The following is a 144,179-nucleotide window of genomic DNA, read 5'->3' on the forward strand; positions in this document are numbered from 1 at the left end:
TCTTAATTTGCATCTCTCTAATAGCTAGTGAAGCTGAACATTTTTTCATGTGTTTCTTGGCCATTTGTATTTCCTCTTCAGAGAACTGTCTTTTCATATCTTTTGCCCATTTTATAATTGGCCTGTCTGTACTGTCATTGAGTTGTAGGATTTCTTTATATATGCAAGATATCAGTCTTTTGTCAGATACATGGTTTCCAAAAATTTTTTCCCATTGAGTTGGCTGCCTCTTTACCTTTTTGAGAAATTCCTTTGAGGTGCAGAAACTTCTAAGCTTGAGGAGTTCCCATTTATCTATTTTTTCTTTTGTTGCTTGTGCTTTGGGTGTAAAGTCTAGGAAGTGTCCGCCTAATACAAGGTCTTGAAGATGTTTTCCTACATTATCTTCTGGGAGTTTTATGGTACTTTCTTTTATATTGAGATCCTTGGTCCATTTTGAGTTAATTTTTGTGTAGGGTGTGAGGTAGGGGTCCTCTTTCATTCTTTTGGATATGGATATCCAACTCTCCCAGCCCCATTTGTTGAAAAGACCATTATGACCCAGTTCCGTGACTTTGGGGACCTTATCAAAGATCAGTCAGCCATAGATCTGGGGGTCTATCTCCGAATTCTCAATTCGATTCCATTGATCTATATGTCTATCTTTGTGCCAGTACCATGCTGTTTTGACAACTGTGGCTTTATAATAAGCTTCAAAGTCAGGGAGAGTAAGTCCTCCCACTTCGTTTTTCTTTTTTAGAGTGTCTTCAGCAATTCGAGGCATCTTCCCTTTCCAAATAAATTTGATAACTAGCTTTTCCAAGTCTGCAAAGTAGGTTGTTGGAATTTTGATTAGGATGGCATTGAATCTGTAGATGAGTTTGGGTAGAATTGACATCTTAATGACATTTAGCCTTCCTATCCATGAACATCGAATGTTTTCCCATCTTTTAAGGTCCCCTTCTATTTCTTTTAGTAGAGTTATGTAGTTTTCTTTGTATAGGTCTTTTACATCTTTGGTTAATTTTATTCCTAGGTACTTGATTTTTTTAGTTGCTATTGAAAATGGTATCTTTTTCTTGAGTGTCTCTTCAGTTTGTTCATTTCTAGCATATAGAAACATTACTGACTTATGTGCATTAATCTTGTATCCCGCTACTTTGCTAAATTTGTTTATTAGCTCTAGTAGCTGTATCGTCGATTTCTCAGGGTTATCCAGATATAAGATCATATCATCTGCAAACAATGACAGTTTTACTTCTTCTTTTCCAATTTGGATGCCTTTTATTTCTTTGTCTTGCTGGATTGCCCTGGCTAGCACTTCCAGCACAATGTTGAATAACAGTGGTGATAGCGGGCATCCTTGTCTTGTTCCTGATCTTAGAGGGAAGGCTTTCAGTCTCTCACCATTGAGTACTATGCTGGCTGTGGGTTTTTCATATATGCTCTTTATCATATTGAGGAAGTTTCCTTCAATTCCTACCTTTTGAAGTGTTTTTTATCAAAAACGGATGTTGGATTTTGTCAAATGCTTTTTCAGCATCTATTGAGATGATCGTTTGATTTTTCCCTTTCGAATTGTTAATGTGTTGTAATACATTGATTGATTTTCTTATGTTGAACCACCCTTGCATGCCTGGAATGAACCCCACTTGGTCATGGTGTATGATTTTTTTTAATGTGTCTTTGGATTCGATTTGCAAGTATTTTGTTGAGGATTTTTGCATCTATATTCATTAGGGAGATTGGCTGGTAGTTTTCCTTTTTTGTAGCATCTTTGCCTGGTTTTGGTATTAGATTGATGTTAGCTTCATAAAATGAGTTAGGTAGTGTTCCATTTTCTTCAATGTTTTGAAAGAGTTTAAGTAAGATTGGTGTCAGTTCTTTCTGGAAAGTTTGGTAGAATTCCCCTGTGAAGTCATCTGGCCCTGGGCATTTATTTGTGGGAAGATTTTTGATGACTGATTGGATCTCTTTGCTTGTGATGGGTTGGTTGAGGTCTTCTATTTCTTCTCTGGTCAGTCTAGGTTGTTCATATGTTTCCAGGAAATTGTCCATTTCCTCTACATTATCCAGTTTGTTGGCATACAGTTGTTCATAGTATCCTCTTATAATTTTTTTTTAATTTCTTTGGGATCCACAGTAATGTCACCTTTCTCATTCATTATTTTGTTTATATGGGTCTTCTCTCTTTTTGATTTTGTCAGTCTACCTAGGGGCTTGTCAATTTTGTTGATCTTCTCAAAGAGCCAACTTTTGGTGTTATTTATCCTCTCTATTGTTTTTTTGTTCTCTCTGTCATTTATTTCTGCTTTAATCCTTGTTATTTCTTTTCTTCTACTTGGTTTAAAATTGGTTTGCTGTTCATTTTCTAGCTTCTTCAGTTTCTCCATTAGTTCTTTGATTTTGGCTCTTTCTTCCTTTTTAATGTATCCATTCAGTGCTATAAATATCCCCCTCAGTACTGCTTTTGCTGTATCCCATAGGTTTTGGTATGTTGTGTTCTCATTTTCAGTCATCTCTATATATTTAGCAATTTCTCTTGCTATTTCTTCTTCAACCCACTGATTGTTTAGAAGCGTGTTGTTTAACCTCCAGGTATTTGTGACTTTTCTATGTCTCTGATGGTTATTGACTTCTAATTGTATTCCATTGTGGTCAGAGAATGTGCTTTGAATAATTTTAATCTTTTTAAATTTATTGAGGCTTGTTTTATGTCCCAGCATATGATCTATTCTGGAGAAAGTTCCATGAGCACTAGAGAAGAATGTGTATCCTGGTGATTTGGGATGTAATGTTCTATATATGTCTGTTAAATCCAATTCATTTATCAGATTGTTCAGGATCTCAATTTCCTTATTGGTCTTCTGTCTGGTTGATCTGTCTATAGGAGAGAGTGATGTGTTGAAGTCTCCCACAATTATTCTGGAAAGATCAATTTGCTTCCTTTAGTTTTGCCAGTGTTTGTCTCATGTATTTTGTGGCACCTTGATTGGGTGCATAAACATGTATGATTGTTATTTCTTCTTGTTGAATTGCCCCTTTTATTAGTATGTAGTGGCCTTCTTTGTCTCTCATAACATCCTTGCATTTAAAGCCTATTTTATCTGAGATTAATATTGCTACTCCTGCTTTCTTTTGGCTGTAGCTTGCATGAAATAATTTTTTCCATCCTTTCACTTTCAATTTCTTTGTGTCCCTGTGTCTAAGATGAGTCTCTTGTATGCAACATATTGATGGTTCATTTTTTTGATCCATTCTGCGAATCTATATCTTTTAATTGGGGAGTTTAATCCATTTACATTCAACATTATGACTGTGAAGGCATTTTTTGAATCAGCAATCTTATCCTTTGGTTTATGCTTGCCATACATATTTTTTCCCTCTCTCTATTAATATCCTTTAATGTACCCATACTGAATGTCTTTAGTACTGGACCTTTCTCTATATCTTTCTCTCCTTTCTTTGTTTCTCTGTCTGTAGGTCTCCCTTTATTATCTCAAGTAGGGCAGGTCTCTTGTTAGCAAATTCTCTCAGCATTTGTTTGTCTGTGAAAAATTTAAGCTCTCCCTCAAATTTGAAGGAGAGCTTTGCTGGATAAAGTATTCTTGGTTGGAAATTTTTCTCTCTCAGAATTTTAAATATGTCATGCCACTGCCTTTTTGCCTCCATGGTGGCTGCTGAGTAGTCACTACTTAGTCTTATGCTCTTGCCTTTGTATGTGGTGAATTGCTTTTCTCTTGCTGTTTTCAGGACTTGCTCCTTATCTTCCACATTTGACAGTGTGATCAGAATATGTTTCGGAGTGGGTTTATTTGGATTTATTCTATTTGGAGTTCGCTGGGCATTTATGATTTGTGTATTTATGGTGTTTAGAAGTTTTGGGAATTTTTCCCTGACAATTTCTTTGAATACTCTTCCTAGACCTTTACCCTTCTCTTCCCCTTCTGGAGCACCAATGAGTCTTATATTTGGACATTTTATATTATCTATCATATTCCTGAGGTCTATTTTGATTTATTTGATTTTTTCCCCATTCCTTCTTTTGTTCTTTCATTTTCCATTCTGTCATCTTCCAGGTCACTGATTCATTGTTCAGCTTCCTCTAGTGTTGTACTATGAGTACCCAGAATCTTTTTAATTTGGTCAACAGTTTCTTTAATTTCCATAAGATCATCTATTTTTTATTTACTCTTGCAATGTCTTCTTTATGCTCTTCTAGGGTCTTCCTGATGTCCTTTATATCCTGTGCCATGCTCTTCTTCATGTCCTTTATATCCTGTGCCATGGTCTTGTTGCTCATCTTTAGTTCTTTGATTTATTGCTCCAGGTACTGTGTCTCCTCTGATCTTTTGATGTGGGTGCTTGGGCTTGTGTTATCCATATCATCTGGTTTTTTCATGAGCTTTAAAATTTTCAGTTGTTTTTGGCCTCTTGGCATTTGCTTAACTTGATAGGGTTCTTTTAGGATTTGTAGACCAATTGAAATCTTTATCTCTAATTTGTCAGATATACAGCTTCGTGGCGTACACTTTAACTAACCAGCAGGTGGCATCTATGAGCCACCTATTCCCCTCAGGCCAGTTCTCCCCTGCTTTGTCTTTGTGGTGAGTGGGGGAGTGAGTCTTGTGGGGTCCAATTAGTGTACCAAGCTTGCGTGTGTAGTTGGTGTTGCCCGCCCTGTATATGGGGTGTGTGTCTGGGCAGTCAGGGAGGGAGGGCGGCTCTAACAATCAAATCTCCCTGGTGTTCCTGGAGATTTAAAGCTGCTGCAATAGTCTAATCCTTCAGTTCAGTCCTGCCACGGTTTGTCTCTGCCGCTGACCTACAAGTCCTTGGTATTGGCATATGGCCTCTGAGAGTTGCGAGTGGGTCCCTCTTCCAGGCTATGCACCCCCAGGTCCTCTGTTGAGGGATGACTGTGCTATGTCACAGGTGAGTGCCATCCCCCCAGGGTGGTCCTTGGCTGCAGGGCTGTGTAGGGAGGCTCCCAGTCTGCTGAAAGGATGGCTGAATGGGGTGTGTTAATTCACACTGCTCCACCTTCCCAACTCTGTGACAACCAGCTGAGGGTGCAGGGAAGGCTAATGTCCATGCCCGATTTTGTGGTGTGTGCATGTGTTATTGGAAGCACTTCCATTACACTGGGTTGTCCTGGGCAGCTCTGGGCTATGGGGCCGGTGACGGGCAGGAGTGTTCCCTGTCCACCAGGATGATGACTGTGAGAGGACACCCCCCTTTTCTTGGGAAGTTATGGTGTTTAGTGAATTTTCTCAGCCCCTGGACTTATTGCCTTTTGTGTCAGAGCTCTCTTAGTTCTGCTCTTGTCTTGACATGCCCAAGCTGCAAGTCTTTGAGGCTTTCTGTATTGGGCTTCTTAGAGTAATTGTTTTAGAGAAAGAGAAAAAGATTTGAAAAAAAAGGCCATCCTCACAGATCTAATGGGTTATTGAAATGCTAAGAGACAAAGCAATTAGGGCCATTAAGGAAAGGTCCAGGGGGCAGAGAAACTGGTTTTTCTTCTGGATTTGCAAAGGAGCCTGATTCTGCTTTAGCTCTGCCCTTCCCCTTTCTATGTTCACCAGAACTCCAAAAAGTCTCTGTTTTTAGTTTTGGGGTTTTTTCTTGCTGTTTTTGCTATGCCTATCTCCTCTCTGCTGGGCTGGCTGCTCTCAGATTCTCTGGTGTCTGGTCTCAGTCTATCTGTGATTGGAGTTTGGATCAGTAGAATGAGTTTCTGATAAGAGCCACCACTGCAGTTTTCCCTCCTCATTCCCAGTGCTGATGGCCCTTCCTCCCATGGTACTGAGCCTGGTAGGGAGGGGCATGGGTCCCCTGGCCACAAAAACTTACAGATTTTGCTGATCTCAGCAGTTCCACGTGTTCATGAGTGTTGTATGAAGTATGCCCAAAGTCAGATTGCTCTGCGGTGTCCGGTCCATGCAGTTCCTGGCTTTCTACCTACTTCCCTGGAGGAGTAACTAAAACCTACACCTCACCACTCCACCATCTTGCCCCCTCAGCATCCTTTTTTGATAAAAACATTCAAAAGGTAGGAATTGAAGGAAACTTCCTCAATATGATAAAAGGCATATATGAAAAACCCACAGCCACCATAGTACTCAATGGTGAGAGACTGAAAGCCTTCCCTCTAAGATCAGGAAAAAGACAAGGATGCCCTCTGTCACCACTATTAGTCAACATTGTGCTAGATGATCTAGCTAGAGCAATCTGGCAAGACAAAGAAATAAAAGGCATCCAAATTGGAAAGGAAGATGTAAAACTGTAATTATTTGCAGATGATATGATCTTATATTTGGAAAACCCTGAGAAATTGATGACACACCTACTTGAGCTAATAAACAAATTCAGCAAAGTAGAGGGATACAAGATTAATGCACATAAGTCAGTAATGTTCGTATACACTAGAAATGACCTAACTGAAGAGACACTCAAGAAAAAGATTCAATTCTCAGTAGCAACTAAAAACTTAACCAAGGATGTAAAAAGCCTCTACACAGAAAATTTCATAACTTTACAAAAGAAAATGAAAGGGGGTCTAAAGAGATGGAAAGATATTCGGTGTTTATGTATAAGAAGGCTAAACATCATTAAGATGTCAATTCTACCCAGACTGATCTACAGATTCATGCAATTCCAATCAAAATTCCAACAACCTACTTTGCAGACTTGGAAAAGCTAGTTATCAAATTTATTTGGAAGGGAAAATGCCTCGAATTGCTAAAAACATTCTAAAACAGAAAATGAAGTGGAGGACTTACACTTCCTGACTTTGTCACTTAATATGAAGCCACAGTAGTCAAAACAGCATGGCTTTAGCACAAGGATAGACATACTGATCAATGGAATTAAATTAAGAATTCAGAAATATACCCCCAGATCTATGGTTGACTGATTTTTGATAAGGCCCCCAAATGCACTGAACTGGGACACAACAGTCTCTTCAACAAATGGGGCTGGGAGAACTAGATAAGCAAATCCAAAACAATGAAAGAGGACCATACCTCATACCCTATACAAAAATTAACTCAAAGTGGATCAAAGACCTCAATATAAGAGACAGTACCATAAAACTCCTAGAAGAAAATGTAGGGAAACATCTGCAAGACCTAATATTAGGAGGTTGCTTCTTAGACCTTACACCCAAAGCAAAGCAGTGAAAGAAAAAAATAGATAAATGGGAACTCCTCAAAATCAAAACCTTCTGTACCTCAAAGGAATTTGTCAAACAGGTAAAAGAACAGTCAACTCAATGGGAGAAAATATTTGGTAACCATGTATCTGATAAGAGACTGATATCTTGCACACATAAAGTTAAGTCCTACAACTCAACGACAATAGTACAGACAGCCCAATTATAAAATGGGCTAAAGATATGAAAAAAAAACATTTCTCTGAAGAGGAAATACAAATGGCTAAAAAACACATGAAAAAATGTTCATCTTCACTAGCTATTAGGGAGATGCAAAGCAAGACCACAATGAGATATCATCTCACACCGACAAGAATGGCTGCCATTAAACAAACAGGAAACTACAAATGCTGGAGAGGATGTGGAGAAATTGGAACTCTTATTCATTTTTGGTGGGATTGTATAATGGTTCAGCCACTCTGGAAAACAGTCTGGCGGTTCCTTTGGAAACTAGATACAGAGTTACCCTTCGATCCAGCAATTGCAGTTCTCGGTATATAGCTGGAAGATCTGAAAGCAGTGACACGAACAGATATCTGCATGCCAATGTTCATAGCAGCATTATTCACAATTGCCAAGAAATGGAAACAATCCAAGTGTCCTTCAACAGATGAATGGATAAAAAATGTGGTATATACACATGATGGAATACTACACAGCAGTTAGAAGGAACGAGGTCGTGAAACATATGACAACATGAATGAACCTTGAAGACATAATGCTGAGTGAAATAAGCCAGGCACAAAAGGAGAGATATCATATGTTACTAGTAATGTGAACTCTGTGAAAAATAAGTGTCTTATAATGTAGAATATAGGGGACCTAGCAATAGTCAGAAGCTAGTGAAGGGGGAATGATAATCTAATAAGTACAGATAAGATAATGAGAGTGATCTTAATGGTATGGAAATGGTCAGGTGTGACTATAGTTCGTTAATGGGTTTGTAAGTATCAGTGATGCATTGAAGGTGAACATGTTTGTAAATGGTTGTTTAAAATCATGTAACCCACAGAGTAGCACCACAGACCTAAATAAGTGTTAGCATGATAAGGTATGACACTGGTGCAGAGGGTTAACAATAGAGTGGTATGGAAAACCACTCATTATGTATTAAAGGCTATATTCAATAGGAATATCTTACCAAGTCTACACTAATAATAGGGATGAATAATTAGCAGCTGATAAGATCTCTGGGATCTATTATGTTATCATAATTGTTTAAAGTTGAGAGTGATGATGCTTGTACAACTAAGTGAAGATAATGTCAGAAATTGAGCATTTATCTTGGGATAGAATATATATTAAGTGAAGTTAGGAACCCACTACTTAATAAATCAAGCCCTCAACTTGAGGCTTGCTCTTGTCAAATTTAGGGTTGTAAATAGGAGGCTGAGCTCTCCTATAATTCTGCTTATGAGGCACCTCCAGGGAACCTCTTTTGCTGCTCAGATGTGGCCTTTCTCTAAGCCCAACTTGGCAAATAAATCCATTAACACCCCCCCCCCCCAATGAGGGATATGATTCCCAGGAATGAGCCTGACCCTGGCATTGAGGATTGAAAATGCCTACTTGACCAAAAGGGGAAAAAAGAAAGGCAACAAGCTGAGGTCACAGTGGCTGAGAGATCCCAAATTGAGTCGAGAGGTTATCCTGGAGGTTTCTTTTATGCAAGCTCCTGCTAGACATCCCAAATGACCACAGTATGCGATGCTTTTACCAAAAGTAGTTCCCAAATACCTAGGTCCCTACTTGAGATTTTATAAAAGATTCACTCATTAAGTTTTACCTTTCAGAAACTTAAATCCACCAGAGTGTTCCTATACCAGGCAAGTCCTAAAACCCAGAGACAACAGCCTCTTTAAGATCAACAATCAAATGCAGCCCCTTCCCCGTACTGTTGACACCCCCTTTCAACATGAACAAGTTAGGGTGCTCACTGCCTAGACACTCCTGAAGATGGAGAAAGAGATTAAGTGAGAGGGAGGGGTAGCAACAAACAAGATAAGATTTAACAAAGGTCTATGAATACTGAAACTTTATTATGTATGTGTGTATATATATATATATATATATATATATGATGCTAGGGTGCTGGAACGGCTGGAAGGAGGTAAAGGACATGGTGGAACTGTCGCCTATAGCATCCTTTGGGATTTGCTCTATAGCTGCTCATTGAATTGTGCCTTGAATGTCTTCACCTTTCTGTATATACCTTGTATTGCATAACAGGGAAGACCTGAGACTGTGGAACTGTAATCCATAACAATTTTTGAAACTACCTATATAACTGCTTGTTGAGCTGTATATCGAGAGTTGACACCTTTCTGTATGTATGTTATATTTTACAATAATGGAAATGGCTGAAGTTGTGGAGCTGTGACCCATGACATTCTTTGAAATTTGCTCTGTAACTACTTGTGAAATTGTACTTTGAAAGTTATCACTGTCATGTATATTTGTAAAGTTCACAATAAAAAAGAGACAATAAAATTAAATGCAATATATTATCCTGGAAGGGATCTAACAAGAAAGAAGAAATGGCTCCAAAGGATATTATTGGGACATATGAAAAAATTGGAAAATAGCCTGTGTGCTTTATATCAATGTTAATTACTTTAACTTGATAAGTGCACTTAAATTGGTTACGTAAGTGAATATCCTTGTTCTTAGGAAATATACATGGCAGTACTAAGTGCTCAAAGAGCGCAATGTATACCACCTACACTCAAGTATTCAGAACATAGGTTGATAAATAGACAAACAGACATTTGGATGGGTGAATAGACAGTTGGACAGATAGAATGATATGCAAATGTGGCAAAATGGGTATCTGGGGAATAGGGGTATGTCGGAGTTCTCTTTATGGGGTTTTTATTATTTTTTATTATTTTTTCCAAGTTTCCTTTAATTTTGAAAGTATTTCAAAATAATTTTTTTTAAATGTAGACTCTTTCTATCACCCCAGAAAATTACCTTGTGCCCATTCCCCATAGGAAATAACCATTCCAATTTTTTATCACAATAAATAAGTTTTGCTTGAGTATCATATGAATGGAATCATACATTATATACTCATTTGTGTCTGGTTTCTTTCATTCAACAGAATGATTTTGTGATTCATACATATTGGTACATGTGTAAGTAGATTCTTTTTAATTGTTTAGTATTCCATTGTATAAATATGCCACAGTTTGTTTATCCATTCCTCTGTTGATGGGCATTTTGCTTTTTTCTAGTTTTTCACTATTGTGAATAAAATTTCTATGAACATTTGTATATAAAAAATGAAACAGTTTTGTATACACTTAACATGTACTGGATCACTATGTTGAAAATTACAAAATGCTGCTAAAATAAATCAAAGAAGACCTAAACAAATGGAGAGTCATACCATATACATGGGCTGGAAGATTCAAAATAGTAAAACTGTCAATTTTCCCCAAATTCGTCAATAGGTTTAATGCAATTCCTATTAAATCCCCAGAAAGGTTCTTGTCAACAAACTTTTTCTAAAATGTACATGAGAAGGCATAGGCCCTAGAATGCCTAAAATCTTGACAAAAAATAAAATAGGAGGAATCACTCTACCAGAGAGTAAGGCTTATTTTATAGCTAATTTTATAGCTACAGTAGTCAGGACAATGTAGAATTGGCAGAGGGACTAACATAAAGAGCAATGGAACAGAATAGAGAATCCAGAAACAAACCCACAAAAATATGCCCAACTTATTTTTTTACAAAGGGGCAAAAGTAATTGAATGGAGAAAGGAGACTCTTTTCAACAAATGTTGCTGGAAAAATTAGACACCCATTAACATAAAAATGAATCTAAAGCTAAACTTTACAGCTTTTACAAAAATTAACTCAATATTGATCATGGACTTAAACATAAAACTTAAAACTATAAACTTTTAGAAAAAAATATAGGAGAAAATCTTCAGGATCTAGAGATAGGCAAAGAGTTTTTAGATTTGGCATCAAAAGCACAATCCATAAAGGAAAAATTGATAAATTGGATCACATCAAAATTAAAAATGTTTGCTCTATGAAAGCTCATGCAAGAGTATGAACAAACCAAGCTACAGACTTGGAGGAAATTTTGTAAACCACATATCTGGCAAAGGACTAGTATAAAAGAACAATCAATTTAGAAAATTGGAAAAAGACATGAACAGACATTTCACTGAAGAGGGTATATATACAGCTGGCAAATAAACACATGAAAATACATCACAATTCACCACTAGGGAAATGCAAATTAAAACCAACCACAATGAGATACCACACACACTTATTAGAAGGGCTAAAGAGAAAAAAATAGTGACACCAAATGCTGCTGAAAATGCAGAGAAACCAGATCATTCTCATACATTGCTCGTGGGGATGTTAAATGTTACAGCCACTCTGGAAACAAATCTGGCAGTTTCTTATAAAACTAAACATGCAATTACCATATGACTCAGAAATTTATCCCAGATATATTAAAGCTTATTTTCACACAAAAACCTGTGCATGGTGCATGAATGTTTGTAGAAGGTTTATTTATAACAGTAAAAATATCAAATCCGCCCAGATGTCCTTCAACAGCTTATTGTTTAAACAAATGTGGTACATCCATACCATGGAATACCACTCAGTAATAAAAAGGAATGGACTATTAATACATGCAGCAACTTAGATGAATTTCCAGAGAATTATGCCAGGTGGAGAAAATAAAGCCAATCCCTAAAGTTTACACACTTACGTGATTCCATGTATACAATATTTTTGAAATGACATTATTTTAGACATGGAGAACATAGTGGTAGTTTCCAGGGGGTAGGGATGAGGGATAAAGCCAAAATAGAGAGGGAGGTGTGATTATAAAATGGCAATCTTAGGGATCCTTGTGGTGATGGAACTTCTCTGTTTCTTGACTATGATATGGATACATGAACCTAAAAACTGTTTTGGAGAATATTATCATTGGGGGAAACCAGTCAAAGTGTACAAGGGATTTCTCGGCATTATTTCCTACAATTGCATGTGAATCTCAAATTACTTCAAAAATTACATTGTAAAAAAGCTACAGTAATTAAGTCAGTGTGGTATGAGTACAAAGATAGACAAAACAGACCAAGGGAACAGAAAAGAGATTCCAAAAACAGACCCACACATACGGATACTTATCACTTAGCTGTGTGACTTTGGACACATTACTTAATTTCTCTATGCCTCTGGTTCTTGTTAAATGAGAATAATAATAGTACCTACCCCATAAGAATTGTGGAAAGGATGAAATGACCATACCATAATTAACATGGTCTGATATACTGTAACAGCTTTATACGTGAGGCATATAGTAAACCACTGATTATCATGTAAGCCCTTGTGTGAGTCAACAGACACAGGAGGAAGGTATGAATTGCTGAAGAGGAGGCGCTAACTCTTCTGCATCACATACAGCCTAGGAAATATAACACAACCCACACAGTCTTTAACCACATGCAGACCCCATGCTGCAACAACAGTTAGGAAGTTTAGTAGTGTTCTCCCACATTGATTTGGAGCTAAGCCACACAATTCATGAAGAAAGCATTTAGTCTATACCACAATGTATGGTAAAGTGATATGAGAGCAGATTGCTGTCAGCTCTTGGGCCCTACTCCTGAAAGACAACCAGAGGAAGGCACTGCTGATGTATAAAGATATACCAGTGGGCCCACTAGAAAGCTGACCAGTTGGAAAGCCCCTCATGGACTCCTTAGAGCCACTCAAACGAAAATTCCCAGAAGCTTACTCGAGGACTATGCCCAGGGAAGCACCTTTAGGAACAAAGATCCACTAAGTATGGAACTGCCATATGATCTGGCAATCCCATTACTAGGTATATACTCAGAAGAACTGAAAGCAGGGGTATGAATACACATTTGCACACTGATGTTTACAGCAGCACTATTCATGATTGCCAATAGATGGAAACAGCCCAAGTGTCCATCAACTGATGAGTGGATAAACAAACTGTGGTTTGTGCATACGATGGAATATTATGCAGTTGTAAGAAGGAATGAAGTCCTTATGCATGCAACAATGTGGATGAACCTTCAGGACATTATGTTGAATGAAATAAGCCAGATGTAAAAGTACAAATATTGTATGGTATCATTAATATTAACTAATTATGATTGACAAATTCAGAGTTAGAATCTAGAGTAGGAGACAGAAACAGAGTAGAGAATGGCCAGATGATGCTTCAGTGTACAGAATGCTTAATAAAGTTGATAGGAAATGTTCAGAAATGGGTAGCACAATACTGTAAATGTAATTAACAATGCTGAGTATGATTATCACTGAACAGGAAAGTCTAGGGTCACGTATGTCACTAGAAGGAAAGCTAGAGAATAAAACATGGAATTATATAACATAGAAAAACCTACTGTGGACGATGACTGTGGTTAATCTACAAATATAAGAAAGTTCTTACATGAACTAGACAAATGTACATCACTATAAGATCTAATTAATGCAACTAAGACAATGGTTAAAAGTAACATTGTAATGTTCTTTCATTAATTGAACAAAGGTATTATACCAAAGCTAAGTGTCCATAATAGGGGGGTATTAGGGGTATGGCATATTTTTTTGGAGCAATGAGAATGTTCTCAATTGATTGTGGTGGTGAATGCATAACTATGTGCTTATACCAAGAGCCAACGATTGTACACTTTGGATGGATTGTATGTTGTGTGAATAAAACTGTTAAAAAAAGAACAAATCTCCATGAAATCACTATTTTTAAAAAATATTTTTCCATTGTACTTCTTTATAAACACACAATGGGAGGTATAGCTTATTATCCATATTTAAACCCCCAACATAGAGCTTAATTCTTTCACTCAACAAATATTTATTGAGGGGCTACTGTGTGCCAGGTAGTATTCTAGGCACTGTGGTTACAGTAGGGAAACAGACAGATGAAAAATAAGCTCACTTTCTGAACTATAAAAACTGAGTAAAATACAGAATATATTAGAAGGTGACATGACTCTGTGAGAAAAAAAATCAAGGAAAGGGAATCAGAAGCATTGGTGGAAGGCTTTCAACTTTAATTAGAATTGTCAGGGAATGTCTCAGTGAGGAGATGACCTTTGATTAAAGTCAAGAAGGAATTGAGAGAACCAGCTCTTCCGTTATTGGGGGGAAGAGGATTCTAGACAGAGGAAACAACCAGTGCAAAGGTCCTGGGGGAGCATATACCTGGTATGTGTCAGAGATGGAGCCAGTGAGGCTGGAACAGAGTAAGTAATCGGGAGAGAAGTAGGATATCAGGTCAGAGAGGTAATGGGTATGCAGATCATATAAGGGCTTTATGAGACTTTACAATTACCCGGGTTTTACTTAAGGTGATATGGGGAGCATGGGAGGGAGGGTTTTGAAGGGAAGAATGACATGATCTGATTTATGAATTAAAAGGATCACTCTGACATCTGAATTGTGAATGTATGGAAAGATAGCAATGGTGGAAAAAGGGAGACCAGTTATGAGACTATTACAAGAATCAATGTAAGTGATATTCAATGTGTGAACTAGGGAGATAGCTATAGACTTGGAGAGAAGATTAGGCTTTCTTCTCCTTGTCACCACCAAATTTTGTATCATTTCTGAAAGGCCCTGCTGAAGAAACAATGTAAACAGTTTTACAATAACCTTTACCTTCCAATACAAAAAGTTGTATCACCTCTTAAATGCTTGATCTCTTTATTCTCCATATTACAAAATTTATTAATCCTCCCTCAGATATCAGTTTCCTAATTGAAAAATGCATCAATGGCCCACTTTCTAAACATTAATAGCAATTTTTTTAGCCAAAAGTAATTCAGGAAAGCCAAAAATTCAAAATATTTTGTGAAACTGCTATAGATAATGATGCATATTGTCAGCTCTCCTAGGGCTGTCTTTGAGTTAAGGTAAGGCTAAATGAAAGGAAGAGTAATTACTTTGCTGGCTTCCATTGAAATCCAGCACACTTGGATCTCTGTTATCTCATAAGTCAATTATGGGCGTTTGATTTTCATCACTCCAGGAACCTAAATGTAGGGCAATTTGCCAAATATTAGTTGTTCCGGTTTGCCAATGCTGCCAGAATGCAAAACACCAGAAATGGGTTGGCTTTTATAAAGGGGGGTTATTTGGTTACAAACTTACAGTCTTAAGGCCATAAAGTGTCCAAGGTTACTATGCCAGTTTGAATATATTGTGTACCCCAAACGCCATTATCTTTGATGTAATCTTGTGTGGGCAGATGTTATCAGTGTTGATTAGATTGTAATTTTTTTAGTGTTTCTTTGGAATGCACCCCACCCAGCTGTGGGTGATGACTCTGATTGGATAATTTCCATGGAGGTGTTGCTCTGCCCATTCGGGGTGGGTCTAAGTTGAGTCACTGGAGCCATATAAATGAGCTGATGGACAGAGGGAACTCAGTGCAGCTGTGAGTGATGTTTTGAAGAGGAGCTACAGCCAAGAGGGACACTTTGAAGAAAGCACAGGAGCTGCAGATGAGAGACAGTTTGAAGATGGCTGTTGAAAGCAGACTCTTGCTCCGGAGAAGCTACGAGAGGACAAATACCCCAAGTGCAACTAAGAGTGACATTTTTGAGGAACTGCAGCCTAGAGAGGAATGTCCTGGGAGAAAGCCATTTTGAAACCAGAACTTTGGAGCAGATGCCAGCCATGTGCCTTCCTAGCTAACAGAGGTTTTCTGGACACCATTGGCCATTCTCCAGTGAAGGTACCCGAATGCTGATGTGTTACCTTGGACACTTCATGGCCTTAAGACTAACTGTGTAACCAAATAAACCCCCTTTATAAAAGCCAATCCATTTCTGGTGTTTTGCATTCTGGCAGCATTAGAAAACTAGAACAGTTACCTTCACTGAAAGATGGCCATTGGCATCCGGAAACCCTCTGTTAGCTCAGAAGGCACATGGCTGGTGTCTGGTTGCTTCCAGGTTGTGTTTCAAAATGGAATTCTCAAAAATGTTGCTCTTGGGGTGCTTTGTCCTCCCTTAGTTGCAGCTCCTCTTCAAAATGTCACTCTCAGTTGCTCTCCAAAATGTTGCTCACAGCTGCTCTGTGTCTGGGTCTGTGTGGCTCTTTTTAAAGTACTCCAGTGATCCAATAAAGATCCACCCTGAATGGGTGGGGTAACACCTCCATGGAAAGTATCCAATCAAAGGTCTCGTGCACAGGTGATTGAGTCACATCTCCATGGAAACACTCAATCAAAAGGTTCCAGCCTAATCAACACTAATACATCTCCCCCACAAGATTGCATTAAAGAATATGGCTTTTTCTGGGGGACATAATATATACAAACAGGTACATTCCACCCCCTGGACCCCAGAAAAACATGTTCTTTACATATACAAAATACAAACATCCCATTACAATATCACAGAAACTTAAATCTTTTCAGTAACAATAAGAAAGTACAAGATCCCATCAAAATCAGTTACAGGCATGGTCTGTCCTAAGGCATAATTCCTCTTCTAGCTGCGGACCTGTGAAACTTAGAACAAGTTATCTGCTTCCAATATACAAAGGAGGGACAGCCGTAGGACAGACATTCCATTGCCATAGGGAGAAACTGGAAGGAAATTTATTAATCCTCCCTTAGATATCAGTTTCCTAATTGAAAAATGTATCAATGGTCCACTTTCTAAACATTAATAGCACTCCTGAAGATGATTGGGTAACAATGTAGCTTATAAGGGGTGACAGTGTGATTGTGAAAACCTTGTGGATCACACTCCCTTTATTCAGTGTATGGATGGATAAGAAGAAAAATGGGGACAAAAACTAAATGAAAACTAGAGTGGGATGGGGGGGATGATGTGGATGTGGTGTTCTTTTTTACTTTTATTTTTTATTCTTATTCTGATTTTTTCTGATGTAAGGAAAATATTCAGAAATAGATTGGGGTGATGAATGCATGACTATATGATGGTACTGTGAACAGTTGATTGTACACTATGGATAATTGTATGGTATGTGAATATATCTCAATAAAATTGAATTTAATTCAGAAAATAAGCATTAGAAATAAAAAATAAAAATAAAAATAAATGGATAGAGACAAGTAATGGGTGCTTCAATTAAGCAGGGCACATTCTTTCTGGTTAGTTGGTCTCCATCATTGAGGCTAGACAGACAAAAAAGCACTCCTGTCTCAACTTCAGATTAGAGGCCAGTAGATCTTTGTGATTTTCCTGGCTTCTCTATTAAATATCATGACTTTGGGGAAGCCAGGTAACTGCTCTGAACTTCAGTTTCCCTGCTGAAAAAGAAGGAGCGTGGACTCAAATCTCTCTCCTACCATTCTACCTTCCCAGAAAGTGCTGAAGAGTGCACTTCAATGGAGGAAAAGGATTACTCAACGAATGGTGACAGAGGACGGCTGTTTAGAAAACAAAAAGCCAACAAAGATCCACACTTCATAACATATGCCAATATAACTGTACATGGATAAGTGGGTAAAATGTAAAAAGTCACAACTAAAAACCAGAAGAGAATATATACTTAAATGGTCTTATCTCCAAATAATAAAGAATTTTGCAGATTTAAAGATAATGGAAGAAATTACAAAGGAAAACATCGGTAAACTTTCTACACAAAAAAGAAAAACCACTGCACTTAGAAATATTAACAAACTTAAAAAGCAATCACAAACGGAGAAAAACACAACAAAAAGAACAAATGGTTTATGTCCTACCCCCAACTTCATCGCAGCTCCCTCTCACAGACATTGATAAAAGGGAAGGCAGGCTGTAAACTCTAAACTGCTCCACAACCAAATTGCAGGGTTCTTCCTGAAAGTCTGAGAGATTACCAAATAACAGCCACCCTACCCTGTAAATTAAACAACTAGGAGGGCTAGGGAATGCAAGAGTCATTACCGTAATTTTGAAGATGAGAAAACTGAGTTGCAGAGAAACTGATTTTGCAAAGCCATAACAGGTGGTAAGTGCTAAAACCAATCCTAGAACCCAACTGTGGCTCTGCCTTCATTTTATTCACCTGTGAAATGAGAACATCAGATTAGATTCCTGGTTCCAAAGAGCTCAAACCAGCAGCACCAGCATCCCAGGAGAAGTTGTTGGAAATGCAAATTCTCAGACCCCACCCCAGAACCATGGAATCCTGACCTCTGGGGGTGGCGCCCAGGAATCTGTGTTCTAAGAAGCCCTCCATGCACTCTCATGTTTGGAGAACTGCTGGATTCCATGATTTCTAAGGTCCCTCCCAGACCTAAAGCAACATCATTAATATGGGACCATTAATCCCCAGGGCTGTTGGCACAAAACCGTGATATATTCTTGACCCAGGACCAATGTCTGAAAAAAATGGTATGAGCTTAGGTTAGTGGGAAGAAATGCCCCCCTTCCTCTCAATGGACTTTATACCTATTGTGTTTGCAAAAGCTACCTGTCTTAAGTCTATTCATGAAGTATACTGGTCACCAAAACCTAGGCTTTCTTCCTGGGGTCTGCACGGAGAGAGAGGATTGAAGCTCCCTCTCCCAAAGGCAAACTGGAGGCAGGTGGGAGGAAGGAGGGGCGATGCAGCAAGGACTTCTCAGTCACTTCTAAGCAAAGAGCTTACAACTTGAGGCTGCCTGGTCCAGCTGGAGAAATTTGTTGGAGGTCATGACAGGGGCACTTGTTGACATTTCCAGCACCCAGATTTAAATGCAGGCTCAAGGCTGACGTGGACGTACCTGGTCCAGTGTTGTGCCCTGTGGTGGATGCAGCTGCTGGGACTTTCAGTCACAGAGAAGGTCTGAACTTCAGACACCATCACCTAACCCAGGTCACCAGGCAGTAGCTGCCCTCACCTCAGACGTTATCCATCGCCCTCAGCCCAGCAGCAGCTGTTCCTGCCACCTTTGTTTTTTGCTCTCACCTGTGCTGCCACTTCCCAGCCATAACTACTGAGGAGGTATTGGGGTTCTTCCAACCTGTCTGATGAAAGCTACCTAAAACCTGCTGCACTTGACCAACAAGCCCAACAAGAAGCAGTCAGTGTGAAGGATGGAGGGGCAGGAGGGGAAACTGGCTATGTGGAGGGGTGTGTTGAAGGGGGTGACTCTGTTGGAGGCATTAACATGATGCTAAGGAGACAGGGGATGCACACCAAGAGCATGGAGCTGGTGGGGAGGTGGCAGGAGATGGTGGCAGCAAGACAGACCACGGTGCTGAGAGACTGAACATCATCTTTCATGATTGGCACCCATGCTCTGCCCAGCTTCCTGTCTTAATTGTGGGGTCAAAGACACTTGAGCAACTTGTCCTCACATATAAAGGCATAGATGCTGGGAAAGCACAAAAACTTCCAGCCAGAACCCAGGAGGCTGAGGTTCAGGCAGCAGAAGCTGCAACAGAGGACACAGAGGAAGAAGCAACTATTAAGGGGAGGCATATTCCTTAAGCTGCTGGAGATTCCCCAGAAAGACGTGGTGATTCTGTTGGAGCATCTGCTGACTTCTTTCAGAACTTGCCTAATGCTGTTAAGCAGTGACTTAATGCCCTCAGGAAACTTCAGGTTGCATTGGCAAAAATAGAATCAGAATACCGTAAGGAATTCATGATACTGAAAGGAAATATGCTTATCTATCAACCTCTGTTTGGTAAGCGATGCAAAATCATCAATGCAATTCGTGAGCCCGCAGAAGATAAAAATAAATGCTACCCCAGTACTGAGGTGACAGTTGCTGAAGAAGTGAAAGAGAAGACAAAGCTTGAGGAGAAAAGTATAAAGTAAAGACTACCCTAAAGGAATCCCTCAATTTTTGGGTGAAAGTTTTTAAAAAATGCAGAGTTGCTCAGAAATGTGGTTCAGAAGCATGATGAACCAATTTTAGAGCAACTGAAAGATATCTGACTCAAGTTCTCAGATGCTGGTGAGCCTGAGTTTCACAGTAGAATTTTTATTTGAACCCAATGAATACTTCTCAAATGAGATATTGACTAAAACACACGTGATGACATCTGATCCAGATGACTCTGATCCCTTCTTCTTTCACAGGCCACAGGTGATAGGCTGTATTGGGTGCCAAATTAGGAAGAATGGCACTTGGAAATGCATTAAGCAACAGGAGAGAAAAAAATGAAAGTTCTGGAACAGTGTACAGAACAACTTCCAATGAGTTATTCTTCAATTGCTTTAGTACTCCTGAAATGCCCAAGTTTGGAATGTTAAGTAGGGATGTTAAAGCAAAAGTTCTTGAAGATCTTTGATTAGGGTTCTTCTTCTGTGAGCATTTAGTCCCAAGATCAGTATTATACTTGGCAGGACAAGGCAAATGGGAGGAAGATGACTTTGACAAAGGGAAGAACCAGGTGAGAAGAAGAGGAAGAAATATAATATTGAGCAAAATTGCTTTGCAGAGTGCCAACTGCTGTGAGCTGGGATATATGTATCATTGATTAATAGCATAAACAACGGAGTTGCTTAAAGCCTCATGGTTTTGGATTTTCTTGTTATCTAAATAAGAAACTTTTTAAGGTTTTAGAACCATTGCTTTTTTACTAGACTTTTAATGATCACTAGTTTTGTGCTAGACATAGAATTCATTGCATCCTATGCACTTCTGAATTCATTGCATCCTATGCACTTCTGTACTTTGGCTCATAGTACTTTTGCCATAGCTGTAAGACTACAATTGTACAATATCAGAATACTTAACAGAGACTAAGAGTTGTTTAGAACAGCTTCCTGAGAGACCAAACTGAAGTGGTCTTCAGGCCAGCTTGCATGACCTATGCCTTCTTCATTGTGTAGTAGAAATATAGTCTTATCCTAACTAGTAAATGATGTACTTCTAACAGCATGCATGCTAGTAAAGGGTTGAGGATTTCCAGTAGGAGCATATTTAGTAACTACTGGCTTGTTTGCGATTTTTGTATTGACTGTTTAAATTAAAAGAAGAGTCACAGTAAGGTGGTTAATCACTTGGATATTAAAGTTTTGTATTCATCTTAGACTCTTGTTATGAGGTACATTTAAACTGTTAAGCTGGATTTTATACAACACTATCTTCTAGGAATGGTATCTTTTTCACCTTTTGGTAAGCCTGTATCAAACTCCTTGAAGCCTAAAGTATCATTGGGAGGGAAAAGGCACTGTAGAGGAGTGATTCCTAAAGTGTACTCCCCAAAGTGATGATCTAGGCCTACCTGGAAGCCACATGGTACAACTGAGCCCAGGCCTAGATTTTGGCTTAAAACAACAGTGTAAGAAGCTTAGTTACACTTACGGTAGGACTAGCCGTACTTAATTTGCTGGCTTGGAAGTTTTGCAGGTAAACTGAGCAGGGCAACAATAACTGTACTGGGGAGGAGACTAAAACCCAAAGGAATCTGAGATACATTCTTCTCTGAGGGGAAAGACTGGGTGATGGTGGTGGAGAAAGGTGTAAAGCACAAATCTAGTTGCAAAAGAATACAGACATGATGCCATTTATACAAAGTTTCAAAACATGTAGACCAATACTATGTACTTTGGGATATAAATATATTTAACAACACATGTGGCATTCCCACTAACTAGGCAAAGTAAAGATGTACATGGGAAAGAAACACCAAATTCCTGATACTGGTACTACTTAAGGGAAGGGTGCACAAAGCTGCAAATCCATTTCTAATGCTTTATTTCTTAATCTTTGGTGTGGTTACATAGGTGCTACAGAGGTTAGTGTTGGTGTTCATATAAGTACTGCTATAGACTTATTTGTGACTTAAGTTGTAAATGGGTCTAATCTCTAAAATTTGGATGAAGAAGTGGTGAAAGAGTAGTTGAACAGAGAAAGGGAAAGGGGCCCACCGATTTTGGGGAAAGGCCTTGTTTCTACATATAGTTAAGATTATTTAGATACTGTCTGTTCCTAATATCTTCCTCTCCCAAATGGTATAGCATGCCCCACAATATATCTTTTTTTTTTTATTAAATTCAGTTTTATTGAAATACATTCACACACCATACAATCATCCATGATATACAATCCACTGTCCACAGTATGATAACATAGTTATGCGTTCATCACCACAATCTATCTCTGAACATTTTCCTTACATCAGAAAGAACCAGAACAAGAATAAAAAATAAAAGTGAAAAAAGAACACCCAAATCATCCCCCCATCCCACCCCATTCGTCCTTTAGTTTTTATCCCCATTCCTCCACTCATCCATACACTAGATAAACGGGGTGTGATCCACAAGGTCTTCACAATCACACTGTCACCCCTTGTAATCTACATTATTATATAATTGTCTTCAGGAGTCCAGACTGCTGGGTTGGAGTTTGGTAGTTTCAGGTATTTACTTCTAGCTATTCCAATACATTAAAGCCTAAGAGGTGTTATCTATATAGTGCATAAAAATGTCCACCAGAGTGACCTCTCGACTCTATTTGGAATCTCTCAGCCATTGAAACTATTTCGTCTCATTTTGCATCCCCCTTTTGGTCAAGAAGATACTCTCAGTCCCACGATGCCGGGTCCACATTCATCCCCAGGAGTCATACTCTGCGTTGCCAGGGAGATTTACACCCCTGGGAGTCGGGTCCCACGTAGGGGGGAGGGCAGCGAGTTCACCTGTCGAGATGGCTCAGTTAGAGAGAGAGAGGGCCACATCTGAGCAACAAAGAGGTACTCAGGGGGAGACTCTTAGGCACCATTACATACAACTTTAGACTCTCCTTTGGCCCCACAATATATCTTACATTAGCCTCCCTATATCATGAAGTTCTCACTGGTTGGAACCTCAAGGGGCCTTGGTCCTCTTTTTCTCTTTAAGTAACAACTACCCCCTGAGACAAGTTGGCCTGAAGCAAAGCTGTGAAAAATGGGATAACTCTTGCATCCCCAGCTCTTTTGTCACTTTTTCCAATACCTCCTTTTCATTCTCAGGCAGTGACTCTATCTCCCTCCAACCCAGCCATCATCTCCAGATAGCTAATAATCAGGTTGTCATATAGACCTGCCTTCCCTGGGAGCACCCCTTGCACCAGAATTTTTCTTCCTTACTCTACCCCTTGCCTCCTTTCAAATTTTCCGTTACTCTTCCTCGAGCCCCTGCCTTGAAGTGATGCCTAGTTAATGGTACAAACTTTCAGGTAGTTTTTGACACAACACTCTTATAATACACTTTCCTCTGAGAGGGCCTATAAATGACACTAAGATGAGAAATCGCGAACCCTGTGTCAAGATAGGGGAAGAAAATTTTGGAGGACTTTAACTCATGCCATGTAATGAAACAGCAAGTTGGTTTATACATGAACTATCTGGCCTCCCAAAATTTCACAATTTAGTGTGAGGTAACCACAAAGCAAACAATCTCTAACACTGGCTGTAATCCCCTGCAATCTTATATACATGGCCCCATTTTAATTGTCAAATTTAAGACATTTTTTGTATGAAGTTGCCCCCTCCACCTAAAGACAGTTATACCCTCTGCCAACCTGAGATGTATTGGTGTCTAAGGAAATGATCAACATTTTACAGAAATTCAATACTCAACTTCAATCTTACTAACCCATTAGGGGCTCACCCAATTCATAAATGCGATCCTACAACCTAAAGGCATTTGGTTTTGTTCTTTGTACAATTAACCAATGTAGAGGAATCAAGCTGCTTTCAGTGATTCAACAGTGTTTATTTGCTATGTTCCAAGTACTGTTCTAGGTGCTTGAGAACATAGTGAAGAAAACAGACAATGATCTCTGCCCTCGTGACATTTACGGGTGGTGTGGGGATAATAAAAACAGACAAAATTAAGGGGAGAAGTTCCAAGTTCTGTGAAGGAAATAAAATGGGGTGGTGATATGGTAGAGAGTGATTAGGGTGGGAGGAGAGGGACAACTTTAGCTAGGGCAGTCAGGAATGATCCCCTGTGAGTACTGATTGACTGAAACCTGAATGCCAAGAAGGAGGCAGCCATGGGGCAATCTGGGAGGAAGATTCCCATGAAAATGACCAAGAACATAAAAGTGGGGTGATGAAGGGGGAACATGCAGGCACGTATTTCTCATAATTTCTTCTATGCAGAGGACAGACATTTTCTGATTGAATACGGACAAAAGGACAGAATTAGAAATCTGCTTCCTGTGAGAGAGGAAGAGACCCTGACATACCTCACCAAGACCCTTAATTCTGACAATGCTCTATGTTTATTATTATGTTTAAAATTCAAAAAAGTCCAAGGGATAGTAACTATTATTAACCTTAATTAGCAGATGAAACTGAGAAACAGAAAGGCAACTTACCCTAAGTCACACAGCTATTAAATAACAGAACAGGGAACTTTCTTAATGTGATAAAGAATATCTACTTGCAATCAAGAGCCAACTTCCTACTTAAGAGTTCAACACAAGATTAGTATATGACAGTATAAGTAAAATCTAACTTTATGCTCCCAGGGTTGGAACTAGAAACAAGTTTATTTTCTTCTAATCAAGCCTGTCTTTACACATAGACACAGACACGGTATGGGCCAAACAAGAGCAAGGTTAAGATCTCGACCCACCTTCCTGCAACTAAGGGGGGAGGAAAGAAGATTTCTAGTCATAGAGGGGAGTTAAGGATTTTATTTTCCTACCAACCTGGAAAAATGAAACGACTATATGCCCAAATGGAAGAGTGATTTTCTCTTGGTAGTGAGATTAAGGGTGATGTTTATTTTCTTATTCAGGCTCTAAATGATTTACTGGCTGTGTAACTTTGTTACTAAAGTTACTGAAGTAACTGTGTAACCAAGTTACTAAATGCTATGTGTTGGTTTGCTCATTTGTAAAAGAGAGATAATCATAGTAGAGTTCACTCTAGATTCCCTGCTCTCAGAAAGTGGGGGCAATTCTATGATTTTACCTATAGGGAGGTGAGACTAGAATGAGGATAAAGCTGCAAAGTGTAAAGAGGTAGCAGACACTCATTTTAGCCAAGAGTGAAGGATTTTTGGTATTTTGTGACCTCATTTTTGTCTCTGCTTAGAGGAAATCATAACATGGCCTTGTTCTGTCTCCTTTTTTCATGGTCTCAGAGTGACTTTGTTTGATATAGGTGTTCTGTAAGATTGTTTGTGTCCAATAGGAGAATAAGATGGCCTATCTGTGAGTGCCAGGGTAGCTTCTAAAAGTCAAGGGCTGTTCTTTTTTTCTATCTCATTGTGCAGTCCTTTCTCCCAATTAGACTGCAAGATTCTTGTTGCCAGGAATGGTTGCACCTGCTTGCCTGTCCCTGGCTGGGTCTTGCACAATGCTTTGAACATAGGTATTTCATGAATAGTTGTTGTTTTATTGGTGGTCGGGAGGGAAGGCTTGTCTGGAACTTTCAGAGACCCTCAACCCATGGCTATTTACTTTTGTGCCTGGCTAATTTTCTTTCTGCTGTCAAGTTGCTCCTGAAGCTGGATGCAGAAGAAACAGTTCTATATCAACTTCAGATTAAAAGTCAGAAGATATTGGTTCTAGCCCTGGCTCCTCCATTAAGTAGCATGACCTTGGGAAAGTCACATAGCTGCTTTGGGCCTCAGTTTCCCCATTTGAAAAAAAGGCTCGGACTCAATCTCTAAAGGCCCTTCCATCTGTGAAACTCTGGGAGAATAGGAATTTTCTCTTCCATCTCTTCTGCCTTTACAGAAATGCTAAAGAATACATGGTCAGACATCAGTGTAGAGGAGATGAATTACTCAACAAATGGTGCTATGATTAGCTGTTCAAAATAAAAAATCAGCTGAGATTTTAATCTCATACTACACATCAATATCAATTGTAGATGGATGAAGGAGTTCAACGTAAATATGCAAAAGACATCCAAAAATAAAAGATAAAATAATTATCACTGGATGAGAAAAGATTTACAAGTTTACAATGAAGTTAAAACCATGAAAAAGAAAATATTGTTAGATTTTGTGACATAAAAATGAAAACCATGTACTTGGAAACAGTAACGGACTTAGAAGACAAAACTAGGCAAAATATTTGTGACACATGATTAATATCAAATATAATCCCATCACATTCCATCTACCTATTTCAAATCTTGACTGATGGAAGGTTATGTACTTAGCCAGGGAGGAAGTATATAACTCCACGAACCTGGAAACAACTGATTCCTCCAAAACCAAAACCAAATTAGAAGGCTCTCTGTAGGCCTGAGAGACTACTCAATGGGTTCTCTCCAATAATTCAAGAACAGGGAGAAACTATTATTGATGTAATAATACCTTATACACACACAGCATTTCACAGGACGAAAAGTGCTTTCATGCCCATTATCTTACTTGATTCTCATAACAACCTTAAGAAGTAGCTAAGTAATCATTACCCTAACTTTACAGTGGATAAAACTAAGGTCTAGAAATGATAAGTAACTTACAAGCTCACATCAGAGGGCAAATATTAAAACCAACTCTAGACCTCAGATTGGAGTTCTGCTTCAGTTTTACTGTCCTTATAGTGAGAATTTTGCATTAGAGATTTTCTATGTTCCTTTCCAGATTTAAACCAATGATCTATGACAACACCGTGCTCCCTTCTTGAGGTGGGGCCAGAGCGGGGAAGACACTGAAATTTGGTTGGGTTGAGGGAAGGAAAAAAAAAAAGAACACTCCTTACCTTGACAGGATTTATCAGTGTTATTTTTTCTAAATGCAATATAAGGAATATAAGCCATTTGCTACGTTTTATTCCAAAAAATATTTTCAATGTTACAAAACATTTTTTGCAGAATAAGTATAAAACAGCAATTGATTTCTCCATAATTTTCAGAAATATTTACACTTCAGGTCATGACTAAGTGGATCCTGAAATCAACAAAAAATCTTGGACAGTTGCCACAGAAACATTCTAGGAAGCCTGCCCTTTTCATGTCTGTTGTGCTTAGCTCTTACTAGCTGACTTGGTCCTTTAAAAGGAATCCTTTTATCCGTTGTTTGGAGGCCGAAGTGAAGTTGGTCGGGTTCATTAAATACCTTCCAGCTCCTGTCATGTACCACTTCTTCAATACTCGATTCTGACTGCATCTACTTCAAGTTTGTGCATTCTACGCTAAGTAGCCTTCACGTTAAATCTCCCAAATTCTCTCTGTTCTGGAAGGCTTTCCACTACTGCCGAGGTCTGAGCTATACAGGTGGAAATCAGGGAACTCATTACACTTCCTGTATCCCAGGGTGCTGCCATATTGGGCCACTATAGTTTTGCTGACAATCATAAAACTAAAAGACTGAACCTGAATGGGCCTAAAGGTAGCCAGGCCCAAACCTAAGGCCTCCGGGGAAAAGGAGGCAAGACCCAAATTCTAGAAGCTGAGGGCGTCCATCATTTGTTGGGCGCGGGGCATGTCAATCCTCGCTTCTCAACAAATGAACTGAGAGCTCGCTTCGTTGGCCCTACCTGGCCCCACCCCCCCGTCACTCGGCCAGTGGAATCTTTCCCGCCTTGTTCACTGAGGGCTCAAGCGCAGCCTCGGTGGGTGGCTCCTGGGGTCGGCCCCCTGTACCTCCCATCGCGGGGCCTCCTCAGGCATCGTCGCTGACTGTTGTCTCCTCAGCGGCTGCCTCTCGGCCGCCCCTCCGCCTCAAGACAGCCAGCACTACCCAGTGCCTCTGTGACCGCCATCTTTGCTGTCGTCGCCACAGCCCGTTCCCCTCCCGGGTTGAGGTACTGATTGGCGATGTCTGCCGCGGAGGAGAGAGACCCGGCCCCAGGCGGCCAGGACGACCCCGTGGGTGCGGCAGGAGCCAGGGCTGTGTTGGCTGGCGCTGGTGGCGGGGTGGACCACGACCCTGGGCCCGGCGGGGGCCCGGTGGCCGGGCCGGCGGGGGTCGCAGAGGCCGGAGTCCTTGGGACTCTGCAGGCCACCGCGAGGGCCCTTCAGGAGGAGGAGGGTGAGCAGGAGGCAGCCCCGGCCAGGGCCCAGGAGAGCGGGAGTGCCGAGGAGGACTCGGACATCGGGCCGGCCGAGGAGGAAGACGAGGACCTCGAGGGGAGCATGGACGTCGTCGTGGATGCCCGTCACTTCCCCATGGCGGGCTTTCGGTTCATGTTCCTGGATCTGGTCCACTCCCTCCTCCACCGGATCTATTATAACCACCACATCCTGATCCGACCCCTCGGAGGCCGCGTGATAGTGAGGCAGTGCCCCCGGACCCCCGAGGACCTGGGAGAGCCGCCCACGCTCCACGTGCCCAAGTTCCACGCGGAGCCACCTGCGCTCTGGGCACCCTTGGACCGAGAAGAACCAGCCGCTCTCTGGCAGCGTGAGGACCCGGGAGAAGGCCCAGCATCCTGGGAGGCCGAGGGCCGGGCAGGGGAAAACGCATGTGCTTGCGAGCCCAAGGAGCTGACAGAGGAGACGGTGGGTCCTGAGGGTGAGGAACGGGCAGAGGGGTCCACAGTCCCGGAGGCCCAGGGTGGGGGGCAGTGGCCCAGAAGGCGGGGGCCTGGGTGCCCCGGGGCCGACGCCAGGACCCGGGCCGGCGCATACAGGCCGGGCCTCGGGTACCTGTGGCCTCTCAGCAGAGGTGTGATGTTGGCGCAGTTGACTCCCTTGCTGGCCTTTGCTCTGCGCTTACGTCAGGTGGAGAAGCGGCGGGTCGGGGCCCTCAAAAAACTTCAGGCCCAATGTGCCCAAGTAGAAGCCCAATCCTATAATGACCCTGAGAGTCTTGAGAAAAAAATATGCTGTCCTCCACCAACAAGCATCTAGTAAGAGATCTGAGATGTCAGTGCAATTATGAACCCACAGATGGATGTCAGTGGCAGGCAGGTGTTCAGAAGGGAGTTTGGGAGGAAATGGAAGGGAAGCCTGAAGGAAAAGAGCAAACAAATTTTGTTTTGCTGACTTTGGGTGGAGGACTTTTAAAAATGTAATTTTCTCGGAAAGTTGATCCCCAAAAATGATGAATTGATAAGGGGGCACTTGGTAAAATTAAATATTCAGGGGGTTGAGGAATCAATGAACTTCACCACAAAGTTCATCTTTGAGGCAAATGAGTATTTTCCCAACAAAGTTCTGCCCAAAACACACAGAATGCAGTCAGACCCGGATGAGTCTGATCCCTTCTTCTCCAAAGGGCCAGAAATAATCAGCAGCATAGGGTGCGAGATTTACTGGAAAGAAGGAAATAATATCACTGTGAAAATTATCAAGCAGCAAAATTATGAGGGCTATTGAAGTGTTGTATCAACCAATCGGAAGGTGCCCAGCTATTCTTTTTGTTAGTTACTTTTATCCCTCCTGATTCTCTTGCAAGAGGAATACTGAATATCCCTACTGATTATGAATTGGAATATTTTTTCTGTGAATGTCTGGTCCCAAAGCCTGTACTATTTTTTACTAAAGAAGCGAATAAATATCAGTATGAAAACTCTGATCAAGAGGCCCAAAAAGCTGGTGGTGAGGAAGAGAAAGAAGCAGAGGAGGAAAAAGAGAAGAAAAATGAAGTACAAGAAGGACCTGAGACAGATCTGAACCTAGCTGAAGGCAGCCCCAGAAAATCCAGGTATCTATGTGTAGCCTTGAATATCACCCAATCATTCCTGGCATTTACCTGTAACTGATAGCTTTATGTTTGTTTGTTTTAATTCTCTCAGTAAATTGATTACAAAAAGGTTTGTTTAAAATTAGTTTTAAAATTCGGTTTAGCCTTCTTGTATACATTACTTGTATACCTAATAATATAAAATTCTGCATGTTCTGAAATATACTGCACAGCTACTCATTTGTTCTGTGAGGTCCTTTGTCCTCTACCTGTAAGACTACTAACAGGGGTAAATGTGTCAGACCTAGTAAACGAGACCAGTATAGTTTGGAAAACGGTTACCATAAGAAGCAGCTAAAGTGGCTGGGCCATGCACAAGTTGGGCCTTCTTCACTTGGCCACTGAAATGCAGTCTCTTGTACTAACCAGGAGACAATGCCTTTTAGACTGTGACTTCTTACAAATAGTAAAAAGCTTAACATTTCAAGTAGGACCACATTTAATGATTAATACCTAAATATTCATTCAGCTGCAGAGTTTTGTATTTTATGTGATAGTCAAAAGGAAAGAAACTTAATCATGCGATCATTTATTACAGAATTGGTAATTAAGTCTTAAGGTATATCTTTCTTTTGAATATATTTAAATGATTGACTCATTTTTTTCTTTTTCTTTTTTTCATTTTCACAGCTGTGTATTTCATAATAAAAGCCTCTTTCCCATATGAACAGATATGCAAACCAAAGTTCTGGGAGGGTATGGGATATAATTTGTGGAACTAACTACAGACTTTTAAGGTGAAGAGATTTACTTAAATCCCAGAATGGCCTCTCAAGAAAAAACAATCAAGTATTTATGGTGTTGAGCAAGAGGGAGACAAGGTTGGTGCAGTCTCATGATTGAAGCCCTTGGAGCATGAGCACCTTGATATCCAAGGGTTCAAGTTTCAAGAGGAAAAGGTGGGGTTCTTCTCTCCTTGTTGAGATATAGACACACAAATGCAGCAGACATACATAGGGCTGACTACTTTCTTAGATTTAAAAAGCCACTGGTGCAGGTTAATGTGTAATTGTTAATTTTATCTCATTTCATCCTGTAGTTGGGAGGAATAGAAAGAAAAGGATGGAGAAAGAAGAAAGAATCTGTTCTTCACTGTTTTTAGGTTTTTCGGTTTTTAGAAGCCCAAGGGAATTTTATCAACACTGATTTCATTCCACAGTTCATCACCCAAAAAATGATATCCACTGACATCTGACTTTTCTCTTACCTCTTACAGATATATTTGACAGCATGTGTTCAAGTTAAAAATAAAAGTTGTTTTAAATGACTAAGCTGAAATATGTGCAGATTTTTTTAGATAAATAATCCTGACTCAAATCTCTTTTACCTCTGTTTGTTTGGGCCCACTTTATCTTCATTGAAAGGGATCACTTTCTACCATTTGGTAAGCCTATTTTCAATTATTTTATCAAAGCCTGAAATATCTTAAAACATCAGGTAGAGAGGGATGAAAGTCAAGCCATTAGAGGTGTGTTGTCCCCTACCTTAGTCTCTAGCCATAGGTGGCTACTGAGCACTTGAAATGTGGCTAGTCCACTTTGAGATGTGATACAATTATAGAAAATAATGTAAAATAACTCATTAATAACTTTTGTACTGATTATATGTTGAAATGAAAATATATTGGGTTAAACCAAATTAGTCTTAAAATTAATTTCACCAGTTTGTTTCTACCTTTTTTCTTTTCTATTTTTTTAAATTTTTAATTGTGGCAACTTATATATAATATAAAATTTTACATTTTAATCATTTCTAAGTGTACAATTCACTGACATTAATTGCATTTACTATATGGGGCTATCATTACCACCATCCACTACCAAAACTTTTTCTTCACCCCACACAGAAACTCTGTACCCATTGAGCAATAACTCCCCATCTCTCCCCCACTCCCCAGCCCCTGGTAACCTCTTATCTACTTGCTGTCTCTATGAATTTGCTTATCCTAGATATTTAATAAAAGTGGACTCATACAATATTTGTCCTTTTGTGTCTGGCTTATTTCATTTAGCATAATGTTTTCAAGGTTCATATTATAACATGTATCAGAACTTCATTCCTTTATAGAGCTGAAAAACATTTCCACTGTATGAATATATCACATTTTGTTTATCCATTTATCTGTTGATGGACACGTAGGTTGTTTCTACCTTTTGACTACTGTGAATAATGCTATTATCAACATTGGTGTTCTATGTCACTTTTAATGTGACTACTAGAATATTTAAAATTACACATGTGGCTGTGTATATGTGTATGAGACAGGACCGCTTTAAAGCATGTCTTTGAAAGAACCCTTATAGATAATCCAGCTTTCCTGGAGGCCAAATGGTGCTGCTGGGTCTGGGTCCAGACTTTGATTTGGAGCAGTGGTTCTTAAAGTGGACCAGCAGAATCAACATCACCTGGGAACTTGTTAGAAATGCAAATTCCCACCCAAGACCTACTGAATCAGAAACTCTGAGAGTGGGGCCCAGCAATCTGTTTTGACAAGTCTTCCAGGGAATTCTGATGCACGCTGAGTTTGAGAACCACTGGTTTAGAGCAACAGGGGAAGAAGCTGTGCTTCACGTATAGCAGGACCAGCTAATTCATTGGCTTGCGACTTTTGCAGGTAAACTGAACAAAAAGGCAAGGGCTGGGCTTGGGAGGAGACTAGAACTCAAAGTGGGCTTTGACACAGAGGACAAAGATTGGGTGATGACAGCAGAAAAAATGCATAAGGGAAAAAGCTGGTTCCAGAAGGATACAAACTTTATGATACTATATATATGAAATCTAAAACACATGCAAAATGATCAGCACATACTGATTGTGGATACTAATATATGGCATGAAAAGCATGCATATGAGTGGTGCATACAAATGTAGCATGTATAAGTGCATGCATGGGAAAGATAAACACCTCATTTAGGATAGTGATTACCTCCTGGGGAAGGAGAGGGGAATTCTATTGTGAAGGGGTGCACAGTGGGTTTCAACTGTATTTGTAATATTATATTTCATAAGCTGGATGGTGGGCACATGAATGTCTATAGCAGTATTCTCTATAACTTTGTGTAGGTCTGAAATTTCCTAATAAAAATTAGAAATATAAAAAGAGGGAAGGGAGAGAGTGGGCTTAATCTCTGGAATCCGCTGAAGGGGAAAAAAAGGTGAATGTTAGGTCGGAGTCATTCAGGAATCCACATAACGCAGCGAGTCATGGTTTAAGTAGAGAGTTTAAGGTTTATTAGAGGAAGAAAGCAGGTGGGAGCCAGCGAAAAGAAAGAAAGAAAATGACTCCAGCTCTCTATCTGAGAGCAGCATTTTTTAGAGGAAAAACCCACGTTGGGATGGGAGGGTGTTGGGGGGGGGAGGGTGCCTGCTGAGTGTGTCCTATGCCTTGATTGGGTGAGTGCCTATCAATTTCTGGGCCGATTGGTTGCTAGGGTTCTGAGCATTATTCTTCTTTGAAATGTAGCTGTGTTATCTATCTAGGGAGAGCAGGCCTTTCTGGTTGTTCATCTTATGGGCATATCTGATCTTGCCTTATCCATCCCCTGGGGGTCGAGGCACCACCATGGCTGGAACAGCCTTGAACAGCCTTCATTCTTTAGATTATGGTGCACCTGGTTTCTACGAGATAAGCTGCAGGGCCCCTGGATTAGACATTCCTTTTATATGTTAGACTTTTTTTCCTGGGATCTGACAGTGAAGTCATAGTTGATGAGATTAGAGGATCAGAGAAGGGGAAGAGCCTAGAGATTTGAGGCTAGATAACCTTGTTTTCACATTTAGTTACGGATTCTTAAGGTGATGTCTCAGTAGCATTGATACCTTCTCTCATATTTTGTGGTAGCACATTTCATATTCTAACTTAGTATTATTTTTAAAAATTGAGGTGAAATTTGTATAACTCAGAATTAACCATTTTAAAGTGAACAATTCAGTGGTATTTAATACATTCACAGTATGGTGCAACCACCAACTCTAGTTCTAAAACATTTTCGTCATCCCAAAATAAAACCCTGTACCCATTAAGTAATTGCTCCCCATTCCCTCCTCCCCCATCTCTGGCAACAGCCAATCTGCTTTCTGTCTATGGATTTACACATTCTGGATATTTCATATAAATGGAAGCATATAATACATTATCTTTTGTGTCTGGCTTCTTTCACTTAACATTTTCAAGGTTCATCCACATTGTAGCATGTATCAGTACTTCATTCTTTTTTGTGGCTGAATAATATTCCATCATTTGTATATATCATGATTTGTTGATCCATTCATCCGTTGATGGACATCTGGGTTGTTTTCATCTTTTGGTTGTCACAAACAGTGCTGCCCTGAACATTCATGTACAAGTATTTGTGCTTTATTTATATACGTGTATCTACACTCCCTACTGTCCACCACCTGAATTGAGAACTTCTGAATGGTTGGGACCTTTAAGCATTTTATCTTTCTTTCCCAAAGCCCTAGGCATTGAGTTTTCCACTTAGTGGATGTTCAAGTAATATCTGTTAAAGTGAAGTAACATTTCAGCAACCCTGTTTTGTCACCAGTGTTGATGTTTTAAAAGGCATTATCATATAGCATTCCTTATGGCTAGAACCACACGGTGAGAAATAAGGCACAGGGCTTCTTGTCACCATTACTGAAACTGAAAGGGTGGCCCAAGTAGACAGTTATCTGTATAATGTGATTTGAGGGGCTTGAAATTGGTTCTGATTTGTTCGTGTGTATGCTGTACTAGTTGTTAATATAGTATTGCTCTTAGACCCAGGAAAGAGGAGCGTCTGTCCTGAGCTCCAAATTTTAGAGTCCCCACTTTGGCCCTCTACCATCCACGCCCCTCCCCAAAGGGCCATGAGCCCAGACCTCGGGACCAAGGTGCACTCCAGGTATCTGGGACCTCTGAACAGTCTCATATCTGCTTCCAGGGCGTGCCTCTACCTGGATCTGTCTTTTTGAGAGATAACTACACAGGCCTAAAGGCTGGTTGTATACAGGGAGCAAGAGATGGGGCCAGGTCTAGGAGCCAGGTCAGGGGCAGGATGGGGAGGCAGGGGTTAGGGAGGAGGAAGGGGATGCTCTTCCCACACCATTAGAGCAGGCTTAGAAGAGTCCAAGAATTCTAAATCCCAACCTGGCCTTTCAGGTCATTATGAAGCAACGTTTATCATAGGAGGTGATATAACATTTTATTTAATGGTTTATTAGTTGATTTAAACATTTCAGCTATTTAGATATAGGATACAGGGGACCACTGCTGAACTCTTGCCCTGACCCTGCAAATGTTACAAATGTTACAGGTGGGCCAGATTAAATATCTGGTGTATGAGGCCTTCCCTGTCTTCACTCCATGTCACACTTTGTTACCTGAGCATAGTGGGGCCCCGTGCTTCCAAAAATGGCTTATCTCAGTAGCCCATACTGCTTTAGGGCTTCCCAAGTGCCTGGGCCAGACCAACCATCCTGCCCCCTCTACTCAACCCCAATGGCATACCCCCTCCCACTGGTCTCTTTCTTTCCTCTCCAGGTGTTTACATACACAAAATCTCCTCCTCAATACCACTTCCCCACCTCCATAAAATACCCACCTGGGGCCTTTAGTATGCTCAGGCACTCCTATGTGAAAACCCTTTAGGCTCAGCATAAGCCCTCTGAGGAAAATTCCCCTTCTCTGACAACGCTAAAGTCTGAGTTGTCAATAGCCTATTTATTTTCCTTTGCATGCCACAGACACACTGAGATGGACCACAGAAAAAGCTTTATTGTATTTATTTACTTTGCATTTAGCAACAATCAAGAAACCTACAGAAAAGTTGAAAATTTATCAGAACGTGCCCCTAAGCATCCAAAACACTTAATCTTTTCATTTAAAAACAAAGTTTTGTTGTTAACATTGGAAAAGAATTGACTAATGAAGAGTTTTCAGAGTGAGAATAATGTAATAGTGACCTACCCTGGAGAAAGGGGTTGAAGGATGTGTAACAGCTAATCTACCAGGATTACCTGGGTAAAGGGCATCTACCTAAATGAACTGTTCACTATGGGAATACAAAGGAAGTCAAATCAAATAAATCAAACACCTAGCATTATCAAAAATTATCAAAAAGACACAGTATCAGGAAAAATAGATGTTTTATAGAGAAAATGCAAAATCCAGCATATGCTTGTACAGTGTCATATTATACCATTATCAGCAAATCCAAGTAACAGGGTTTAAATTAGCTCTGTCCTCTAAATGCCTCTGGATTTTTTACATGGGGCCGCTTCCCCAGTCAGAATTTATAAGGCACAGTTAGATGTCCAAGCCTGCATTTCTGTTTAAACTAAGTGGCTCTGAGGTGACAGAGGCAGATACAGCAATAGCCATATCAAGAAGCCACTTCTGGGTCCCCTAAGAAAATTACTTATGTTTACTGTCCAGGCTCTGGGAGCTCTCCCTTAGTATTTGATAGGTTTGGGGGTTGGAATAAAGGGGAAGGACATGGAGAGGAAGATTTAACTAATGTTCAGTGAACCAGGGTTGTTTGCTCCATGGAGATCCAGCCAAGTAACAAACAGACCCTTGTGGTAAAGATGCTTACACCTTCACTACTCTGCCTATCAGCTCTTAATAGAGGTGACGCTACCAAAGTAAGGCACTACGTGGCAGGATGAGAAAGGAAGAGTCAAAAATTACTGGACTACATGCTTCCTCTCCTCACAGCTGACCATCTCTCTCAACCTGACTCTTCCTCTCCCACTCTCCTTTTTTTGACCTTCCCTCTTCCTTATGGCAGGGAGAGGTATGAGTGGTTGGATGAGGAGATAGGTACTGTCCATCCTAGTAACTTTTGAGATGTGTGCCTCTAGAAATGAGGGCAGGGAGAGGCTGATTTAATCACTCAAGTTAGCAGAAAGTCAATTGTTCTATGGCTTTGGGATTGTGAAGCAGATTCTGTCAAGGGAAGGGTCTAGAAGCCAGGGTACAGGGAAGTGTTCTCCACCTTAAAGCTGGAGCCAGAGGGAAAGAGGGCTTTCTAGTGTTTCCAGACTTACTTCATGGTAATGAGTCTGCCATCTGCCTGAGATTGAAAGTGCAGCTTTTGGCATCTGTAGAAGGTTGAATTTCAACAGGGACTTGAGTGCTTAAACAACAAAATATGTATGATGTAGTAAATTTCTGGGTAATTGAAGAGGGTCTCAATGGCATTGGGGCAACAGGTCAAACACTGATGGACTAAACATCCTGAGGAGAAGGATAATCCCCAAGAAATGTTCTGCCTCATAGGAAGAGGCTGCTGTCTGACTAGAGGCATTTTGGCATGGGGCATGTGCAAAGTGAGGTCTCTGCCTAGTGTTGTGTGTGTCACTGCCACCCAAGTTGCAGGCCCTGGGAACCCAGGGATACAGGGAAGGTGTTGGTAGTGGACCGATTTGGGGGGAGAGGGTACTTGCTTTGCAAAATTTTTCTTGGAGACCCAGAATTTTTACTTCCATCACCTCTTCTAGGAGCCTATTACTGCTTTTGCAAAGCTTGGAACAGTAATCAAAGAAGTGAAACATTTAACTAAGCTCATAAAGCCTAAAAGTCAATCCTTTGGCCAAATCACCTGGACTTTTCCATTAGAAGTACTTTATTTGGTAAAAGAAAATGACAACCTCTCTGTTGCTCTGGCAAAATGTTTTTGCTTTCTCCCTTCTAAAGCACATTGTCCAGAGTTAAATATTTCATAATTCTACAGCAGTGAAAACATTTTTCCATATTTTTATAGAGGAAATTCTGGGTTCCCTGATGCTGGCAGTCACTGTACTGAAGATTAGGTATTCCTGGAATTTATTTCATTCAAATAATATAAGCTTTAATTCCCATTTCTAAGGCTCTTTTGATTAATTAAAAAATGGTCACAGCCACACTCCACTTTGTCTAGTTTATGGATGGATGAGTAGAAAAATAGGGGAAGGAAACAAACAAACAAACAGACAAAGGTACCCAGTGTTCTTTTTTACTTCAATTGCTCTTTTTCACTTTAATTATTATTCTTGTTATTTTTGTGTGTGTGCTAATGAAGGTGTCAGGGATTGATTTAGGTGATGAATGTACAACTATGTAATGGTACTGTGAACAATCGAATGTATGATTTGTTTTGTATGACTGCATGGTATGTGAATATATCTCAATAAAATGAAGATTAAAAAAATGGTCACAGTTAAGAAACCACTACACAGATTAATACAGCTATTGGCAATTATGATTGAAAAAGCTGATGCTCCTACCATGAACTATTTATTGCATAATCTCTGCTATTTGGCTCCATGCTTTGGCTTTCTTCTTGGCCAGGGAGATCCAGACTGGTTCAATCGGTTCAATCGGTTCAGTCGGCTCAACCAGCTCATGGAGCCCAGCTGGGAGAGATGAAGATTGGTTCCTCCTTCCATGGTAGGCACTTGAAATATCTTCTCATCATCAAATCCAACTGGAACCACAGCAAATAACACACAAGCAGTAAGACACCCCAGAGATACTGGGGTATGTTGTTTATGGAATGCAATTAAATTTTTCCTCCTTTCAAGTTTCCTTTGATCCCCCTGCTCCTAATGTTTTCTAATTCCTGCTCCTTCATTGCCAAGCTTCTAAAAGTCAGTGCATGAGCAACGCCATGGGAGGTATGTCAAAGGGAAGAAATCAACATGGGTATAGTCAGAGGGGCCTGGACTTGGGAAGGCCTGAGGGATAATACCTACAGCTGTAACTGCCCTTCTTTGGGAGGTTAATTTTGGACTGCCACATCTTACACCTTTGAACTGACACCATAGGGGGAATATATTGTATGGTATCAATTCAGTTTTTAAAATTCAAGTAAGATAACATTATTTTTGTTTTGCCAATCCATGATGTGCTGTGAAATGACTGATGGTGTGACAGATCCACACAATAACAAATTATGCTAAATGACATCATACCAAACTACCCTGACCAAACAGACTATCTCCCCACCCTCAATTCCACTCCCTCCCCAACCTGCTTTATAGCCAATTGTCTCATTGGTTTAGACTCAACCAGTGGTTCTCAATCCTGGCTATATATTAGAATCACCTATGGCTCTTTTAAAACTACCATTGCCAGGGCCCTTTCCTGAACTATTTAAATTAGAATCTCCAGAGATGGAGCCAAGGACATGGGTAATTTTTAAAAAGCTCACAGGTGATTCTAATGCACAGTGAGGGTTGAGAACCACTTGACGAGTATAGTTGCCCATATAGGCAAATATAGGCAAATAATAAGGTTAGCTGCTGCTGTTTCATGTCCAGACAATGGATTTGTAAGTTCCTAGCCTAATTTCTTCATGAGGAGGACTAAGGGAAAGAGACAAAATGGTTCAATATAAATCCATCCTCTTCTCCCCCAGCTACTGCTGAAAAGAAAAAACACTCTGGCAAACACACCCTACTACTGAGACCACATTCTGTTATATCCCAGCACAATGGTTTTTCAGCTGTCAACATTTCCCTACCTCTCACACCCCTGCTCCAAATATACAGGGGCTGAAACAAGCCTCTCGAATAGTTAAAATCATTTGAATTTTGTCAAAAATTGACTCAATTCAATACCATTGGGCCTTTATAGTGGATTATTTTTAACAGATTCATTGGGAATGTACACAGTGAGAAAATGTTGCTTTGCTATGAGTTGGAAAGTAGCTTGGTATTTTCCTCTTACATACCCAGCCATAGGAATATTTTAGTGAGTGATCACAGTTTTGTGCCTATACAGCTTCCTCAGTGGAGTAAAAAACTGGAGGATCCTCTGAGAGTTACACAGTGGATTTATGTTAGTCATAATTATTGAAATTGTCCTATAACAGGTTAATATCTGTATTTAATTGAAGACCCTGAGAGAATCATGAAGTTGATTTTGAGGGCAACAGACGTGGATTGCCTGAGCTTGAAGTTCCAAGAGCTTTACAACATTCAGCTAGGGTTATTTTTCGGTGTGTGTGCCTCTGTGTGTGTGTATTTACCTGCTTTGGTAGACTTAGGTAGCTTCATTTTTGCCATCTTCTCCTGTCTATAGATACTGGAAATTAAACTCATTCTTGGTTGGTATTGATTTACAAGGTCAGCTCCCTTGAATACAAAAACGAAAACAGAAAGCTTGTAAGTCCTGACATGACAACAGCAAGTTATTTATTCAGAAGACCATAGGGTGCAAGCCCTGTCCTGGTTACTATGATTTCAACAGTGGTCAAAAGGAAAAAGATAGACATAGATGATAGATAGATAGATAGATAGATAGATAGATAGATAGATGATAGACAGATGAGAGAGAGAGAGAGAGAGAGAGAGAGAGAAATGGCAGTGAGAGACCCTTGGTTTCGAGTTTAGGTTCACAAAACCTAAGCTGGCTCACGTTTACCACCTTTCAGACCTGGAAGAAAAGGTTATACAAAGTGTAAACACTGTAATATGAGAATTATTTAACATGAGAACAACCTTTTCCCTAGCACTTTACCAGCATTTAACAGCAAACTAATAGAATGTTGAGGTTACAAATCCTATTAATTCATTGAATTGCGTTCCATAGGATTTCTACTTAAAACTTGCTGACATCTGACTTGAAGCACTCCTTGTATTAGAAATCAATATAACTGTAGGTCTTTTCAAAATAATACAGTTTAGCCTTTGCAAATTAATCTTTTCCATAACTGGTTTAAATAATGAGTTTATATACCCTAAGGCATCTCTCTCTAGCAAAAGCCTCATCCAGAGCCTTCCTCAAATCCTCCAACCAGAACCCTAAAAGAGGCAGATTTTGCCTCTTTTTGTTCCCATATGAATGGTAATGATAAAAAAGAAAACAACTTTAAAACAAAGAGTTTTAAACAGATCCTCACATGGTCTCCCAACAAATCAAGTAAGCATTTAAAAGTACAGAAATTTAAACATATCTCTTGATATGTAAATTTCATATATTTTCTTGAGTATGTATTTCTTTGCAGTTTTGACAACAGGAGTTCTCATTCCAACACCTCCAAAGACATTGCAAATGGGACATTGGAAACAAGGCATCATCCCTATCCTTATGTGGTACCATTAACCTAGTTTACCATGTAACATTTTTTCACCTACAAGTACATGTCCTACTAAACCAAATCAACATGTAGAAATTCAAATATCAAACAAAGGTAAATCATTATATCCTGATATGGAAGGGGACCAGAAATGAAATATTAAATGAAAAAAGTAGTATATATAGTTTGATACCATTTATATTTTTAAAATATGTGTACTTTTTATAGGCATGAAATATCTGCAAGGAATAGTCACTAAACTCTTAGTCCAGTGTTTACCTTTGGAGATTTTTATGACTTACCCCTTATTTCTTAACCAATCTCATGGAACCCTGCTCTAGAGTATTTAGGATAAGTTTCGGCTTACAAAATCTCCCCATATTTACTACTTTTTGCAAACCCTTTAAGAGCATAAAGCAGGGCATGTTTGTGAAAGTACAAATCAAGTCTTTTTCCTCCTCCAAGTTTCCTCCCTCCTTGATGAATGCACTCAAAGAGATGGGGAGCTGAATACCTGGTTAAGTTCCTAGTGGAAGCTTAATCAGGCACTCTAGCAACCTTTGGGAGTGTTTTCTGGGCTACCCCATGTCCTACCCCATATTGATGCTCCTTAGCCTCAGATTTGGCTCCTGCTGTCTTCTTGGTAATAGGCTCTTTCACAGGAACCTGGGCCTGGAAACTCCTCTGCCTCTCCTTTCCCATGGTTATCAATCCTGGCTGTTGATCAGGAGCCTTTTCTGAGAAAGGAATGAAAAAGAATTAGAACTGGAACAAGACAAGCAGGGTCTTAAGTCTGGCTGGGGCCTACCCTCAATAATGTCCCAAATGGGATACTTGTTAATTGCCAAATGAAAATCAACAGATATCAAGTGGAAAAGGGCCTCTTTCTTTTCTCCCTCCCCCAAACCTGGCAAGGCAGGAGTTCCTTAGGTATTTAAGAAGCTTATACTTCAAAGTGGGCATGCTGCCCCCTTACTGGTCCCTTTCTATCTCTTATACCTTCCTGTATCTAAATCAGGGTAGTATAAAGGTTGCCAGGTGGGCTGGGAAAATTCCTAGGGGGCCAGAGGCTCAGGCCACTGATGTCATTCCTCTAGCTCCAAGAGAAAAATTAAGAAGTATTTGTTGCTTCATAGTTCCTCATGCAAGTCTGTGAATGGGTATGTATCCATGAGTGTGATTAATGCATATACAAGATTATGTGATGGTGGGTGTGAAGGTACATGGGTTTTGGGAGAGATTGGTGCCTAAAAGGCCACCTAGCTCTAGATTCTTAGACATTTCAGGTGAGTAAAGAGACTGTGGAAATAAAAACATTCACATTAACTTAAGATTTCAGGCTGAAAGTCTGAACATAGTGCTCTATTAATGAGTTGGCTTAAAAAATTCACTTGGTGTTGGAGAGGCATACTACATGTAAAAGTATTTTGAGAAAAGCATGAAGTTCTATCCAAATGTAATGTGTACAGAGGGTCTGGCAAGAAGGAATGGGGAGATATGTTATCATATGTCCATTACAGAATGTGGATGGATGTCCAGAGGAAGACTCCCTGAGAAAGAGAAGAGTCAAAACTAACCACCTCCAAATCCATTAATCTGGAATGGGGCACTATCCTGCCCTCAGATTCACAAGCCAGCCCTAAAGCAACATCTCAGTAGGCAAGACTAGAACAAACTTCCTCCCATTCAAGACTGATTTCCAGTTCTTCCCTCCACCTGGTACCTACTTGCCATCTGGGAAGATAGTCTCACCTGGGATGTTGTAAGCAGGTTGCTTCTTGGCCATGTCTTCAGATTTAGGCCTGACCTGTTGCTTCTCTGCCCTGTAAAGGGCATCTGGGAATACCATGGTGATGTTCTCTGAAGTGCCCGAGCGCCTCTGGAAAGTGCTTCTTCTGACTCGCTGTTCTTTACCAATGGATGATGAAATTGGGCTCAAGTGGGATGAAGGAAGTTCAGTAAAGCTATCTTGTTTCTCATCCTTGTACCTCTGTGAGAAAGGAATTCTCTTCAGTCGGACTCCAAAAAGGCTTTCAACCTCACTCCCATTGTTGGGTGAGCTTGAATGGCTGTTATTATTTTGATTACCACTCTCAAGAACTTCCTCCTTACAGTAAGGGCCCCCAGAAGGGGATGTTTGACAGGCTGGAGTGATGGTGAACTTCACAAATTTGGTAGCAAGGGTTGAGTCGCTGTTAATGAGAGCTCCATCTTCGGAGTCTTGGCTTGCTTTCCTGGTTTTGTTTGAAGAAGCTGGGCCTCTTGGTAGGGGCCAGCTGCCAGAATTATTCTCAGAAGTGATTCCCTCAGCAATAGCACTCATGGAACTTGAATAAACTTGTTGCTGATTTTCAGGGTTTCCAAAAGCCTGGAAAGGGTGCCTGGGAGGCAGTTGCTCCTCAGGACAGCGCTTTTCTGCAGGTACACTCACTGAGCCCATTGGAAAAATCTGTGGCTGGAATTCAGACCCATCCAAGGCTTGGGAAGGGGGTCTGGATGGCTGCTGCTCTTCAGAACTCTACCATTCTTCGGGAAAGCTCTCAGAAACTGAGATTTCTTGCTGGTGCTCAGGCTTTTCCAAAGCCTGGATAAGGTATCTGGGTGGCAGCTGCTCTTTAGAACTGCTCCACTTATCAGGAGCACTCTCTGAACCTGAGAAAACTTGTTGCTCAACTCTAGGCCTCAACAAAGATTTGGAAGGATGATTTTGAGGAAGCGGATCCATATAAATGCCCCCTTCAATAGCAGGGCTCTCTGAACATGAAAAGATTTGCTGTGCCATAAACTTCACAGATGACTGGGAAGGACGCCTGGGAAGCAGTGATTTCTTAGAAATGTCTTCAACAACAGGGTTCTCTAGATGTGAGGACATTTCCCAGACTTTAGACCTACTTATGAACTGGGCAGAATATCTGGGAGGCAGTGACCTCCCAGATATGCCCCCATCAACAGTGGCACCCTCAAAATTTGAGGAAATTTGCTGGATTTTATGTCTTACGAGGGACTGGGAAGGATGTTTGGGAGGCAGTAGCTCCATAGATATGCCTTCCTCAGCCACAGCACTCTCTAAACTTGCAGAGTCTTGCTGCTGGACTTCAGGGTTCACCCTTGACTGGAAAGTGGGTCTGGGAGGCAGCGTCTCCACAGGACCAATCAATTCTGCAGCAGAACTCACTGAACCTGAGGAGACTTCTTGCTCAACTACTGGTCTTATCAGGGACTGAGGATGATGTCTGGGAGGCAGCAGCTCCATATAATTGCTCCTCTCAGCAGCAATGCCCTCTGGGCCTGCAGAGACTTGTTGGAGTTGAGGCCTCACCCAGGGCTGTAAAGGGCATCTGGGAAGTGGCAGCTGCATAGAACTCCATTTCGCAGAAGCACTCACTGAACCTGAGGAGTCTTGTGGCTCAACTTTTGGTATCATTAGGGGCTGAGAAGGGATTCTGGGAGGGATCAGTTCCACAGAAATGCCTGAATTAATAGCAGCACTCTCTGGACCTGCAGAGACTTGTTGCTCGAATTTAGGGTTCATCCATGCCTGGAAAGGGCACCTGGGAGGCAGTAGCTCCATAGAACTGCTCCCCTCTGCAGAAGCATTCAATGAACCTGAGCAGACTTCTTTGTCAGCTATTGGTTTCATCAAGGGCTCAGAATAATGTCTGGGAGACAGCGGCTCCATAGAAATGCTCTCCTCAGTCGCAGTGCTCTCTTGACCTGTGGAGACTTGTTGCTCGACTTTAGGGCTCACCAGTGGCTGGAAAGTGTGACTGGAAGGCAGAAGCTCCACAGAACTGCTCCCTTCTGCAGAAGCACTCACTGACTCTAGGGTAATGTTCTGTGACTGGAATTTAGGCCTCACTGAGGGCTGGGAAGGGCTGGGAGGCAGCAGCTCCATTAAAATGCCCTCCTCAACACCAGCACTCATGGAGATTTTCTGGACTTCAGAATTTGTCAAGGACTGGGAAGAATATTCAGGGAGCAGTGGCTCCACAGAAATGACCCTCTGAGAGTCAATGTCCTCTGAACCTGAGAATGCTTTTTGCTCAACTTTAGGGTTCATCAAGGGCTGAGAAGGAAGTTCAGGAGGCAGTGGCTCCATAGGAATGGCTCCCTCAATAGCAGTACTCTCTGGACCTGCAGAGATTTCTTGTTCAACTACTGGTCTCGTTAGGGGCTGAGAAGGAAGTTCAGGAGGCAGCAGCTCCATAGAAATGCTCTCCTCAACAGCAGCTCTCTCTGGACCTGTAGAGACCTGTCGCTCAACTTTAGGACTCACCTGTGGGGGGAAAGGACATTTGGGAGGCAATGGCTCCATAGAAATGCTCCCCTGAACAGTAGGGATTTCTGGACCTGTGGAGACTTGTTCCTCGACTGTTGGTCTTGTTAGGGGCTGAGAATGATGTCTGGGAGACAGCAGATCCATAGAAATAATCCCCTCCACAGTAGCAATTTCTGGACTTAAGGAGATTTGTTGCTCACTTTTAGACCTCATCAGGCACTTAGAAGGGATTCTAGGAGGCAGTGGCTCCATAGAAATACCCCACTCAACAGCAGCACTCTCTGGACCTGCAGAGTCTTGTTCAAATTCAGGGTTTACCCATGACTGGAAAATGCAGCTGGGAGACACTGGTTCCAAAGAACAGTTCCATTTTGCAGAAGCACTAGCTGAACTTGAGGAAACTTGTTGCTGAACAACAGGACTGGTGAAGGGCTGAGAAGGGCATCTGGGAGGCAGTTGCTCCATAGAGACACTCAAATTCTCAGGAGTGTTCTCTGAAACTGAGGAGACTTCTTGTTGGTCTTCAGGCTTCCCCAAGGCCTGGGAAGGGGGTCTGGGAGGCAGGGCTTCCTCAGCATTGCTCTGCATCTCAGCATTATTGGACTTTTCAATGCAGCTATTTGATTCTGTGGAGACTTCTTTATCTGAAGGCTCCCCCAGAGCTTGGGAAGGGCAACCAGGAGCCAGCTGCTCCTCAGAATCACTCAATTCCACAACAAAACCTTTTGATTCTGAGAAGACTTCTTGTTCATCTTCAGGCTTCTCCAAGGACTGAAAAGAGTTTGTAGGAGTCAGCTGCTCCTCAGAACCCTTCATCTCCTCTAAAGCACTCTCTGAATCTGAGGAGACTTTTTGGCAGTCTTCAGGCCTCCCCAAGGACTGGGAAGAGGGTCCAGGAGTCACTTGCTGCTCAGAACTGCTCAATTCCACTACTAAACTTTGTGATTCTGGAAAGACTTCTTGCTCATCTTCAGGCTTCTCCAAAGACTGGGAAGAGTGTCCAAGAGTCAGGTGCTCCTCAAAACCACTTCCCTCCTCTGAGGTACTCTCTGAATCTGAGGAGACTTGTTGACCATCTTCAGGCCTCTGCAAAGCCAGAGAAATGCTTCTGGGAGGCAGTCTTTCTTCAGAAATGTCTCCCTCTGCCATAGCACTTGCTGTGCCTGAAACACTTGTGGTAAAGGCCGGGAGAACATTTCCAGGAGGCTTTTCTTTACAGATAGTTAGGATATCCTGAGATGACTCTATTTTAAATTGGGCATTTGTTGAATCAAGGCCGGAATCATCTTCCTCTTCTGACTGGTTATGAAAAGCATCCATAAACACCTGAGCCTCCAATGACACTGAGTGAATATCTTCTTGGGTTGTAGAAGGGCTTTCCACCACTGGTGAAAGAGGAGCTCTGGCTTCTGTCTTCTTGACTCCAGAAGCCCCATCTTCATGGTATGGTGGTAGACCACTAACCATGGACTCTTTCATGTCTCCAGGTATGGGTTGTGGTGCTGATGCTTCTTTGGCTTCAAAATCTACGCCAGGATTTCTCCTTCCCACATCATCTTTATCTGAAAGCACCTCCTGAGGGGAGGCTTTTTCTGCTGGTGGAGTTGTGGGCTGCTCCATAAATTGTTTCTCGAAAGGCAGGTGCCTGAGGGGGCAATCCCTGACAGTCTTCTTGGTAGGTGGGGACCCAGCTCCATCTCCTGGGTCATGCCCTTGGCTGGATTGTTTAAGGCTTCTTCCTCTGGTTCCACCCTCACTCATTCCTAAAGCACTTGATCCTTTTCTTCCACGTTGTCTTCCATATGCTTCTGACATTGGGTAGCCCTGACTCGCAGCAGAGTCATCATTCAGAGCCTCATCTGTTGTTTTCTTACCACAAATCTTGGCTTTGTTGCTTTGTTCTTGGCCTGAGGGAATTGTACCAAATAGAAATAAAGAAAGGAGAAACATGTGTGTGTTTGACTTCCTAAAATAAGAATACTCTGCCCTAGCTCAATGGGTACCTATTTGCTGTTTAATTCCCTAGTATGAAGAAGCAGCTATTCAGAAGACAGAGAGCAACGTGGTCACTAACTAGTAGCCTTCTGCAGCTGGAAAATTTTAAACCAAATACTCCAGTCTTCCATTAGGTGCAGGACACATCAAAAGGAAATTTTTGAACTTGCAACAATGATTACCTTTAAAGAAAATGACTGGGGCAACAGAAAGGGAAATTTTTACTTTTTAATTAACATTATGTTTTCTGCTTAATATTTATCTGAACTGCTTGAATTTTTATATTGTACATGTATTTCTTTACTTTTTTAGAAAGGTGCCAACAAGAGTTAACTGGGAGGTAGATTCATAGTCCCCTTTTCTTCTGTTTTCTACTCTTTTGTATTAAAATAATCCTATGTAATATTACACATACAAAGCAATTCTTGGAATGCCTAAACAATTGCATCAGTCCACAGCACAAGCACAAGAACAAGGCAGCAGTTATACAGATTGCTTCTGTCTAGCCCTTTTACTAAGGAACTCCACTTGATCCCTAGGTGGGAGGGTGCCTCGCTGCCCTTCCTCCCTTACCATCTACTGCATCTTCAACTCCATCTTGTGGTTTCACATCCAACATACAGTGCTGAGCACTGCTGTTTGTGCTCCAAACCACTCCCCGTTATATGGAAAACCAAAGTATCTAACCCTATGGACACTTACTCAGGTCTATCCTCTCTTTGTAGAGCAGACAACTATTGAAATAAATATGAAAAAAGATTTTAAAAAGCAAAAGAACTTATTTAATTTATTTATATGGGGGGGTTACTTAGTTTTCATGGGAAAATATGTTTAGGGATAGCCTTTGAGCCCATATGTGAAATTCTTTGTGGCAAAAACAAACTGTTCAACTCAGTTTGTGGAATTGGAACTTTGTGGCTTTTTTTTTAGAGAAGGTGTAGGTTTTCAGAAAAATCATGCATAAAATAGAGTTTCCATATACCACCGTATTATTAACACTCTGTATTAGTGTGGTACATTCGTTGCAATTCATAAAAGAACATTTTTATGCTTGTACTATTCACTATAGTCCATCGTTTACAATAGGGTTCACTGTCTGTGATGGTAGCACAACATTGTGGACCTAATTAACAGCACTGAATTATGTGTGTGGATGTGGTTAAAAGGGGGAAATTTGAGGTTGTATATATGTTCCTAGAAAAAAAAGTTTTAAAACACAGGACTGGAATTTTGTTTTATTAAGTGTTATTCGAAGTGAGCTTGATATCAGCTGGAGCCAATATCTGCATATGCACACATACAAACACACACACAGATTTTTGACCCTGGTGGTATTTATTATTTAGGGATTTGATGGGTGTTGGCTGCCAAGGATAACTGTCTGCAGCTGCACAAGCCCTCTTTGCTTGTGGATGTGGCAGCTGGTCTTACTTAGTTAACACAAGATCTTTTCTCTCTAATGGAAGAAAAAGCCAACTTTGAAAAATGAGTTTTGGCCAGTTCTGTTATTCTTGTCTGCTTCTGTTGCTGAGGGAAACTGCTGAAGGGGAAATCACTGGCTGCCCTCAATATCTGTGCTCAGCAAGGAACTCAGCAGGAGCATCACATTCTGAAGATTAAAAAAACTTACAAATAAACAAAAACATCCCTCTGGATCTGGTTTGTTTATACAGGTTAGTGTGAAGCCCCAATACATCCCAGAGTAATATGGACAGAAGATAAAGAAGTATGTAAAAAGACCCCTTGAGGAACTGGGGGAAAATGTGGAAATATTAAATTTGCCCACCTGGGGAATTCCATCGGGGACTACCAATTTAGTAGGCCAAGTGGGGCTTGCCCTTACGAAGCTTGTTACTGCAAAGGAAAGGCTAAGCCTACTTGTAATTGTGCCTAAGAGTCACCCCCAAAGAACCTCTTTGTTGCTCAGATGTGGCCCCTCTCTCTCTAAGCCAACTCTGCAGGTAAACTCACTGCCCTCCCCTCCTACGTGGGACATGACTCCTAGAGGTGTAAACCTCCCTGGCAATATGGGACATGACTCCCAGGGATGAGCCAGGTCCTGGCATTGTGGGATTGAGAAAGCCTTCTTGACCAAAAGGGAGAAGAGAATTGAAACAATATAAAGTTTCAGTGGCTGATAGATTTCAAATGGAGTTAAGAGGTCATTCTGGAGGTTATTCTTATGCATTATATAGATAACCCTTCTTAGTTTTTAGTGTATTAGAATAGCTAAAAGGTAATACCTGAAACTGTTGAACTGCAACCCAGTAGCCTTGTTTCTTGAAGACAAGTGTATAAGTATATAGCTTATACAGTGTGACCATGTGATTGTAGAAAACCTTGTAGCTCACACTCCCTTTATCCAGTGTATGGACAGATGAGTAGAAAAATGGGTACACAAAAGTAAATGAATAATAGGGAGGATAGGAGATATGGGTTGTTTGGGGTGTTTTTTATTACTTTTGTTTTTATTCTAATTTTTCTTTTGCTTTTTATTATTTTTTGGAGTATTAAAATGTTCAAAAATTGAATGTGGTGATGAATGCACAACTATATGATGATACTGTGAACAACTGATTGTATACTTCGGATGATTGTATGGTATGTGACTATATCTCAATAAAATTTCAAGAAAATAAAACATCTCAATGGTTGGAAATTCATTTAGATAAAGTAGGGATCCTGGTATTACCCTTTACCTAAATCCAACACAGGTGGCAGTTTAGATGGAGAAACTTGGACCACATTACTATGCATCTTAAGTAGAAAGTTCTCTGAGGACCAAGGACAAGAAGCCTGGGTAATTCTCTTCTTATAGCTCCTGTCACATAGCACTGTGCAATTAATTCATAATACTTGTTTCTGGATGAGGGTGAAAATGTGCAAACCTGCACTATCTTTTTTCAGCTTCTTTTGCTCACCTTCTTTTGGTTGGTTGTACTCTTCTCTTCAGAAGCCATTGGAGGGCTTGGCTCCTCCTGCTTTGCTTTCACCTAAAATGGGAAAGAAATAGTGAATCAGACTCCGATTCACTGCTCACCACCCACCCCTGGATGGTTGCCAAAGAAAAAAAGTAAGGAAAAAAGTCCTTGATACACAAATGACTTTGCTAGGAGTATAACAATAACATTAAAGATGGAAGTTATTTCCAATGGCATCCATCTAGAGCTTTCAGTTGACCATTTTACCAGTTGGAAGTGGCTCGTTCAGATTTGGAGTTTCTGATTGATGAGTGACATGCTGCAGGGCTCTCTCTAAAACACCCCAGAAACCACCAAACTGCACTGGATGATCATAAATCTGAAAGTGGGGTTGCTGGGTCTAAAAAGAGTCATGCCTCTGGCAACATTGAAATTCTGAAATTGGGTTTGTCAGAATTGTGAGCCAACTTCAAATCCTGTTTGGCTTCTTTTCAGGGAATTTAGTGGAAGCGTGAATTCTGTATTTCTAGGTCAAGAGAAGGAAAAGGATTGGGATTTTATTGGGAGAGAAGAGAGAAAAAGATGAAGGTTTCAGCCCTTGCACTGAATGGGTTGAAATTGGTTTAGTATGAACAAGGTTTGTAGATAATTACACTGCAGTTCTGGAAATGTCAGAGTAGCACAGCATTGAATAATGTCTGGAATTTGCTTAGTCTAATCCTTTATGGTATGCATCTAAAGACAAATGTACAACACTTTATGCTCCCATTTGAAGTGCCTGCTCAAACAGAAGCAGCTTAATATAATTGATTTTTGAGTGAATGAGGTCAGATAGACTGTTCTAGTTTGCTAATGCTGCCGGAATGCAAAACACCAGAGACGGATTGCCTTTTATAAAAGGGGGTTTATTTGGTTACACAGTTACAGTCCTAAGGCCATAAAGTGTCCAAGGTAAGTCAACAACAATAGGGTACCTTCACTGGAGGATGACCAATGGTGTCCGGAAGACCTCTGTTAGCTGGGAAGCCACGTGGCTGGTGTCTGCTCCAAAGTTCTGGGTTCAAAATGGCTTTCCCCCAGGACATTCCTCTCTAGGCTGCAGTTCCTCAAAAATGTCACTCTTAGTTGCACTTGGGGTATTTGTCCCCTCTCAGCCTCTCCAGAGCAAGGGTCTGCTTTCAGCAGCTGTCTTCAAATTGTCTCTCATCTGCAGCTCCTGTGCTTTCTTCAAAGAGTTCCTCTTGGCTGTAGCTCTTCTTCAGAATGTCACTCTCAGCTGCACTGAGTTCCTTCTGTTTGTCAGCTCATTTATATGGCTCTGGTGATTTAATTTAGACCCAGCCTGAATGGGTGGGGTAACACCTCCATGGAAATTATCCAATCAGAGTCATCACCCACAGTTGGGTGGGGCACATCTCCATGGAAACACTCAAAGAATTATAATCTAATTAACACTGATAGGTCTGCCCACACAAGATTACATCAAAGATAATGGCATTTTGGGGGACATAACATTCAAACCGGCATATAGACCTAGTTTCAAATCTCTGCTCCATCACTTAACTATGTGGCCTTGGTCAAGTTATTCTCTGAATCTTGGTACCCACATATATATATTAGGGATAAGGGTAAACCTCTAGTGGACTTTCAGATCTGAGAAATTCCAGAGCAGGGAAAACTGGTAACAGCTTCTATATCATAAATGATCCTAAACCCTTTTCTACTCATCCATGTGCTAGAAAGAGTGTCAAAACATAGAAGTAAATGTTCAGGCCTTCTCAGGGGGTTCTGCCAAGGCCTAACCATTAGGTTATGCAGAAGGAAGAACAACAGAAGGATCACGACTAAGTTTCCCTCCTCCAACATTCCCTGACTCCCAGGTTTGTGGTGAGGTGTCCAGGCGATAATGCATGTATAGGGCTTGGCACATAGTAATTGTTCAACCCCTGCTTTACACCAAACCAAGAAGATCCTCTCAGGAACCCCCTTCCTTGCCAACTGTTCTTTTCAACTCATATTTTGTCCAGGTTTAAAGCTAAATTAAGATGTCCAGGCTAGAGGCAACAAGACGGGATGAAGAGATTGGCTGGAAGTCAAAAGAATGGGTTCTGGTCCTAGTTCTGTCACTACCTGGGTGTCTGATTTGGGTAAGTACCTGAACTACTTGTGCTTTAAAGTCCTTCCCTGTAAAATTCTTTCACTATGCAATCTTTTAGTCTCTTCCAGTTCTGATTTACAGCCCAGAATCACTGGGGAATTGTGTGTTCTACTAAAATGAGTTTTCCAGAATCTTTTGATTCTTAAGTAAGTATATAGTGGAAATCTTTTTCAAATGCACTACTTCCTACCTTCTTAAACAGAGATTGGGGAACATAATTCAACTTTTCTTGATGACTATGGCAAATAATGAACATGATCTATTGTACTGGACTATGATATACTGTGGCCCCAAGGGAACTATTGAGATGGGCAAAGTCCTTGGCCCCTTGGCCCCTATACTAAATTACCACATACTCTTTCTGTCATTTCTCTCTGCTGTCAGCTGTCATTTCTCTTTGATGTCAGGTCTCTGAGTCTGATCTGTGGCCATGTTTCTAACATAATTGGTTGGTCTAAGTATAGCTCTGCTTCTTAAAAAGTCATGTGACAGAGATGGAAGAAGATGGCGGCATAGAGAGGAGTGGAAGCTAGTTAGTCCCCCTGGAACAACTAACAAACAACCAGGAACAACTAGTAAATAATCTGGAATAACTGCAGGGGGACAAACGTGACTGTCCACTCATCATACACCAACCTGAATTGGGAGGAATGTGTGAGATCGCAGCATAAAATCTGTAAGTAAAAACTGTGGACCTGCGCCAAGAGCCAAGAGCCCCTCCTTCATGGAAGCCTCACGGTGCTAGAGAGCAGCACTCTTTGAGCAAGTGAATATAGCTCAGCTAAGCTCCAACTGGGGTTTTAATTAACAAATGTGGACTGCTCAATACAAGATACAAATTCCCAACAAGCAGAGGCTTTTGGTGATGACTGACCTTGGAGAGCCAGAGGGTGGCCGTGGACTGGCCCTGAAGGGGGCTTTCTGTCCCTTTTTTGGCTCAGTGGAGAAAGCCACAGCCATTTTCAGTTCCCAGCACTCTGACCAGACAAGGGTGGAGATACACAGGCAGAGAGTCTATTCAAATGTAAATGACCTCACCCTAGGGGGTGTATTTTCCCTAAGAGGAAGAAGGTGGTGCCAAGCTCTACTACCTACCTTCCATTCAGAACCAGACCCCAGAGCCTGGGGGAAAACAGCCACAGGCCACACCTCCTTACACCAGTCTGCAGTTATAGGCTGACAGGCACCACCTGCTGGGCAGAAAAGCACAGCCTCACAGGGTACATCAATATTCTAAGACAAACCCTCAGGGAGACGTGATACTATTGCCTCCTGCTGAGACCTGAGCCCATTCTGGTCTGGGAAAACCTGATTGGGGTAACCAAGGAAATCAGATGCCTACACAACAGAAAACTACAACCTACACTAAGAAAAATGAAGTTATAGCCCAGTCAAAGGAATAAACTTACACTTCAACTGTGATACAGGAATTGAAACAACTAATAATAAGTCAATTCAAAAAGTTTAGGGAAGATATGGCAAAAGAGCTGAACCATATAATGAAAACACAGGACGTACATAAGGTAGAAATTGATAGCTCGAAAAAACAACTGGCAGAATCTATGGAAATGAAAGGCACAACACAAGAGATGAAACACACAATGGAAACATACAACAGCAGATCTCAAGAGGCAGAAGAAAACACTCAGGAACTGGAGAACAAGGCACCTGAAAGCCTACACACAAAAGAACAGATAGAGAAAAGAATGGAAAAATACAAGCAATGTCTCTGGAAACTTAAAGATAAAAAGAAAAGCAAGAATTTACATGTCATTGGTGTCCCAGAAAGAGAAGAGAAGGGAAAAGGGGCAGAAGCAATAATAGAGGAAATAATCAATGAAAATTTCCCATCTCTTATGAAAGACATAAAATTATGGATCCAAGAAGCACAGCATACCCCAAACAGAATAGATCTGAATAAGCCTATGCCAAGACACTTAATAATCAGATTATCAAACATCAAAGATGAAGAGAGAATCCTGAAAGCAGCAAGAGAAAAGTGATCTATCACATACAAAGGAAGCTTGATAAGACTATGTGTGGATTTCTCAATAGAAACCATGGAGGCAAGAAGGAAGTGGGGTGATATATTTAAGGTACTGAAAGAGAAAAACCACCAACCAAGAATCCTATATCCGGCAAAACTATCCTTCAGATATGAGGGAAAGCTTAAAATATTCTCTGACAATGACCGAGTTTGTGAACAAGAAACCTGCTCTACAGGAAACATTAAAGGAAGCACTGCAGACAGAAAAGACAGGAGTGAGAGGTTTGGAAAACAATTTTGGGAGAGAGTAGCATAGCAATGTAAGTACACTGAACAAAGATGACTGTGAATACAGTTGAAAGAGGAAGGCTGGGCCCATGTGGGACACCAGAATAAAAGACGAAGGATAAAGACTGGTACTGTGTACCTCAGGGAAACCTAGGGTGCTCAACGATTGTAATAAAAGGAACAAATATGTTTTTACATGAGGTAGAACAAATGAATGTCAACATTGCAAGGTGTTAAAAATAGGGTGGGATTGGGGGAAAATACAATCAACGCAAACTAGAGACTATAATTAACAGAAACATTGTATTATGCTTCCTTTAATATAAGAAAGGCAATATACCAAAGCTAAATGCCTATGGGGGGGGCATAGGGGAAGGGTATAGGACTCCTGGCATTGGTGATGTTGTCTGACTCTTTAGTCTACTTTGGTTTAATGCTATCTTTCCTTTTGTTGCTTTCTAGCTGTCATGTTTCTCTCTCTCTCACTCTCTCTCTCTCTCTCTTTCTTTTTTCTTTTTCTTTTGTCTCTCTGCCTTCTTTGACTCTTCCTCCTTCTTTGTGGAAGAAATAGAGATGTCCTTATATAGATAGTGGTGATGGTGCTGAATACATAAATACGTGACTATACAGGGAACCATTGATTGTTTACTTAGGACGGAATGTATGGTGTGTTAACAAAACCATCTTAAAATAAATGGGTTGATGAGGAAACCTTGAGGGCATTATATTGAGTGAAATAAAACAGATACAGAAGGACAAATATTGCATGGTCTCACTGATATGAACTAATTATAATATGTAAAGTCATACACATGAAATATAAGTTACCAGGATATAGAAATGAGGCTAAAGAATGGGGAGCGGTTGCTTATTATGAGCAGAATGTTCAACTAGGTTGAACTTAAATGTTTGGAAATGGACACGGGTGATGGTAGCACGTTGTGAGAATAACTAACAGTGCTGAATGGTGCATGACGCTGGTGGAAAGGGTGAACTCAGAGTCATGTATGTCACCAGAAGGAAAGTTGGAGGTTAAAAGATAGGACTGTATAAAACAGTGACTCTTGTGGTGGACAATGTCCATGATTAACTGTACAAATATTAGAAATCCCTCTCATGAACTAGAATAAATGTATGACACTATAACTAGAAGTTAATAATAGATGGGGTATATAGGGAAAAAATGCCTATTGCAAGCTATATACTACAGTTAGTAGTATTTTAACATTTTTTCATCAACAGTAACAAATGTACTATATCAAATTTATGAATCACTAATGAAGGCGGGGTGGTTAGGGGTATGGGAGGATTTGAGTTTCCCTTTTTTGTCTTTATTTCTTTTCTGGAGTAATGAAAATGTTCTAAAAATTGAAAAAAAAATTAATTGTGATGGATGCACAGTTGTGTGATGGTACCATGGGCAATTGATTGTACACTTTGGACCCTTGAATAGTTGTATGGGATGTGAACAATCTCAATAAAAACTAAAAAAAATTTTTTAAAAGTCATGTGACAGGATTTTGTGACATATATTTGTCAGTGAGAGATCTTTTGAAGGATTAATAGCTGAGTTCTAATTGTTTGGAGTTGCTAAAGGCCTTATCTCCAAATGAGATCTGATCACTAAAATAGTCCTATCTGGGTAAGGGTTGAATATCCTCTACGAAGAGGGCTGAGTGAATCCCCAAATGCTAAGCTAATAAGCAGTTTCTGGGGGGTTAGGTCACCACTGCTGCTTTCTTCATTCCATTTCATACAAGTTCCGAGTGGATAGGACACCCCATCTATTAGATGCAAGGTTTCTCACCCTTCTGGTGGTGTCAAGCCCAGGACTCTGTCTTCAACTTTGTCATCCCTTTCTTAGGGTGTGAGTCCCCTAAACCATACTATTTCCCTAGAAGCAGTTTGCAAAGGTTGGAACTCAGGCCTCTGGAAGGACTTACAATTGTTTGAAAGTTCCTTTTGCTCTTTTGCTTCTGGGGGTTTAAAGCCATCTTGTGTTGAGCAGCTGAAGTATCCAAACAGCCCTGGTTGTTGGCTGGGATGCTGAAACCAATGGACAGTTGGGTGCTGCTGGGTGAGGGAAGTGTGGCAAATGTGGTCAAGGATGGTGAGTGAAAGAGTTCAGATGATACCTCAGAGGCACTCTGGAGAGAATGGGAGGAAAGACATGAGTCAAACTTGTATGCTGTCACTGGTCTCAAAAGTTGGAAATTCCTCCGGCAGAGGAATTCCTAAAGAATAAATCCTTCACGAGCTACTGTCCCCTTTCCCTACAGTTCTACTGACACTTTCAGCCAGCAGGCACATTAGAGGCAGTGTGCACTTTCTACTGGTTCCCTTGCAAGTGAAAACAAGAAACAGAAAGAAGTTTGGGATGCTCCCTTGCTTAGAAAGCATTCAGGGGCTACCCATTGCCCTCTGGATGGAAACCCAACCACTTAATAGAGTTTTCAAGGTCAGAGGGTTTGCATTTTCTCCTGTCCTATGTCCCCTGCTTATTGACAGAAAGGCCCCTGGTTGGAGTGAGAGGCACAATCTGTAAAACACAGCAGAGCTCTGGGATTTCTACAAAGGAGGACTTGGTAGAGGGAAGAAAATCAGGTTGGAAGAGGATTTGTCTTCAAGCTGTTCATGGTGCAAGGCTGATGGCAGGACACTGAAGAACTAAGTGCTTCTACCCCCAATGGGGTGGGGATGGAGCCTGTTACCTTGTCTTCCTTGTGGCTGGTCTCCACCTTTCCAAACTATCTGGTTCTGGGGCACCTAGCTGTGTTCCTCTGTAGGAGCTTCAAAATAGTATCCCCTGGGCTTGTTGACATAGCATTTACCTCAAAGAAACACCCTACAGCTTCTCCCATTTCTAAGAATCACCAGATATCTGTGTTAGCAGAAGCCCTTTTGAGGGCCAAGTGATGAGGCATCGCTCTCCTGGACACCAGTGGGAAATGATGTAATTTAGCAGTTGGACAGAACATCCATTTGTGTTTACCCACTAGTTCTTTCCAAACTAACTTTACACAGTACCAGGGACCCCTTTGGTATTTGCAGCTTTCACATCCCTTTGTATTTCCCCATCAGCATTGTATGTTGATCCAGTGATAACTTTAGCCACTATCTTGGTTGCAAATATGGTTTTTTTATGGTCCACGATTCCAATTCCTGGAGACTTAGCACAGTGCTGATGGGTCAAGCTGATGATACATCTAGCTCACCATTCTGTTTTTTTATTCTGATAAAAGGGGAAGGAATGCTACTGTTGGCTTTTATGGGATCAGTCGCACAAAATTAGGAGTGGTCCTAAGCCTTCCTTAATTTCTCTATGCAACTGTCATCCATGAAATTATATAACACCTCTTTCTGGTATTGTATATTTGGCTTGTGTTCTCTCTTGTAATTATGAATTTTATACTCAATATACATAGTAATGTCTCTTGTTTTATTGTTCTGAACTTCTTTCATGCTTTAGGGTGGCCTTACACTTCTGGTCTTTTAGAACTGGATAACAAAGTATGTGCTCCCACTAACCTCGCATGATCTGTCTGCCCGTTGCCTCTCTACATCTCCTACCACTTTCTGCTACAGCCACAGTGTCATTGGTTTGCTGTTCCTCCAACACTCCAGGCATGCTCTCCCCTTAGGGCCTTTGCACTTATTTCCTCTGCCTGGCTTGCTCTTTCCCCATGTCTGTGTGGATAGCTCCCTCAATTCCTTCAGGTCTTGATTCAAAAGCCATCTTCTCAGTGAGGCCTTCCATGACCACCCTATTTAAAATTTTGGTCCCCACCCTGACATTTCATAATCCCTTTCCCTGCATTACTTTTTCTCCTTGATACTTTCATCACTGTCTAGCACAATGCATATTTTGCTTATTTATCTAGATTATTGTCCACATCCCCCAATAGAATATAAACTCCAGGAAGGGAGGTCTTCATAGTAAGTTTCTCTGTTTCCTTTATCATTTTAGTTATTCTTCCTGAAGTATGCACAAGCTCCAACCAAAGGTAAATGGAGAAAGACAAGGAGGTCTGTGGATCTGGGAAAATCTAAAAGGCCACCATCACCAAGCAACCTAGCTTGTATGAAAACTAACTTACAATGTCTAGTCAGCAAGTACATACATATTTAATAAAGAAATATCTTCAATTCAGTTGGCTTCCCAAACCTTGTGGTGTAAACACTACAGACAGAAGCATTGTTTACCCTAGTAAAACTCACTCTATAGCATTACAGAGAAATCAGGCTCAGCAAAAACGTGGCAATTTCTAGATTGGGTGTGTGCAGGAGAGAGTTTATCTGTTCCCAATCACTGCCTAAGCCAAGAGACCATCAAACTTAATAAGTCACTAGTCTCCTAATCTCCCTGTGCTTGCTTGGCTCTAATTAAGGTATCTCTGGTCATTATATCTAAAAATAACCCCATGGCAATCCTTAAACCTGTGCTAAAAATTAGAGAGCAAAGCCATCAAGTATTATCCCCATGTCCTCCAGCTCAGGCATGTGATTCAAAATAGCCCCCAAAAGATCTGTGTCTTTGGATTTAGAATATGTGTGTCCTAGTTTGCTAATGCTGCAGAATGCAAAACACCAGAGATGGATTGGCTTTTATAAAACGGGGATTTATTTTGCTACACAGTTACAGTCTTAAGGCCACAAAGCGTCCAAGGCAACACATCAGCAATCGGGTACCCTCACCGGAGGATGGCCAATGGCCTCTGGAAAACCTCTGTTAGCTAGGAAGGCAGCTGGCATCTGCTCCAAAGCTCCATCTCCGGGGTACCCTCACCGGAGGATGGCCAATGGCCTCCGGAAAACCTCTGTTAGCTAGGAAGGCAGCTGGCATCTGCTCCAAAGCTCCGGCCTCAAAACGGCTTTCTCCCAGGACGTTCCTCTCTAGCAAGCTTGCTCCTCTTCAAAACATCACTCCCAGCTGCACTCTCTTTTCTCTCTTTGAGTCAGCTCATTTATATAGCTCCACCGATCAAGGCCCACCCCGAATGGGTGGGGCCAAGCCTCCATGAGAACATCTCATCAAAATTATCACCGACAGCTGGGTGGGGCACACTCCAAGCAAATCCAACCAGCACCAAAACTTCTGCCCCACACAAGACTACAAAGATAATGGCATTTGGGGGACACAATACACTCAAACCGGCACATTCCACCCCCTGGAACCCAAAATGGCATTATCTTTCCAAATACAAAATACATTCATTTATCACAAAAACTTAAATCATTTCAGTAACAAAAGTTAAGTACAAAATCCCATCAAAATAAGTTTAGGCTTGGTCAGTTCTAAGGCATAATTCCCCTCTAGCTGTGGATCTGTGAACCTAGAACAAGTTATGTGCTTCCAATATACAAAGGAGAGACATTCATAGGATAAACATTTCCATTGCCATAAGGAGAAACAGTAAGGAAAACAGGGTTAACAGGAGCAAAACAGTTCCTAAAACCTGCAGGACAAACTCCATTAGATTTCAAAGTCTGAGAGTCATTTACAGAACGACGTTGCATCCTTGGGGCTTGAGAGAGCGGGAGCCTAACCCTTCCTAAGGGCCTTTTCGGCAGCCCTTTCCTCTCCAAACACTTAGGTGAGTGCTCCAATATATCCACACACTGGGGAGACCACCTTCTCGGCCCCACCCTCCTCAAACATCGGGGCAGCTCCCGGATTCCCTTCCATCTCCGGGGCACACGCTCAACCCCTTCAGAACAGCGTGGTGGCAGCCAGGCTCTCCCCAATTCCCTGGGAATGTGCTCCACCCTCTTTGGGGCTTGGGGTGGCAGGACATTTCCTGAGCAACGAGGTGGAAGGCCCGCCCTCGACCTCCAGGGCAAACTCACCCTTTCCCTGCGTGTGGGCTGCTCCGCTCTCTCAGCCCTAGACCTCCTGACTCCAGACCTCAACCTCCACGGCTCTGTCTTTGAAGAAATTTTTCCTTTAATTTTTTCCTTGTCTGTCTCCTCCAGTCCAGACCGGCAATGGCTCTGTCCATAAAGATCTCGCAAAAATTCTGTTGGCTTTGCATGAAGCACACAGGGGTCAAAGCCATCAGACAATAGGACTTTCCACAAATCCTTTCTGGATAATTCCATCTCCAATCTTGGCTTGTACTGAAATGGCGGCTGGGTTTTGTGTTTGGTTACATCCTCACGTTGGGCTGTAGCCTCTGGGATTCCACCCCCTGGAAGCTCGTAATTTTCTAAGCCATCAGCTTCTGGTTTCTTTGAACCCAAGAGTTCAGTTCTAAGTTTATCTCTCTCCACTCGCATTTTACTATAAGCTGCAAGGAGAAGCCAGGGTATATCCTCCACAGATAGTCTGGAGATCTCCTCAGCTAAGTATTCCAGGTTGTCACTTTTAAATTCTTCCTTCCATCTGACACCAGGACTCACTTTTGCCAAATTTTGTGCCACTTTAAAACAAGGATCACCTTTCTTCCAGTTTGCAACAACACATTCATCATTTCTGCTCAAGTCCTCATCAGAAGTATCTTTAGAGTCCATATTTCCACAAACAGTCTCTTTAAAGCAGTTTTGGCCTTTTCTATCACGCTCCTCACAATTCTTCCAGAATCTTCCCCTTATCCACTTAAAAAGCCGTTCCAACATGTTTGGTATTTGCAGACTCAGCAGCAAAAGCACCCCACTCCTGGTACCAAAATCTGTCCTAGTTTGCTAATGCTGCAGAATGCAAAACACCAGAGATGGATTGGCTTTTATAAAACGGGGATTTATTTTGCTACACAGTTACAGTCTTAAGGCCACAAAGCGTCCAAGGCAACACATCAGCAATCGGGTACCCTCACCGGAGGATGGCCAATGGCCTCTGGAAAACCTCTGTTAGCTAGGAAGGCAGCTGGCATCTGCTCCAAAGCTCCATCTCCGGGGTACCCTCACCGGAGGATGGCCAATGGCCTCCGGAAAACCTCTGTTAGCTAGGAAGGCAGCTGGCATCTGCTCCAAAGCTCCGGCCTCAAAACGGCTTTCTCCCAGGACGTTCCTCTCTAGCAAGCTTGCTCCTCTTCAAAACATCACTCCCAGCTGCACTCTCTTTTCTCTCTTTGAGTCAGCTCATTTATATAGCTCCACCGATCAAGGCCCACCCCGAATGGGTGGGGCCAAGCCTCCATGAGAACATCTCATCAAAATTATCACCGACAGCTGGGTGGGGCACACTCCAAGCAAATCCAACCAGCACCAAAACTTCTGCCCCACACAAGACTACAAAGATAATGGCATTTGGGGGACACAATACACTCAAACCGGCACAATGTGTATTATTTTACAACTTCCCTTAAATTCACTAGTGAATTAAATAAACTGTACACACACTCTCTAGAACTCTGGGCAGTGTTTCTCAAAGTATGGTCTGGGAGTCTCCCAGCATAGAATTACCTGGAATGAGTTTTGAAAAGGCACATTTCAGGGACACACCAAGATGTAATGAGTAAGAATATCAGGGGTGGGACCTTGGAAAAGGCTTAACAGGCTCTCCAAGCAAGTCTTCTGGGGGGCAGGGTTGGTAACCACTCCTAGTCCTCTGGCATGAAAAAAAGGATCCCATTTTCAAACAGAAGCTCAGCAAGTTCCTAAATAACACAATCAGTTGCCTCAGAACTGGAGTCAGCAACATGTGGATTCCCTCTGAGAAGGGGCACTTCTTCCTAGGCCCCACTTTCCATCACCCATATTGGTTAGGAGCAAACTAGGGAAGTTACCACAGAAGCCACCCACAGGATTTTATGAGCTACCCCCAGGAAAAGCAAACTTAGTCCCCTCCTGGCAGGTTTCTGAAAGAAAAGGGAATGAAGGAAATGGGACTCCTTTATCTACTTCCCCTACCTCACCCCACCCTACGACTCCCCCTGCACACACCCTCTCCATACCCAATGTGCATATTATTAAGGAAGGCTAAGACTTTTTTATGCCTTCTCCTGTGTTTTAGAGAGAGGTTAGCTCTGACAGCTTCTGTTTAATAGCTAGAATTAATGGGCTAAGTTCACCTGAACATCTGGGAGACATACCAGGCCTGGCATGTACTAACCAAGAATCTTCCTGGAGAAGAAACTTGGGTCAGGCCTTGGGCTAAGGGAAAGGATATTTCAGCACTGGTTATTAGCGGGCTAGCACTCCTTTGATGTTATCTGGAGTATGGACTGCTCTTTTGAATATTAATACATATTTTGCTCATTTTCCTCTTTTGTCAAGTTTCCAGAGCCAGTGCAAAATTGTTCACTCAATAATGCATGCTTAGAAGGCGGGGCACGATGGCAGGCTGGTGAGCTGTAAGTTTTAGTTACTCCTCCAGGAAAGTAGGTAAAAAGCCAGGAACTGCGTGGACTGGACACCACAGAGCAATCTGTCTTTGGGCATACTTCATACAACACTCATGAAAATGTCGAACTGCTGAGATCAGCGAAATCTGTAAGTTTTTGCGGCCAGGGGACCCGCGCCCCTCCCTGCCAGGCTCAGTCCCGTGGGAGGAGGGGCTACCAGCTCTGGGAAGGAGAAGGGAGAACTGCAGTGGTAGCCCTTCTCGGAAACTCATTCTACTGATCCAGACTCCAACCATAGATAGACTGAGACCAGACACCAGAGAATCTGAGAGCTGCCAGCCCAGCAGAGAGGAGACAGGCATAGAAAAAAAAAAAATAACACGAAAAACTCCAAAATAAAAGCAGAGGATTTTTGGAGTTCTGGTGAACACAGAAAGGGGAAGGGCGGAGCTCAGCCCTTGAGGCGCATATGCAAATCCCAAAGAAAAGCTGATCTCTCTGCCCTGTGGACCTTTCCTTAATGGCCCTGGTTGCTTTGTCTATTAGCATTTCAATAACCCATTAGATCTCTGAGGAGGGCCCCCTTTTTTTTTTTTTTAATCCTTTTTTCCTTTTCTAAAACAATTACTCTAACAAGCCCAATACAGAAAGCTTCAAAGAATTGCAATTTGGGCACGTCAAGTCAAGAGCAGAACTAAGAGAGCTCTGAGACAAAAGGCAATAATCCAGTGGCTGAGAAAATTCACTAAACACCACAACTTCCCAAGAAAAGGGGGGTGTCCGCTCACAGCCACGATCCTGGTGGACAGGAAACACTCCTGCCCATCGCCAGCCCCATAGCCCAGAGCTGCCCCAGACAACCCAGTGTGACGGAAGTGCTTCAAATAACAGGCACACACCACAAAACTGGGCGTGGACATTAGCCTTCCCTGCAACCTCAGCTGATTGTCCCAGAGCTGGGAAGGTGGAGCAGTGTGAATTAACAAAGCCCCATTCAGCCATCATTTGAGCAGACTGGGAGCCTCCCTACACAGCCCAGCAGCCCAGAACTTCCCTGGGGGGACGGCACTCACCTGTGACATAGCACAGTCATCCCTCAACAGAGGACCCGGGGTGCACAGCCTGGAAGAGGGGCCCACTTGCAAGTCTCAGGAGCCATACGCAAATACCAAAGACTTGTGGGTCAGTGGCAGAGACAAACTGTGGCAGGACTGAACTGAAGGATTAGACTATTGCAGCAGCTTTAAAACTCTAGGATCATCAGGGAGATTTGATTGTTAGGGCCACCCCCCCTCCCCGACTGCCCAGAAACACGCCCCACATACAGGGCAGGCAACACCAACTGCACACGCAAGCTTGGGACACCAATTGGGCCCCACAAGACTCACTCCCCCACTCACCAAAAAGGCTAAGCAGGGGAGAACTGGCTTGTGGAGAACAGGTGGCTCGTGGACGCCACCTGCTGGTTAGTTAGAGAAAGTGTACTCCACGAAGCTGTAGATCTGATAAATTAGAGATAAGGACTTCAATAGGTCTACAAACCCTAAAAGAACCCTATCAAGTTCAGCAAATGCCACGAGGCCAAAAACAACAGAAAATTATAAAGCATATGAAAAAACCAGACGATATGGATAACCCAAGCCCAAGCACCCAAATCAAAAGACCAGAAGAGACACAGCACCTAGAGCAGCTACTCAAAGAACTAAAGATGAACAATGAGACCATAGTACGGGATATGAAGGAAATCAAGAAGACTCTAGAAGAGCATAAAGAAGACATTGCAAGACTAAATAAAAAAAATGGATGATCTTATGGAAATTAAAGAAACTGTTGACCAAATTAAAAAGATTCTGGACACTCATAGTACAAGACTAGAGGAAGTTGAACAATGAATCAGTGACCTGGAAGATGACAGAATGGAAAATGAAAGCATAAAAGAAAGAATGGGGAAAAAAATTGAAAAAATCGAAATGGACCTCAGGGATATGATAGATAATATGAAACGTCCAAATATAAGACTCATTGGTGTCCCAGAAGGGGAAGAAAAGGGTAAAGGTCTAGGAAGAGTATTCAAAGAAATTGTTGGGGAAAACTTCCCAAATCTTCAAAACAACATAAATACACAAATCATAAACGCTCAGCGAACTCCAAATAGAATAAATCCAAATAAACCCACTCCGAGACATATACTGATCACACTGTCAAACACAGAAGAGAAGGAGCAAGTTCTGAAAGCAGCAAGAGAAAAGCAATTCACCACATACAAAGGAAACAGCATAAGACTAAGTAGTGACTACTCAGCAGCCACCATGGAGGCAAGAAGGCAGTGGCACGATATATTTAAAATTCTGAGTGAGAAAAATTTCCAGCCAAGAATACTTTATCCAGCAAAGCTCTCCTTCAAATTTAAGGGGGAGCTTAAATTTTTCACAGACAAACAAATGCTGAGAGAATTTGCTAACAAGAGACCTGCCCTACTGGAGATACTAAAGGGAGCCCTACAGACAGAGAAACAAAGACAGGACAGAGAGACTTGGAGAAAGGTTCAGTACTAAAGAGATTCGGTATGGGTACAATAAAGGATATTAATAGAGAGAGGGAAAAATATGGCAAACATAAACCAAAGGATAAGATGGCCGATTCAAGAAATGCCTTCACGGTTTTAACGTTGAATGTAAATGGATTAAACTCCCCAATTAAAAGATATAGATTCGCAGAATGGATCAAAAAAAATGAACCATCAATATGTTGCATACAAGAGACTCATCTTAGACAAAGGGACACAAAGAAACTGAAAGTGAAAGGATGGAAAAAAATATTTCATGCAAGCTACAGCCAAAAGAAAGCAGGTGTAGCAATATTAATCTCAGATAAAATAGACTTCAAATGCAGGGATGTTTTGAGAGACAAAGAAGGCCACTACGTACTAATAAAAGGGGCAATTCAGCAAGAAGAAATAACAATCGTAAATGTCTATGCACCCAACCAAGGTGCCACAAAATACATGAGAGAAACACTGGCAAAACTAAAGGAAGCAATTGATGTTTCCACAATAATTGTGGGAGACTTCAACACATCACTCTCTCCTATAGATAGATCAACCAGACAGAAGACCAATAAGGAAATTGAAAACCTAAACAATCTGATAAATGAATTAGATTTAATAGACACATACAGGACATTACATCCCAAATCACCAGGATACACATACTTTTCTAGTGCTCACGGAACTTTCTCCAGAATAGATCATATGCTGGGACATAAAACAAGCCTCAATAAATTTAAAAAGATTGAAATTATTCAAAGCACATTCTCTGACCACAATGGAATACAATTAGAAGTCACTAACCATCAGAGACTTAGAAAATTCACAAATACCTGGAGGTTAAACAACACACTCCTAAACAATCAGTGGGTTGAAGAAGAAATAGCAAGAGAAATTGCTAAATATATAGAGACGAATGAAAATGAGAACACAACATACCAAAACCTATGGGATGCAGCAAAAGCAGTGCTAAGGGGGAAATTTATAGCACTAAACGCATATATTAAAAAGGAAGAAAGAGCCAAAATCAAAGAACTAATGGATCAACTGAAGAAGCTAGAAAATGAACAGCAAACCAATCCTAAACCAAGTAGAAGAAAAGAAATAACAAGGATTAAAGCAGAAATAAATGACATAGAGAACAAAAAAACAATAGAGAGGATAAATATCACCAAAAGTTGGTTCTTTGAGAAGATCAACAAGATTGACAAGCCCCTAGCTAGACTGACAAAATCAGAAAGAGAGAAGACCCATATAAACAAAATAATGAATGAAAAAGGTGACATAACTGCAGATCCTGAAGAAATTAAAAAAATTATAAGAGGATATTATGAACAACTGTATGGCAACAAACTGGACAATGTAGAAGAAATGGACAATTTCCTGGAAACATATGAACAACCTAGACTGACCAGAGAAGAAATAGAAGACCTCAACCAACCCATCACAAGCAAAGAGATCCAATCAGTCATCAAAAATCTTCCCACAAATAAATGCCCAGGGCCAGATGGCTTCACAGGGGAATTCTACCAAACTTTCCAGAAAGAACTGACACCAATCTTACTCAAACTCTTTCAAAACATTGAAGAAAAGGGAACACTACCTAACTCATTTTATGAAGCTAACATCAATCTAATACCAAAACCAGGCAAAGATGCTACAAAAAAGGAAAATTACTGGCCAATCTCCCTAATGAATATAGATGCAAAAATCCTCAACAAAATACTTGCAAATCGAATCCAAAGACACATTAAAAAAATCATACACCATGACCAAGTGGGGTTCATTCCAGGCATGCAAGGATGGTTCAACATAAGAAAAACAATCAATGTATTACAACACATTAACAAGTCAAAAGGGAAAAATCAATTGATCATCTCAATAGATGCTGAAAAAGCATTTGACAAAATCCAACATCCCTTTTTGATAAAAACACTTCAAAAGGTAGGAATTGAAGGAAACTTCCTCAACATGATAAAGAGCATATATGAAAAACCCACAGCCAGCATAGTACTCAATGGTGAGAGACTGAAAGCCTTCCCTCTAAGATCAGGAACAAGACAAGGATGCCCGCTGTCACCACTGTTATTCAACATTGTGCTGGAAGTGCTAGCCAGGGCAATCCGGCAAGACAAAGAAATAAAAGGCATCCAAATTGGAAAAGAAGAAGTAAAACTGTCATTGTTTGCAGATGATATGATCTTATATCTAGAAAACCCTGAGAAATCAACGATACACCTACTAGAGCTAATAAACAAATTTAGCAAAGTAGCGGGATACAAGATTAATGCACATAAGTCAGTAATGTTTCTATATGCTAGAAATGAACAAACTGAAGAGACACTCAAGAAAAAGATACCATTTTCAATAGCAACTAAAAAAATCAAGTACCTAGGAATAAACTTAACCAAAGATGTAAAAGACCTATACAAAGAAAACTACATAACTCTACTAAAAGAAATAGAAGGGGACCTTAAAAGATGGAAAAATATTCCATGTTCATGGATAGGAAGGCTAAATGTCATTAAGATGTCAATTCTACCCAAACTCATCTACAGATTCAATGCAATCCCAATCAAAATTCCAACAACCTACTTTGCAGACTTGGAAAAGCTAGTTATCAAATTTATTTGGAAAGGGAAGATGCCTCGAATTGCTAAAGACACTCTAAAAAAGAAAAACGAAGTGGGAGGACTTACACTCCCTGACTTTGAAGCTTATTATAAAGCCACAGTTGCCAAAACAGCATGGTACTGGCACAAAGATAGACATATAGATCAATGGAATCGAATTGAGAATTCAGAGATAGACCCTCAGATCTATGGCCGACTGATCTTTGATAAGGCCCCCAAAGTCACTGAACTGAGCCATAATGGTCTTTTCAACAAATGGGGCTGGGAGAGTTGGATATCCATATCCAAAAGAATGAAAGAGGACCCCTACCTCACCCCCTACACAAAAATTAACTCAAAATGGACCAAAGATCTCAATATAAAAGAAAGTACCATAAAACTCCTAGAAGATAATGTAGGAAAACATCTTCAAGACCTTGTATTAGGCGGCCACTTCCTAGACTTTACACCCAAAGCACAAGCAACAAAAGAGAAAATAGATAAATGGGAACTCCTCAAGCTTAGAAGTTTCTGCACCTCAAAGGAATTTCTCAAAAAGGTAAAAAGGCAGCCAACTCAATGGGAAACAATTTTTGGAAACCATGTATCTGACAAAAGACTGATATATTGCATATACAAAGAAATCCTACAACTCAATGACAATAGTACAGACAGCCCAATTATAAAATGGGCAAAAGATATGAAAAGACAGTTCTCTGAAGAGCAAATACAAATGGCCAAGAAACACATGAAAAAATGTTCAGCTTCACTAGCTATTAGAGAGATGCAAATTAAGACCACAATGAGATAACATCTAACACCGGTTAGAATGGCTGCCATTAAACAAACAGGAAACTACAAATGCTGGAGGGGATGTGGAGAAATTGGAACTCTTATTCATTGTTGGTGGGACTGTATAATGGTTCAGCCACTCTGGAAGTCAGTCTGGCAGTTCCTTAGAAAACTAGATATAGAGCTACCATTCGACCCAGCGATTGCACTTCTCGGTATATACCCGGAAGATCGGAAAGCAGTGACACGAACAGATATCTGCACGCCAATGTTCATAGCAGCATTATTCACAATTGCCAAGAGATGGAAACAACCCAAATGTCCTTCAACAGATGAGTGGATAAATAAAATGTGGTATATACACACGATGGAATACTACGCGGCAGTAAGAAGGAACGATCTCGTGAAACATATGACAACATGGATGAACCTTGAAGACATAATGCTGAGCGAAATAAGCCAGGCACAAAAAGAGAAATATTATATGCTACCACTAATGTGAACTTTGAAAAATGTAAAACAAATGGTTTATAATGTAGAATGTCGGGGAACTAGCAGTAGAGAGCAATTAAGGAAGGGGGAACAATAATCCAAGAAGAACAGATAAGCTATTTAACGTTCTGGGGATGCCCAGAAATGACTATGGTCTGTTAATTTCTGATGGATATAGTAGGAACAAGTTCACAGAAATGTTGCTATATTAGGTAACTTTCTTGGGGTAAAGTAGGAACATGTTGGAAGTTAAGCAGTTATCTTAGGTTAGTTGTCTTTTTCTTACCCCCTTGATATGGTCTCTTTGAAATGTTCTTTTATTGTATGTTTGTTTTCTTTTTAACTTTTTTCTTTTCGTACAGTTGATTTAAAAAAGAAGGGAAAGTTAAAAAAAAAAAAAAAAAAGAAAAACAAGGAAAAAAAAAAAGATGTAGTGCCCCCTTGAGGAGCCTGTGGAGAATGCAGGGGTATTCGCCTACCCCACCTCCATGGTTGCTAACATGACCACAGACATAGGGGACTGGTGGTTTGATGGGTTGAGCCCTCTACCATAAGTTTTACCCTTGGGAAGACGGTTGCTGCAAAGGAGAGGCTAGGCCTCCCTATATTTGTGCCTAAGAGTCTCCTCCTGAATGCCTCTTTGTTGCTCAGATGTGGCCCTCTCTCTCTGGCTAAGCCAACTTGAAAGGTGAAATCACTGCCCTCCCCCCTACGTGGGATCAGACACCCAGGGGAGTGAATCTCCCTGGCAACGTGGAATAGGACTCCTGGGGAGGAATGTAGACCCGGCATCGTGGGATGGAGAACATCTTCTTGACCAAAAGGGGGATGTGAAAGGAGATGAAATAAGCTTCAGTGGCAGAGAGATTCCAAAACGAGCCGAGAGATCACTCTGGTGGGCACTCTTACGCACACTTTAGACAACCCTTTTTAGGTTCTAAAGAATTGGGGTAGCTGGTGGTGGATACCTGAAACTATCAAACTACAACCCAGAACCCATGAATCTCGAAGACAGTTGTATAAAAATGTAGCTTATGAGGAGTGACAATGGGATTGGGAAAGCCATAAGGACCAAACTCCACTTTGTCTAGTTTATGGATGGATGTGTAGAAAAGTAGGGGAAGGAAACAAACAGACAAAGGTACCCAGTGTTCTTTTTTACTTCAATTGCTCTTTTTTCACTCTAATTATTATTCTTGTTATTTTTGTGTGTGTGCTAATGAAGGTGTCAGGGATTGATTTAGGTGATGAATGTACAACTATGTAATGGTACTGTAAACAATCGAAAGTACAATTTGTTTTGTATGACTGCATGGTATGTGAATATATCTCAATAAAATGATGATTAAAAAAAAATTAATGCATGCTTTTGGTCATCCTTTGATAGTTTCTTTGTTGTATAAGGCTAGGGTTTTCCTCTTTTCTTTCAGCTATTGATAACAAACACTTGATTAGAGATAGAGAGCAGTTTGGTTGTCTTCCTGGAACAAAGGAAAGCCCTGATTGCTATGTCTAAAATAAAGCCATTACCTGGTGAATATCTGTGCCTGGATTTCGTCAAGCATTTGTGGTAGATATTGGTGCCCAGATTTCATGAAGCATTTGACCAGAAAAGATGTCACCCTGGGGGAAATTTCACTCTGAAACTGTCTGGGAAGGTTGGCTCTAGGATGCTGGGGAGCTGAGGTTCTGTCTGAGCTATTCAGCCAAAGGCTGGAAAGGAAAGTAGTCTTTGAAACATCTTCAAAAGAAGTGGATGCTCTTGGTGGGAAAAGTGGTTCTTGGTGGGAGGCTTCTGTACCAAGAGGTATTGGCACAGGGTGTGAGAACAGATATTGGCTGTCAGGGTTACAATTCTCTGAGTATGTCAAAATGGTTTATATGTCCATTCATGGGAGTTCCTGCACAGCTGCTGCCTTACTCAGAATCCTTGTTATATAAAAGCTGTTAGCTGTTGTGGTCAACATTTTGTCAACTTGAAAATTCTAGGGGGGTATAATTTCAGATATTACCTGTAACCTGTGCCCTACCCCCCATCACAATCTCTTCAATTTTTTAGCTAGTAAAGAGAAAAAGAACATGCACTTATTGAACAGGCCTGAATTTGAAGCCATAGTCCTGCCATTTATTGGTTGTTTGACCTTGGACAAGTTATCTGAAAATTACTCGTTACTCTCAAAGGAGCTTCAGTTTCTATGTTTGTAAAATCAGGATGATAATAATACATGCCTCAGTGTGCTGTTGTAAAAAATATATGAAATAATGCATGGGAAATGGTTAGCACAATGACTTTCATGTAACAAGGTCTCAATAAATAATTAGCAGCTGTTGAGATTGCTGGACACTGGATGCCTAAATTTAGAGAGCTACTAGAAGCCACTTTGTTTAGTGAGAAGTGCCATAGCCTTGGGCAGGAGTCCTGGGTTTGAGTCCCATCTCTATCAATGATTGGCTCTGTGGTCTTTGCTAAATCATTTCACCTCTCTTATCCTCAGCTTTTTAAAAATCTAAAATGGGAATAACAGTACCTTCCTTATCTACCTTACAGAATTATTGAGAGAATCAAATGCATTTGTAAGTGCAAAATTACTTTGTAAGCTGCAACTTTCTATACAATAATGGGGAGGTGGCATTATGCTCTCCTTTTGATGAATCAGAGGATTAAAAAAAGATTGATCTAGGCTTTGGACACTTATTGTAGATAATAATGGTGACTTATGGGGTAGGTTTTCAGGGATAAATTAAGAGACGTGATGAGAAAGAGGCAACCTTGCAAAAATTTAAATTAACTCTTCATTAACCAACACAGTGGGATAACTGACACCTATTTATTTCCAACAGGCTAAATAGGAGCTTTTATCCTGCAAAGAGACTATAAAGCCAGGGCCTTTAATAAGCTCAAACTTTAAGCACCTAAAAAGCTGAGATACCTCTTTCTCAGGAGGGAAAACTGATTTTGTTCTGTGTGAATGACTTCTTTTCCACACAATTATTTTTCCTCAGGAAAGACAATATTGAAGAAAAATATTCTACAGACTACTTATTATGGAATAAACATGAAGATGATCCAACTGGAGGAAGTGGTGAGGGTCAGAGAAGTGCTAAGCAGGAGGATCCTCTGGTCCAAGAGTGGGCTGGAAATAACCAATGAAGTGGATTAGTCAAGTCCTGTTAGGACAGACTGCCTGCTGGGGAGCTTTGAGCTTGTCTCCCTAGGTGGCAAAAGCTGAGGCCAAGCAGAGAGCCATCATGGCTTATTGCGTCACATATGCTATGCAGAAATAACTGTTCATCTTCACTGCCTGCTTCACTTACACTCAAAGAACTAAAGCCACTCAACCTGGTCAGAGGGCTGTGAGACCCAAAGGAGATCATTCAGGGAAGAAACAGCATGCTTTTCTAACTAGAACAAAAAGGACAAAGCACCCAACTCTTCATCCAAGGAAATGTGGAAGGAATAGGCTGAGACAACAAGGGCTTAAGGGAGTCCTTTCTATTTTGCCCCTTACTTTTGAGGAAAAAGTAAGCCTACAGTTAGGTCTTTTGCATTCCTAGGGTTTGCAGGGTGTGTTTGCTCCCGCCACCAGCAGGAGGCAGCAGCTCAGAAAAGGGAAAAAAAACCCAGCAAACTTGGTGAGACTCCTCTGAGAGTGTAAAGATCAAGTTACCTTTTAGTCTGACTTCTCTATTTGGATGCTTTGGTTCTCTACTTAGCCACCTAGTTCCTGTTCAGAGAGAAGGCAGTAGGAGCTGGGTTGTGTGGGGGAGGCCATTGGGGATATAAGAATTGCAGGTTATAATCTATGAGCAGCACAGAGAAGCATCCAGGCCATCACATCTACTTGGGATAGTGATTACAGTTGCTTCTTGGGTTGCTGCTGCTGCTGCTATTGCTACTGTTACCACCATCTGCCTTCCTTATGTTTTCCAGAGTAAACCAAGAAACCAGGAAACATGGGAGAAATAGTTAAGAAACCCTCATGCCTGGGGGTGGTAAGGGTTTGACTGTGGCACCAGAGACTAGACTTTCTGCTTGTCAGCCCAAAATTTAACTATAAGAATATGACTCAATTGTTGAGTCTACATTTTATTAGTTACAGAGTAATTAATTCTTGAAAACAGAGTTTATTAAGTCAAACAGGACAAATGTTTAGACTAGGATGCTGGTTTGAATCTATCATGTACCCCATAAAAGACTACATTCTTTTAATCCAATCTTGTGGGGGCAGACCTATTGTGGGTAGGACCTTTTGATTAGATTAGATTGTTTCCATGAAGATGTGACCCCGCCCATTCAAGGTGGGTCTTAATCCTTTACTGGAGTCCTTTAAGAGAGACAGAAATGCCCCAGGAGAAGCAAGCAAGGATCCACAGGAGCTGAGACAGAGCCCAGAGACATTTTAGAGAAAGCCACTGAAACCAGAAGCTAAATCCGGGAGAGAAGGCTCAGTAGAGTCAGCCATGTGCCTTCCCATGTGACAGAGGAACCTCGGATACCATCAGCCTTTCCTCAGAGAAGGAATCTACATTTTGATGCCTTAATTTGGACATTGTCATGGCCTTAGAACTGTAAATTTGCAACCAGATAAATCCCCCATTGAAAAAGCCAATCCATTTCTGGTATATTGCATTTCAACAGCTTTAGAAAACCAAAACAACTAGTGCTTTTAAATGTTGACTATAATTTAACTCTATTAATTAACCTTGAAATACATTGTTAGCCTATTCAAATTAATAGAAAGAAAATTATATATCTTAAAATGTTATCTAATTTTCTTAATTGTAATCCCCAAGATGACCATTAAGAAAATAAAGAAAATAATTTAAAATATACTGCAAAGGAAACAAGAAGGGAATCAAAGTGGAACATTACAAAAAAATCAATTCAACACAAAATAAGTCAGTAATAGAGGAAATGAAGAACAAAAAAAGATATAAAGTATTTAGAAAACAAGTAGCAAAATGGCAGAAGTATGTACTTCCTTATCAGCAATCACCATAAATATGTGTATTAAACAATTAGAAGACAGTGATAGGCAGAATGGATAAAAAATAATGATCCATCATTATGCTGTCTAAACAGACTCACTTTAGATCCAAGATACAAATAGGTTACAAGTGAAAGGATGGAAAAGATATTCTAAGCAAATCATAACAAAAGAGAGCTGGAGTGACAATACTAATGTCAAATAGACTTTGTAACAATTACTAGAGACAAAACAGGACATTATATATTGATAAAAGTGTCAATCCATCAAGAAGACATAACAATTATAAACATATGGGCAACTTACAACAGAGCCCCGAAATATATTAAACCAAAACTGAAAGAATTGAAGGGGAAAATAGATGGTTCTACAATAATAGTTGGAGACTTCAATAAACTACTTTGAATAATGGGTAGAATAATTAAACACAAGATCACAAGGAAATAGAGGACATGACCAACCCTATAAAGCAACTAGACCTAGCCAACATGCACAGATCAATCCACCCCCCAATAACAGAATACATATGCTTCTCAGATGCATATGGAACAGTTATCCAGGATAGACTATATGTCAGACCATAAAACTAGTCTCAATGCATTTTAAAAGATTGAAATTTTAGAAAATATCTTCCCTGACCACAATGGAATGAAACTAGAAATCAATAACAGAAGGAAAACTGGAAATTAAACAATATACTCTTTAACAACCAATGAATCAAAGAAGAAATCACAAAAAAAAACTATAAAATACTGTGAGATGGAGAAAAATGAAAACTCAACATAATAAAATTTATGGGATATATCAAAAGCAGTGTTCAGAGGGCAATTTACAGTTTTAAATCCCCATATTAAAAAGAAAGAAATATCTCAAATCAATAACCCAACTTTACACCTTAAAGAACTAGAAAAAAAGAGCAAACTAAACCCAAAACTATCAGAAGGAAGGAAATAATGAAGATTACAGCAGAGATAAATGAAATAGAGAATACAGAAACAATTAATAGAGAAAATCAACGAAACCAAAAGTTGATACTTTAGAAAGATTAGCAAAATTGACAAACCTTTAAGTAGCCTAAGAAAGAAGAGAGAAGACTCAAATTACTAAATTCAGAAATGAAAGTGGGGACACTATTACCAACCTTACAGTAATAAGAAGGATTATAAAAGAGTACTGTGAACAATTGCATGCCAACAAATAGATAACTAGATGAAATAGACAAATTCTTAGAAACACACACACTACCAAAGGTGACTCAAGAAGAAATACACAGTCTGATAGTCCTATAATAAGTGGAGAGATGGAATAAATAATCAAAAACATCTGAACAAAGAAAATCCCAGAACCAGATGGCTTCACTGGTATATTCTATTAAGTATTTAAAGAAGAATCAATGCCACTTCTTTTCAAACTCTTTCAGAAAAATAGAAGAGGAGGGAACCCTTCCCAACTCATTCTATGAGGCCAACAGTATTCTGATATGAAACCCAGACAAATCAAAAGAAAAGAAAACTACAGAACAATATCCCTCATGAACATAGATGCTAAAATCTTCAACAAAATATTAGCAAACTGAATCCAGCAAAATAGTAAATGGATTATATGTTATGACCAAGTGGGATTTATCCAGAAATACATATGGTATAACATATGAAAACCAATCAGTGCAATACAACACATTAATAGAATGAAGGAAAAAACCCACATGATCATCTCAATTGATGCAGAAGAAACTATTTGAAAAAAAAAAAAATCCAACACTCTTTGATGATAAAACACTCAACAAACTAGGAATAGAAGGGAACTTCCTCAACATGATAAAGGGCATTTATGGAAAAAACAACAACAGAGCTAACATCATACTTAATGGTGAAGGACTGAACCCTTCTCCTCTAAGATCAGAAACAAGTCAAGGATGCCTGCTTTCACTACTTCTATGACATTGTACTGGAAGTTCTAGCCAGAGAAATCAGGCAAGGGAAAAAAAGGCATCCAAATTGGAAAGGAAGAAGTAAAACTATTTCTATTCACAAATGAAATGATCTTATATAGAGAAAATCCTAAAGAAGCCACACAAAAAAACCCCATTAGAACTAATAAATGAGTCCAGTAAAGTGCAGATACAAGATCAACATGTAAAAATCATTTTTATTTCCATACGTAGCAATGAACAGTCCTAAAAGGAAATTAAGAAAACAATTCCATTGATAATACCATCACAAAGAATAAAATACTTAAGAATAATTTTAACCAAGAATGTATAAGACTTGTACACTGAAAATCACAAAATATTGATGAAAGAAATTAAAGGAGGCCTACATAAATGGAATAAATCAGAAGACAATATTATTAATGTGATAATACTCTCTGAAGCAATCTACATATTCAATGCAGTCTCCACCAAAATCCCAATGACTTTTTCTTTTTTTACAGAAACTGACAAGCTGATCTTAGAACTCATATGGAAACTCAAGGTACCAGAAATAGCCAAAACAATCTTCAAAAAGAAGAACAAAGTTGGAGGATTCACATTTCCTGATTTCAAAACTGACTCTAAAGCTAATAGCTATCATGACAGTGTGGTACTGGCATAAGGATACCCACCTAGATCAATGGAATAGAATTGAGACTCCAGAAGTAAATTCATACATCTATGGCCAATTGATTTTTTATAAGAGTGCTAAGACTATTCAATGGGGGAAAGAATTGTCTCTTCAACAAGTATTGCTGGGGTAATTGGATATCCACTTGCAAAAGAATGAATTTGGACTCTTCCCTCACACCATATACAAAGATGAGCTCAATATGGATCAAAGACCTAAATGTAGGAAATAAAACTATAAAACTCTTAGAAGGAAACATAAGGGGATATCTTCTTTACTTTGGATTGGGCAATAATTTTTTAGTATGACACCAAAAACATAAACAACAAAAGAAAAAATAAGTCAGACTTTATCAAAATTAAAAATTTTTGTGTATAAAAGGATACTCTCAAGAGACTGAAAAGACAATCCACTGAATGGGAGAAAATACTTGCAAATCATATATCTGATAAGGTACTTGTGTACAGAATATATAAACAACTCTTACAATGCAACAGCGAAATGACAACACAATTTAAAAATTGAAAACACATTTCTCCAAGGAAGATATACAAATGGCCAAAAAGCACATGAAAAGATGCTCAACATTATTAGTCATTAGGGAAATGCAAATCAAAAGAACTATGAGATACTACTTCACACTCACTAGGATGGCCATAATAAAAAAATAAAAAGGAATATAACAAGTGTTGGAGGGGATGTGGAGAAACTGGAACCCTCACACATTGCTGGTGGTAATGCAAGAGAGTGCAAACACTGTGGAAAAGAGTTTGGCAGTTTCTCAAAAAGTTAAACATAGAATTACCATATAACCCCCAAAATTCCACTTTTATGTATATACCCGAAAAATTGAAAACAGGAATTCAAACAAAAACTTGTACATAAATGTTCATAGCAGCATTATTCACAATAGCCAAAAGGTGGAAACAACTCAAATATCCATCAACAGATGAAGTATTAACCAATTATGGCATAACTATGCAATGGAATATAATTCAGCCACAAAAAGGAATGAAGTTCCTTGAACCTTGAAAACATTATCATAAGTGAAAAAAGCCAGACACAGAAAGATAAATACTGTATGATTCCATTTTTATGAAATATCAAGAATAGACAAATACATGGAGACAGAGAGGAGACTGGTGGTTGCCAGGGGTAGGGGGACAGGAGATGGGGAGTGATTGTTTAACAGCATTTCCACTTGGGGAGACGAAAAAGTTCTGGAACTAGATAGTGGTTATGGTTGCATAACATTGTGAATGGGCTTAATGCCACTGAATTGTTTCTTGGTTAAATGTGGTTAAACATTGTAAATTGTGTGTTATGTGTATTTTACTACAATAAAAAATGTTATCTAATTCAATCCGTCTACTAATTTGTCTGATTTAGTGGCATTCTATAGAAGATATTTATGGTCATATCTCACATCTATAAATGGGTAATTTTCCATTCACCTAACACTAGCCTGTGCTTTAACTTTGGTTATAAACTAATTGTTTCATTACTGACATATCCAACTAAAGGCCACTCCCTCCATCAGCTCTGTTAACATCAAAACAGAGTTTTGCTCTGCCTGGCCAATTATCTTCATTATAAATTATCTTTCTGTTTCCTTTTTAGTTTCCAAGCTTAATTGTTCTAAATTCTATTGTACTCTAAAAGCCCTTATCAACAATAACCAGTTAAATTGGCCACATTTAGTTTGAGAATGGAAGTGTTAATAAAGGCACAATCTAAAAATTTGTGGATTGTTAATGGATATTGTTTGGTTGACAAACCTAGATATATGAAATATACATGCATGCCTTCTCATGTATCAACTGATATTTCATATGTATATGTCTATCAAACATTACAACATGCCCTAACCTTTGAGATTTGGGAAATTGAAACTATAGAGGATTCATTTACATAATAGTCTCTATATTTTGTTTCCTGAAATAACTGAAAACTATTATATTTTTCTGAAAGACTGCCTTCTATTTGTTTATAAATTAAAATGCTAATTATTTGGTTTGTAGAATTGTATAGAAAATGTAAACTGCTATACAAATCAAAAGCCAAGAATGGCTATTCTTTTCCCCAAATACCCCCTTAATATTGAGCTAGAACAGGAGAAAAGAGAGTGCAAGGAAAAATTATGCCTCTGACCCATGCTCCCCAATATACAACTTAGGATAGGGTTAACACTCACCTTCTTCACTGTCAAGATCATGTGGAATGAAGCCTTCTTTTGTGAGCTTTTAGGTGACATGTCATCAATAGGGATTTCTTCAAAGTCCTCAGAGATTGTATCAGGTCGGATAAGAGGTGGGCTGATGCTGGGTTGGTGTGGGTGCAGTGGTGGGATCTGTCAAGGAGGAGAAGAGAAGGAAAAAGTTAAAACCTGCATACTTTCCCCAAGTCACTGGTGTTCTGTTGCTCAATGGCTGAAGGACCCAAAGAGGAAAAGAAAAACAAGCCCAGGAAAGAATTTCCTATCTCCCTGTCTTCACTTCTAGGGGCTACTCAGAATAGCCTTGGTTTATTCTTGGTTTATTATCTGGATATTCTAATAATAATAACTGCAATAACAACTACTAACTTTTATTGAGGATTTACTATATGTGTCAGGCAGGGACTCCTTTCCATAGCTGTATCTCATTTAAACCTCATAACAATTCTTTAAGGCATTTGCTATTATGGTCCCCATTTTAGAAATGGGAAAAACATGGTCTGAGAGATGACCTGACTGGCCCCAGTTTTCACAGTGGCAGAGCAAGTATTTGAAAGGTGTGCCTGGCTTCATAACCCATGCTGTTAACCACTGTGCACTCCTGCCTCATAACTATAAGAGCTGGAAGAGAGAGGTCCTATACTCAGGAACAAGTTCACAAGGTTTAAAGGCAACAACCAGAAGAGATGTTGTGCCTGCTTCCTTAAGAAGGGCCACAGGATAATCAATCATGTAAGCAGTAAGAAAGACCACTTTGCAGTCTCTGTTTCTTAAATTACTGGATTCAGTTTGATTGAACAACAGGAAGATGCCAATAATCTGCTGTTGCAGCTCCTTATCCAGCAACTCTATTTGTCCTGAAATAAAGGTAACATGATAATGTCTTGGAGAGTAATCTAGGCAAGCACATTCCTAACACTATAGATGGGACACTGGGTGAAAATTTGGCAGAGGATAAAATTGGCTCAGTCTCAATATTTCTAACAGAGCTGTATTCCTGGATTTCCTCTTCCACAATCTCCCAGTTGCTCTGAATGTCATTTAGTCAGTTAAGAATCCTGCCCTTTAAAGGAACCCAGCCACTGGCCAAGTGCTATCAACTACCCTGTCATTTGGGGTTGTTACCTTGTCACTTATGGGACATTTCCCATGCAAAGACTAATCTGTTTGATGATGTCTCAAGTCCTGTTAACACCCTGTGCTATCTTCAGCCCTACTTCCTAGGGAAAGAGGGTCTAAGGAACAGGCCAAGGGGGTGAGGTGTGGGCCCAAGCCAAACATTTCAGCACACTTGCCTTTGGGCTGTCGTGGCTTTCCCCACCTCCTTCATTGTGAGAGAAAATGCCTTCTAAATCTACTGCTTTCATTTTCACAAAAACATTAATCTTTTTTTAAAGGAATATCTCTGTCACTGGGACTAAGAGAGGAGGGAGACAGGGAGGAATCCAGGAAACAGGTTTTCTCTTTCTGAATGCGAGAAATAACTCTGTGGTACTTGGTCATGGGTTGGCTGGGAGTATAGCTGTGGAGGCAGGAGAAAGCTAGTGTTGTTAATTAAATTGAAGACTGAAAATTTCACAAGAGTGACTTTTCCTGTTTTAGTCCAAGGGCCTCTAGAAAGGCAATGTCTACTGACCTAAGGGCTACTTTACAACTAAAGGATCAGAGCCATTAGTGACAATCTCAGTGTTTTCTTCTCCATCCTCATGGTAAATGGACCCAGCAGAACTTTCACATAAAGTATGGAAACCAGAGTGAGAGGTGTGGGCTCTCAAGCAGATACGTCAGAAGTAAGCTCCACTTATCTTTTACTTTTTTTTTAAATCACATTTTTAAATTGTAGAATATAACATATATACAAAGAAGTGATAACTTTCAAAGTGCAATTTAACAAGGAGTTAGGCAGCAAATTTCAAAGCATGTTATGGGTTATAGTTCCACAGTTTCAGTTATTTCCTTATTATGCAATACAAGGTATATACAGAAAGGTGATATCTTTCAAAGTATGATTTAACAAGTAGCTATATAGGAAATTTCTAAAAATTTTATGAGTTATAGCACCATAGTTTTATTTATTTCCTTATTGTGAAATATAACACATATACAAAAAGGTAATAACTTTCAAATTACAATTTAACAAGTAGCTATAGAAAAAATTTCAAAGGATGCTACGGGTTACAGTTCTACCATTTCAATTCTTTCCTTCTAGCTATTCTAACACCCCAGCAACTAAGAAAATGAAAATTATATGGAGATTCAGTATTCATAATCCTTTGTTAAATTCCTTCTTGTCTGTTGCTACCCCTTCCTCTAGTTTGATCACTTTCCCGATCTTCAGGGATGTCTAGGCAGTGACCACCCTAACCTGTTCATGTTGAAAAGGGGTGTTGATATTATGGGGAAGGGGGACACATCTGGTTAATGTTCTTGAAGAGGCTATTGCCTCTGGGTTTTGGGACTTAGTTGGCATAGGAGTTCTCTGAAGGATTTAAGTTTCTGAAGAATAAACTTAGTGAGTGAAATTTTTATGGAGTCTCAGATAGGGATCTGAGTATTCTTTAGGGTTTTTGGACAGATGCAAAATAATCAACTTTCTAGTGGAGAAGGGTCTCCTTATGTGAACTTCCTAGTTACACAGGGATCTTTGGGTATAATCCCACCCAGAGACTGAGAGAAGGAGAAAGGCAGTTTGCTAAGTTTTCTCTACCTGACAATGTCTCCAGCTCCTCCTCTGTTAATTGCATTTCTGAATCAGAGCTCCAGAAGAATATGACTGAGCATAAACTATTACAAGTTTATTATTAGGTAAAGTTAAGAGACTGTCCTATGTACATGCTATATTTTATAGGGTCTAAGAGTGTACTCTTCTCCCTATTGTGACAGGTACAAAGAAGTTGAGAAAATTAGAGACTAGGGTAATGGAAAGACGATGGGGTTTGAGGTCAACACACCTGTATCATATTTCTAGCTCTACTCCTTACTACCTGAGTGAGTTTCAGCAACTTCTTTACTCTCTCTGAGTCTGTTTTATTATCTGTAAAATGGGGACAATTATACCTATTTCTGGGGGTTATCAGGGTCCAGTGAGAGGATATGTAAAATGCCTAGCATAGTACCAAATATATGGTAGGTAGAAACCCCACAGATATGAATTCTTTTCCTTCTCATCCCCACAGTTGAGGACTCACAGAGCACTCCACCTCCCAGTTTTCTCCTCTGTCATCTCTCATGGATATTAATAATAGTGCTTTACATACCCAATTTCATTCAATCCAATTTATCCTTTGGGATATATATTAATGGTTTTTTACCCATTGTAGATGAGGAAAGGAAGGCTCAGAGAGGTTAAGGAAACAGCCAAGTGTCACATAGCCAGTAAGTAGCAGAGTGAGAATTCAAGCACAGATCTTTCTGACTCAACTGTCTATTCTCTGAACAATTCCACTCTATTACCTCAGGGATCATGGAGCCTGCAACCCAGATTCCACTTCTGGGCACATATCGGGGCACACCTCCAAAGACAGCATCAGAAACAGCTCCAGGCACATCACTAAGTCCAATTCTAGGCAGAGTTCTAGAAACTTGAGTTCTCTGTGGAAGACAGAGAAAAACTTGGAAGTTGAGCTGCCTGCACATTAACAGTGGAATGTAACTGCCAAAATAGTTAAGTGTTCCTGGGATGTGTTAAGAGAAGTGAATAACGGTAATACTGGCCAATACTTATTGAGCATTTACTGAGTGCCATACACCAGGTATGCTGGTTTGGAGCTATTATGTACCCCCAGAAAAGGCCATGTTCTTTTAATTCATTCCTGTAGGTACAGACCTATTGTGGGTGGGACCTTTTGATTAGGTTATTTCAATTGAGATGTGACCCACCCAATTCAAGGTGGGTCTCAATCCCCTTAATGGAGTCCTTTATAAGAGGATAAAACACATACAGAAGCTAAGAGATGAAATTAAGAGAAGCTCACAGAAAAAGCCCAGAGAGCTCAGATAAAAGCCCCAGAGAAGCTAAGAAACGATTCACAGAAGCTCAGAGAGGAAGCCACCGAAGCCAGAGGCTGAAAGCAATGAAACCCGGGAACAGACAACCAGCACACGCTGGCCATGTGCCTTCCTATGTGACAGAGGTGTCCCAGATGCTGGCAGCCTGTCTTCAGAGTCCTGGCTATCGTTCTGTTAATGCCTTGAGTGGACATTTTCATGGCCTAAGAACTATAAATTGTAAGTTAATAAATCCCCATTGTTAAAAGCCAAACCATTTCTGGTATACTGCATTTCAGCAGCTTTACCAAACTGAAACACCAGGTAAGCTCATTATGTACTTATACATTCTCTCATTCAATGCTTACAACAGACCCATAGGAGCTAGAATCAGCTGAAAAGCAAGGCCAAGTTCCTCTCTCCTTTTTCTGGGGGAGGTGGAATACGGAATGAAAAAGGCACTGATGCTCAAGTCCATTATTACCTGCAGCATTCTGCCCCTGTGGGGCTTCAGAAGGGGGCACAATTTACTTGCTGATCTTTCAGGTTCAGGCTCCAACATGAAGATACTGTCGTGGGATAGAGCTTTGTTCCCCATGCTGCTCTTTGCCCTGCACAGGAAGGAAAATTCTTGTAAAAGCAGCCCAAGGGTCAGAGGAATGAAAGACACATGCATATCCATATTGTAGCCTACCATAGGTACTTCAGAAGAAGGGCAAGTATACACAGGTGCTGGCACAGAAAGCTCTCCATAAGATATTAAGTGAAAAAAAAATAATAGTATGGTCACATTTAGTATATATACATATATGACATACATATGTAGTTTGTGTTCATAGAAAAAAGTCTGTAAGGATAGGCCCCCAATTTTTAGTGATGGTTACCTCTGAGGAGTAACCATCATTAAATAGGGACATGAGGATATTTCATTTTTACTTTATGTACCTCTGTATAATTTTGATTTTTAAATGATGAGCACATATCTTTTTTATATATGACAGCTTTCTTGATATATAATTCACATACCATGCAATTCATCTATTGAAAGTGTAAAATTCAATGGTGACAACTATGGGAAATGGAAGGGAAGGCACTGACTCTTTACATCATTGTGGTGAGAGTTCCAAAACATATTTTACACCCTTATTCTCTCTAGGGATTCTGCTTTGATTTGTTTTAAAATATCAAATATGTGCCAAGATTCTGGAGTTTCATCCACCAGGTCTTTTCCTCTTTTACACAAGGGGTCTGCAATAGATCCAATCTCTTTTCAAATTCATCTTACAACTTCAAGTTTGTTAAAGCTAGATGGAAATACCTTCTAATTGAGAATGCAGCCAGTTTGATGACAATTATGTGTTAAGACAAGTAAGGGGGAAGTTAGAAATAAATGAAAGACTAAAGATACAAAAGACTTCTTTGGGGATGTAGAAAAATATTTTATCTTTTAAAAATTTCAACCAGACAAAGACATCACAAGAAAAGAAAACTATGAACTATAGACCAATGTCTCTTATGATTATATACACAAAATTCTGAACAAAATACTAGTAAACTTAATTTGGTAACATATAAAAAGAGTTATACAACATGGCCAACTAGGATTTACCTCAGGAATGCAAGGTTGATTTAATACTTGAAAATCAACTGGTACAATACATCTTGTCAACAGAATAAAAAACAAACATGTCATGATCATCTCATAGATGAAGAAAAAGCATTTGACAACATCTAACACCCTTTCATTATAAATACACTCAGCAAACTAGGAATAGAGGGGAATTCCTTGACATGAGGAGGCATTTATGAAAAACCCATAGCTAACATCATATTTAATGGTGAAAGACTGGATGCCTCCACCTAAGATCAAGAATAAGACAAGACTGTCCACTCTCACCACTTCTATTTAACATTATACTGGAGGTTCCAGCCAGGGCAATTAGACAAGAAAATGAAATAAAAGGCATTCAGATGGAAAGAAAGTAGTAAAACTATTCACAGATGGCATGATCATGTATATAGGAAATCCTAAGGAATCCATTATAAACCTATTCTAGCTAAACCTATTCAGCAAAGTTGCAGGATATAAGATCAATATACAAAAATCAATTGTATTTCTCTACAATTGCAATGAACAATCTGAAAATGAAATTAAACAAATAATTCCATTTATAATGGCATCAAAAAGAATAAAATACCTAGGAATAAATTTAACAAAAGAAATGTAAAACTTATACTCTGAAACTAAAATCATTGTTGAAAGAAATTAAAGAAGATCTAAATAATTTTTTAAAATTCTATGTTCATGGACTAGAAGACACAATATCTTAAGATGGCTCTACTCTCCAAATTGATCTACAGATTCAATGCAATCCCTTATCAGTACACCAGCTGGCTTCTCCGTAGAAATTGAGAAGCAGAACCTAAAATACATATGGAAACTCAAGGCAAAACAATCATGAAGAAGAAGAAGAAAACTGGAGGACTCACACCTCCCGATTTCAAAACTTTCTACAAAGCAACAATAACAAAGAGAGTGTGGTATATGAATAAGGATAGATACCTAGATCAGTGGAATAGAATTGAGAATCCAGAAACAAACCCATACATCTATGGCCAACTGATTTTTGATAAGGGTGCCAAGACCATTCAAAGGGGGAGAGAATAGTCTTTAACAAAGGGTCCAAGGACAACTCAGTACCCACATACAAATGAATGAATTTATACCCTTACCTCACACCATATACAAAGATATAGATCAAAGAAATGGGTCAGGGACCTAAATGTAAGAGCCAAAACTACAAAACTCTTAGAAGAAAACATAAGGGTAAATCTTTGAGATCTTGGATTTGGCAATGGATTTTTAGATAGGCCACTAACAGCAACAAAATAGAAAATAGATAAATTGAACTTTCTCAAAATAAAAACTTTTTGCTTCAAAGGACACTACTAAGAAAGTGAAAAGACGATCCACATAATGGGAAAAAATATTTGCAAACCATATATCTGATAAGGGTCTTGTATCTAGAATATATAAAGAACTCTTATGACTCAATAATAAAATGTCAAATAACCCAACTAAAAATGGTCAAAGGATCTGAATAAACATTTCTTCAAAGAAGATATACAAATGGCTAATAAGCACATGAAAAGATATTTAAGATCATTAGTCACTAGAGAAATGCAAATCAAAACTATACTGAGATACTACTTCACATTCAGTATAATAAAAAACTCAGATAATATCAAGTGTTGGTGAGGATGTGGAGAAACTGGAATCCTCATACACTGCTGGTGAGAATGTAAAATGGTGTAGCCACTTTGAAAAACAGTTTGGCAGTTCCTCAAAAAGTTAAACATAGAGTTGCATTTGACCCAGTAATTCTGCTCCTGGGTATGTACCCCAGAGAAATGAAGACATATGTCTACACAAAAACTTATACACGAATGTTTATAGCAGCATTATTTATAATAGCCAAAAGGTGAAAACAACCCCAATAGATGAATGGCTAAACAAAATGTGGTAAATACATACAATGGAATACCCTCCAGCTATAAAAAGGAATGCTCTTTTGATTTATGCTACAACACAGATTAATCTCAAAAACATCACGCTAAGTGAAAGATGCCAGTCACAAAATACCTCATATCATATAATTCCATTTATGTGAAATATCCTCAAAAGACAGAGTAGACAGAAAGTATATCAGTGGCTGCCTACAGCTGGATGGGGAGGGAAGAGGGGTGATTCCTACTGGGCACAGGGTTTCCTTTTGAGGTGATAAAAATGTTCTAAAATTCATTGTGGTGATGGTTGCACAACTTTGTGAATATACCAAAAATCACTGAATTGTATAATTTAAGTAGCTAAATTGTATGGTATGTGAATTATATCTCAATAAAGCTGTTTAAAATAAATGTTTAAACTTTCAGAGTTTTGGTGTGTTTTTTTTTTTTTGCATTTGTAACAAAAAAAAAAAAAAAAACAGTACATGCAGGTTGACCTTTAAGGAAAAATCTTCAAATGGTGACTAGAGTAGCAGCTCTGTCACTGGAGAGCGAGCTAGCTCGTGGGGTCATTTTGAGCCTGTCTGGCTGCGGGGCATGTATGTGCATATGGCTATATTTCATGATGACACACACCAAGGACAATCTCATGTTATGGGGATTAAAATTGTACCCACTCTAAGGTGGCTTGTGGGCCAGCAAGAAAGGAGAAAGGGCAAATGTCTGCCACTTTTTACTGAACTCCTCCTTGCCTTTTTCTTATAAAACTCTGCTATCCAGGCAGCCTCAGTGTTGGACTAAAGCAACAGTCCAGAAGAAAATTAGCATGACTCTACATACATTTTCTGGACATGTATGAATGGCACAGCCTTGAGAGAACAAAGTTTCTAGACATTTCTATATACACACATATGCTCATCATGCACACATACACTTTCATTCACTTTTTCTCTATGACTTGCTGGGTCAATTCAGGTTCGGAACCAGTGTAGCATTCGTGACTACCTTGCCTCCCTTGCTTTGTGAAAAAAAACTAAGAGGAAATATTGGGCCATAAATGGACTTAGAAATCTCTCTCACTTCCATGGTTATGCATCAACTGGTTATGCGTCAGCTGCTGAATTGAAACTATAGTTCCAATTCCTCCCTGATCAAAGGATTACATTAGCATCATCTATGGCTAGGTTTGACAGAATCCAAACCTATTGTCCATGAACATGCTTATTGATCTTCTCCCTGGAGGCAAAAAGAAAAAAAAAAATCCCAAACCCCAAACCAAACCTTAGCCTTAAAGGGCAAAAAAGCACATTACAACTGTACCCATTAAGAAATCAAATGAAGGAATGTGATTTACCCAGTCCATCAGATACAGCTTAATACAGTCTTGGAAATCAATACTGGTCATATTGTACAGGCCAGGGGAGGGCTGACTATGAGTTTTGTTATGATCAATTGCTTTGATAGATTAAAACAGCTGATCTCCCTTCCTAACTCCTGAGTGACATTCTCCAGTTTTCCTCCTCTAGCCCATTAAGCAAGAGACTGGGGTCAGGGGTGATCTTCAGGCCCCCTAAGTTATACCATTTTAATTAATTTATGCTCCTTGCCAAAAAAAAACCTCACCTTCTCAGGTCCTTAGAAAACCACCCTTTCCATATATGAATTAGTTCATGCACTTGCGCACACTATCTTTCCCTTAGACAGTTTGTGCACACATGCTCTTTAATGTGGAGGATGCATTAGAGTAAATAGATTATTTTGGAGGTGGAGGAAAAAGTAACAAGAGGAAATGTAGAACTTTAGTAGAGACAGCCTTGTCAATTTGTAGAGACAACTCAGAGTAAACCTGAACACCTCTTTCCTACGCCACCTTCTGGTTTTTACAAGGGTTAGTGTAGTTTTACCTAGAGCTTTAAGGCAATGGTCTATAATGGTATGATTTGAAGGGTATGGAACAAGCCCCTCTGTCCAAAACCAACTCCCCCACTGATGAGATTCCTCGCAATCAATGCACTCATTAAGGTCTTTCTTAAGGAGACAGAAATTTTAACTGTATCTTTATGTTACAGGAAGTATTGCGGGGGGTGGGGTGAAGTCAGTGTAACGTATTAGCTAACTGTCCCATTACCACCAAGCAAACTCTTGGGAGAATGGATAGCAGCACAGGTGAGCTCTGTGGGATTTCCAAATAAGTCTGGAGTTTAAGACAAGGAGAACAGGCCCAAATAGAAGTCCATACGGGGGATTTGATTGGTCCAGGGACAACTGGGGGTACTGGGTGTCTAGATGAAAGGGCACAATAAGAAGATTTGGACATTGGTTCATCACAGATGAAAATTAAAATAGGAGACGGTATTGGTGATTGAGGGACAGTCTTCCCTGTACCTTCTGTGACCAGTTACATTTCTCCCAGTCTTGTGGGGTGAAGGGAGAAAAGGGGTTGAGTTGTTTGCTTATTTGTTTATTATTTCCAGCAACACAGTGATTTCATGCTCATGTCCCAACCCAGCTAGAAATCTTCACAATCTGGAACTTGAATCACATGTTAAGAGATCTGGCTCATAATCTGCCCATTAATGACAGCTCTGCAGTCTGGGAACCGGGCAAACCAACCAGACCAAGCCTCCTGAATGATGGAGTCCATGCTTAGTCTATGGACCTGAGTCTTCCTACACTAGTGGTAGGCCCCACATCTCAAGTTATTTTAACTATGACATAGACGGGTTTCACTTATCTGTGCCCTCTCACCCAGTGCTCCTGGGGTATCCATTTGCTATGTTCCAACCTACTGAGCTGTGAACTGTGCAACCCAGACAATGAGCACAGAGAAAAGGTCCCCACTGGCAAGGAGGTCAAAGACTCTGTGACCACAGGCCCATAGGTGATTTAGTTGCCAAAAGGAGACTCATTGCCTTGTCCCCATCACCTCCACCCAAGCTTACCTAGTCTCAGTTTGCTGAAGTCCCAGAACTGGCTTCAGAGAAGAGATGTGAATATTGCCAATGGACAGGCTTGGTTTTAGCATCCTCCCTCCTGGGGCATCTTCACATTCTTTTTTCTTCTTCTTGCCAAAAAAGTTCCTGAAGGCTTTAAATTTGGATTTCTTCTTTCCTGGAAGTTAGAAATGGAAGTGAAGTGTAGTGTGATGATGGAAGGAGGGAAGACAGGAGAGGAGGCAGGGCCTTCGTGACAGCAATGAAGACTGTGATCGCAGGTGCCCTGCAGATCTTGCTCCCTCCCCACCCCAATGCTACAGTACCATTCATTTGGTTTATTTTCCTCTTAATAATTCAGTAACCAAGTGTTTTAGTTGCTGGTGAAAGCAGAAGCCTGGGGACACTGCTTGAGGGATTTGAGAAGCCTCTGTTCAGACCCAACACACCAGCATTCACTCGCCTCTTGACTTCAATTATTAACACACAGCTCTTTTCTGGTCCTAAGAAGTTCATTCTTGTGCAGCAATTATTGAGTCAATGCAAGCACTTTCTACCCCACTGGCCCCAGCTGGGGTCATCACAATTCAGTAGGGGAGCTAAACTTCCACATGTGAATAACACTTCAGAACCAAGGGCTGGGAATCCAAGTGGGAGTTGATACTAACCAGTCTGCATGCTAAAATGGTTGGTCGGTGCAATCAGGGAAGGCTTCCTTGAGAAAGGAATTTATGAGCCAAGGAGAGAGTCAAGAATTGTCAAGAAGAAAGGGCTGTCTAGACAAAGAAGCTATATGTGCAAAAGGCATGGCAAGGCATACCAAAGGATTTTAAAAGGTTGTGTGTTTGTGCATTGTGTGTATTTTTCAATTACTGCCAGTTGGCTTAGATTATCCATAGCTGCCCTCTGCACCTACAGATAATTGAGAATTTGCTCTATCTATAGTAACTACTAGGGCAGAAGTGAGATATGTGAGTTTTAAATGCTCCTAAGGCTTTGTCTGTTTGGGATTTCTTTAGTTTCGTAATGAGTATATACCTCTTTATCAGGGCTCAGCAGAAGAGTGGAAGGGAGAGGAGTTTGTGCTACATTCTTCTGAGGGAAGGAATTAGCCCTTATTGCTTTCACATGAAACAATTTACCAACTTGTGTGTCTCATTCCAATCTCCAGTGGTCTGTTCTTCAGAAATTTTCTTGTCAGCACAGCATACTGAGCTGGCAGCGAAGGGCCCAGCCAAGGGGTTGCCAATGGGGCTGCTCTTAGGAAAGGCTTAATGCTTTAATAGAAAGTACCGCCTGAGAGTCAAGAAACTCTGGAATCCTGGGCCTGAATCTGCCATCAATTAACTCTGTGACCTTGAGTAAGACACTTAACCTCTGGGACTCAGCAGGAAAATGAAGAGATTGCACCTGATCAGCATCTCCCGAAGTGTGTTCAGAGGGATGCTCATAAAATTAGCTGCATAGAAAAAGGATCTGTATTCCAGTCCATCTGGGAAATGCTGGTGTAGACAAAGTTTGACATTCTTCTTTCCAACAGAGATTTTTCTGAAACTTGAAAATACTCATATACAGTAAAGCTCCAAGAAACTATATTGTCTCCCAAATGCATGTATGCAGAAAATCTGGCATAACAAACTTTGGAAGATGCTGAACTTAGAGTTTCTTTTAGTTCTGAAATGCTATGGCCTATTCATGTACTGATTACTCCTGGGCTTGCCTATTAGAATGTTTCCTAAATTTCAAGGCCCAGCCTGAGTCCAGCCTCCCACCTTGCACCACAATTCATGCTTTTCTCTTTTCTCCAGCTGCCTGAAACTTGGCTGTTGGCACCACAAGTTTTGCATCTGAACACCCTGTAGTCTGCTCATCCATTCAATAAATATTGAGATCAAACACTATGTTCTAGGTGTCATGGAGAAATGAATAAGATGTCCTTATATCTTGGCTACTGCTCCCATCAAGTCTGTAGGCAAACCCTCTTTAATATTCTTCTTAGCAACTAACACAATGGAAAGCATGCACTAAGTAAACCTTGAGGGGAAACTGAGTCCAGAATACCAACATAACTTATCACTTCCCTTGAATTTAGAACTCTGCTGGAGTCACCCCTAAGCATCCTATAATTTAAACGCAGGCCGTTATAGGGGTTAATGTGAGTTGTAAAAAACATAGGTAACGAGTTTAGCATAGGATCTGGCATGTAGTAAGTGCTCAATAAATATGAGCCATTATTAGGAAATCAATAATCACTTGTTTATTAGGACTAGATTCAATTCCATCTATGTTCATTAGAAGTAGCCCCACATCTGTAAGTCAGTAGTGAACTCTAAAATATACATGATTAGAAACAGAAGCCAGCCTGGGGTGGGGGCAATGAAAAGAAGACTGAAGGACTGTTTGGTTGATAATCACTGCTTAATTATCAGTTAATTTCAGTTTTGGATGACTTGGGGAATTTCTTATCTGTTAGGATGTGCCTATATAGGATCATAGTCATGACAGATTTGGAAATTCTACCTAGAATAAAAAGCAAAAATAAAACAGGAATCATATTTTCCTCAAGTTTTCTTCTTTCACTTTTGTCAGAAAAAAAATATAAACTAATTTTTTTAGGACAATAAAACATTTGAGATGATGTTTGACTTCACATAATTACTGTGAGGATTCAATGTGAAAATGCTGGAATATACAGCACATAATAGGTTGGCTCTAAAATAATCTATACCTCGCTCTCTGGCCTCTCTTAACCTCCCTCCTCCCCCAAAATTATTTCCAAAACCTATGAAATAATAAGTTTTTATGTAGAATTCAGATTATTATAATCAGTTTTGTGCTGGAAAAAAAATTTAACACTTGCTCTCTGGGAAAAATGTTCTAATTTGGAGTATTTGCCTACTTTTATGGTATAAATATGCCCGCCATGGTCAACTTAAAGCTATCAACATGATGTTTGGGAAGAGATGTGCACAAGTCAGTGTGATCCGGCTTTGCACGCCACCAGAAAGTTCCTGCCCAGTGAGCAGTATCCTCTCACAATCAGGAAGGAGCATGCTATATTTTAGCCTTGTAAGGCATTGCCATTTTGCAAACAAGGAACAAGATTTATTGATTCTTGACAAGTGGATCTCTTTCTGGCCTTCTGAAAGGGGAATATCAGTGCTATCTTTTTATGCTCAGAGTGTTTAGAAACAGTGATTGGTACCCCTCTTGTGTCAAAATCCCAGAATGGAAGGGAGGACGGCAAAGCTAGAGGACAGATGAGAGTGGACAGCTGTCTAAACTTCTCCTATAACAAACCTGCTTTGCATAAACTAGCAAAGTCAAAGAGAGAAGAGAGTGAGCAGCTGTTATCTCCATTTGTGACACAATCTATAAACACTTAATAACTTAATAAAAACACTTGTAAAAAAACACTTCTAATAAACTCTTCAGGCTTTAAAACTGAATTTATCAAACACAATCATTGTATGAACAAACAAAATTATGCATTAACATTTTTATGTTCCTAAATTAACAAAATGGCTAGTGACGTTAGAACTGTAACAGGCACTAAAAATTAAATATGCATATATTCCAATTAACCCCCAGTTTTCCATTCTTTGCTGAGTAGAAACAACAACTTATTTTCCAACAAGGATCCAAGATAATTAAGCATCTTTTTCTGCTGTGGGCACTAGAAGGAAAGAATGTTTCCATTCTGCCCGGTGGAGTAGCTTTGTTGGTGGGGAGTTGGTGGGGAGGGGCATTAAGAGATGGTAACCCTCAAACACGGTACTTTTCCTGTTCATTGATCTAAGGCAGTTACTTGAAAGCTGGACACAGCTTTGCTGAGAAAACCACTGCCAGACTTACAATGTCAACTGCAAAAGTCTTCAGCCTGATTTAGCTTAAGAGACCCTTCTATCCCCAACTGCATCAGACCAGGTGAGTGAGGAAGCCTGGTCTCAGCCCTGGGAGTGAGATACATAGCTGTATTGGTTGCACAAAGATAACAACATGCACTATCCACATGCTATGTTACTCTGGAGACCACCTAAGGAAATCCGAGATGGCTGTGATATTTAATTGTATAAATTGGCTTTTCAAGCTTTTTTTTTTAAAGGAGTGACCTTAAATTGCCAGCAGGTGAACCCCACATGGTCTGGTCTTCAAAAGCTACTAAAAGCACAAAGGATAGATAGACCTAGACAGCAGGTACAGGTCAAAACCCACATTTGCATCCAGCAGTGTTTATATAGGCTACCTATACACTAGGTAACTTATGCTCCCACAATGTTCAGCAGCTGTGGTCAGTGAGCTGACAGATGAGAGCAGACAGCTGTCTAAACTTCTCCTGTAACAAAGCCATTGATTTCCCTGTCCAAGCCCAAGGAATAGGCCTTCTTAAATAAGTAGCTTTCAATATCCTCATCCAGTAATGGCCTGCAGTGTCACATGCCAGAAAGCCCATTGAAAGCAGCTTTTCCCCCAGAGAAGAAAATAATGCTAAATTCAATAAAGAAATCATTGCTTCTGGATTGTGTTTTTTTAATCAACCATGCATGTAGGCAGCCCATCTTGACTGAACTTAATGAGCTTTAAAAATGCATTGCATAAAGATGACCTTGTTCTCCTGCATTGCTGCTTAGAAAGTAGACATTTCTAATTAGGCTTTTTTCCCCTTCAACCTCTCAACAGCAACCTTATTCTCTGGCTAGCACTGACTAGTTCTAAAAAATGTACTCAAATGTTTGGTCTTTTAAAAAATACCTTTGAAAACAGAAAAAAAGCATTTCCTTACTTCTACTCTTCATCAAGATGTTCCACATTGCCACTTTATTTTTAAGGTAAATGTCTAGCTCATATCTAGAAAGATAGATCAGTGGGTTTGGTAGTTGGGTCTGCATTGGTGAGGAGGCCTTTCATTAATTTATTCATTCATTCATTTATTAAATATTTTAAACTATTTTTATTAGAGAAGTTGTAGGTTTACAGAAATATCACACATAAAATACAGAGTTCCCATATACCACCTGTGCTGGTTTGGATGTATTATGTCCCCCGAAACACCATTATCTTCGATGCAGTCTTGTGTGGGCAGGAAACATTGATTGGGTTGGAGACTTTTGATTGAAGTTTCCGTGGAGATGTGATCATTCAACTGTGTGGGCAAGATCTTTCATTGGATAATTTCCATGGAGATGTGGCCCTGCCCATTCAGCATGGGTGTTGATTAGTTTACTGGAGCACTATATAGGCTCAGACAGAAGGAGTGAGCTTCCTACAGCCAAGAGGGACACTTTGAAGAACGCACATGAGCTGAGAGAGGAGCTACAGATGAGATGGTTGAAGACGGCCGTTGAAAGCAGACTCTTGCAACTTAGGGTGACATTTTGAAGAGGAGCTGTGGCCTAGAGAGGAACGTCCTGGGAGAAAGCCATTTTGAAACCAGAACTTGGAGCAGACACCAGCCATGTGCCGTCCCAGCTAACAGAGGTTTTCCACAAGCCATTGGCAATCCTTCAGTGAAGGTATTCTATTGATGCATTACCTTGGACACTTTATGGCCTTAAGATTGAAACTGTGTAACCAAATAAACCCCCTTTATAAAAGCCAGTCCATTTCTGGTGTTTTGCATTCCGGCAGCATTAGCAAACTAGAACACCACCCAATTATTAACACCATGCATTAGTGTGGTACATTTGTTACAATTGATGAAAGAACATTTTTATAATTGAACTATTAAGGATAGTCCATGGTTCCATTAGGTTTCACTGTGTTGTACAGTCCTATGGTGTTTTTTACGTTTTTATTTTAGTACCATATATACAACCTTGTATTTCCCCTTTTAAGCACATTCAAATATATAATTCAGTGCTGTTAATTATGTTCACAATGTTGTGTTACATCCCCATCATCCATTACCAAAACTCTTCCATCAACCCAAGTAGAAACTCTGTACAATGTAAGTATTAGCTATTTTTGAGTGCCTACTCACTCTCTCTGAGAGCTAATACTAAACAATGGTGATAAAGAGATAAAGAACATCCAAGTCCTACCCTCAAGGATCCATGCACTGGAATCACCATCCCTTACCCAAACTCATCAGTGAAATCAGGCCTCCAGGAAGCCACAAGAAGGTTCCCTTTTCTCTGTCTTTCCAAACCAAGTCTTCTGTACCGTATACAACTAAAGGAAACTTGGCACAAAATTGAAGAACAATCCAATGAACTGTTAAATTCAGTTCTGTCTTTAAACACAATATCTAGTTTTATGTCTTACAGTTCCATTTTTGGTGAGGTCAATAAAGCCTATCATTGTTTAGTGACTTGCTTTCCTTTCTATTATTCCAGTCATAGTCACCTATGGGACCACAATTTAGGCACTGAATAATTAACTGAGTAAGTTTTGCAAAAAAGAGAGCTTTTGCAAATTGAATCCTATTTAACAGAAGCCTGTGGTGAAGTCTTTTGTTTCTATTCTCCCCTTTCCTTTTCAAATTACAAATTTATCTGTTGGTAAATCTGGATTTCTAAGAAAGGATTATGGGAAGATGGCAGTTTAGGAAGTCCAGGAATCAATCCCTCCATCAAAACAACTATTGAACCAAAAGGAATTGTCTGAATCAAATATTTTGAGATTCCAGCATCTAGTGGAACACTGTACAGCATCCAGAGAGGAGCAGGAGGAAGAGGCTGGTAAATTGTGGTAAATACCTGAGAGTTTCACCCTCCTTGCCACAGCTACCATCCCCAAACTCCCAGCCTTGTGGTGGACAGCAGAGGGGACTGAAGCTTGGGCTCCTGGCACAGTTGCTGGTACCAGCTTGCTGGTGCCAGGGTGGGACATAAAGACATAGTCCTCCAAGCTCCGAGGTGGTATGGTCTGTTAGCTGATCACTGCTTTTGATCAGCTACTTCAGATATCTGGGGACTGGCTCTGAAGGCAGCCATTGTTCCAACCTGCCTCAGGCAAAGGCAGCAGAGGAATCTTAAACATAATAACCTTCCTAAAAATTATGGAAAACAGTTAAAGGTCTGTATTAACTGGAGAAATGCTGAATCAACAAAATGCAGCCTCAAAAGCCACAGAAGAAAGACCTGGCACCCTTGCTTGCCCCTTTCCAACCCCTCCACAACACAGGGTAGAGCCAGCTTGTGCTCCCATTGTGAGTCTTTAGCCTTGTTAAAGAAGAAGCAAAGTGGCTCCTGTGTACATACTGGGGTGCATGTATGTCCATGCCAATACACTGGGTGGAAGCTGCGGGACTGAACCAGGGAACTTGTCTCCAGCTAGCCCTCCCAGAGTTTGTCCTGAGGACAGAGTAGCAGTTTGTTGAAGCTGCCTGGGGCAAAGGACTACCTGCATTAAGTCACAGGAGAGAGTACCCAGGAGGGGGTGAAAGTCTATTTCACAGGGAGTGGAGGGCATACACTCCAACTCCTGTAAACTATAAATGGGGAAATTCCTAAGGCCACTAGCAAGCACAAGCCCAGGAAAACAAGCAGGCTCCATGGCTCCAAACAGGTTCAGAAAATACGGAGAATACCAGGCACTTCCCATTTGCCTCAGGATGATCTTCTTGAGGAGGGCTAAGCTCTGAAGGAGACCACTAGTCAAAGCACAGCCGATTTGCAGACAGTGAAAGGTGCTTTCTGCCTTGGTTTGTTTGTTTTGATTAACTCCTGCCATTCAAGAAAATCTCTGACATATCACTAGCTGGATACACACCAAGGAATAGGCAGTTTAGGTACTAAATCCCAGAGTTAACACTTTAAAATACTAAAATTTACAGTGCGTAACAAAAGATTACAAGATAAACAAAGAAACAGGAAATTATGGACTATCCAAAGGACAAGATAAAAATCCAAAAACCATGAATGAAGATGACCAGAATTTGGACTTACTGGACAAAGATTTTATTAAAAAGAAGATCCTTAATATGTTCAAGGAGATAAAGGAAAACATAGAGAAAGAACTAAAAGATATTGGGAAAACAATGAATTAACAATATGGGAATCTCTTTGAGATTCTCAGTAGGAACCAAACAGAAAAACTAGAGTTGAAGAACACAATAACATAAATGAAAACTTCCCTAGACAGTTTAAACAGCAGATTGGAAGTGGTAGAACAAAGAATCAGTCATCTTGAGGACAAGACAATTGAAATGATTCAGACTGAGAAGCAGAAAGAAAAAAGAATAAAACAATGTACAGAGCCTAAAAGATCTGTGGGACACCATCAAGCATGCAAATATATTCATTTTGGGTGTCCCAGAAGGAGAAGAAAGGGAGAAAGAAGCAGAAGGAATACTCAAAGAAATAATGGGGAAAACTTCCCAGATTTTATGAAAGACATGAATATGCACATTAAAAAGCCCAATGAACCCCAAATAGGATAAACTCAAAGAGAACCACATCCACACACAGTAATCAAACTGTCCAATGCCAAGGACAAGGAGAGAATTCTGAAAGCTGCAAGAGAAAAGCAATGAATTATACACAAAAATGGAATCCCAAAAACATTAAGTGCTGATTTCTCATCAGAAACCATTGAGGCAAGAAGGCAGTGGGCAAAATATTTAAAGTGCAGAAAGAAAAGAATTGCCAATCAAGAGTTTTATAACATTCAAAAATGGGGGAGAAATTGAGACATTCCCAGGTAAACTAAACTAAAGCTGAGGGAGTACATCACCTCTAGAACTGACCTATAAGCAATGCTAAAGGGAGTTCTTCAGACTAAAAGGAAAGGACACTAGATAGTAGTCAAAGTGGCATAAAGAAATAAAGACCTACAGAAAGGTAACTATATGGGTAATTATAAATGCCATTTCTATTGTATTGTTCTTTTTGCTATGTAACTCTACTTCTTACAGGTGCTAAAATGCAAATGCATAAAAAGTAACAATAAATCTATGGTTTTGGACATACAGTGTACAAAGAAATAATTTGTAACAAGTACAAAAAAGGAAGGGGGACAGAGAAGTATAAGAAGAGAGTATATGTATACTATTGATGTTAAGTTGGTATCAAATCAAATATTATTTTCATAGACATGGGATATTAAATTTTAACCCCATGGTAACCACAAAGAAAATATATGAAAAATATATTCAGAAAGAAATGTGAATGGACTCAATATGCTATGGAACAAAAAATTAAATAAATATAAAATTAGGCATAAATGGAAGATTTGAGGGTCAAGAAAGGTCTAAGACTTACAAAGACAAAACAGAAAAATGGCAGAAGAAAGTACTGCATTATCAGTAGTGACTTTAAATGTAAATGGATTAAACACCTCAGTCATAAGCAAAGATACACCAGGAAATAGAATGAGGGTAGAGAATGGAGAGCAGGTGCTCAATGTATGCAGAATTTTTAACTAGGTTGAATTTAAGCGTTTGGAAATGGATAGAGGTGATGGTAGCACAATACAGCGAGTGTAATCAACAGCACTGAATTATGTGTGTGAGTGTGGTTGAAAGGAGAGGTTTAGAGTTGAATGTGTTACTAGAAGGAAAGCTAGAGGATAAAAACATGGGACTGTATAACACAGTGAACACTGTGGTGGACAATGATGGTGATTAATAGTACAAATATATAAGTGATCTTTCATGAACTAGAACAAATGTACTTCATGACTGCAAGGAGGTAGTAATAGAGTAGTATATGGGAAAGGTTGCACCTATTGCAAACTATGGGCTATAGTTAACAGTAATATTTTAATATTCTTTCATCTTCAGTAGCAAATGTAACATACCAATGCTAAGGGACAATAATAGTGGGGGGTAAAAGGTTTTAGAGTAATGAAAATGTTCTAAAATTCATTGTGGTGATGAATGCACAATTATGTGATGATATTGTGAACCATGATTATACACTTCAGATGGATTGTATGATATGTTAATATATCTCAATAAAACTTCTCAAAAATAAAAAATACAAAAAAGGCAAAGATAGGCAGAATGGATTAAAAAAAGTGTGACCCAACTATATGCTGTTTATAAGAGACTCACCTTAAATCCAAAGACCTAAGTAGGATGAAAGTCAAAGTATGGAAAAAATATTTGCCGTGCTAGTAGTAACCAAAAGAGAGCTAGGAAAGCTATTAGTCAGGTAAAATAGACTTTAAGTCAAAAACTGTTACAAGGGACAAAGAAGGTCATTATACACTGATAAAAGGCTCAATTCAACAAGAAGACATAACAATTATAAATATATATGCACCTAACAGCAGAGCCCTATAATGTGTAAAGTAAATAATGTCAGGTTTGAAGGAAGAAATACTTCTACATTAACAGTAGGAAAAGTCAATACAGCACTTTAAATAATGGATAGAACATTTAGACAGACAATCAATAAAGAAATAGAAGACTTGAGCAATACTCTAAACCAACTAGACCTAACAGACATATATAGAACACTTCACCCAACAGCAGCAGAATACACATTGATCTCTGCTGTGCATGGATCTTTCTCCAGGACAGACCATATATTAGGTCACAAAACAAGTCTCAATAAGTTAAAAAAATTTAAACCATAGAATTATTTTCTCTGACCACAGTGGAATGAAGCTACAAATCAACAACAGAGGGGAAATGGAAAACTCACAAACATGGAAATTAAACAATGTACTCTTAAACAACCAATGAGTCAAAGAATAAATCACAAGGGAAGCTAGGAAATAACTTGAGGCAAATGAAAATGCAAACACAAGATCACAAAACATAGAACCCAGCAAAGGCAGTGCTGAGAGGGAAATTTATAGACCTAATGCTTACATTATAAAAAAGAAAAAAATATTTCAAATCAGAGACCTAACCTCAAAACTGGAAGAAATAGAAAAATAAGAGTAAACTAAACCCAAAACAAGCAGAAGGAAGGAAATAACAATGATTAGAGCAGAGATAAATGAACTAGGAAAAAAAAACAATAAAGAGACCTGACAAAACCAAAACTTGGTTCTTTGAAAAGATCAATAAAATTGATAAACTTTTAGGTAGACTGATGTTCTAGTTTGCTGATGATGCCAGAATGCAAAACACCAGAGATGGATCAGCTTTTATAAAAGGGGGTTTATTTGGTTACACAGTTACAGTCTTAAGGCCATAAATTGTCCAAGGTAACACATCAGTAATTGGGTACCTTTACTGGAGGATGGCCAATGGTGTCCGGAAAACCTCTATTAGCTGGGAAGGCACGTGGCTGGCATCTGCTCCAAAGTTCTGGTTTCAAAATGGCTTTCTCCCAGGATGTTCCTCTCTAGGCTGCAGTTCCTCAAAAATGTCACTCTTAGTTGCTCTTGGGATATTTGTCCTCTCTCAGCTTCTCTGGAGCAAGAGTCTGCTTCCAACAGCTGTCATCAAACTGCAGTTCCTCTCTCAGCTTCTGGGCATTCTTCAGTGTCCTTCTTGGCTGATCTTATATAGTGCTCCAGTAATTTAATTCAGACCCACCCTGAATGGGTGGGCCAACACCTCCATGGAATCTATCCAGAGTCATCACCCACAGTTGGGTGGGGCACATCTCCATGGAAATACTCAAAGAATTACAATCTAATCAACACTGATAGGTCTGCCCACACAAAATTACATCAAAGATAATGGCGTTTGGGGGACATAATACATTCAAACTGGCACAACTGACAAAGAAAAAAAAGAGAGAGGATAAAAAATAACAAAATCAGAAATGAAAAGGGAGACATTATCACTGATCTCACAGAGATAAAAAGGACTATAAGAGGATACTATGAACAACTGTATGCCAATAAATTAGATAACCTAGATGAAATGGAAAAATTCCTAGAAACCCACAACAACCTCCCAACAAGGAAAAGCCAAGGAGCAGGTGGCTTCACAGATGAATTTTACCAAACATTCCAAGAAGAATTAATACCAATCCTGCTCAAACACTTCCAAAACAGGAGAGAACCTCCAAAAGAGGACGGAACACTCCTTAATTCAGTGTATGAGGCCAACACCAAGCTCATACCAAAGCCAGATAAAGATACTACAAGAAAAGAGAATTACAGGCCAATATCTCTCATAAATATAGATGCAATAACTCTCAACAAAATATTAGCAAACTGAATCTAACTGCACATTGTAAAATTTATATGTCATGATTAAGTCAGATTAACCCTAGGTGTGCAAGGTTGGTTCAACATAGGAAAACCAATTAATGTGATACAGAACATTAATAGATCAAAGGAAAAACCCCAAATGATCTTCTCAATTGATGCAGAAAAAGCATTTGACACAATCCAGCACCCTTTATTGGTTGAAAATACTTAGAAAACTAGGAGTAGAAGGAAACTTCCTGAACATGATTAAGGTCATATATGAGAAACCCACAGCTAATATCGTACTCAATGATGAAAGGCTGAAAGCTTTCCCTCTAAGATCCAGAAAAAGACAAGGGTGCCCACTATAACCACTGCTATTCAACATTTTACTGAATGTTCTAGCTAGAGCAATTAGGCAAGAAAAGGAAATAAAAGGCATCCATATTGGAAAGGAAGAAGTGAAACTTTCCCTACTTGCATATAACATGATCCTATATGCAGAAAATTCTGAAATATCCACAACAAAGCTATTAGAGCTAATTCAGAAAAGTGGTGGAGTATAAGATCAACAACCAAAAGTCAGTAGTGTTTCTGTACACTAATAATGAGCAATCTTAAAAAGAAATCAAGAAAAAAATTCCACTTAAAATAGCAACAAAAAGAATCAAATATCAAAGAATAAATCTAACCAAGGATGTAACGGACTTGTACACAGAAAACCATGAAACACTGCTAAAAGAAATTAAAGACCTAAGTAAATGGAAAGACATTCTGTGTTCATGAACTGGAAGACTAAATGTCATTAAGATGTCAATTCCATCCAAAGCAATTTACAGATTCAACACAATCTCAATCAAAATTCCAATAGCATTCCTTGTGGAAATGGAAAAGCCAACCATCCAATTTATACAGAATGGTAAGACACCTCAAATAGCCAAAGCCATCTTGATAAAGAAGAACAAAGTTGGAGGACTCACACTTCCTGATCTTAAACATGTTACAAAGCCACTGCAATCAAAGCAGCATGGTACTGGCACAAAGACAGACATAGACCCATGGCATCAAATTGAGAGTTCAGAAATCATCCCTCGCACATATGGTCAGTTGACTTTTGACAAGGGTGTCAAGTCCACTCAATGGGGAAAGAACAGTCTATTCAACAAATAGTGCTGGGAAAACTGATATCCATCTACCAAAGAATGACAATGGACCCCTACCTCACACCATATACAAAAATTACCTTAGAATGCGTCAAAGACCCAGATATGAGAACCAGAACTATAAAACTCTTAGAAGAAAACATAGGGAAGCATCTTCAGGACCCTGTGTTAGACAATGGTTTCTTAGACTTTACACCCAAAGCACAAGCAACAACAGAAAAAATAAGAAGTGGGACTTCATCAAAATTAAAAACTTTTGGACATCAAAGAACTTTATCATGAAAGTAAAAAAGACAACCTACACAGTGGGAGAAGATATTTGGAAACCCATATCTGATAGGGGTTTAATATCCTGAATATGTAAAGAAATCCCACAACTCAACAACAAAAAGACAAACAACTCAATTAAAAAATGGCAAAAGACTTGACTAGATATTCCTCCAAAGAAGATATACAAATGACCAAATAGCACATGAAAATACGCTCAACATAATTAGCCAATAGGAAAATTAAAATCAAAATCACAATGAGATACCATTTCACACCCACTAAAATGGCTACTATTTCAAAAATGGAAAATTACAAGTGTTGGAGAGGATGTGGAGTGTATGTAAAATGTAAAATGTAAAACATAAAATGTAAAATGATGCAGCCACTGTAGAATGTAAAATGATGCAGCCATTATGGAAGTCATGTTGGCAGTTCCTAAGAAAGTTAAGAATAGAATTACTATATGACCTGGCAATCCCACTTCTAGGTATGTACTCAAAAGAAATGAAAACAGGGATTTGAACAGACATCTGTATACAGATGTTCATAGCAGCATTATTCACAATTGCCAAATGATGGAAGCAACCCAAGTGTCCGTCAATCAATGAATAGACAAAGAAAACATGGTATATACACACAATGGAATATTATACAGCAATAAAAAGGAATGAAGTTCTGATACATATGACAACATGGATGAATCTTGAAGACATTATGTTGAGTGAGATAAGCCAGGCACAAAATGATAAATAATGTATAATCTCACTGATTTGAAACAATTAGAATAAGAAGACTCATAGAGTCAGAATCTAGAATATAGGTTACCAGGGGATATGGTGGTGGTAGGGAATAGGGAGTTCATGCTTCAAATGTACAGTGTTTCTACTTGGGATGAAAATGTTTTGGTAATAGAGGTTGGGGATGGTAACACAATATTGTGAACATAATTAACAGCACTGAATTATATACTTGAATGTGGCTGAAAAGGGAAATTTAAGGTTGTATATATGTTACTAAGATAAAAATTTAAAAAACACCATAGGACTATACAACACAAACAGTGAACCCGAATGTAAACCATGGGCCATAGTCAAAAGTACAATTATAAAAATGTTCTTTCATCAGTTGTAACAAATGTACCACAGTGATGCATGGTGTAAACAGTAGGGTGGTACATGGGAACTCTGTATTTTATGCATGATATTTCTGTAAACTTACTTCTCTAATAATAGTTTTAAAATTATATAGAAAAATACAAACAAACAAAAGTTTATGGAAAGTGTAGGAACCCATTAAAGAGGACCACTAAGGAAAAAAATCTGGATTTCTATCCATATAAAACATCAGTTGGATCTCTCAGCTTATGGTCTGTTCTGATGTTTTTTGCTGATTAAGTAGAAATACCTCTCTTACCTTAGTAAGAAGAATCTATTAACCATCCCCAAAGAATATTGCAGAGCCTCAGACGAACCTTTTGGTTATCAGAGTTGGAGATGAAAGAGAAAAGATTAGAAGATTTAAAACTATATGTGGACTGAGTCTAATGTTATCAGAAATTTGATAAAAACTTGTTTTCTTGTGAATTGGTTTTTTCCTAGGGAATAAACACAGTAAACAAGTTTCGTTCTAGTTATTAAAGTTTTACTGAGTTACTTACCCTCATCACTGACTTCCAGAACTTCCAGACTGCCACAAGCTTCACTTAGTAATTCAGCCATAGTAGAATTACTAAAATAAAATTCAAGCAGACAATCAAAGATCATCATTTGATGTCCAGATCATAGCACTATCATTTCATCTTACCCTTTATGCCCCAGTAAGAGGTTGTATATCAAGAAACAATTTACAAAGAAATTGCCAGTAGGGAGAATTGGTCTTCCTTTAAATAAAGATAATAATTCCATTCATATGAAATGTCCAGAATAGGCAAATACATAAAGAAAGTGAAGTACTGGTTGCTCAGGGCTGGAGGGGCTAGGAGATTTGGGGGAGTGATAGCTAAATGTTGCAGGGTTTCTTCTTGAGGTGATGAAAATGTTCTAAAATTGATTGCAGTGATTGTGCAGAACTCTGTAAATTATACTAAAAAATTCAATTGTATTCTTTAAATGAGTGAATTATATGGTATGTGAATTATACCTCAATAAAGCTGTTATCAAAAAAAAAAAGACAAATGCAGAAAACCGAATCAATTGCTATGTGTTGGGACCCATTAATTTTGGAGGCCTGTTACCCAGGGAGACAAAATTGTCTTAATCAACATCCTAGCCATGAAGGAAAAATTGAGATATTTGACTACTTAAAGATTTAAAACTTGTGGTAAAAAAAGTAGTCAACAAAGGAATGACAGAATAGGAAGCAATAGTTGCAACACATATGACAAACGTATTAATTTGTCAAGAGCTCATATAAATCAATAAAAGACAAACAACTTTATATAAAAATGGGCAAAATTCAACAGGCAGTTTACAGAAAAAGAAATATAAATAACTAATAAATGCATAAAGAGAATCTCAGTCTCACTCATAAGTAAAGAAATGTAAATCAGAACAAGTTAACATTTTCATCTATCAGATTGTCAATAAAACTTTAAGTTTGATGATATCCCATTGTTGGTAAGAGTAAGGAAAATAAGAACTCCCGTACACCAAGGAGTGTAAATTGCTCTAACTCTCTGAAGACCAATTTGGCAATATCTGTCAAAACTTAAAATGCAATTACCTTTTGATCCAGTAGCATCACTGCTAAAACTGTACCCTATAGATATACTTACACTTGTCCACACACAAAAAATACACACAAAAATGTTTATCACGGCATCGTTTTACATAGCCAAAAATGGGAAATAACCCAGGTGAGAATCAAAAGGATAACTCTTATCTGTTTCCTTGTGCTCCTTTCCATTAGCACAGATAATTGATTGAGAATCAGCTGTAAATTTCCCATTTAATCTAGCCTTCTAGCAAAAGATAGGGGAGACAGGTTCAGGGAAACATGTCAGTTGATAATAAAACCTTTATAAATCAATGCTGACATTCTTTATGGGAGTTGATGTATGCGTGTGTGTATGAGGGAGAGGTGCTATATTCATACAAGTCAGGAGGGCTGTGGAGAGGCAAGCAGAGACTTTGTCCTCTATGACAGCTTCCCTTGGGGTCTTGATATGACTGGCTAAAATATCATCAAGTGGGGTTTGAGCAGGTTCTGGAGACCCTCTACCCACACCAGGTCTGCTCTGCTCTCAAACCTAATCAAGCTTCTACCGCTGTTTCATGGGTGGGCTCCAGGCCCATCTTGCCCTGCTTTCTAGCCAATAGGCTTTGAGGCTAATGAAAACTTGAGAGTACATACGGCAAGAGTGACCAAGACCCTAGAAAGTGAAAGGTTCCAAACCACAATAAGAACTGATAGTGCCCTGGTGTCAGGATGGCTTCAGACCCTCTTACTGAGACATTCCATGGGGACAAGGGGACAAGGTATGTGTTCTCCCTCACTGCAATGAGTAATAAACCCAACTTGTTCTACCACTGGTGTGTTCCTGGTAGTCTTTGGCTGGAAGGTATTGACAGTTTGTTCAAGTCACTCAACCTCTATGAGCTAATATCACAATTCTGCCAGAAGATGACTTAGCCCCAGGCCCACACTCTGCTCACTAATTATCACATAGATACACACACTGTTTCCACTGCATACAAACACACCTTTCTTACCATCCACATACCTCCAGGAGAGCCCACACATGTACACCATACATTGTCCTAGAAGGAAATGAATTTCCCCTTGGAATTCCTACCTCTACTGTTTTTCCAAGCTTCATTTGGAGATCTGGAAGGAGAAAAGGGGTGGTTTCAGAATTCCCTCAAAAATTCAGAGGGAGAATGGGAGAATTCCTTGGGCCAGCAGCAAGTCATGTCACCAGTGGTTTCCTGTGCCATCTTAATCAGCATGGCAGCACTATGCTACCCAGTAAGGAAGGCCATGTCGACTCTGGGGAAAGAAACTATCTCTGAACTTTAGAGAAGTCCACAGAAAAGGAGGCTAGTTTTCAAAATGGCAGGCCACAGGAGGCTAATATTGCCTGTGAACCACCACTGGGTAGTGTTGGAAGAAGAAAGGGAAACAACAACCAAAGAAAATAATATCAAAGACAAAGGGAAAGCAAAGAAAGGGGAACCTTGGTGGCATCTGAACCCCTAGAACACTAATAGAACCATACAGTTGAACACTTGAGTTTAGACAGTCTCAAATTCTTTCTGGCATACTTGCCTTATTTCCCTAACTGAATCATAAACAACCCTGAGGACAACATCACCATCAGCCAATCAATCGGAACATGCTGAATTGTCTCCCCTTCCTAAACAAACAAACCAATGACCACAACAAAACACACAAATCTTCCCTTGATTTCAATTCTTCTTCCTGTTACCACCCCATTTCTCCACTCCTCTTTAAAGCAAAACTCAAAAGAGTTATCTGTACTCACTGTCTTTATATCCACATTTCCTATTCTCCTGAGCTGTTTCCAGTCGGGCATCCAAACCAAACTGCTTCCCAACCACTCCACCAAAACTGCTCTTGTTAAATCCAGTGGTTAATTACTTGACCTAGAAGTAGCATCTGACACAGTTGATCACTCCCTCCTTTTTGAATAATTTTATCACTTGCCTTTCAGAACATCACACTCCTCTAGTTGTCTTCCTACCTTATTGGCCGTTCCTTCTCTGTTTCCTTTGATGGACCTTTCTCCTCTTCTTGGTTTTGAAATTTTGTAGCACCTCAGGGCTCTGTCTGCATCCTAGAACCCTGTCCTTGGCCCTCTTTTTATCTATAATCATTTTCTATGCCAGTGCCATTAAATAAGAATGTTAATGTGAGCCACAAATGCAAATCACCTATGTAACTTAATTTTTTCTAGTAGCCACATTAAAAAAAGTAAAAAGGCACAGGTGAAACTACTTTTCATATTATATTTTATTTAGGCCAATATGACCAAAATATTATCATTTTATCATGTAATCATTATAAAAGTATTATTGACGAGATATTTTACATTCTTTTATTCATACTAAATCTTTGAAATCCAGTGTGTATTTTACACTTACTGCACATCTAATTTCAGACTAGTCACATTTCACACGCTCCGTAGTCACATGTGGCTAGTGGCTACTGTATCCTAGATGATCTCATTAAGGCTTTAAATACCATCTATACACTCTGGGATCCAAAATTTCTATCTCCGGACTTGACTTCTCATCAGAGCTCAACACCCTATAACCAACTGCTTACTTAACATGTTCACTTACCAGTACATATCGAACTCTTGATACCCCGACACTTGCTCCTTCCCCCAGCTTTCCCCATCTCAATAAATGCCACTACCCAGATGCTCAAACTAAAACCTAGGTGTCATAGATTCCTCTCATTCCCTGGCATGCTACATCTAATCCAACAGTGATTCGACTTTCAACATATTTCTACAATCCAGCAATTTCTTGTCTTGTTTGAGCCACCATTATCTTTTTCATGGACCACTGCAATAATCTCTCTGGTCTCTCTGCTTCCATCTTGACCTCCCTGTTCTTCACACAGCAGCCACATCAGTCATGGCAGCCCCTTGCTAAGAACCCCTCAGTGGCTTCTCATCATGTTCATGGTAAAATCTGAGCTCCTTACCAAGGGCCTTACATGATCTGGCTCCATGGAGGGGGCTCCATGGCTTCCTGACAGCTGATCCTGCTGCCCTCCCACTCTCTCCTTCCACTCCAGCATCACTGGTCTTCTTGCTAATCCCTTACACATGAAGCCCCTTTCAACCTCAGGGTCTTTGCATTCACTGCTCCTTCTGCCTGGAGGGCCCTTTCCCCAGATATTTACATGGCTGGCTCCTTTGAAGCATTCAAGTCTCAGCTCAAATGTCATCTCCACAGAGAGGACTTCCCTGATCATCAGTGTTAAAGCACCTCTGGACTCTCTCTCATCACATTATCCTTCATTAACATCTGCATAGCACTCATCACTATCTGAAATTATGTTATATATTAATTTGATTACTTGTTTCTTGTCTGTCAACTAGAATGTAAATTTCAAGAGGGGAGGGGCCTTGTCTATATTGTTCACTACCATATCTCTTAGCACCTAGAAACGTTCCTGGAACATGGCAGACACTCAATAAATATTTGTTGAACAAATACCTAAATTTAATAAAGGAAGGGAAAGAAATCTAGGAACCATCTTTGTGGTCAGAAATTTCTTAGAAGTAAAGGTATGCTATAGGAGGCAAAGAAAGACTTGTCCTGGGAGAAGAACCCCCTTGTTTCCCAAATTAGCAAGGGGCCCTACCACTGGGTTATTCACCTATGCAAGACCAAGCACTCTTGGGGGGACCCCTCTTATCCTTCATGCATAGAGCCCATTCCCAGGTTTCCCAGCCAGGTAAACTCTAGGTATGGAGCCCCATTCAGCTGGGCCAGACCCTGGCCCTCACGGAGGAGTTGATTTCAGGAGCAGAACCCCTGTCTCCTTCTAATTTACAGTTGCCACCATTAACAAAACTTCTTCCCCTTTGCCCTCATTCTGACCTTATTAAACAGAGATTTGCTTTCCATTCTTTGCTTTCTCATAGAGGAATCACTGCATTTCTTTCATATGTCTCATTATGGCTAATAGAAGTTTACAATGAATTTGTCCCTTAATTATACCAGGGCTCATTAATTGTAACCTTGGGGCTGCCTCCTCTGTTCTATACTTTTATTTATGATACTCAGCCAAAACTCCTGTCACCTCTTCGGTATCTCACAAGAAGTCACAATGCTCTTTATAAAATACCAATCTGACCATGAGCTTCCCCCAGCGTCAACTCGTTCACCAACTTCCTGCTGCCTGTGGGATGAAAGCCAAGTTCTTAACATTCAGGGCCATTCACAATCTGGTGCTCCCTGCCCCCTCCAGTCTCCCAGCAGTCCACCTCCCCTCATGCCCTCATGCTCTGGCCTCCCAGAATCACTAGCCATTCTCTAAACACACCATGTTCTTTCACATTCTCTGCACTCTGCACAGGCTGTTCACTTGGTCTGGAACACTATGCCCCAATCTCCACATCCTTCAAATCCTACACATTCTTCAATACCCAGTTCAAAGGTTACCACCTCCTCCCCCATGTTCTCAACCCTTTGTACATACTTTTGTCATAGCTGATATCATTTTGAGGACAATGACCGCATTTTGCTTAACTGGGTATCACCAGCAGTTAGCACATTACCAGGCACACAGAAGGTGCTCACTGCATGTTTTATGGATGGATGAATGCAGGAGTTGCAGGGGAAGGGAGCTGTAGTGGCAAATTGGGGGGGGTCCCCATTTTTACACATACCAGGGCAATCTGAGACCCACTATCTGTAAAGGACTCCTTTGTATGAAGCCACATGAAAAACTGGCAAGTCGAGTAAGGAAAGAGGAAATACAAATTTTTATCCAGTATATAATGAGAGGCCTTCAGAACCACTTCCAAGGAGCATAAACAGTCATGTAATAATGGTTACCAGGAAGCCTGGCCCAACAGAGATATAAAGTTTCATTACTGTGTCATTATTAAAATGTTTGCTTATTCTCTCTGGGCCAACCCCAAATGCTTATACCCCAAAGCTGTGTTTTCTTTCTCAGAGTGTCTGACTTGAAGGCTGAAAAAGGGCTATAGGGGAAAAAAAAGAAAGGACCAAGGGGGAAAATCCCTGTCTTCCAAGGTTGTTAAAATGTTTTAACACAGCCTGATTCAGGTTCAAGTTCTCAGAAAACTGCCTGACAGCTCTGCTGCCTTCCCAGAATGGGGGATGCTAATGAAAAGCAGCTGGCTTCATGGTTTTTTTTTTAAATACTATAATAGGATGAAATGCTTTTCATTGAGTCTGTGATAGACAAAATTCTGAGATGCCCTCATGATTATTGTCTCCTAGTATGCATGCCCTGTATGATCCTCTCCTCTTGAGTGTGTGTGGGCCGGACCTAATCAGGTGAGCCCTTTTAAAAGAGGGTCTATTCATGATTTGCAATGGGTGGAGGTGAACAGAATGGTGAACTGTGGTGTAAAAGAGGGTCTGGAGGTCAGAGATAAAAAATGTCAGAGAGATTCTAAGCTGCAGCAGACGCTCTCCTCTAGGCCTTGAAGGAGCAACCTGCCATGTTGTGGAGAGAGCCATGTGGCAGGGAATGTTGTGCAGCCTCTAGTAACTAAGAAAGACCCTTAGTCGACAGCCTTCAAGAAAGCAGGGACCTCAGCCCTGCAGCCTCAAGGAACTGAATTCTGCCAACAATCAGTCAGTTTAGAAGACCCAAAACTCAGATGAAACCTCAGCCCTGGCTGATACCTTGAAGGCAGCCTTGTGAGATCCTGAGCAGAGGACCCATGAGAAACTGAGAGAGAATATATTTGTGTTGTTGTAAGCCAATAAATTTGTGGTCATTTGTTACACAGCGATAGAAAACTAATACAGAGTCTTACAGGCCACAATTCTAATTGAAGAAGACACCAAAAGCAAGGTAGGTCTGGAGCCATGGAAGCTGCAACACAGATCTGCATGCAGAGGCCCTGATGGACTTCACATTGCAAAAAGCCACCTTTCTCTATGACCCCAAGGTGCCCCCTTCCTCTGCCTCGAGTGGTCAAGATTATTTCTTATTGTCATACCCAAAGGCAAAAGACAATAGCCAGAGAGTAAAGCCATAATCTGCACCTAGCATTTGATCACCAAAGAAAGACATTTCACCCCACCCCACCCATCCAGCTCTCTTTGTTTCCTGTCTAGTCCACATTTAATCTCATTGCTTCTGACTCTCAGTCCCTAACTATTTGGGCTATTTCCAGAATGCAAAAGGTATTGATTTTCTGGTTATCATCTATGTCTAGAGATAGAAGGTGATGATTAGGTGTCTTCTGTGGTCACAGATATGTGCAAAGCAAGATATAGAGAGGAGGTCATAAGGGTGAAAGTGTGCTGCAAACTTGAACTTGGTTGCAGCACAAAGAAAACTTTGAAAGTATGTCGGGCTTGTGGAGAAAAAGAGTGTTTGATGGGGGCTCTGAATCCCTGTTAAATAACTTCTATTTGATAACCCCACAGGGGTAATTTTGTAGGCCCCAAAATGTAGGCATTCTGCATCATTTTATGGTGTTATTTACTCTTTAACTGATATATTGTAGGCTCTTTCAACCAAGAACATCTTTTCTTTATTAGATTTCTTTATTAGGTGTTTTAGATTGCTAAAGCTCCTGGAATGTAATATACCAGAAATGGATTGGCTTTTACAATAGGAATTTGTTAGCTGACAAATTTACAGTTCTGAGGCCATTAAAATGTCCAAGTTAAGACATCAACAGGATGATATCTGAACTCTGAAAAAAGGCTGCTGGCACCTGGGACACCTCTGTCACATGGGAAAGCACATGGCCAGTATCTGCTGGTCCTTTTCTCCCAGGTTCCTTTGCTTTCAGCTTTTGATTCTGGTGGCTTTCTCTCAGAGCATCTGTGGGTCATCTCAGCTCCTCTGGGGTTTTTCTCTCTCAGCTCTCTCTGGGTGTTTCTCTCTGAACCCTCTTGGCCTTTTCTGCCTTTTATCCTCTCCTAAAGGACTCCAGTAAAGGATTAAGACTCACCTTGAATAGACTGCGTCACATCTCAATTGAAACAACCTAATCAAAAGGTCCCACCCTCAACAGATCTGCACCCACAGGAATAGATTAAAAGAACATGGCCTTGAGATCTAAGATGGAGGCATGGAGAGGAGTGGAAGCTAGTTAGCCCCCTGGAACAACTAATAAACAACCGGGAACAACTAGTAAATAACCCGGAATAACTGTGGGGGAACAAACATGACTGTCCACTCATCATACACCAACCTGAATTGGGAGGAATGCCTGAGATCACAGCATAAGTTCTGAAAATAAAAACTGCAGATCCAAGCTGGGAGCCCCCTCCCCACACGGCCTGAACTGCAAAGCCTTGTGGAGCTAGAGAGCAGCTCTCTCCAAGCAAGCAAATATAGCTCAGCTGAGCTCCAACTGGGGTAGCAATTAACAAGTGTGGACTGCTCGATATGAATCCCCAGCAAGCAGACAGAGGCTTTGGGTGAAGACTGACCTTGGAGAGCCAGAGGGTGGCTGCAGACTGGCCCAGAAGGGGACTTTCTGTCCCTGTTTTGCCTCAGTGGAGAAAGCCTCAGCCATTTTCAGTTCCCAGTGCTCTGACCCAGACAAGGGTGGAGATAGCACAGGCAGAGAGACCATTGAAACACTAATGACCTCTCCCTAGGGGGTCTATCTTCCCTAAGAGGAAAGAGGTGGGGCCAAACTCTACTACCCGCCTTCCATTCAGAGCCAGACACCAGAGCCTGGGGGAAAAGAGCCACAGGCCACACCTCCTTACACCAATCTGAAGTGACAGGCTGACAGGCACCACCTGCTGGGGAGAAAAGCACATGACCTGAGGCATCACAGGGTGCACCAATTTTCTAAGACACCCTCAGGGAAACCAGATACTAAATAGTTCTTCCTTCTGGGACCAGAGCCCATTTTGGTCTGGGAAAACCTGATTGGGGTAACCAAGGAAACCATGCCTAGACAACAGAAAACTACAACCTACACTAAGAGAAATGAAGTTAAGGCCCAGTCAAAGGAACAAACTTACACTTCAACTGAGATACAGGAATTGAAACAATTAATACTAAGTCAATTCAAAAAGTTTAGGGAAGATATGGCAAAAGAGATGAACCATATAATAAAAACACTGAGTGTACATAAGGTAGAAACTGAAAGTTTGAAAAACCAACTGGCAGAATCTATGGAAACGAAAGGCACAACACAAGAGATGAAAGACACAATGGAAACATACAATGGCAGATCTTAAGAGGCAGAAGAAAACACTCAGGAACTGGAGAACAAGGCAACTGAAAGCCTACACACAAAAAAACAGACAGGGAAAAGAATGGAAAAATATGAGCAACATCTCTGAGAACTTAAGGACAAAATGAAATCCAGGAATGTACGCATCATTGGTGTCCCAGAAGGAGAAGAGAAGGGAAAAGGGGCAGAAGCAATAATAGAGGAAATAATCAATGAAAATTTTCCATCTCTTATGAAAGACATAAAATTACAGATCCAAGAAGCGCAGCATACCCCAAACAGAATAAATCTGAATAAGCCTATACCAAGACACTTAATAATCAGATTACCAAACATCAAAGATAAAGAGAGAATCCTGAAAGCAGGAAGAGAAAAGTGATCAATCACATACAAAGGAAGCTTGATAAGACTATGTGTGTATTTCTCAATAGAAACCATGGAGGCAAGAAGGAAGTGGGGTGATATATTTAAGATACTGAAAGGGAAAAACCACCAACCAAGAATCCTATATCTGGCAAAACTATCCTTCAGATATGAGGGAGAGCTTAAAATATAATGACAGAGTTTGTGAACAAGTTACCCGCTCTACAGGAAACACTAAAGGAAGCACTGCAGACAGAAAGGAAAAGACAGGAGTGAGAGGTTTGGAAAACAATTTTGGGAGAGAGTAGCACAGCAATGTAAGTACACTGAACAAAGATGACTGTGAGTATGGTTGAAAGAGGAAGGTTGGGTCCATGTGGGACACCAGAACAAAATACCAAGGATAAAGACTGGGACTGTGTAACTCAGGGAAACGTAGGGTGCGCAACAATTGTAATAAAAGGTACAAATATGTTTTTACATGAGTAGAACAAATGAATGTCAACATTGCAAGGTGTTAAAAATAGGATGGGATTGGGGGGAAAATACAATCAATGCAAACTAGAAGACTATAATTAATGGAAACATTGTATCATGCTTCCTTTAATATAAGAAAGGCAATATACCAAAGCTAAAGGCATACGGGGCGGGGGGGTGGGGGGGGAATAGGGGAAGAATATGGGACTCCTGGCATTGGTGATGTTGTCTGACTCTTTATTCTACTTTAGGTTAATGCTATCTTTCCTTTTGTTGCTTTCTAGCTGTCATGTTGTTGTTGTTGTTTTTCTCTCTCTCTCTCTGTTTTCTTTTTCTTTTGTCTCTCTGCCTTCTTTGACTCTTCTTCTTTGTGGAAGAAATGGAGATGTCCTTATATAGATAGTGGCAATGGTGCTGAATACATAAATACATGACTATACGGGGAACCAATGATTGTTTACTTAGAACAGAATGCATGGTGTGTGAACAAAACCATCTTAAAAGAAAGGGGTTGATGAAGAAACCTTGAGGGCACTATACTGAGTGAAATAAAACAGACACAGAAGGACAAATATGGCAGAGTCTCACTGATATGAACTAATTATAATAGGTAAACTCATAGACATGAAATATAAGTTGCCAGGATATAGAATGAGGCTTAAAGAATGGGGAGCGGTTGCTTATTATGAGCAGAATGTTCAACTAGGGTGAACTTAAATGTTTAGAAATGAACAGAGGTGATGGTAGCACATTGTGAGAATAACTAACAGTGCTGAATGGTGTGTGAATGTGGAGGAAAGGGGAAGCTCAGAGTCACATATGTCACCAGAAGGAAAGTTGGAAGTTAAAAGATGAGAATGTATTAAACAGTGAATCTTGTGGTGGACAATGTCTGTGATTAACTGTACAAATATTAGAAATCTCTTTCATGAACCAGAACAAATGTATGACACTACAACTAGAAGTTAATAATAGAGGGGCATATAGGAAAAAAATATATACTACAGTTAGTGGTATTTTAATATTCTTTCACCAACAGTAACAAATGTACCACACCAATACTATGGGTTAGTAATGGGGTGGGGGGTGAGGATAAGGGGCACTGGAGGATTTGTGTTTTCTTTTTTCTTTTAATTTCTTTTCTGGAGTAATGAAAATGTCCCAAAATTGATCATGAGATGTATATGCAATAATGTGATCATACTGTGAGCCAGTGATTGTATACTTCAAATGGTTTGAATGGTGTATGAATATCTCTCAATAAAATTGCATTTTAAAAAGCCCAACAAATCCCATGAAAGTGACTAGTGCATACATTTCAGGTAATCTAAGGTTTCATTGGCCTTGGCAGTATTGCTGAGGAATCTTAAATAAGGATGAACTGTGCTCACCTCATTTCCCTGGGATTCCAGGCATAAGCATGCTTTTCCTCAACATCTGGCAGACATTTAAATCATCTCCCCATTTTGAATATGCTATCAAGGATGTTTTCAATGCATGGGCCAACACACACATCCACATCCACATCCACATCCACACTGCAATGAATATTTTCCCATCAGAGCTAAATGAAACTCAGTTCAACAAATGTTTATTGAGCACCTACCATGAATAAGATTCCTCAGGCTTTCTTCTCCCCCCGCTGTGTAATTGCTCTCCAGAGCAGTGCTTAGTGGGTGCCAACATGCTCCAGAGAAGAAGGAAAGGCGTGATGAGCATGTGCCAAAATCAGGCTTCACTACTTTTGGAGGCTACCTCTGCTCCTGGCTCAAGGCTGGCAGTCATGAAACATCCTGTGGGATAATTCAAAGTCATGCTTGGCCACTCTCTTAATGTGATTTTAATTTATACCCAGATGTGCCTGCCCAGTAATTTTAACACTGCTGTCAACACGGAGATCTGCTTCATGAACCTAGAGAACTAATGAGGGACTATATTTGCAAAGCCTCCAGGCCCTAGGCATGGCTCTGTCACAAACTCATTATGTGACTTTAGCTAAATCACCCCCCTCTCTCTGGTACATTCTCTTTTGTAAAATGAGGGAGATGAGTGTGACTTGGCCATCTTATGGCTTATGGAACCATAGCTAATGAGGTGTATTAACCTGGAAGAGCAGCCAGGAGAGGGTTAATGCTGATAGCAGAATTTAGAGTCAGTGGGACAATTCCTAAAGTCACTCTAGTGCTGATTAGACCAGAGGCCAAGAATAAAAAGGGGCAGGAAGCAAGGTGTGGTAGGTTCAGTTTTAGCTTTATATAGGCTGATTTCCATGGGAGAGAGTAACTGGTGATTTAGAGTAGAGTAACTTTCACTGGTTTAAGAATAAAGCCACAGGAGGTGGGGGTTGTTTTGGCAACTGATTAGGAGCAGTTTTTAAGTTTGGATTTAGTGGTTAAAATAATTCCCGTGGGGTTCACCTTAGAAGCTGTCTGTGTTTAGGAGTGCTAAGAACAGGAAGACTCCTTTGTCCCCCACCAAATATCTCTTTTTTTCCAGCTTACTATTAAAAACCAAACCAGACCAAACTGAAAAACCCACAGCCAATAAACGAATTCTAATAATTATATCAACATTAATGGGGGGAGCTTGCTGTGTGCCAGGCTCTGTGCCAAGAGTTTTACTTCCATCCAATTTCTCATTAAACCCTCCAAACAACCCTATGAATTAAGAGACCATTACTGTGCCCATCCTACAGATGAGGAAATTGAGGCAAATAATCTGTTCCCAGCACTCTTACAGTAACTATGGGGGGGAGGGTACCAGAAAGTAGGGATGAGAGACAGTACATTTCCTAAAATTTGGAATCGTTCTGTTAACAAAAATTATACCAATTGTCTAGGATAAGATCACTGAAAGGATATGCAGGAACTGGGAGAAGAGAATAGATTGCTTGCTAGTGCTAAGTTTTTATTTTTCTAGCTCAAGGACAAATTCACAATGTTTATAATGTTCCAGAACACAGAGCCATGACTTGTCTCTTATAATTTATGTATAACATTGAATTTTAACTGTTTTATTGTGCTTCCTGCAATTACCATCTTTTACTCCTTGGAAAGCAGAGGGTTGGCATAAGACTTCCTTCTCCCTGCCTCCTCAATGTTGGGCTTTGCCTCCAAAATGAAGAAATGAGCACTTTCCCTGGGGAAAGAGAATACATATTCCAAAAAGAAAGAAGAATATGCCAGCATAGCCTGGCCTCCTTCTTCCACTGCCTCAGCCCCAGTGCCAAGCATGTCACAAGCAGCAACTGCCCATTCTCCAACACATCATGTTCTTTCCATCTCTGTGCCTTTGGACAGGCTGTTCTCAAGGCCTGCAATTCTATTCCACTTCCTCCACAGGACAAATTACAAATTCAGCCAAGATCCAAATCAAATACTTTCACTGCACCTTGTGGATCACCATCGCCCATGAACCACACCACCACCACCACCTGCCTCCAGCAGATTGGACTTCTTTCCCTTTGGCTTCTGGAACCCGCTGTGCACCAACAAGAGCACCAGGATATGCACGGTATGGTCAGTGAGTGCATGGGCATGCTTGCAGCCAGGCCAATCTCTTCAACTGGGTAGACCCCCAACACACACACACACACACACACACACACACACACACACACACATCCTACCAGGTACAGTAAAGTATTGTGGCTAGGTGGGTGAACTCAGCATCCAGACAACCCAGATTTGACTCCCAGATTTGTCACTAACTAAATGAATGGCCTTGGTAAAGTAATTAACCCACTCTGTGATTCAGTCTTCTCAGGTGTAAAATGGGAATGATAATAATAATAATAATAATAATACCTCCCACAAAAAGGTAATATAAGGATTAAATGAGAGGATATATGTAAAATGCATATAGCACAGTGCCTGAAACATAGCAATTGTTCAATCAGTGGTCTCTAGTATTATTGCACAAATCCTGGCACATAGAGGATGCCAAATACGTATATGAGTGGGTATCTGAATGGTTCTCATGGTAAGGCTTTAGAGACTTAAGTTAGAGAAAGGTCAAGGACAGCTGGGATACTCAAGAAGGTGCTTCCCCTAACATCATTATTCTCCTTCACTGCACCCTGTTATTTTCCTTCCATGCACAAATAAAAATGTGAAATGATACATGTATTTGTTCACTTATTTGATTTCAATCTTTCCCATTAAACTAAGCTCCATGAGACCAGGGCCCATGTGTGTTTTAGCCACTACTATATCTCTTGTACCTGGAACAGTGCCAAGAAGATAGTAGATGCTCAAGAAGTAGTTGTTAGATTAATGAATAAATGAAGAAATTCATGGGGGATGTGGGATTTAGATGGCATTGAAGGATGAGTAAAAATTTGAGTAAGTAGGCAAGAAACTTCCAAATGGAGGAAAATACTGGAAAAAGCTGCACATATATAAGGCTTTCTGGGGGCCAGTATAGTGAATAGATCCATTTGACTAAAAGAGGAAGAGACCACTTATAAGTGGTTCAATTTGTAAAAGGGAGTAATGAGATAGAAGTCTGGTTGGGGGTGGTAGTGAATGGCTTTGAATGCCAGGCCACTTAGGGAATCATTCTGTTGGCTAAGGCTTTGGCCTCTATTGACATGAAAATATCTCAAGGAAAAGTTTATATTATCCAAGTACAATTAGCCGAATACAATTAGTTTACTTGCTCATTGCCTTAGAGTATAATTTTTAATGTTTTGTTAAAGTAGTTGTAGATTTACTAAAAAATCATGCAGAAAGTGCTGAGTTCCCCATATATCACCATCACACACACACAGTTCAAAGCAATTTTGAAAAAGAAGGACAAAGCTGGAAGACTCATGCTTTCTGATTTCAAAATCTCCTACAAAACTACCATAATCAAAACAGTCTAGTACAGGCATAAGGACAGACATTTGGATCAAGGAAATAGAATTGAGAACCCAGAAATAAACCCACAGATCTATGGTCAATTGATTTTCAACAAGGTTGCCAAGACTATTCAATGGGGAAAGAGTAGTCTTTTCAACAATTAGTGCTAGGGAAACTAGATATCCACATGCAGAAGAATGAAGCTGGACCCCTACCTCACATCATATACAAAAACAAACTCAAAATGGATCAAAGGCCTAAATGTAAGAGCTAAAATTATAAAGCTCTTAGAAGAAAACATAAATGTAAATCTTCATGACCTCATAAAAATGTAAAACTTTGCTCATCAAAGGACACCAGGAAGAAAGTGAAAAGACAATTTATGGAATGGGGAAAAATATTTGCAAATCTATATCTGATAAGGGTATAGTACCAAGACTATCTAAAGAATTCTTAAAACTCAAAAAGAAAAAGACAAACAATATAATTTTTAAATGGGCAAAGGATTTGAATAAACATTTCGCAAAAAAAAAATACAAATGGCCAATAGATCCATGGAAAGATACTTAATATCATTTGTTATTCAAGTAAATGCAAGTCAAAACCACAATGAGATACCACTTCACATCCATTGGGATGGCTATCATCAGAAAACTGGAAAATAACAAGAGTTGGTGAGAAAATGGAGAAATTGAAACCCTCATACCTTCCTGGTGGGAACGTAAAATGGTGACATCACTGTAGAAAATAGTTTGGGTAAATATAGAATTACCATTTGACCCAGCAATTCCACTCCTAGATATTTACCCAAGAGAATTGAAAACATATATTCAAATGCTTGTGCACAAATTTTCACAACAGCATTATTGATAATAGCAAAAAAGTGGAAAGAACTCAAATGTCCATCACCTGATAAATGGATACTCGAAGTACATTATCTACAATACAATGAGATATTATTCTGCAATAAAAAAGAATGCAGTACTGGTACATGCTACAACATCTATGAACATTGAAAACATTAAATCAAGCAAAGAAGCCAGACACAAAGGTCACATATTGTTTAGTTCCATTTATATGAGATATCCAGAATAAGAAAATCCAGAGAGAGAGAGAGAGCGAGAGAGAGAGAGCAGGAGAGAGTGACAGAGAGAGCAGATTAGTGGTTACCAGGGGCTTGAGGGGAAGGGAGAATGGTAAGTGACTGCTTAATGGGTACAAGTTTCCTTCTGGGGTGATGAAAATATTCTGGAACTAGATAGTAGTGATGGTTGCACAATATTATGAATGTACTAAATGTCACTGAGTTGCACACTTTAAAATAGTTAATATAGCAAAAATTTTGTGTGTGTTTTATCACACACACAAAAAGGATCCTCATAAAAAGAAATACAAGAACCCCAACAGTCAGATTCCAATTGTGCCTTTAACTTTAATAATTTAACAATGTAAAATTGCAAACGGCCTAATTATGCAAAATTTCTGGCCCAGAATTTGGCTCTCAGCAGGCAATGAGTAAATGCCTCTGTATCATAATTATGAGAGGTAGTAGAGCATATTGGTTAAGAGTACAGGCTCTGGGGCCAGACTTCTTAGGTTCAAATCTTATCTTCACCACTAATTAATGTTCTGATCTTGGACAGTTACTTTACTTGAAGGCGCCTCAATTTCCTCTTCTGTGAAATATGGGTACATGATAGTATCTTCTTCACTGGGCTGTTGTAAGGAGGAATTCATTCTTATAAAACATTTGGAACAGTTCCTGGCACATATTAGGCCCTCATAAATGTCCACTATTCCTCCTGACAGTGACCTTGGTGTTGGTGTTACTGGTAGTCTTAACCCTAGTTATTTGGGCCCATGCCACAGACAAGAATATACTACCTCATATCACCATTTATTGCTTATTTGGGGAATTTTCAAATGTGTATCACTCAAGCAACAGTCATTTTGATTAGGTGAACATCTGAAAAAATATCCATTTTTAGGAATACAAAAATTCTTTGGAAATATGCAATCATGATTTCAATTTTTCTCTAGTCTATCTGGGTTTGTATCTATGATAATCAGGATTCTTGGTTGCAAACAACAGAAATCGACTATGACTGAATTAAACAAATTATTGGTAATTTCACAGAATCAATTAGAGAAGCAAATGAATGAGGGTAGGGAAATGGGCAGGAAGAAAGAGCTGGGCAGTAGGAACCCCAGCCAAGGTCATTCCACAGGACCAGCTTCGTTAGTATGTCCCTATTGGCAACAGCCACCTCTACCACCTATAGACACCACCACCAGAAATCACTGCTACCTCTGAACTTCAATGTTCCAACACTGGCTACTGAGGACTCTGCTGGATATTGTTTCTATTAATTAATTCAAATCTGCCTCTTTCATATAAACCTCACAAGATTCGAAGTATTCAAGGAGAGACTGTGTCCCCTACCAGTGCCCAGGGTATGTGAAGAGGCAATATGTGGCTCCCTTGACTTCCATGGTGGGAAGTGAGGCATTGCCTTCCAGACTCACATAGAGGGAGATTACCTCAAAAAAGAAGGTTTGGATATCCATCTCAGATAGGGTTGCCAGGTAAAATATAGGATACCCAATTAAATTTGAATTTCAGATCAACGAATACTTTCTTAGTATAAGTATACAAATATAGCATGAGACATACTTAAAGCAAAAAACTTAAAAAGACAAATGCCAAGTTTAGATGAGGAGGGTACAGTGAGATGAGTACTCTTACATATTGTTGGTTGGTATACCCATGTGCATTAAAATGTCCACAGCCTTTGAACCAGGAATTTCATTTTAAGGAGTTTATCCTAAGGAAATGATCAGAACTAGGGAAAATAATTTGTGTACATAGTGCTCATTGCAAAGTTATTTTTCAAAAAAAAATTAGAAATAATGTGTGAAATAGAATAATGGTCAAATAAATTATGATAAAAACAAATGATGGTTACATTTATAAAGAATTTTAGTTATGTGGAAAATTCTGACAAAGGAATGTTCAAAAATAAAAGCAGGGCAGAGAATTGAGTGCACAACCGTTTAGATATGACTTATGTATACAACTCACTAACTGTATAATCTTGGGCCATTTACTTAAGCTCTCTACCCATCTGTAAAATGGAGATAATAGAAGTAAAGAATGTAGACTAGTGCCTTGCACATATAAATTTTTGTGTACATGTTAATTGGTGTATGTGTGTGAGTGAGGAGGGAGAAATTTGCTCCGTGACACCAGCATAGGAAAATGATACATGGACGCTGATGGATTTTATTTTAGTGTTATATGAAACCATTGGCTAGCTTTAAGCAGATGACATATAATGCATTGAATGCATACAGAATTAGTGCAGAAAATCCACTATAAAAACAAACAGCAGCAATAACAAAAAATGACAACAATAACAGCAACAAGAAAAAACCCTGGGTTGGGGGGGGACCTAATTTCAAAAGTTACAGTATTATTTTATTTTAAATGTCCATTTTTCAACAAAAATTGATGAAACAAACAAACAAACAAGAAAGCATGTTCCATATACAGAGGGAGAAAAGCAGTCAATAGAAACTGTTTCCCAGGAAGCCCAGATATTGAACTGACTAGAAAAGACTTTAAATTTGCTATTACAGATATTTCAAAAAACTAAAGGAAATCATGTGTAAATAATTAAAGTATGAGAATAATATCTTACCAAATAGGGACTATCAATAAACAGAGAGAAATTATAAAGAAATAAAGTATAAGAAAGAAAAAAACAAATAGAATACTTCTCAACAAAATAACTGAAATGAAAAATTTACCAGGGCAGCGGGGGGCAAGAGCATATTTGAATAGGCAAAAGAAAGAATCAGTAAACTTGAAGATAGGTCATTAAGATTATTCAGTCTGAAGAGAAGAAAGAAAAAAGAATATAGAAAAATCAACAGAGCCTCAGGAACCTGTGGGACACTATCAAGTGTACTAACATACTAATAATGAGAGTCCCAGAAAGAGAGGAGAGAGAGAAAGAAACAGAAAGGAAACTTGAAGAAATAATGGCCAAAGCTTCCCAAATTTGATGAAAAATATTCATCTACACATCCAACATATCCAACAAACTCCAAATAAGATAAAATCCAGGACATCCACACATAGACACAGCATGGTCAGACTGTCACCAGACAAAGAAGAGAGAATCTTGAAAGCAGCAAGAGAAATGTTACACATCATGTGCAAGACATTCTCAATAAGACTAACACCTGACTTCCCACCAGAAAAATATGGAGGCTATAAGATAGGGGAATGACAGCCAAAGTGCTGAAAGAAAAAGACTGTCAACCAATAATTATATATCCATCAAAACTATTCTTCAAAATTGAAGGAAAAAATGAAGACAGTCACAGATAAACATAAATTTGTGGCTAGCAGAGCTGCAATACAAGAAATACAAAAGGAAATCCTTCAAGCTGAATCAAAAGTATACTAGATGGTAACCCAAATCCACCTGAATAAAGGTAAAGCACGAATAAATATAACAGCATAAGTTTGAAGCTGAATGTACTCCAGAAAAACATGTTCTTAAATTTAATCCATTCCTGTGGGTGTGAACCCATTGTAAGTAAGAACTGCTGATGAATTTACTTCAGTTCAGATGTGTCCCACCCGAATCACTATGGGTCTTCAGCCTCTAACTGGAGTCCTTTATACGTGGAATGCAATTCAGACAGAGAGAGAAAGCCACAGGAGTCAAGAAGCTGAACCTGGAAGAGAAGGGGAAGACTAGGAGATGCTGCCATGTGCCTTGCCATGTGACAAGCTAGACATCAGGATCACTGGCAGCCAGCCCTACAATGTCACAGTCTTTGGGGAGAAAGTATTACCTTGATAATGCCTTGATTTGGATTTTCTTTTAGCCTCAAAACCATAAGCAAACAAATCCCCATTGTTTAAGCCGAGTCATTGCTTTGGTATTTGCTTGAGCAGCCCAGGAAACTTAAACAATGGGTAAACATACATAAAAGACAGTACAAATGTGTTTTTAAACAGTTTTCTTCTCCTATCTGATTACAAGATAACTGCATAAAGCAATAACTATAAAACTGTGTTGATGGGCTAACAATGTATAAAGATGTAATATATATGACAATAATATCACAAGGAGGGGAAAGGAAACAGAGATAGAGAGCACTTTCTCTGTTCTATTGAAATTAAGTTGGTTTTAATCCAAATTACGTTTGAGTTAAGATGCTCATTGTAATCCCACAAGGAAACCTCCGAGAAAATAACTAAAATTAGAGTAAAGGAACAACAACAGAATTAAAACGGTAGCCTTGAAAATTTCATTTAATACAAAAGAAGGCAATAATAGAGGTATAGAGGAACAAAAATGATATAAAATATATACATATAAACAAATAAAAAATGACAGATATAAACACTAGCTTATCATAAATTCCATTAAAAGTAAATGGATTGGGTAATGGATGGTGGTGACAAAATGACATTTTTAATGTAATTGACAGCACTGAATTGTATATTTGAATGTGGCTAAAAGGGGAAATTTTAGGTTGTATATAAGGTACTAGAATAAATTTTTTTAAATCCCTGGAACTGCACAACACAGTGAACCTAAGTTAAGCCCTGAACTATAGTTAATAGTGCAGTTATTAAAATGTGCTTTCATCAGTTGTAGCAGGTGTTCCACACCAATGCAAGGTGTTGCTAATAGGGTGGTATGTGGAATCCAGTATTTTGTGCATGATTGTTCTGGAAATCACAACTTGTCTCATAAAAAAAAACTGGATTGGACAACACAAAAAAATTGGAGTATGGAATTCCAGAATGCCATCCCTCTCCAAAAGCAACTAATGAGCTGGCAAAAAATGTCAGAATCAACTTTTTTTAAAAATTCAATTTTACTGAGATATATTCACATACCATGCAGTCATACAAAGCATACATTCAATTGTTCACAGTACCATTGTATAGTTGCGCATTCATCACCAAAATTAATTTTTGAACATTATCATTACCACACACACAAAAATAATAAGAATAAAAATTAAAGTGAAAAAGAACAATTAAAGTAAAAAAGAACACTGGGTATCTTTTTTTTTTTTGGCCCCCATTTTTCTACTCATCCATCCATACACTGGACAAAGGGGAGAAAGGGGAGTGTGGTCCATATGGCTTTCCTATTCACATTTTCACCCCTCATAAGCTACATTTTTATACAATTGTCTTCAAGATTCAAGGGTTCTGGGTTGTAGTTTCAGGTATTTACTGCTAGCTATTCCAATTCATTAGAATCTGAAGAGGGTTATCTATATTGTGCGAAAGAGTGCCCACCAGAGTGACCTCTCGACTCCTTTTGGAATCTTTCTGCCACTGAAGCTTATTCCATTTCCTTTCACATCCCCCTTTTGGTCAAGAAGATGTTCTACATCCCATGATGCTGGGTCTAGATTCCTCCCCGATAGTCATATTCCACATTGCCAGAGGGATTCACTCCCCTGGGTGTCAGATCCCACATGGGGGGAGGGTAGTGATTTCACCTGCCAAGTTGGCTTAGCTAGAGAGAGAGGGTCACATCTGAGCAACAAAGAGGCATTCAGGGGGAGGCACTTAGGTACAATTATAGGGAGGCCTAGCCTCTCCTTTGCAGCAACAGTCTTGCCAAGGGCAAGTCCTGTGGTAGAGGGCTCAGCCCATCAAACCACCAGTCCTCTATGTCTGTCAGCGCATCAGCAACCATCGAGGTGGGCAAGCCAAACACCCCTGCATTCTCCACCAGCTCCTCAGGAGGGCTCTGCATGTTATTTTCACTGTTTTTGTTTTTTTTTTTTTTAATTAACTCTTTTTTTTAAATTAACTATTAACTATATCAAAAAAATTTTAAAAATACAATAAAAAAACATTTCAAAGAAACCATAACAAGGGAGTAAGAAAAAGACAACTAACCTAAAATAATTAGTTTACTTCCAACATGTTCCTAGTCTACCCCAAGAAAATAACCTAATATAGCAACAATTCTGTGAACTTCTTCCTACCCTACCCACCAGAAATTAACAAACCATACTCATTCCTGGGCATTCCCAGAATGTTAAATTTACCCATGATAGCTTATCTGTTATTATTGGCTTATCGTTACCCTTTCATTAATTGCTCTCTCTCACTAGTTTCCCTACATTCTACATTATAAATGATTTATTTTACATTTTTCAATGTTCACATTAGTAGTAGCATGTAGTATTTCATTTTTCGTGCCTGGTTTATTTCGCTCAGCATTATGTCTTCACATTTTATCCATGTTGTCATATGTTTCATGACATCATTCCTTCTTACTGCCATGTAGTATTCCATCGTGTGTATATACCACATTTTATTTATCCACTCATCTGTCGAAGGACATTTGGGTTGTTTCCATCTCTTGGCAATTGTGAATATTGCTGCTATGAACATTGGCGTGCAGATATCTGTTTGTGTCACTGCTTTCAGATCTCCCGGGTATATACTGAGAAGTGAAATTGCTGGATCAAAGGGTAACTCTATATCTAGTTTTCTAAGGAACTGCCAGACTGACTTCCAGAGTGGCTGAACCATTATACAGTCCCACCAACAATGAATAAGAGTTCCAGTTTCTCCACATCCTCTCCAGCATTTGTAGTTTCCTGTTTGTTTAATGGCAGCCATTCTAATTGGTGTGAGATAGTATCTCATTGTGGTCTTAATTTGCATCTCTCTAATAGCTAGTGAAGCTGAACACTTTTTCATGTGTTTCTTGGTCATATGTATTTCCTCATCAGAGAACTTTTTCATATCTTTTGCCCATTTTATAATTGGGCTGTCTGTACTATTGTCATTGAGTTGTAGGATTTCTTTATATATGCAAGGTAACAGTCTTTTGTCAGATACATGGTTTCCAAAAATTTTTCCCATTGAGTTGGCTGCCTCTTCACCTTTTTGACAAATTCCTTTGAGGTACAGAAACGTCTAAGCTTGAGGAGATCCCATTTATCTATTTTTTCCTTTGTTGCTTGTGCTTTGGATGTAAGGTCTAGGAAGTGACCTCCTAATACAAGGTCTTGAAGATGTCTCCCTACATTATCTTCTAGGAGTTTTATGGTACTGTCTTTTATATTGAGGTCTTTGATCCATTTTGAGTTAATTTTTGTGTAGGGTGTGAGGTAGGGGTCCTCTTTCCTTCTTTTGGATATGGATATCCAACTCTCCCAACCCCATTTGTTGAAAAGACTGTTATGTCCCAGTTCAGTGACTTTGGGGGCCTTATCAAAGATCAGTTTGCCATAGATCTGGGGGTCTATCTCCAAATTCTCAATCCAATTCCATTGATCTATATGTCTATCTTTGTGCCAGTACCATGCTGTTTTGACAACTGTGGCTTTATAATAAGCTTCAAAGTCAGGGAGTATAAGTCCTCCCACTTCGTTTTTCTTTTTTAGAGTGTTTTTAGCAATTTGAGGCATCTTCCCTTTCCAAATAAATTTGATAACTAGCTTTTCCAAATCTGCAAAGTAGGTTGTTGGAATTTTGATTGGATTGCATTGAATCTGTAGATGAGTTTGGGTAGAATTGACCTCTTAATGACATTTAGCCTTCCTATCCATGAACATGGAATATTTTTCCATCTTTTAAGGTCCCCTTCTATTTCTTTTAGTAGACTTATGTAGTTTTCTTTGTATAGATCTTTTACATCTTTGGTTAAGTTTATTTCTAGGTACGTGATTTTTTTAGTTGCCATTGAAAATGGTATCTTTTTCTTGGGTGTCTCTTCACTTTGTTCATTTCTAGCATATAGAAACATTACTGACTTATGTGCATTAATCTTGTACCCCACTACTTTGCTAAATTTTTTTATTAGCTCTAGTGGCTGTATCATCAGTATCTCAGGGTTTTCCACATATAAGATCATATCATTGCAAATAATGACAGTTTTACTTCTTCCTTTCCAATTTGGATGCCTTTTATTACTTTGTCTTGTTGGATTGCCCTGGCTAGCACTTCTAGCACAATGTTGAATAACAGCGGTGACAGTAGGCATCCTTGTCTCATTACTGATCTTAGAGGGAAGGCTTTCAGTCTCTCACCATTGAGTACTATGCTGGCTGTGGGTTTTTCATATATGCTCTTTATCATATTGAGGAAGTTTCCTTCAATTCCTACCTTTTGAAGTGTTTTTATCAAAAAGGGATGTTGGATTTTGTCGAATGCTTTTTCAGCATCTATTGAGATGATCATTTGATTTTTCTCTTTTGATTTGTTAATGTGTTGTAATACATTGATTTTCTTATGTTGAACCATCCTTGCATGCCTGGAATGAACCACACTTGGTCATGGTGTATGACTTTTTTAATGTGTCTTTTGATTCAATTTGCAAGTATTTTGTTGAGAATTTTTGCATCTATATTCATTAGGGAGATTGGCCTATAGTTTTCCTTTTTTGTAGCATCTTTGCCTGGTTTTGGTATTAGATTGATAGATTGATGTTAGCTTCATAAAATGTGTTAGGTAGTATTCCATTTTCCTCGATGTTTTCAAAGAGTTTAAGTAAGATTGGTGTCAGTTCTTTTTGTAAAGTGCGGTAGAATTCCCCTGTGAAGCCATCTGGCTGTGGGCATTTCTTTGTGGGAAGTTTTTTTATGTCTGATTGGATTTCCTTGCTTGTGATTGTTTGGTTGAGGTCTTCTGTTTCTTCTCTGGTCAGTCTAGGTTGTTCATATGTTTCCAGGAAATTGTCCATTTCCTCTACATTATCCAGTTTGTTGGCATACAGCTGTTCATAGTTTCCTCTTATAATTTTTAAAATTTCTTCAGGATCCACAGTAATGTCACCTTTCTCATTTATTATTTTGTTTATATGGGTCTTCTCTCTTTTTGATTTTGTCAGTCTAGCTAGGGGCTTGTCAATGTTGTTGATCTTCTCAAAGAACCAACTTTTGGTGTTATTTATTCTCCCTATTGTTTTTTTGTTCTCTATGTCATTTATTTCTGCTTTAATCCTTGTTATTTCTTTTCTTCTACTTGGTTTAGGATTGGTTTGCTGTTCATTTTCTAGCTTCTTCAGTTGCTCCATTAGTTCTTTGATTTTAGCTCTTTCTTCATTTTTGATGTATGTGTTTAATGCTATAAATTTCCCCCTCATTACCACTTTTGCTGTGTCCCATAGGTTTTGATATATTGTGTTCTCATTTTCATTCATCTTTATATATTTAGCAATTTCTCTTGCTATTTCTTCTTTAACCCACTGATTGTTTAGGAGTGTGTTGTTTAACCTACAGGTATTTGTGAATTTTCTAAGTCTCTGATGATTATTGACTCCTAATTGTTTTCCATTGTGGTCAGAGAATATGCTTTGAATAACTTCAATTTTTTTAAATTTATTGAGGCTTTTTTTATATCCCAGCATACCATCTATTCTGGAGAAAGTTCGGTGAGCATTAGAGAAGAATGTGTATCCTAGTGATTTGGGATGTAATGTTCTATATATGTCTGTTAAATCAAATTCATTTATCAGATTGTTTGGGTTTTCAATTTCCTTATTGGTCTTCTGTCTGATTGATCCAGCTATAGGAGACAGTGATGTGTTAAAATCTCCCACAATTATTGTGGAAACATCAATTGCTTCCTTTAGTTTTGCCAGTGTTTGTCTCATGTATTTTGTGGCACCTTGATTGGGTGCATAAACATTTATGATTGTTATTTCTTCTTGTTGAATTGCCCCTTTTATTAGTATGTAGTGGTCTTCTTTGTCTCTCATAACATCCTTGCATTTAAAGTCTATCTTATCTGACATCAATATTGCTACTCCTGCTTTTTTTGGCTGTAGCTTGCATGAAATATTTTTTTCCATCCTTTCACTTTCAATTTCTTTGTGTCCCTGTGTCTAAAATGAGTCTCTTGTATGCAACATATTGATGGTTCATATTTTTTATCCATTCTGCCAATCTTTATCTTTTAATTGGGGAGTTTAATCCATTTACATTCAATGTTATTACCGTGAAGGCATTTCTTGAATCAGCCATCCTATCCTTTGGTTTATGTTTGTCAGATATATTTTTCCCTCTCTCTCTTAATGTCCTTTAATATACCCATACTGAATCTCTTTAGTACTGAACCTTTCTCCATATCTCTCTCTCCTTTCTTTGTTTCTCTGTCAGTACGGCCCCCTTTAGTATCTCAAGTAAGGCAGGTCTCTTGTTAGCAAAATCTCTCAGCATTTGTTTGTCTGTGAAAAATTTAAGCTCTCCCTCAAATTTGAAGGAGAGCTTTGCTGGATAAAGAATTTTTGATTGGCAATTTTTCTCTTTCATAATTTTAAATATGTCGTGCCACTGCCTTCTTGCCAAGGGAAGTTCTGGGCCTCAGGGCCATGTAAGGGCATTTCCAGTCTGCTGAAAGGATGGCTGAATGGGGCATGCTAATTTCCCCATTTTCACACAGCTCTGCCTTCCCAGCTCTGGGACAATTACTGTGGGTGTGCAAAAGGCTATTGTCCATGCCAGATATTGTGGTGTGTGCATGTGTTGCTGGAAACACTTCCCATCACACTGGGTTGTTTGGCACAGCTCTGTGCTGTGGCGCTGGCACTGGGCAGGAGTGTTCCCTGTCCGCTGGGAAGATGGCTATAAGGGGACATCCCCCTTTTCTTGGGAAGTTATGGTGTTTAGTGAATTTTCTCAGCCACTAGACTTATTGCTTTGTCACTCAGAGCTATCTTAGTGCTGCTCTTGCCTGGGCCCAAAATGCAAGTCTTTTAGGCTTTCTGTAATGGGCTTCTTAGAGTAATTGCTTTAGAAAAAGAGAAAAAGAGAAAAGAAAAAGAAAAAGAAAAAGAAGGGCCCTCCTTGGAGATCTAACAGGCTATTGAAATGCTAAGAGACAAGAAGTTTAGGGCCATTAAGGAACAATCAAAATAGCAGAGAAACTGGCTCTTCAGATAAGGGTCCTTGCCCTCTGGGTTTGCATATGTGCCTGATTCTGTTTGAGTCCTGCCCTTCTCCATTTTATATTCACCGGAACTCCAAAAAGTCTCTGCTTTTATTTTGGGGTTTTTTTTTTTTTTTTTTTTTTTTTTTTTGCTGTTTTTGCTAGCCCTATCTTCTCTCCACTAGGCTGACTGCTCCCAAATTCTCTGGTGTCTGGTCCCAGTCTGTCTATGTTTGGAGTTTTTGATCAGCAGTCTGAGTTTTCAATCAGAGCTGCAACTGTAGTTCTCCTGGCCCCTCCTCCCATGGGACTGAGCCTGGCAGGGAGGGGCACGGGTCCCCTGGCCATGAGAACTTACAGATTTCACTGATCTCAGCTGTTCCATGCGTTCATCAGTATTGTATGAAGTATGCCCAAAGTCAAATTGCTCTGTGATGTCTGGTCCACACAGTTCCTGGCTTTTTACCTACTGCCCTGGGGGAATAACTAAAACCCACACCTCACCACTCTGCCATCTTGCCCACTGTGACCCCAGAATCAACTTTTGAAGAACTCAGGAATTTAGTCAAAATTACAACACCCAGGGGAAGACAGTGAAGAAAGAAGGTGCTACTCTGTGGTAAGAGAGCACTTGGCATTTTAAATTGCTCACTGACCATCTCCAACATTCCAGACTGGCCATTAATATTGCAGCCTACATGCCTGGTGCAAATTGCTAGTGCCAGAGGGAGAAATATGTACCTTATTCTCAAAGAATCATTGTTGTGGGCCTTGACCTGTCTGGTGACTCCCTCAAGGACTGGGGCACAGGCTTCCCTTTGTTTCACCCAACTTGGAACATTTCCAGGGCTGTGGCAGCTTCCCAGACAGCTTTTACCAAAAACATTTAAACATCTAAAGGCACAGGTATTGGCTGTAACAGCCTGGGGCAAAGGACAGCACTTGGGACAAGTAATAGACAAACTGAGAAGCCTGAGAAGAAAAAGACTGAGAAAGAAGATACAGGTCTTAAAAGCCTCTCCATGGAGGATCCAAGATGGTGGATTAGGAGAGACAGACTGTGCCAGTCTGAATGTATTATGTCCCCCAAAACTCGATTATCTTTGATGTAATCTTGTGTGGGCAAAGGTATCAGTGTTGATTAGATTGTAATTCTTTGAGTGTTTCTGTGGAGATGTACCCCACCCAGCTGTGGGTGATGACTCTGATTGGATAATTTCCATGGAGGTGTTACCCCACCCATTCAGGCTGGGTCTAAATTAAATCACTGGAGCCATATAAATGAGCTGACAAACAGAAGGAACTCAGTGCAGCTGTGAGTGACATTTTGAAGAGGAGCTACAGCCAAGAGGGACACTTTGAAGAAAGCACAGGAGCTGCAGATGAGAGACAGTTTGAAGATGGCCATTGAAAGCAGAGTCTTGCTTAAGAGAAGCTAAGAGAGGACAAATGCCCCAAGAGCAACTAAGAGTGACATTTTTGAGGAACTGCAGCCTAGAGAGAAACGTCCTGGGAGAAAGCCATTTTGAAACCAGAACTTTGGAGCAGACGCCAGCCACATGCCTTCCCATCAAACAGAGGTTTTCTGGGCACCATTGGCCATCCTCTAGTAAAGGTACCCAATTGCTGATGTGTTACCTTGGACACTTTATGGCCTTAAGACTGTAACTGTGTAACCAAATAAACCCCCTTTTATAAAAGCCAATCCATCTCTGGTGTTTTGCATTCTGGCAGCACTAGCAAACTAGAACACAGAGCAAAATTCTCCTCTGTGAAAAACACTAGATAAAGGAAAGAAAGTACTCCAGAACAGCAGTTCCAGGGTTCCACCAGCTAGGCAGGGGCATCCACATCCATAGTGAGTGTGCACTTGGAGAAACCAAGAAGCTGTGTTTAGAGATGGGTGAGTGTTTGGCCCAGAACACCTATGGGGAACAGGCAGCTGGAGCTGGAGCTTGCTGACAGTGGGAGAGGAGTGATCTTCCATGCCCTGGGCACCCTCCTCAGTACCTGGTATGGGGGATAATCCTTCACAGACCCATGGCCAGGAGCCCCCAAGCCTGAGACTGGCTGTTGGAGCAGGAAGACAATTGTGAAAGGGAGTAGCTTTGAAACCCCAAGCAGCTATCTTTGCAACTGTCTGGGAGACAACCCTTCACAGCCCCATGGCCAAGAGCTTCCTTGAGGGAATTCAGGATTCAGCATGTGTGTGACAGCATCCCTCTGCCTTCATGGAAGCCCATGGTGTGCACAGCCTATGGGATGGGGTGCTGCACGGAAGTGCCAGGAGCCCTCCCCAATCCCAGGGACTTGTGGGCACAGCAGAGAGGGACTGTGGGGTATTTGAGGTAGAAGGTGAGACATGCAGCTCAGCAGCCCCAGAGTACTCCACCCACAGTCCCAGGAATGGCCAGGACCACTGTGTCCTGGAGCAGACTCCCTGCCAAACTATGTAGGGCATGGTCCCCACTCACAGGGCTGGCAGTCCCCATGGCACATGGAAAATTGGTGCACTGACTGGACTTTCACATGGTTTTGACCCCCACTCAGTACATACACAAAGTTGGGGAGAACTGGCTTGAAAGTAAGAGGTGGCTCAGGAATGCCATCTGCAGGAAGGTCAGGGAAAGTGCACTCCACCAAGCTGTAGCTCTGTCAAATTATAGATAAGTGTTCAAATAAGCCTACATATCCTAAAAGAATCCTATCAAGATAAGCAAATGCCAAGAGGCCAAAAACAGCAGAAAATTATAAAGCATAAGAAGAAACCAGAAGATATGGATAACCTAAACACCCAAGTTAAAAAGTCAAAGAGACACAGAACTTGGAGCAATTAATCAAAGAAGTACACACAAACATCAATATCATGGCTCAGGGTATAAAGGACATGAAGAAGACCCTAGAAGAGCATAAAGAAGAATTTGCAAGAGTAAATAAAAAATAGTGGATCTTATGGAAATAAAATATACTGTTGACCAAATTAAAAATATTCTTGAGACACATAACACCATTTGAAGATGTAGAGGAAAGAATTAGAGAATTCAGTGATAGGGTGTTGGAAAGAGAAAGCACAAAAGAATGAATGGTTAAAAAAATCAAAAAATTTGAAACAGATTTCAGTGACATGATGGACAACATGAAGCACACAAATATAAGAATCATTGGTGTTCCAGAAGGGGAAGAGAAGAGAAAAGGGCTAGGAAGAGTATTCGAAGGCATTATTGGGGAAAACTTCCCAACCCTTCTAAATGACATAAATATGCAAATCAAAGATGCCCAACAAACTTCAAATAGAATAGAATTTGATTAGAAATTCAGATTGCTGGGGTCCCAGCCTCTGAGAGCAGCCTTTGTTTCAATGGGCTCTGGATATCAGTGGCAGCCATTATTTCAATCCACTCCAGACAGAAGCAGTGGCAGTGGAGACTTAAAGATGTTATGCTTCCTTGGGGTTGTGGGGGACAGTTAGTTGAAGGGCTACAATTTGTTTGGTAGGTGAGGAAATCTCAGCTTTGGGAAAACACTGGGGAAGCTCTCAGTGCCCTTCCTGATCTCCTCCCCTTTGTGGGTCCCTGGCCTTGTTTTGGCTGGGAAAGACTGACTTGGAAAAGTCCCCTCTGGTGTGACCTCCTCTCAGAATTTGCACTCCAGGCAAAAACAGCTTGGGACAATGAAAGGAGTATAGAAAAAAAACTATAGAGGAGGACAGCCTGGGACAAAGAGTTGCTGGCTTCAAACACCCAGGAGAAGGGGGGTTGTCCCTGGGAAACAGAGAGGGTAACCTAACTCCTGTAAACTGGGGAACTCCAAAACAACTAATAAGCAAAAGCCCAGGACAAGACATAGGCCCAGAAAGACAGGGAAAACCCTACATACTGAATTTGCCTTGGGCAGACCTTCCTGATAAGATGGCAGAAATGCAAGAAAATCTCTGTCTTATCACCAGTTGGTTACAAAACCAAGAAACAAACATCTCTGTATAGATCTCAGAGTTAACATTTTAAAATATTAGAATGTGCAGTGTGCAACAAGAGTACAAGACAAATAAAGAAACAGAAAATGATGGCCTATCCAATGGAAGAGGATAAAAATACAGAAAGCACCAACAAAGAAGATGAGAATGTGGTCATATCAAACAAAGCCTTTAAAAAATGATCTTAAAAATGCTCAAGAAGATGAAGGAAAATACAAAAAAAGAACTAAAGGATTATCAGGAAAACAATGAATGAGCAATATGAGAGTCTTAATAAAGAGGTAGAAATGTTTAAAAGGAGCCAAAGAGAACTACTGGAGTTGAGGCCCACAATAACTGAAATGAAAAAATGTTCAGGAGGGTTTCAAGAGCAGATTGGAGCTAGCAAAAGAAAGAATCAGTGAGATTGTAGACAAAAAACTTGAAATGAGTCAGAGTGAAGAGCAGAAAGAAAAAAGAAATCTTAAAAGGGAAAATAGCCTAAGACTCCTCTGGCACACCATCAAGTGCACCCATATATGCATTCTGTTCTAGTTTGCTAATGCTGCCAGGATGCAAAACACCAGAAATGGACTGGCTTTTATAAAGGGGGTTATTTGGTTACACAGTTACAGTCTTAAGGCCATAAAGTGTCCATCAACAAAGGGTAACTTCACTGGAGGATGGCCAATGGCATCCAGAAAACCTCTGTTAGCTGGGAAGGCATGTGGCTGGTGTCTGCTTGATCCCAGGTTGTGTTTCAAAATGGCGTTCTCCAAAATGTCTGCATCAGCTTTCAATGGCCATCTTCAAAATGTCTGTCTCAGCTCCAGCTCACTGTGAGCACCTTCTGTCTGAGCTTATATAGTGCTCCAGTAAACTAAACAAGGCCCACATTGAATGCACAGGGCCACACCTCCATGGAAATTATCCAATCAGAGTTATCACTTACAGTTGGGTGGGTCACATCTCCATGGACACTGAACCAATAAGTTCCAACCCATTCCACACTAATATGTCTGCCCCCACAAGAATGCATTAAAGAATATGGCTTTTTCTGGGGGACATAATATATACAAACCAGCACATGCATTATGGGAGTCCCAGAAGGAGATGAAAGAGAGAAAGGAGAAGGAATATTCAAAGAAATAATGACAGAGAACTTCCCATACACAGCAAAAGACATGAATATGCTCATGCAAGAGGCCCAGAGAACACCAAACAAGATGAACATGAATACTCATGAACATATACTGATCACACTATGGAATGCAAAGGAGAAGGAGAGAGTTATGAATCCTGCAAGAAAAGCAATGTGTTATATACAAGTGAGTCCCAGTTAGACTGAGTGCTGATTTCTCATCAGAAACCACAGAGGCAAGAAGGCAGTGGGTTGAAATACTTAGTGCTGAAAGAAAACAATTGCAAGCCAAGAATTTTATATCTGGTGAGACTTTCTTTCAAAAATAACAGAGAGATTAAGACATTCTCAGATAAAAGCTGAGAGAGTTCATCACCACTAGACTTACCCTACAAGCAACATTAAAGGGAGTTCTTCATACTGAAAGCAAAGGACACTAGACAGTGGTTCAAAGTGGCATAAATAAATAAAGGTCTGCAGTAAACCTAACCATTTGTTTGGGTAATTATAAATGCCTGTATTATTTTAATATATTGTTCGGTATGTAACGCCACTTCCTACTTCCTACAGGTGCTAAAATGCAAATGCATAAAAGTAATGATAAATCTAGGTTTATGGATATACAATGCACAAAGATGTAAGTGGTAACAAATACAAAAAATGGTGGGAGGACAGAGCGGTATAGGAACAGTATACGTGCATGCTACTGATGCTAACTTGTATCAAATCGAATATGATTGTTATATATTTAGGATGTCAAATTTTAACCCCATTGTAACCACAAAGAAAACAGATGATAAAGATATGCACATAGAAATGAGAAGGCACTCAATATGGTACAATGCAAAAAGTCAAATAAATATAAAAGTAGGCATTACTGGAAGTGAGGGACAAAAATGATATAAGACTTACTAAATAAAATGGCAGAAGAAATCCCATATTATTAGTAGTGACTGCAAATGTAAATGGATTAAACGCTCCAGTAAAAAGTCAAAGATTGGCAGGATGATTAATTAAGCATTACCCACCTATATGCTGTCTTCAACAGACTCACCTTAAATTCAAAGATACAAGCAGGTTGAGGGTGAAAGGATGTAAAAAATATACCATGCAAGTAGTAACCAAAGAGAGCTGGGGTGGCTCTACTAACATCAGATAAAATAGACTTTAAGTAAAAAAGAGTTGCAAGGGACAAAGGTGGTCATAATATATTGATAAAGGGGAAAATTCCAATAGGAAGATGTAACAATTATAAACATGTATGCACCTAACAGCAGAGCCCCAAATATATGAAGCTAATGCTGACACATTCAAGGGAAGAAATTGACAATTCTACATTAATAGTAGGAGACTTTAATACACCACTCTCAATAATGGATAGGACATCTACTCAGAAGATCAATAAGGAAGCACAGGACTTTAATAATGCACTAAACCAACTAGAATTAACAGGCATATACAGAACAATGCACCCAACAAAAACAGAATACACATTCCTCTCAAATGCTCATCAATCTTTCTACAGTAGAGATCATATATTGGGTCACAAAATAAGTCTCAATAAATTAAAAGTATTGAAATCATACAATGTGTATTCTCTGACCACAACGGAATGAAGCTAGAAATCAATAACAGAGGGAGAAATGGAAAATTCACAAGTATGTGGAAATTAAACCACATACTCTTTTTTTACATATGCATTTTATTGCGATATATTCACATACCATGCAGTCATACAAAATAAATCGTACATTCGATTGTTCACAGTACCGTTACATAGTTGTGCATTCATCACCAAAATCAATCCCTGACACCTTCATTACCACACACACAAAAATAACAAGAATAATAATTAAAGTGAAAAACAGCAATTAAAGTAAAGAAGAACACTGGGTGCCTTTATTTGTTTGTTTGTTTGTTTCCCCCATTTTTCTACTCATTCATCCATACACTGGACAAAGGGGAGAGAGGGGAGTGTGGTCCATATGGCTTTCCCAATCACATTGTCACCCCTCATAAGCTACATTTTTATACAATTGTCTTCAAGATTCATGGGTTCTGGGTTGTAGTTTGATAGTTTCAGGTATTTACTGCTAGCTATTCCAATTCATTAGAACCTAAAAAGGGTTGTCTATATTGTGTGTAAGAGTGCCCACCAGAGTGACCTCTCAGCTCCTTTTGGAATCTCTCTGCCACTGAAGCTTATTTCATTTCCTTTCATTTCCCCCTTTTGGTCAAGAAGATGTTCTCCATCCCACAATGCCGGGTCTACATTCCTCCCCGGGAGTCATATTCCACGTTGCCAGGGAGATTCACTCCCCTGAAAACCACATACTCTTAAACAACCAGTGGGTTAAAGAAGAAAAAGGAAGCAGAATAAGGAAATATCTTGAGACAAATGAAAATGAAAATACAATGTACCAAAACTTATGGGATGTAGTGAAGGCAGCATTGAGAGGGAAATTTATAGCTCTAATTGCTTACATTAAAAAAGAAGGAAGACTTTAAATCAGAGTCCTAACTGCAAAACTGAAAGAACTAGAAAAAAAGAGTAATCCCAAAGTAAATAGAAGAAAGGAAATAACAAAGATTAGAGCAGAGTTAAATGAAATAGAAAAATAAAACAATAGAGAGAGTCAACAAAAGCAAATATTGCTTTTTTGGAAAGATTGACAAAACTGACAAAACTTTAGCTAGACTGACAAAGCAAAAAAGAGAGAAGATACAAGTAATGAAAATCACAAATGAAAAGGGCAACATTACTACCAACCCCACTGAAATAAAAAGGACTATAAGAGGATACTATGAACACCTGTACACCAATAAATTAGATAACCTAGATGAAATGGACAAATTCTTAGAAACTCACAAACTACGCACATTGACTCAAGAAAAAAATAGAAGATCTCAACAAACCAATTACTAGTAAACAGACTGAACCAGTAATCAACCCCACCCCCACCCCCAGAAGAAAGAAAAGCCCAGGACAAAATGGTTTCACAGGAGATTTATACCAAACATTCCAAGAAGACTAAACTCCAATTCTTCTCAAACTCTTCCAAAAAAAAATTGAATGGGAGGTAACACTCCCTAATTCATTCCACAAGGCCAACAACTCATAACAAAGCGAGATAAAGACAACACAAGAAAAAAAAACCTACAGACCAATATCTTTTAAGAATATAGATGCAAAAATCCTCAACCAAATCCTAGCAAACCAAATCGAACATCGTATTAAAAGAATTATACGGGCGGGGCAAGATGGCAGACTGGTGAGCTGTATGTTTTAGTTACTCCTCCAGGAAAGTAGGTAAAAAGCCAGGAACTGTGTGGACTGGACACCACAGAGCAATCTGTCTTTGGGCATACTTCATACAACACTCATGAAAACGTGGAACTGCTGAGATCAGCGAAATCTGTAAGTTTTTGCGGCCAGGGGACCCGCGCCCCTCCCTGCCAGGCTCAGTCCCGGGGGAGGAGGGGCTGTCAGCTCCAGGAAGGAGAAGGGAGAATTGCAGTGGCTGCTCTCATCGGAAACTCATTCTACTGATTCAAACTCCAACCATAGATAGACTGAGGCCAGACACCAGAGACTCTGAGAGCAGCCAGCCCAGCAGAGAGGAGACGGGCATAGAAGGAAAACAACACGAGAAGCTCCAAAGTAAAAGCAGAGGATTTTTGGAGTTCTGGTGAACACAGAAAGGGGAAGGGCGGAGATCAGGCCTTGAGGCGCATATGCAAATCCCGAAGCAAGGCTGATCTCTCTGCCCAGGGCACCTTTCCTTAATGGCCCTGGTTGCTTTGTCTATTAGCATTTCAATAACCCATTAGACCTCTGAGGAGGGCCGTTTTTTTTTTTTTTTTTTTAAATCCTTTTTGCTTTTTCTAAAACAATTACTCTAAGAAGCTCAATACAGAAAGCTTCAAAGAATTGAAATTTGGGCACGTCAAGTCAAGAGCAGAAATAAGAGAGCTCTGAGACAAAAGGCAATAATCCAGTGGCTGAGAAAATTCACTAAACAACACAACTTCCCAAGAAAAGGGGGGTGTCCGCTCACAGCCACCATCCTGGTGGACAGGAAACACTCCTGCCCATCGCCAGCCCCATAGCCCAGAGCTGCCCCAGACAACCCAGTGTGACGGAAGTGCTTCAAATAACAGGCACACACCACAAAACTGGGCGTGGACATTAGCCTTCCCTGCAACCTCAGCTGAATGTCCCAGAGCTGGGAAGGGGGAGCAGTGTGAATTAACAGAGCCCCATTCAGCCATCATTTGAGCAGACTGGGAGCCTCCCAACACAGCCCAGCAGCCCAGAACTGCCCTGGGGGGACGGCACTCACCTGTGACATAGCACAGTCATCCCTCAACAGAGGACCCGGGGTGCACAGCCTGGAAGAGGGGCCCACTTGCAAGTCTCAGGAGCCATACGCCAATACCAAAGACTTGTGGGTCAGTGGCAGAGACAAACTGTGGCAGGACTGAACTGAAGGATTAGACTATTGCAGTAGCATTAAAACTCTAGGATCATCAGGGAGATTTGATTGTTAGGGCCACCCCCCCTCCCCGACTGCCCAGAAACACGCCCCACATACAGGGCAGGCAACACCAACTACACACGCAAGCTTGGTACACCAATTGGGCCCCACAAGACTCACTCCCCCACTCACCAAAAAGGCTAAGCAGGGGAGATCTGGCTTGTGGAGAACAGGTGGCTCGTGGACGCCACCTGCTGGTTAGTTAGAGAAAGTGTACTCCACGAAGCTGTAGATCTGATAAATTAGAGATAAGGACTTCAACTGGTCTACAAACCCTAAAAGAACCCTATCAAGGACAGCAAATGCCACGAGGCCAAAAACAACAGAAAATTATAAAGCATATGAAAAAACCAGACGATATGGATAACCCAAGCCCAAGCACCCAAATCAAAAGACCAGAAGAGACACACCTAGAGCAGCTACTCAAAGAACTAAAGATGAACAATGAGACCCTAGTACGGGATATGAAGGAAATCAAGAAGACCCTAGAAGAGCATAAAGAAGACATTGCAAGACTAAATAAAAAAATGGATGATCTTATGGAAATTAAAGAAACTGTTGACCAAATTAAAAAGATTCTGGACACTCATAGTACAAGACTAGAGGAAGTTGAACAACGAATCAGTGACCTGGAAGATGACAGAATGGAAAATGAAAGCATAAAAGAAAGAATGGGGAAAAAAATTGAAAAACTCGAAATGGACCTCAGGGATATGATAGATAATATGAAGCGTCCGAATATAAGACTCATTGGTGTCCCAGAAGGGGAAGAAAAGGGTAAAGGTCTAGGAAGAGTATTCAAAGAAATTGTTGGGGAAAACTTCCCAAATCTTCTAAACAACATAAATACACAAATCATAAATGCTCAGCGAACTCCAAATAGAATAAATCCAAAAAAACCCACTCCGAGACATATACTGATCACACTGTCAAACATAGAAGAGAAGGAGCAAGTTCTGAAAGCAGCAAGAGAAAAGCAATTCACCACATACAAAGGAAACAGCATAAGACTAAGTAGTGACTACTCAGCAGCCACCATGGAGGCGAGAAGGCAATGGCACGATATATTTAAAATTCTGAGAGAGAGGAATTTCCAGCCAAGAATACTTTATCCAGCAAAGCTCTCCTTCAAATTTGAGGGAGAGCTTAAATTTTTCACAGACAAAGAAATGCTGAGAGAATTTGCTAACAAGAGACCTGCCCTACTGGAGATACTAAAGGGAGCCCTACAGACAGAGAAACAAAGACAGGACAGAGAGACTTGGAGAAAGGTTCAGTACTAAAGAGATTCGGTATGGGTACAATAAAGGATATTAATAGAGAGAGGGAAAAATATGGCAAACATAATCCAAAGGATAAGATGGCCGATTCAAGAAATGCCTTCACGGTTTTAACGTTGAATGTAAATGGATTAAACTCCCCAATTAAAAGATATAGATTCGCAGAATGGATCAAAAAAAATGAACCATCAATATGTTGCATACAAGAGACTCATCTTAGACACAGGGACACAAAGAAACTGAAAGTGAAAGGATGGAAAAAAATATTTCATGCAAGCTACAGCCAAAAGAAAGCAGGTGTAGCAATATTAATCTCAGATAAAATAGACTTCAAATGCAGGGATGTTTTGAGAGACAAAGAAGGCCACTACATACTAATAAAAGGGGCAATTCAGCAAGAAGAAATAACAATCGTAAATGTCTATGCACCCAATCAAGGTGCCACAAAATACATGAGAGAAACATTGGCAAAACTAAAGGAAGCAATTGATGTTTCCACAATAATTGTGGGAGACTTCAACACATCACTCTCTCCTATAGATAGATCAACCAGACAGAAGACCAATAAGGAAATTGAAAACCTAAACAATCTGATAAATGAATTAGATTTAACAGACATCTACAGGACATTACATCCCAAATCACCAGGATACACATACTTTTCTAGTGCTCACGGAACTTTCTCCAGAATAGATCATATGCTGGGACATAAAACAAGCCTCAATAAATTTAAAAAGATTGAAATTATTCAAAGCACATTCTCTGACCACAATGGAATACAATTAGAAGTCAATAACCATCAGAGACTTAGAAAATTCACAAATACCTGGAGGTTAAACAACACACTCCTAAACAATCAGTGGGTTAAAGAAGAAATAGCAAGAGAAATTGCTAAATATATAGAGACGAATGAAAATGAGAACACAACATACCAAAACCTATGGGATGCAGCAAAAGCAGTGCTAAGGGGGAAATTTATAGCACTAAACGCATATATTAAAAAGGAAGAAAGAGCCAAAATCAAAGAACTAATGGATCAACTGAAGAAGCTAGAAAATGAACAGCAAACCAATCCTAAACCAAGTACAAGAAAAGAAATAACAAGGATTAAAGCAGAAATAAATGACATAGAGAACAAAAAAACAATAGAAAGGATAAATATCACCAAAAGTTGGTTCTTTGAGAAGATCAACAAGATTGACAAGCCCCTAGCTAGACTGACAAAATCAAAAAGAGAGAAGACCCATATAAACAAAATAATGAATGAAAAAGGTGACATAACTGCAGATCCTGAAGAAATTAAAAAAATTATAAGAGGATATTATGAACAACTGTATGGCAACAAACTGGATAATGTAGAAGAAATGGACAATTTCCTGGAAACATATGAACAACCTAGACTGACCAGAGAAGAAATAGAAGACCTCAACCAACCCATCACAAGCAAAGAGATCCAATCAGTCATCAAAAATCTTCCCACAAATAAATGCCCAGGGCCAGATGGCTTCACAGGGGAATTCTACCAAACTTTCCAGAAAGAACTGACACCAATCTTACTCAAACTCTTTCAAAACATTGAAAAAAATGGAACACTACCTAACTCATTTTATGAAGCTAACATCAATCTAATACCAAAACCAGGCAAAGATGCTACAAAAAAGGAAAACTACCGGCCAATCTCCCTAATGAATATAGATGCAAAAATCCTCAACAAAATACTTGCAAATCGAATCCAAAGACACATTAAAAAAATCACACACCATGACCAAGTGGGGTTCATTCCAGGCATGCAAGGATGGTTCAACATCAGAAAAACAATCAATGTATTACAACACATTAAAAACTCGAAAGGGAAAAAACAATTGATCATCTCAATAGATGCTG

General features: G+C 39.9%; 2 protein-coding genes across 2 annotated transcripts; one reads left to right on the plus strand and one right to left on the minus strand.

Moving 5' to 3' along the window:
- Positions 1 to 27,900: 27,900 nt before the first annotated feature.
- Positions 27,901 to 30,996, plus strand: CT47B1 (cancer/testis antigen family 47 member B1). The gene is made up of 3 exons (XM_037820886.1): positions 27,901 to 28,860; positions 29,550 to 29,731; positions 30,987 to 30,996. The coding sequence occupies exons 1-3, from the start codon at positions 27,901 to 27,903 to the stop codon at positions 30,994 to 30,996; spliced, it is 1,152 nt and encodes a 383-aa protein (XP_037676814.1).
- A 6,827-nt stretch (positions 30,997 to 37,823) lies between these two features.
- KIAA1210 (KIAA1210 ortholog) lies at positions 37,824 to 104,592 on the minus strand. Its single transcript, XM_037821807.1, is given in 12 exon segments — positions 37,824 to 38,167; positions 38,170 to 38,220; positions 39,766 to 39,871; positions 41,410 to 41,552; positions 42,568 to 47,001; positions 47,358 to 47,387; positions 49,998 to 50,082; positions 78,952 to 79,107; positions 82,426 to 82,563; positions 83,444 to 83,570; positions 89,409 to 89,577; positions 104,532 to 104,592. Coding segments are annotated over 12 exon segments (5,637 nt in total). The 3' UTR covers positions 37,824 to 38,030.
- Positions 104,593 to 144,179: the final 39,587 nt, after the last annotated feature.

This window comes from Choloepus didactylus, chromosome X, assembly GCF_015220235.1.
Source record: "Choloepus didactylus isolate mChoDid1 chromosome X, mChoDid1.pri, whole genome shotgun sequence".
Taxonomy (NCBI): domain Eukaryota; kingdom Metazoa; phylum Chordata; class Mammalia; order Pilosa; family Megalonychidae; genus Choloepus; species Choloepus didactylus.

What these genes read in the sequence shown, in the direction of transcription:
- CT47B1 (XM_037820886.1), top strand. Translation starts at nt 27,901, where the DNA reads ATGTCTGCCGCGGAGGAGAGAGACCCGGCCCCAGGCGGCCAGGACGAC. An exon ending in TTCAGGCCCAATGTGCCCAA is followed by an intron (nt 28,861 to 29,549) that starts GTAGAAGCCCAA and finishes CTGGTCCCAAAG; the next exon opens with CCTGTACTATTTTTTACTAA.